Source organism: Bipolaris oryzae, assembly GCF_000523455.1.
Source record: "Bipolaris oryzae ATCC 44560 unplaced genomic scaffold scaffold_64, whole genome shotgun sequence".
Lineage (NCBI taxonomy): Eukaryota > Fungi > Ascomycota > Dothideomycetes > Pleosporales > Pleosporaceae > Bipolaris > Bipolaris oryzae.
The window spans coordinates 1-133,527 of record NW_006911340.1 but is presented as its reverse complement, the minus strand read 5'-3'; the positions used below and the strand labels follow the sequence as shown (position 1 = coordinate 133,527).

The window sequence follows — 133,527 nt, the reverse complement described above, 5'->3', positions numbered from 1 at the left end:
ACGCCAAAGGCTCGGAGAGGGTTGGACCGGGGCATCGCATTCGTCTTTGGAGGCGCAATTATAGCGATATAGTCTTTGAAGACAGAAATCATCTTTTTCTCGCCTTCGTATGTGTACGGCGGCCCACGTCCGTGTTGGCCATAGTAATAAATAGCGTCATTGCGTGCGACTACCACATCTCGAGTCGATTTGTCCACGGCCATACAACCCACACCACAGCCATACTCGTCGAGAGATTTCGCAGGCTGCCCCTGGCCCCTTCCCGATATTATGAGCGTCATGATGCGACCGGTAGTTGCAATGTACAAGGTTGTGATATTGCCCTCCCTAAACTCTATACCAGTAATGGGCTCCTCAGATTCGAAGACGGTCCGTTGTCGCGCGCCGCGGTCGTGGATGAGGTCGCCGCGTACGACAGTGACAGCGCCATTTGCGAAACCAACTGCCAATTGTGATAGATCATCGAGCGCTGCAAAGGCGGATATGGGAAACTGCTTGCGCCCATTGTGGATAGTGAGGGTGCTTTGGCATCGTGGAATGCCCGTCTTCTTCTCGAGCTTGTCCAGGGCCCAAACTTTCAAAACTGGCTCGTCGGAGAGGTCTTCGGCTATAGTGACTAGGAGAGAGGTGCCCTCGATCTGCTTCATGTGGGTGATTGAGCCGGTATCATGGGCCTTGAAGGTGCGCACGACCTTGAAGGCCTCGGATACGATGCGAACGACGCCATCTGCACCACCGAAAAAGATGCTCTCGGATCCGGATACTATGCAAGTAATGTCTCCAATCTACGAGTATTCATAAGACCATGTACGCGTGGAGGAGGATGGCATCGTACCTCGGACAGGAAAGCGTCCTCGTCATCGGGGAGCTTGACTTGGGAGACGTCGAAGAACCGGAACTGCCACTTCTCGCTCATTAGCACTGACATGAGGGGACATGAAGAGTGAATGGTTGTACACTAACCGGAGTGACTGCCATACTGCTATCGCTCCATTCTCGCCGCAGCCTGAATAGCAAGAGCTATCGTCACTCACGGCCCTAGCTGGGGAAGTGCGGCCCACCCGTCCACCGTGCGCGTTGGCCAATCACGGCTTTCCCAGCGCTGCATGGCTCAGCCTTTCTTGGCACCTGGCCTCTTGATTGTCTTGCTGCCTCACGCTCTCTCTCCTTTCCTCATCTCACCACCACACTCCCCACCTTACAAAATACACACAGCATCTGCGCTTCATCTCCTACAAGCCCAGGTTTCAGCGCCGCACTCTCTCCTTTTGCGCAAGCCCGCTTTGATTCTTCGACTCACGAGTTGACTATTCACGACGCGCCTGTCCCCAAACAGCGCGTTCCTTTGTCCTCCCAGTCTTGTTACTGTTCCAGTCGCGCCTCCATCATAGAGACCGCTGCCCTCGCTACTTGCTAGCCCTCACATCGTCTGCCCGACATCAGCGCGCCTTTACACCAACGCCCGCTCACTCCAAGTATTACCACTCCTCAACCACTCATCACCATGTCGTCAAACAAGATGGAGCAGAGCCTCGACGACATCCTCAAGGCATCCAAGACTTCTCGCCGTGGCCGCAGCAGTCGCCGTTCCGGCGCGGGACGCCCAGCCGCCGCTCCAGCTCCTGTTGGCGGTGTTGCAAAGTCCACCAAGCAAGCCAAGCCCGCCAAGGCTGCGCCTGCCGCACCCGCCGTCATCCTGGCCGGCGAGACAAAGATCATGGTATCCAACTTGGTATGCTTCCGACCTGCTCATCGCACTTGAACTTTGCTAACTTACACCAGCCAAGGGACATTGACCAAGTCCAACTTCAGGTATGTAAGACCGATGCAGGTCTTTGAGCCTACTCTTCTCGCGTTAGCGAACACCAACAAGTGCGATACGACGAATCGAGCACATTTCCTCCGCCTTCCGGTATGGATGTTGAGCCATGACTTGCAAAAAATCAAACCATGATCTGTGTTGGGCACACAAGACTGGGATACGATTAGCAGCATGCGAACATTTTGAGCTACCGCAACGACGAAAGTGGGTGATGCGTTTTCCCAAGCTACACTTTTTTTGAGTGGCAGCACAGACAGCTATGCCCCAGTGACATTTTCCTGGGCGCTATGCGGCAGACTCTAGCAGGTCGTTAGAGCAGCGAGATGAGATTATCGAGTACAGTCACAGATGGCCTTGAAATTATCAGAGGGGCGCGGGCAGGCATCAGCAGACTACCTCGCAACGTTGTAACACGTTACTCGCAATGACCGCTCTCGCGCTGAGTTAGCTTTGTCTTGCCGAACCTTGCGTTCAGGCACAGGATCACGAAACCCACTTTCCGAGCGGCGCTCCCAACCGTGTTATATGAGATCGACGACTACCCACCGCCGACGCCGCACTCGCAGCCGATGATGCTTCACTTTTCGCGAATTCAAACCCTAGCACGACCACTAATACGCCTTGTAGGATTACTTTGCTTCAGCAATCAACGTAGGTCGACCAAAGAAGGTTCTCCTCCAGTACGATGCTGCTGGTCGTAGCGTTGGTAGCGCAACCATCATTTTCAACAAGCACGATCAAGCTGCTAAGGCTACTGCTGCTCTGGACGGTGTTAAGATTGACGGGCGCCCTGTTCGCGTTGAGATGCTCGTCAGCCCTAGCGCAATCCCGGCTGCTGCACGCCCAGCTTCCCTCGCCGATCGCGTTACGTACGTACACTTGTCTTGCTCAGAAAAGAATCCCCGCTAACCCACTTGCAGCCAACCCAAGAAGGATAAGCCCAAGCCCGCCACTACGGAAAAGGCTGCTGCTGGTGCCACTCGTGGACGTGGACAGACCCGTGGACGCGGAAAGGGCCGCGGCGGTCGTGACGCACGCCCAAAGAAGAAGACCGTTGAGGAGCTGGATGCTGAGATGGCCGACTACTTCCCCGGAGGTGAGACCAGCAACGCTGCCAGTGGCGCTGAAGTCGCCCAGGTTACCGCCGGCGGTGACACTGCCATGGATGATGAGATGCTCTAAACGCCATTTGTATCGGCATTTCTCCCAGCACCCCCCATTACTCTGTTATGATTTAATTGAACGTCGGTTGAAACTTGGTCGGCTTTTCCGGTAGTCTGTCTGGCTTTACATTTTCTTTTCTTTGGGAGCGTCATCATTTGGAAAATATCATACCACGATAAGTCTGGTCGCTGTCAGTCCGAGTTCAGCGTTATATTCAATTCGGCTTTTGCACACTGCTCATGGACATTTCGTTTTCGGCTCTCAAATTGTACTGTTATGAGCCTAGGTAGCGACAATGAAGAATGGTCATGATTGCACAAACACATCCAAAAGATCCTTGGTTTCTTGTATCTCTTCTCGTGATGCTTCTACTACATGGTCACATCTGGATTGGGGTTGGCCGGCCATCCACGTGGTTCATATGCGCAGGGTGGCAATACTATCCAGGCACTGCATGGGGAGCCCCACAGGATATCCACAAGATATGCATCAAGTGTGCAAGGCGGGAGTGTTGTCGCATTTCGCATTTCGCAAAGGAAGCAGATGTGGACCATCGGCCATGTCGGCCAAAGCCGGGTGGGACCAAGGTGTGGCGGCAAACAAAGGCTTTAGAGATAGCCGTGACATGACCGTCTTTGGACAACCTCCTTTTGTTCAAGACCGAATGTGGAAACCTTCTTGCACTGGACATCACACCACTGCAGGACGACATCGTTGGCAGCCGTAGTCAGCTGCGGCTCCCGGAGTTGAAACACGCGTATCTGGGACGGCGTACCCTTTCGTGCGAAAGGGTTTGCGGTCTTCCGTGGAACCAAGCCTTTTCGAGTCTTCCCCGCCATTTCCTAGGCCATGTGGAGATCCGCGGCTACCCTAGCTTCTGACGAGGTAGGTTGCTGGGCAAAAGGAGCGCTCGTCCGATGCAGCTGATTCGGACAGGTGAGGTGATTACAATTCTTTTCTCATCTGGCCTTGGCAAGATTTGGAAATGTCCCGATACATGTAGGCCGTGCTGGTGACAATAGTCACCGTAGCTCGGTGTTCGCGTTAGAAGAGGGCGAGCTTGCTGGGATGGACGATAGGGCTACTGTTTCAGTTCTAGCAGAGGGGTCGTGTGGAGAGCTGGTGTTGGATGGGTACTGGCGAACGACATGAATGCTTACACAGAATTGATAAGGCTGGTACAAGCAAAGGATGCCGTCATCGGGAAGGACGCATCTCGGCTTCTTTTTGCGCGCAGCGCATTGAGTACCGCATTGCACCAAGGTTAGCTGCGGCTTGGGCGACACAACTGCGGGGGAGGGGTAGCTTTCACTGGCCACTGGAGCGGGGCATAGACCCCCGCTGCTGAGTAAAACCTCATCCACCCATGCATCCCTGGCGCACACGATAGGTTGCAGAGCTTTCCCTTGGTGGGCTCCCGATGACCGAGACTGTCTGGCCTAGCAGTCGTGTTACAATGCTTGTCTGCTGTGGAGATGCCGTCTAGTGCGGTCGTGCCCTGCCGATTCGAATACTTAAGATTTCTCATTGCCCCCCCTTGCCCCTCTTTCAATCTTCAAATCTCGCACTCCCATTTTCCTTTCAGATACCCCGATTCGTTTTTACAGCCATGTCTGAGACCTCAGTAAAGCTATCGACTCCCCAGACGGGCGAGTACGAGCAGCCCACCGGCCTGTAAGTCATGCATGTGAACCTCGAGCTTCTTCGGAAGCTTTTCCATACCTCGACCATCTCTCTGGGCGTGTGTCAGTACTGACAGATGATACAGGTTCATCAACAACGAGTTCGTAAAGAGCGTCGACGGCAAGACTTTCGAGGTCATTAACCCATCCACCGAGGAGGTCATCTGCAGTGTTGCAGAGGCCACTGAGAAGGATGTTGACATTGCTGTCGCTGCCGCACGCAAGGCCTTCAACGGCCCATGGAGGAAGGAGACACCAGAGAACCGCGGAAGGCTCCTCGTCAAGCTTGCCGAACTCTTTGAGAAGAACGCCGACCTTCTCGCTGCAGTCGAGGCACTCGACAACGGCAAGGCTTTCAACATGGCCAGAAGCGTCGATCTTCCCGCTGCTGCTGGATGCCTGCGGTACTACGGAGGATGGGCCGACAAGATCGAAGGCAAGATCGTCGACACCACTCCCGACACCTTCAACTACATCCGCAAGGAGCCTGTGAGTCTGCTTCTACACAAGAATTCCGAGCATGCAGCTAAACTCTTCAGATTGGTGTCTGCGGTCAGATCATTCCCTGGAACTTCCCTATCCTCATGTGGTCCTGGAAGATTGGCCCTGCTATTGCTGCCGGTAACACAGTTGTCTTGAAGACTGCTGAGCAGACTCCCCTGTCCGCATACGTTGCATGCAAGCTCATCAAGGAGGCCGGTTTCCCACCAGGTGTCATCAACGTCATCACAGGTTTCGGCAAGGTTGCCGGAGCTGCTATTTCCTCGCACATGGACGTTGACAAGGTTGCCTTTACTGGTTCCACTGTTGTCGGCCGTCAAATCATGAAGGCCGCTGCTGGCTCCAACTTGAAGAAGGTTACTCTTGAGCTTGGAGGCAAGAGCCCCAACATCGTCTTCGCTGATGCCGATTTGGACGAGGCCCTTAACTGGGTCAACTTTGGTATCTACTTCAACCACGGCCAGACTTGCTGCGCTGGTTCGCGTGTCTACGTCGAGGAGTCCATCTACGACAAGTTCATTCAGCGATTCAGGGAGCGCGCCGCCCAGAATGCTGTTGGTGACCCATTCGCCAAGGACACCTTCCAGGGTCCTCAGGTCTCACAGCTTCAGTTTGACCGCATCATGAGGTAAGGCTTGCCATCATTCTTATAAAAGTTTCTGTACTGACTCGGTAAATTAGCTACATTGAGGATGGTAAGAAGTCTGGTGCCACTGTCGAGACTGGTGGTAAGCGAAAGGGTGACAAGGGCTACTTCATTGAGCCCACCATCTTCTCCAACGTTACCGAGGACATGAAGATTCAACAGGAAGAGATTTTCGGCCCAGTATGCACAATTTCCAAGTTCAAGACCAAGGAAGAGGTCATCAAGATTGGCAACTCGACCACATACGGTCTCGCTGCTGCCCTCCACACCACCAACCTGAAGACTGCCATCGAAGTTGCCAACGCGCTCAAGGCCGGAACAGTGTGGGTCAACACCTACAACACTCTTCACTGGCAACTGCCATTCGGTGGTTACAAGGAGTCTGGTATTGGCCGCGAGTTGGGTGAGGCAGCGCTCGACAACTACACCCAGACCAAGACCGTGTCGATCCGTCTCGGTGACATGCTTTTCGGTTAAGCGGGTTTCTCTTAATGTGTTTAAAAAAAACTGGAGACTGGATGTACATATATAGCTAGGTTACCAGGAGCAAACAAATGAAAGTAAAGAATGTCAATGTAGCTGTGACTTGGATGAAAGGCGCAAGTCGAGGTGCCGGCTCTGTTGTATGTGATGTGGGAGTTGGTGAGGCGTTGAAGTCTTGAGCATCTAGGCTGCTGTTTCTTTGCTTATAGTCGGGTGGGGTAGCGGACTGTCGCTCTGTGAAAGTCGCGCCTGGTAGCCTGGTAGCCTGGTAGTCTGCATGGCCTGCTGCACCCGCCTATCCTCATGGGTCTCTGGCTCGAGGCATTTTGCATCAGGAGATGTCATGGTTCAGGCGCTATGCACACTGCTAGAGGCCATGGCCATGCTCGACAGCCGATCTGGTCAGATGGGGTTCTCCTGCCATCAGCAAGGGAAACATATGCGAATGGGGGGAGAGCGACATGAGATTGTGGATCTAGATGTGTGAATGATGAGGTGCATGGGTGGAGTGGAGGCTGGCGGCTGAACGACTGTTCACATGCCGGGGCACGCGTTTTGTTTTGGCGACGAGCGGTTGCGTCAGTGCTCCGAATGATGATCGGAAATGTATTGCGCTACAACAACTATCCTTCCAAGGCTTCCACTTCCTTGCAGCCAGCTGTCATCTTGTCATCTCTGCTCATGTGCACGTGAGGAAGGCAAACAATCTCCCCTTGACCATTATGATATCATGAAACCCTAATACAGCTGCTTCTGTTAAGAGTTGCAGCACCCGACGATCCAGCCATGCCATCATCCACCATGGCCGTAGACGATCCCACCCTGTCGTCGCGCGCCAACCAATATGTGCGCGAGGTTCTGCATAACACCGAGACACCCCCAGCCATACCCATTCGCTACTTCTACACATCGCCGCTCGCTATAGATGACCCGCTGTCGCCCATACCGCCACCACCAACAGGCGCCTCGGCTGCAAAAAGGGTACCTCCACGACCTTTCTCCCAATACGACAATGAAGCTATCCAGGAGGCATGGCACGCGCTCCGAAAGAAGATTCTTAAGCACAATGAGGAGTTTGGTGAGAAAGACGGGACGGGGAGGGGCACACCTACGAACCCAGCGGTAGAGCGGTTGAAGAGGAAGAGAGGCGGCAGCGCTTCCAGCGTCGAAAGCTCTACTCAAGGCAGAGATATACCAGGCCGGGAGATGGTTGGCAGAGGAGAGTACTCCAGGTCTGCAGAGATGCTGGATAGGAAGCGACCGAGCTCCAGTGGTGGCAGTCATGTCCACTCCGCGTCAGGCTCATTCAAGCCATACGCATACGATCACGGATCCATATCGCCCCTCGAGCCTACGACGACCGGTACGCCTTTTATCCGAGCACCTTCGAGAGGGAACTTGACCAAATCATGGAAGCCTACGCCCCCAGAGGGAAGCCACCGTCCGACAATACATGAAGTAGACAGCTACAAATGGGATGATGACATGGAGCCCGCGCTGTCGTCGGCCAAGGATAAGGGGCCCGCGAAACCTTCCAAGCCAAAGCCGGGTCCATCTGCGAAGGTCCCTGTTGGAGTCTCGAGGTTACATCATGTAGTCATGGACGCAGACTCAATACGAATGGAGCCCATATACTGGTCGCCGCTCAGTGATGTTGCCCAGATAGTTCGAGGCACATGGTTCTACAAGGACAGTATGATGCCCGTCGAGGTGGAAGTTGCCAACATGCTTGAAGTCGGATACCTTGAAATGCAGCCCTGGACACAGACCTGGATGGACGAGCTCAACAGTGCCGTCGAAGTTGGTGCCTTTGGTGAAATGAAGATTCTCCACCAACTCTGGCCCGAAAAGCCCAGGAAGTCGGAGAGTAGGCCGTCGACTTCGGCCCAAGTAATGCAATCCACAAACCTGGTCCAGAACACACTGCCTGAAGAAGACGATGATCCCGAAAAAGAGAGACGGGAAATCGTTGAGAATGCATGTGACCTGATTGACATTTCCACTGGCCCAGATGGTCCTGATCACAAAGCTGCTGGAGACCTCGAGTACGGTGCCGATGGGCGGAAACGCCTCTACCTGAAAGCTGGTGTGATATATTCAAACGAAAAGGAGGCCTTCATCCTCAAGCCTGCGCTCCAGCCGTCCGACTATTACGGTAGAAGGCCACTCGCAAACTACATTCGTAAGGGCAGGCAAATTGGTGTTCATGTTGTACGTGGGTTCGACCAGGCCATCTGGGACAAGCTGTATCCAAGCAAGAACTCGCCAAAAGCACAAGCGGCACGTCAAGGTGTCTCGACCGCGCAGGCTGGCGCACCGCCACACCAAAGACAAAAGTCAGACCCTGCCCTTGCGCTGTCCGAAAGGCCCAAGGTGACTGATCTTGTGCTTGTAATACATGGTATTGGGCAGAAGCTGTCGGAGAGGATGGAAACCTTTCACTTTACGCATGCGATGAACTCATTTCGGCGCGAGATGAACGTTGAACTTGGAACGCCGGATGTTAAGCGCCATCTACGGAAGGATATGGGAGGCGTAATGTGTTTGCCAGTAAGTCATTTTGAATGGCAGTTTTGACAACAATATGCTCACAGATACAGGTCAACTGGCGGCATCGCGTCTCCTTGGATGTCGACAATACCGAAGTGGAAGAGCCAGATGACCCTTCTGCCAACAAATATACACTAAAAGATATTACTCCAGATACTCTACCGTCAGTTCGTGGTATTGTAAGCGATGTGATGCTCGACATTCCGTACTATCTTTCGCCATTGCACAATCCCAAGATGGTATCCGCCTGCATACAAGAAGCAAACCGCATCTATCGTCTGTGGTGTCAAAACAATCCCGGGTTCGCTGAGTATGGTCGAGTCCACCTAATCGCTCACTCCCTTGGCTCCGTAATGGCGATTGACATTCTAAGTCAGCAACCAACCTATGTAGATCCCCAATTCACAGAGCCGTCGTTCCCTGAAGCCGACCTGCCTCAAGACCAATTCATCTTCAACACAACCGACCTTTTCGTCTGCGGTAGCCCAGTCGGTCTCTTTCTTCTCATGAAGAATGCAAATCTCCTTCCGCGCCGTGACAAGGAGAAGCCCGGCGCAGACTCGTACGCTGCACCAGGTGTAGCCGGTGAGCAAGGTACATATGGATGTCTTGCTGTAGATAACATCTACAACATCATTAACCCCTATGATCCCGTCGCCTGCCGCATCAACCCAACCGTCGACATCGTCTACGCCTCGATGCTCAAACAAGCCACCATCCCCTCTGCCTCGATGTCGTACTTTTCCTCGCTCAACCCCTTCCGCTCCTCAAACTCGTCGCAATCCGCCTCTGCCGCCGCAAAAAAACCCATCACTGCCCGTCTCCCCAGCAATGTCGAGCTGGAAACGCACAACTTTACGCGAGAAGAGATTGCGGAAAAGAGAATGTACCTCCTCAATGATAACGGTCAGATCGACTATTACATGAAATATGGTGGGGGGCCCTTGGAGATTCAGTATCTGACCATGCTCGGTGCGCATAGTAGCTATTGGCTTAGCAAGGATTTTGTAAGAATGATTGTTGTAGAGGTAGGGAGGGGACAGGGAAAGGAAGGCACGATTGGGGACATGAGGGCTGTGAAGAAGAAACTTATTGTCGTTCCCGCAGCAGCAACTTAATAGGGTATAGGGAATGTATGAGATATGGGGATATTCAGACTGGGAGGTTTGGGCGTTATTCAAAGGTTGGTTTGTATCTCCGCTGGAGAAAGTTATACCCCATTACCCACCTTTTTCTTCTTGGGAAATGTATGTTTTTACACATAGGGGTGTCTTTGGGACTCTGCATATTATAGACTGGAAGCAGAAGAGAAGGAAAATACGCTTTTCGGATTGTCTTATTAGAACTTCCCTGGTTTACTATACGTAGATGTTTGAAATCTCTCTTCTTCTTCTTCTTCTTCTTCTTCTTCTTCTTCTTCTTCTTCTTCTTCTCTCACAATATGTGTATAATTGATTTTGCTATCTATCTAGTTCAACACCGGTTTACTTTCTCAAACGACCTCGTGCCTTGTTTCCGTTGACTCAGTTGTCCATACATCTTAGTTTGCCACCCATCCAAACCACGCTATCGACTCTAGCTTCCACGCCTTCCTCCACCGAGCTGCGAGCATCTCCGTCCCCGCCAACAACAGACACGTATTCTCAAACCTCAGTTCCTCGCCGCGGAGCACACGGCATTAGTACTTGAAATGACCTAGACCATGCATGTCACCCGTCACGCCATGTGCGCGCTACCTATGTTACACAACATCGCACGAGAAGACATTGAAACGCTAGATGAACCACCACGTCTCTCTCTCTCTTTCTCTCTCTCACACACAGACCACCACACGAACTGGTAGCAACAACAACAACAACCACCACCACCAAACATGCATTTCCCAGTCAGCACAAACGGCATACCGAAGACATCACGGAGGCGCTAAGACATCACTAGCTTAGCCTATATACTAAACTATGACAATCTCTCATTTCCCCTTCCCCCGACGACGACGACGACAAGAACAACAGCAACAACACCAACAGTGCTAGCAAGCGGGCCAAAAAAAAGAGGGCCCCATTAAGCTTCTTTGTTTTTTTGGGACCCGCAAGCAAAGAACTCCTACCTTACACACGCTACATTTCCCTTACGTCCGTATCCTTCAAACCTTGTTCCCCAAATACACCTCCCTACCTTTTCCCTCCCACCCCCGTTCCCACCTTCCCGCAGCCCTCCGGCCGGGGAGGGGGGGGGGCGCCATCTAAACCCCCCCCCCCCCCAGCCCTCCGGCCGGGGAGGGGGGGGGGCGCCATCTAAACCCCCCCCCCCCACCGTATCCACTGTAACATATCTCGGAGAGAATATGACTTTTGACCTTTTTTGGCGCGCTTTATTGCAAGTCCCGAACCCAGCATCCGTTTTCTCTCTCTCCGGTATCTTACTTTACTAGCTTGCCGAAAAAAGAAGAATGGATGCGAAAGAGAGGGTAAGTGGTGGAAAGAGAGAGAGAGAGGGCGGCATAAACAACTTCCACCACTACCCTCCCGTTCGTAATCTCCCTCCCCTCCCTCCCCCCAAAGTTGCCCCTAGACAAAAGAAGGGGGATTTCTTAATCGCCGTCGTATAGAAGTTGTAACTTCAAGGTGGCAAGGCGGAGTTGAGTCCGATCCGGTTCTCGGTGGGTGGGGGTTTTTTTGCGAGCCGTTTCTCCCGTTTGGGGCCCAATCTATATGCTAACTCCCATGCCTTCCCATGTCTTCCACCCAAAAAGAAGACAACGGTACGTGGTATACATAGAAAGTAGTAGTAGTCGCAAAGGTCAGGATTAGGGGGGGGACAACACCCCAAACCCAAGCCCATGCTCTTCACAAAGCAGCGGCTGTCATCCCCTTCATCATCCGTCCGTTCCCGCTGTGCAGCGTGGGTAGTTTCGCCCTACCCGCTCTTTTTTCCCTTCAAACCTTACTTTTACTTTACATTACTTTACTTACTTGCTATATTTGAAGAATGTGTGGATGGGATATGGTTGCATATGAAACGGAATAAAGCGAAACAGATAAGAGGGTTCATCCCTGCTTCTGTGCCCACGTCCACGTCCACGCTCGCGCGCGTGCGCGTGCGCGCGTGGACTCGCCTGAACTGAGCGACGGTCTAGTTTATTTTACTTAATCCGAAAAAAGTCGGCATTGTGCGGGGGATGCGAAGGCAGGGTCGAAGCAACAAACGGGTGGTAGGGAGTTCATTTGGGTAAGGTAATATGGATGGCATGATCGAGGGTCCATTTTTTTTTGCTAAACTAGTGGGTTAATATACTTAGTGGTAGTTTAGGGTTTTCTAGAAAGTTTAGTTGTTTTTTTGGTGATTTGAATAAGGCTGGGAATAGGACCGTGATTTAAGGTGCGTGGTTCGATGGCTGGGCGCGGGAAGGCTAGGTGGGAAGAGGGAAGATGGGGGGTGGGAAAAGGTGGGGGTGAAGGGTCGGGTTGGATGATCGGATGTTTCTTGCCTTCTTGGTTGTTGGATGCGAGGGAACAAAGAAAAAGACGCATGCGGTCGATCGGCCGGTTGAGACGGATGTGAATCGGAGGGTTAGCCTCATGTGTTGCAAAGTGAATCGCCGACGTGGCTGTTTGAGAGCAGAAAACAGGGAAAGAAGTTCGGCGATTGATTCGCGGTGGTTTGGTTTCGTGTGGGTTGCACAAACTAGCAAGCAAACTCAAGATCTGCGTTGTGATTGTATTGTGTACCCTGCCGGGGTTTTTGGAATTGCACATAAGGCACGTGTTGGCATATGCTTAGGGAGCGTAGAGCATGGACGCAATCGCATGGTATTGAAGTAGTGAATTTCACGAGCAATGCGAAAGCCAGGCCACTTGTGGCTTGCAGCGATTAGGACACGGCTAATATACGACGAGATCGCCTAAATAAATGTATTCGCTCGATTGATCCCGGTCGGCGGCCCGTTCGACTCTGACCGGTAGATCTGCGAAGTACCTTATTGGACCATGCGCGTCGATTGCAACAGCGACTGGGGGCTAGCCGGACAAGGGAGTTCAGAATGACATGACCAGGGCGGGAGGGTTTCGCAAAAAACGTATCCTTTTGTTGGTCGTTGAAACACCAAGGCGTCGGTTCACGGGAGGCAAAAAATAACCTTGTACAAGTAGCCCAAGCCGGAGAATTGTACTGTGAAGAGAGTAATTGGTGGAGATGTGGTTCGTGAATTGTATCACGCACCGAGCCCCAAGCCGTGGACGGATTCATCATCTCCTAACGCCAGCCGTACTTCATCCTCGCCAACACCAAGCCGTACGCGACCCACTCGCTCGCCGTGCCGGGCCTCTACACCTATGATGCCTGCTTCAGCAAGTTCGGTGGCTGCATGCGCAAGACCAAGCGCTCTTGCAACTTTGAGGTCCGACTGTTTCGAGCCCATGTTAGGAGCGTCACGGTGCTTCGACGGCGTCGGTGGTTGCACCACCGCGCCGATTCCTCCGTCTATCCTATCGTCCTTCTCTGGCGCGAGAATGTATTCATGAACAGGTCGGAGCTGGCTCATGAGGCCCAATCGTTTTACTTCATCCACAACATCACCAAGTACCACTTCACCGATACCTGAGCGACGTATCCTTGCCAAGAGCGCTGCCAGGAACACTTTGGAAGCCAGCGGAAGAGCCCGCAACGCCTGTTGCAGGGGGCTACTCGTTGCTTCGTTGATTGCTTGTTTGATCGTCACCATTGTGACTACGCCCCGTCGTTGGGCTAAATGCCCAGCCTGATCTGCCCTCTGACCCACCAGCTCTCCGGTAGTTGTGATTGACTGCGAGGTTGGAACCAAGTTAGCTTTGTTGTTCCGGCCGGACCTACTTGGTGTAGCCGGTTGGACTTCATTATCTCGGTCCTGTGATTTGATTTCGGTCTCGGTTTCGGCGATTTCCACCGCTCTTCGACAAATGTCCAATGCACGTCGAGCATCTCCACTAACAGCTGCAACTTTGCGGGCTGCAAATTGAACAGCATCAGGATGCACAATATTTCCCGGTACACCTTGAAGTCGCGATTGAATAATCTGCATCAATTGGTCGTACGTATAGCCAGGAAAGGTGATGCGTGTCAGGCCTAAGCGATAAGCGTGTTAGTCTTGCCGGCGCAGTAAGCAATACGAATGGTCAAGTGGCACACAACGGATATGCATAATTGTGAAATGCAAGCCGTTGAAGATCGCCCACGCTTGGAATGTGGAATGTGGATGATGGATTGTGGATGTGGATGTGGCTGGGAATAAGAGAGCGTTTCGGTGTGTGGGGCCATTTTGGGAGTAGAATAGAGATGATGGAACTTACCGAGCCGGCTGCTAATTTTATTACTCAACGTTCGCTCAGGTAGGTCCATTGTGTTGGCTACAGCAAGGACGATTAGCCTACTATGCCGGAGCCCAGGCCAATTGAAGAAGTTGTACATGACGGATTGGTTCTTCGTCACCAGCTGATCGAGTTCATCCATCAAGACGACGCAAGGAACACGACGCGGGCTCGGAGTCGAAAACTCGCGCTCCAACAGCTCCAACGCATGAGACGGGCTGACCCGGTCGCCGCGCAGTGCTTGCCATAACAGCGAGTACGACTGGTGTGGGTCTGTAACCTTCATGCCATTGATTTCAACAAATATAAAATCGTCCAACTCTTCGGCTTGTACCGAGGCCTGCAGCTGTGCGACGACTTCACGTACCGTCGCCGTCTTTCCAGTGCCTGGGGTGCCCGAGATGTAGATGCAAGACCCTGATCCTTCGGTGATGGCAGCCTCCAAGTGGCTGTAGACGGTAGAGAATTCCTCCTCCCGACAGGGTAGGGCGGCCGGTACTGACGATACATGGAGTTGATTGCGAGCAATCTGGAACGGCGAATTCAGGGTAGAGGGGTCGAGTACGCGTGTCCCCAGGGGGGTAAACTCTAATTGCTTCTTCACGACAATTCTCTTGTGTGATGGGGTAAGGAATTTGCGGGCTGCCGGACTCTTCTTGGTCGAAGTGGGCGTAGTCGCATCATAAAGTTTCCGGCGCTTCCGCGGAGTTTCGGGCTGGCCTTCATGCGCTGCATCTGGGGCCACAAATTCATCCAGGTCCTTTTGCAGCTGTTTCTTTGGCCGACCCGGACCTTTCCTTGTGGCCTTGGTCTGGCTCTCGACAAGGTCGACCAGGGCTTGAATATCTTCGGCGCTGTTGTAAATGTCTTCCCACCTAAATTCGGGTGTATATGTTGTCGTGCGTGTACTGCAGCCTCTCCTGCAGACGAATACCTTGCCGTAGTCCTTGGAGGACTTTTTAACCCCTGTTGGGTATAGCTCTTGGTATCGCTCCAGGGAATATATCTTGGCCGTACCGTTGATGGAGGCCAGCGGATTGTCATCGAATGCAGCCGATATGTACAGCTCGTTCTATTGGTTTTGCAATTAGTCCGCAGTCATGCACGCATGGAAGTGTCAATAGGCTCACAGGAAGGAAATCGGTGCGCTTCTTGTTCTGGTTTCGGATCTCCTTTTCGGAGAAGAACCACAGAAATTTGGCCATCTTCTCGTCCTCATCGACGTCTTCGTAAAAGTCACAGATGATGCCCACCCATGCTTGGTTTCCCTCTGCTTTGAGCAGGACAGCGTCGCCGACTTTGCATTTGAAGTTGCCCATGCGTGCACCCACTATGTGTCTTCCCAGCAGTTCAGGGGCTGCTTTTCTCTTCCGCGGTGTCGCATTCTGATTCGGCTGGGTATCGTCGGCGGCATTGTCCTGGTAAATCCATTCCCATGGGTGGTCCTCGTAGCCTAGCTCATCGTCCGAGTCTTCACGGAACACCGCGCCGCCAGAGAGGTATTGCCGTGCCTTGTCTACCTTGGAGCGTTTAATGGGAGCCATAAGAGGAGTGCAAGTGGTGTTGTTACAATTGGGGGGGAATTAATTATCGCTGACGTTGGCGCGCAACCGGAACACTACGACGCGTCGCTGTAGGCTTGGCGTCGCGAGACGCGGCAAGGCCAATCTCACCGCCTGAAGCACGGTCGTGACACCTTCCACCTCACAATTGCAATCCGTCGCAACAGAGCCATTGCAAATATGTATACACACACACACATATGGGTGATCAACAGCACGCATCACATATCACTTGTTATTATGCACGAAGAGTCAGATGATGGTAATAGTAAATATTCATTGGCCATATCACCGTGGCTCAGGCTTGCGCTGGCGCTAAGCTCACGTCCCTATGGTGAAATCTAAAGGTAGTAGTCATAACCAAACAAAATTTGTCAACAAAGACAAGCAACCTCTTAACGCCCAACCTCGCTGGTTAAGTGAGGGACCCTTTCCTAAACGACCGACGCTGATGATGCAAAACATGAGAGAAAAAGAAACACAAGAAGAAGTAGCGGGGAATAATTCATAAAAGACAGGAGACTTGCAAGTCTCAAGAAGAGAAGGTAAAAGAATCGGCGCCACTGCACCCTCAATTACACAGAGGGAATGGGGTGCATGGGAGGCGTTCGTGGCATGGAGTTTGGTGTTGTTGGGTAGTCCATGTCCGAGTGCTCAAGTGGTGGCGTCGTCATCTGCCGGAACCGGTCAGTGGATTGGTCGGCGAAGGAAGAGCAGCAGCGAGCGGAAGAGCTGGAAGCCTATGCGTAGTAGGGCTGGCGTGTAGGGAGCCTTACTGAGTGTGCGTAGGAGTGGGGTGGTGGGATCTCGATCCCGCCAAGTGCCGCGTAACCGACACCAAAAGGGCTCATGTCCTCCTCGGCGTAGTACTCGGTCTTCATGGCGGGCACCAAACTTGGCAGTCCAGTCGAGTAGGAGGACGAGTGTGGCGGTGGCAGGTAGGCGTAGCTTGGCATGTCGGTGGTGAGAGTGGTTGGTATTGTGTGGTAGGGCGAGGCTGAGTAAGGCATCGAGTAGGCTACGGCGTCTGGTGCTGGGTAGGCGGACGAGTAGGCCACGGAGAAGGGTGGTGGGCTGGTGGACAGCTGGCGGGTGTACTGGTGCGAAAACATGCGGTCCTCTGCGGGTGGGGTGGTGTAGGAAGATTCCGAAGAAGATGGTGAGGGGAACTCCTGGCGCGGTGATCGCTGAGGTGGCTGCAGCTCAGCAGGCTTCTGCTCAGGTGAAGCTGAGCTAGAGGCAGCACGACGCTCCTGCACCCGCATCAGTACATTGTTCCGAGCTATACGAGGTGTGGTAGCACGGGGACTCACAAGGTCTTCAAGCCTCTTCTTGAGCTTCTTGCGGTAGTTGCGTTGAGCAATGCGGTTCTGGATACGCCTGCGCTCCGCAAGATCCGAGATCTTTGTCCAGTCCTCGTTGGGGTTTGCCGAGGCTGAGAAGGCGGACGAGGTGCCCGAGTATCTTGTGGTGGTTGCCACTGGGCTGGCGTATTGGTAGCTGGCGTGTCGATGCATGGTGGAGGAGGAGGAGGAGGAAGTGACGTGGGTGGGGGGGTAAGTGTGGCTAAGGGAAAGCAGCAGCCACAGGCAGTGATGTAGTGGTGGTTGTTCAAGAGGAGGGTGGTATGTGTATACGATGGTGTGTTTGGGTCAAAGGCACGATGAAGATGAGAAGATAGAAAGACTCAGTTGTCGAGCTGGATGTCTGGCTATTAATGCAAGAGGCTCTGGCAGATGGGGAGGACATTATATTTATCTCGCCGTCTCAAGAAGCGTCCGCAGTCGTTCGAGTGGAGCACAGACGGACTAGTGTTGGTCCCCAGCTTCAGGCCCTCGCAGCGCAGGCACCCTGGGCAGTCGATGCCGGCTTGAGCATTGCTCAATTTGGTACGGTTTGGAGGGACCCTGGCCAGTGTACATTCACCGACTGCGGTCTTAGTAAATTTAGTATGGGCGCTAGTGCAGGCTGGCAGCGGGCCAGTGAGCGTTGGGCTGGCCAGGGCGCGGCAGGCTTCTGAGGCCACGGCAGGGTGAGACGGCGGGCGCATGGGCGTGTACTGAAAGCAACGGGCGCAGAAACGGTGTATTGGGGAGCGGTGACCATCAGCATCATGGCTGTCAGGCCTGTCAAGCCCCCAGCGACCCCCAGCGACACCCCTCGCCGTCGCTCACACAGCGCTGCTCGCCCGTCCCCATGCCACCCATGCCGCCTCTCTCGACGCGTCTGCCTCTGCCTCTGCCTCTGCCTCTGCCTCTGCCTCTGCCCCCCCCTGCCACCGCCCGCCCTCGCTGCGTGCCCAGTGCTCGTCGCCGACAGCCCTACGTCCCTTGGCCGCTCGAGCCTGACGGAACTTCACGCGGCCCCGGGCACGAGTCTGTGTGCTGTCTCCATCTCGGTCCCTGCGTGCGGCGTGCGTATGCCTCTCTCCCAGGGCCCTGCCCGCATCGAGCCTTCACAGCACCATCATCACGGCGTTGCTCGTCCGGCCTGCCTTTGCGGGGCCACCCTCGACGCAAGACGGCCTCCTCTCTGCTTGCCAGCCCGCCAGCCCGCCAGTCCGCCAGCCCGCCAGCCCGCGCCAGCCGTTGCCTCCACCTCCGCTATGCTGCATGCAGTGCTGCAACTGGGGGCCCCAAGTGCAAGCCAGAGCAGACGCATCCATCCACTGTGCCTCGCGCCGTCGTGGATGCTGGGTGCTGGGTGCTGGGTGCTGGGTGCTGGGTGCAGCGGCACGCCCCACTTGCTCGTCTTCAGCCCCTCACCTGCCATTGGCTGCTCCTCCACACAGCTCTGCGCTGCCTACGTAGGACGTTGTGCATGTGCAATCTCCAGACACCAGACCACTCACCGCGACTCGCCCGTCCCAAAATGACGCTGCCGGCATGATGAATTGCTCCGTCTGCCTGCCATGGCGGCGACTTGACTGTCCGGCCCTGCGGTGCGTTGCGGTGCCGTGTCGTTGTAGACAAGAGAATAGGGAAGGAAGCCTACTCCATACGCACTTGCTGTGTACGACCATATCCTCCATCGAGCCTAGCCCCCCCTGCCAACCAACTTCAGCCCTCACACCACCATCCACTTTGCTTTGTCACCCATTCCCCAACTAGTAAACTGCGCTGCGCAGCCGACCGTTGGACAAACCCCCCCTCCCCTCTGCCCACTCACTGCCCACTCACTACCCACACTGCCCACACAAGCCACGCAAAGAGCCCCAGAATTTCCCTAGAACAAGCGTCTCACACTCCAGCAGCCCTACGCATCCTCCCATGCTCTACCGCAGCCGCATCAGCACCTTACTGCAGAGTCGGTGAGGTAAGGCGAGAAGTCCCTAGGTCTTTTCAGCCTAAAGCTTGTTGCTACGAGAATAACCAATCACTGATCCCGCATTCACCATGTAGAAACACTGATAGACGCGCCCTCAGCTCTTTCTATTGATGGTATCGCTCTAGCGTCTCGTCGTGGTACCTACCACCAACGCTACGCCCTACGCCCAGCGGCCGAGGCTCATTTGCCTCGCCCTCGACGACTGGCTTTCCCATTGACCTCAGCCATCCCCCTAGCCCGCCAAGAGAGTGCTTTGTAGCAGCCGTTGCTGTGCATACTACTTGGCTTGATGCCGACAGCTGCTATCTATGCCTCGGAGAGACTCTACCAATGTAGAAGCGCTTCCCTCACTGTTGTCCCTTTGGCGGCTGTGTTCCGACTTCAGGCCACCCCCCGGAAGAGCACATGGAAATTGTGGGGGCCGAATCATGGCAAAAGATTGGCCAATCGAGCAGAGAGGGCTGGACTTGGATAGTTGAGACATGTCCGTGGGTCACGATAGCTGAGCAAAAAAAAGTGTCTCCAATTGAAGACAAATGTGGCCATGCCGATCTGTTGTACATGCCGAAGCCATGCATGTTCCCAAGATGCGTGGTGGGTTGGTTGTGGTGGTAGGGACTCTGCCATTTGACACTGCAATGGCCGTGTGTGGGGTACTGGAGCTCGTCTAGATGGTGATGGATGCACTTTGCCTCAAACATATGAGCTGGCTTCTCTGGTTCCGGGCGGCGGGGTCCACTCTGCTGCCGTTTGGAGCAATAGTTGTCTTTGAGTAATGACCGGGTTGTGCAATCTACCAACGATACTGCAACACTGCCCGTGCACAAATACAGGCCCCCAATTCGAAAAGTTCCATAGTTCAAGAGCAATCAAGGCGTGATTGTAAGGCGCCAATGGACAGGACGTGATAGCGTTTACCCGCAAGAATTGCCAATCGTGGGTGAAGATCGACTGGAACGTGGGCTGCTGTTGTGGTTGTCTAGACAAGCTTTCCCAGCAAATGCCTGCCTCCCACGGCCATGGTATCACCCCCCCAAGTCTTTTTTGTTTTCATATGGCCGGTGGTTAGACGAGCACCACGAGCACCTGACCATTTGAATCAAGACCAGTGGGAAGGAGGCAGATGCGACCAAGTCTACAAATAGTATCTTGGTGTTTTGGAGCAGTGGCATTGCCACCGGGGGGTTGCTGTAGCACTTGTGCTTTGAAATACGCTATCGCGCATGGCATCATGGCGAAGTTACGCCCTGCGGTGCCCGTTGGCGGAGCATGGCCGGGCGCGAATTGGACTTGTGTGTTTGGACAGCGCCCCAGAAGGCCAGGACAGCTAGCGCAGTAGCCGGACGTCTCGTCTGCTCACTCGTGCGACTTTGTGTTCTGCAACTTTGACTCGCCATTCTACTAGACGTGACTGAGGTGGCCCCGGACTCCCGGACTTAGGGAGAAGTCCAACACGTGCATGCCATGGAAGCCTAGTAATGTACCGACACAAACGCCAAATGCATGCATCTGGCAATTACTCGAATGCAGCCTTGCGGCTGGAGCCACACCGGTTTGCGGCGTGTCCGCTCCTACTATGGCGACCGACCAGCGCAATGCAACTACGGCCTTGTATACTCTACGCGATATCAGAGTCGGTCATGTCCCGACGGTGAGAGTGTAAGGCGGGAGGACCCCTGTTTTTTCCTATAGCGGCTAGCACAGCGACGAGCCCTGTTAGCGAGGACTGGCGGGTAGCTGTGAGTGGATGGAAGCAGAAGCGAGACGAGTAGACAGGCCCAGGCGACCGTTGTGTCGGGCGTTGCGACCGAATCTCACCGCTGGACGCCATACGTCCCATATAGTAGGCTGCGGAGATGGACATGGTGCGAGTGCCCAGGTCCAGTATAGTGCCATACTGCTGGGCCCATTTTACAAGTACTAGCACAGCATCCTTCCTGGAAATGTCCTGGCCATAGTATTGCCCAAAACGAGGACAAATTGCGCAGCTGTTGGGAGCAATGTGCTAAAATGGCCACATGAGCGCTTGCTTGCTGGCGCCTCGAACAAAACTACTCTACTCGCATTCCAAGAGCGGTCCAAATGAATTCGACCTACTAGACTCTTAACCGCTGGCCAAATGCGTCTTCTGCTAATCCTGTCGCCAGAGTTGGCAGGCAATGACGCCAGCTACGAGCGCGCTAATTGGTAATTCGTCGGGGCAGAGGAGAGAGCATAGTAGGGCCTATATTTAGCGGCCGGTCTACCAAGTCGAGCCAGCGTTCTGACGACAGCATACCCCTCGATGCACCTTTGCAGCCCTATAGCCCTATAGCCCACCCGACAAAGCACCTGACGTGACTATAATTTTGCCAAGAATACCATGCCAGCGACGAGTCCCCTCTTACCATGGCCGCCGGGTGTTGGTTGCTGTAGTAGCACCTTGGGCCAAGGCCCTGACAAACTACCGTTCACGACACACACACACACACACACCTACGCACATACGCACATGCACACATACACACACCCTCTCTCTGGAATTAGTAGGTGAGGGGTAGACTATACACGTGTATCCGCATACGGACCAAGCTCGCACGGTATTGAGTTCACCGGTTTCTGGGCGTAACCGGCAGGAGGGCACGACCAGTGCGGTGGGAACGCCTACCGCGTCTCTGCACAAGTAGTGGGTAGGCAAAACGGACTGTCATTTGCAAAAAAAAACAAGTCGAAAAGGATGCGAGGGCGTGGTGGGCGTTAGTCGCATATTGGGCAGAATGCAGCAGGCTCGCTTAGACGAGAGGTGTATAGTAACCAAGCGCCCATGGCGCCTCGAGCAGCGACTTCACCGATAACCATTGGTCGCCTAGCACACGGACGCTCGCCAACGCTATGCATCCGCACCGGGGGGGATAGTCAGGCCTCGTGGCAGTCTGGCAGCAGAGCGTCTCGGCCCTCGACCTTTGGCGACGCCCATTTGCGCAATCGCGTCACATTCTTATTTCCGTCACGCTGCAGCCCCCAAGGCAGAATCGAGGCCTCTGGATCAGCCGCATCATGGCCCTTTGGGGGGGGGGGAGGGGGGCGCTCCTTCGAGACATGCATGCACTATAGCGTGCTCGAGGACGCAGCATCGTGCAGTCACACTTGCAAGTGGGTCCCCCTTCGGCACAGGCTCGAGTCCAGACACAAGACAGGGCAATTGTACGACTTGGGCTACTCGCACACTGGCAACACCAAGCGCGGTCAACGTGGGCCAGCCAATGAAGCGCAGCACGAGCATCGGGCGTCGGCACAGGCAGGCCCGCCCACGCGTTCGGGGGTCCAAAATCGCATCATGGCACGGTTGACAAATGCTGTGCATAGTTTGTGGGAATTTCACATTGCGCTTGCGGCGGACCATGGCCCATGACTAAGACGGTGGGCTGCCGAGTGGCTTGCATCGGTAACTGGCAGTCTTGCTCTTTGCAGTCATCAGAGTTGCGACTGTCATCCCACAAACCAGCAAGCGAAACGAACCCCACTCAGGATTCAAACAACCCATGCAGGAACATTGCCGCAGATATTGGCAATAACGCTCTCTGTTCAAGGCCGCGGTTGAGCCAAATCTCCTCACCAGTCTTGTGTATGCAATCTGCTGCATCCGTATTTACACTTACATGTATGCGTATGCTAGATCCAGACTGATATCGCACCACGCTGGCTGTTTGCTTATTTCCGTCTTGCAGAACCTATATTTCATAGTGGAGCATGAGTTTGAAGAACGATAGCCCGAGTCAGGACCGTCAAGCCCTACCGGTTGTCAAGTGGCAGGGCCGTAAGAAGGTATCACGGCTTCGCATGCCATTGGACGCCACATGGGATCCTACTACATGTCGCCTAAGCTCCTAGGCGAATTACTCAGCCAGTGACGCATGTTTGACTACCTTTTTTGCGCACTGCCGCTAGCACGTCACACTTCAAGGCAGCAGTAGGGCTGAAGACGGAAACCTACTGAACGAGGCTGCGCGTGGTGCACTTTGTTTTTTTCCTTCTTCTTCTTCGACCGGTGACAAAGCAAGCATAGAACCCGCAGAATGGTCGGGCAATGTCGCTCAACAGCGCTACTACGTGTGTCGCCAGGCGTGTTGGTCCGTGGAATGTTGCCCGTCTGCTTTGCAAGTACACGCTCCAGGCCACGCCTCTGGATGCACAATACGCCTCTCGGCCGTCGAGTGTCTGTGACGGACAGATGGTTGCAGCGCGATGTGCGTCATAGCGGACTTGTAAACGCCATATCGCTATCGCCGGCATCACCAAGATCGGACTCGTTCTTCTAAAGTCCGAACCATCATCAGCCCAGCATTCCATGTCTGATCCTCCTAGCCAAGGTGTTGCGCAATGGATTTGAAAGCAGCAGCGGAAGCAGGACCATGGCTGACCCTTGTTCCGAGTGCAAGTGTTCTACAGCCTTGCACTACCAAGATTTGGCAAGCGGACTTGGACGGGAAATGCAGTGTGGTGTGCAGTAGATGTGACGGATAGAGCAGGGGTTGCCGTGGGAGACCAGAACCGGATTCTTTCAGCAGGGCCGTAGGTGCATCGCGTGGGAATAGAATGGTATTTGCTCCTACTATATGAAGATGGGCATGGACCACAGCGCAAAAGTATGAGAGTTTATCGAGTTTTGAGCAAGATGGCAATGGGTGGACAATCATACCACTTACCCCGCGCTACCCCCCCCTCTCGTACCCCCTTGCTGCCCCCAGACAGACGGGCACGAGAATGCAAGTCATCAGAGGGTGGGATGGCTGTCACCAGTCGGAACCAGGACTCAAAGAGGCAACCATGGTCTAGAATGGTGCATCTCGTGGCAGCCATTGAGGACTCTGTTATTGCGCCTATCTCTCAGCTGCTAGGTCATGAGGCTTGGGGCGGATGTAACCACATGTGTGTGTGTGTGTGTGTAGCGTAGCCACGAGCCAGCCGAGGAGCAAGAAGCCGTCGCTGGCTCAAGGTGACGCAAATAGGTCTGGGTACATGCTACCACGCACACGCAACAGGTCGGGTCCTGAAGTGGAAACATGGTGCGAAAATGCTCGCTTGCTACTCGTGCCTTTTTCCACGTCTGGATGCGGGGCAGCAACTGCGCCATGGAGCATCCAAGCCAATTTGAGAGATGGTACTAGCAGTACACCTAGTACATGTGGTTGCTTTGATTTAGAACGGGCCTAGCAGACTCGGTGTAGGGCAAAATAACCACCAAGCTGCACCGTACATGCGCACACTCACACACATACACACACACGATGACGACGGATCAACGTGGGGGCGCCGACTGCTCCGCCAGGCCCCACGATAGAGTTGAAAGTGTGAAATGGCGGTTGGGCGTGCAGAGTGCCGCCTGCGCGAAACATGCCAGAAACAGATGGAGGCAGCCACAAGGACCTGGCGGGCACTCGGGAACCGGCTATAGTCACGTGAGGGCGGCAAGACAGCAACACGCGGCACGGAACTGGGTCCGAGGGGCGCAGCTGGACGCAGCACGGGCTGGCTAGTGTGCAACGATGTGGTGGCGCAGGCATCATTCGCGGGCCCAACCGTGCCTTGTCTACGAGGTTGTACCTGGTTTGCCAGATTCATTATACGTACCGCTCTCTAGCCCAGTGCCCACGGTGGCCCACGATACCCACGACAACCCACCTGAGGCCGCGGGCGGCAGACTACCGCTAGGTACTTCCAAGTCACTGCGCCCTTGTCCTTCCCGTCGCCCTTGCTCGCTGAGAATGATGCAGCATGTCTTTGGCCAGATTTTCAAACAAAAGGGCGGTAGTGGTGGTGGTGGCGGTGGTGCCACCTCTTGCAGCTAGCTATGTACGTACACTATCCATGTATACTGTGTATGTATACATATCCAGCCTGTATGTACTCTACATAGATGGGTACATGCAGTCTGTATAACTCCCCGGTCGTCGGTGATCCAAGCGCGTGGCTGGCCAGATGTGCTTACATACGTACATGACTGCTTACTTACATGGACGTGCAAAACCTCTCTACTGACAGCCATGGAAGCTTTGGCCCCGTCCCCTAGCGCCGGTAACTATCGCAAGCCGCTAAGCACTCAATCCATCCCTCTGCCTTGTCTTCAACGGTCGTTCTGTCGGAAATTCCACCTTCTAAAATTCCATCTTGGCAGGCATTCACGATCTCGACACCGCCTGATTAAGTTTGACCACCTGTTGACACGACACTGGGCGTTACACCGTCTTGCATACGTCCCGTCTGCGCCAGCCGCCCTACACTGTGTACGCCGAGTACCAGAGGCAATTGCCGCTGCACAAACTATGTATCTAGCCATGTGCAGGTGTCCAAAATCCACTTGGACAGCCATTGCTGGTCAGCCTTGGACTCCCACGCTAGCCCGACCAACGACATGCAAACGACGTGACCAATGACCAGCCCCAAAGAAGCTCAAAGGGCCTGCGCGGAAACAAAGGACACTAAGCCTCGTTGGGCCAATGCGCATCGCACTCAACTCCCGCAACGCTTTCTTAACGGGGCAAAGCGCAACAGCCCCCCTGGCGGCCTTCATTTTGGTTCGTGCCAGCCCAAGCCTAGGGCTGGGCAGATAGTCGGCGATTTGCAACTATGGACTCGCATTCCATGTACTTACCATGCATGCACGCAGGGCCACCGGAGCCCGAACACGGAGGCTGAACAGCTTGTCGGGTCCGACAGCCGTCCTTTTTTGCTCATCTCCTGATCGTAGCAGGACGCTTTGCATATCGCCCAGCGAGCGGCTTTTCACAGAGCCGACTGTTGGAGCCGTTTGTCGGGTTGCAATGGCTTTCGTGTTGAACTGCCCTAACTGCCAGACGCTGTCATGGGTGCGTTTTATTACCCCGGATTGCTCCCACGTTGGCACGTTTGAGTAGTTGGTCAGCACTCAAATTGGGCCGAAAGCGATTGATTGACGGGGGGGACCTGCTGCCTACTCCACGGACGGTTGCTCGCGCAAGGGCTTACTGATCTGATGGTCGCGAACGTTGTAGGGCTGAGGAGCTGTCTTATGCCGTTCCCTCCACGCGGGGGTTGAGCCAGCGGGCAGTCTGACATGTCGCTCACCCTTCTTTGGCTCTGATCTCGCATCCCACATGGGAATCGTACATGACGTTATCCAGGAATAAAAATAAATACACATACCAGCAAAAAGGTGCATGTAGCAAATCTTGTCGCCTCTGCTGTGCTGTGCCGTCCTGTCTGCACGTCGCACCGAATACAAACCCGCCTCGACGCATTTCAAACACATGTACTCGACATCCATGTCCAGAGAGGGGCACGCGCACACAATCATAATGCACAAGCACTTCGACTTCCTTTCTGTACTTTACGGAATGCGCAATAGTCGACGTGCCTACCCTGTCACGGGATCTTTCCAGGTGAAACACGACAGAAGCCCCCTATACCCTAAAGCCAGGACAGCCCGGTGACACTTCCACTCCTTTCCTTCTCCCAACCGCCGTGTCGGCCATTTCGGCGCAACCTACAGGACCGAGTTCCGATTGTCTCTCAGTCGCTCAAAACGGGCGCACAATCGTCACTGGCCGGATGGTCCGAGTCGTGGCACCTGCAAATCCGGCCCTTCCGTTCGATTGATTTGCTCCGTACCGTTGTCGCTCCGGCATATTCCACCACACAAACACACAACAATACGGACACGGACTGGGAACAGAAGGTACACGCACACACACACACATGCTGGCTGCGAATCTAATCATCAGGGCTAGCGATCGCAGAAACTTGGCGCTTCCCAAACCATTCAACAACCTACGTAGTGGATTACTACGCAACTGCCGTCCAGCCCTAGGTCGATCACTTGTAGAAATCGCACCGACTACCAAGTGATTTTCCTGCGCGCACCCTTTTTCTCTCGCTCTATTCGCGCCGATGAAGACAAGAAGATGCGGTGGGCATCAACACACACACACACACACACACAAATACCGTGCACATACATACGCGCGCGCACTCCGCCTTGCATTTCAGTTCAATTGACCTAATCGAGAAGCATGAGACACAAGTCACAGAGAGGACTCCGAGGAGGAGTGAGGTCGGCGTCTCAAAGCAATCACAATGTCACAGTCATGGCTTTTTTACGGCGACTCTAGTAGACGGGCTGGTTAATTGTCATTCATTATCACGACAGTAAAGCGGTCAGTCAGACTATGCGTTGGGTGCGGTGGGTGACATTTCAGGAGGGAGTCACATAGTACAACGCGTTTAGGTTAGAACGCTATGTCTATTTGTTCTTCGGTACCTGACAGTCCGATCTGCCGCTCACATTTGTGTACATTACAGCTAAAAAGCAAGCTTTCCGTATAGCTGGAAACGTTGCAAAGCGTCCGTTGTTCAATAAGAAAGGATCTAGACCTAATGGAGGCCCGGGGGGTTTGTTGTCTGTCCAGCAATAATAGGGCCGGTTTGGAACAAAATCATAGTTGGTCCTTGACCGTGTTCGCGCTATTTGCTGAGGGAATTTACCGCTTCACCTTTTTCTGCGTTCGTCTCTTTTTTGGAGCAGGAGCCCCCCTCCCTCATCAAACCCAACACGCACCCCCAACTGCCGTGATACCTATCCTGTCTTGTAACATCGTGTGAGAGTTTGTCAACCATAAAACAAGGGAAAAAAAAGCTCAGTGCTTTTTTTCACAACTACCGATCCCTCGATCCACCCACCCAAAAAGAGAACGAACGAGTCTCATAATGGAAAGGGAGAGATGATGTGGCATGACACGCATCCTGAGGGCAATCCCGCTTCTCGAAACAACAACACATTGACCCCCCTTCCTCCTTGTTCCACGACTCGAGAGAGAGAGAGAGAGGAGTGATTTCCACCCTAGTGCATGTGGTAGTCCCCTTGTACTCGTAAACTTGACGAAGGTTGGAAACCAGTTCAACCGTTTAAACTAACTATCCTTAATCAGCCCGTCCTTGCAAAAAAAAACCCCAAAGCACCGCCCCCCCCCTTCCCTTCATTCGCACTAGTAAAGTAGGTAGCTTCCGCAGTAGCGTCACCAAAAGAAGAAGGAGAAGAACAGAAAAGAGAGAGAAAAACACACACACACACATACAAATACACACATAACAAGCCTTTTTGACAACCAAGCCAAGTTTCCCCCCCTTCAAGCGGCAATCTCCACAAAATGACTTTCTCGCCGGCTCTCTCCTTGGTCATATGCAAACCCATCTAAAATGATGTGCAAGACCACGTACCCCATCCCTCACACATCCCCCCCATAACACACAACATCCCTACCTTATACCGCCAAAACGCCCACAAGAAAAGACGGAAAATAAAATAAAAATCATTGACTCATCGCGTGACATAATCATCCCACCACCCCTTCTTCTGCTTCTTCTTCTTCTTCTTCTAGAAGGGCAACAAAACATACCCACCCACACTTACCCCAGCTAGGTCCAGATGACTAAAGTACACACGACTCAAACCCCCCCCCCTCCCCTCCTCAAACGTCTATACGCGGTGTGGAGAGAGAGAGAGAGAGAGAGACAGAGAGAAATCTTATTTTCTGTTTTTTATTCTTTTTTTAAAACACACTTTCTTCCTTACTAGTAGCTTTCCTCTAAAAAAAAATATTTAATGCTAAAGTTGACGGTAGTACGTAAATGGTATATACTATAACCAAACGCTTTTTAGAAAGAAAAAAAAGAAAAGACTTGTGTTCCCGTCGCTTTTATGACTCCGATTTGTCTGTGTCTATGTGCGGACCTCGCGCCCCTCCCTCGCCCCTCGCAGGCCCCCCCCCCCCCCCCCAAAGTTGTGATGTTTGATTCATGGAGTGACAAAACGCTTTATCCTTGCCTTTGTTCCGCCAGACTTGGACTTACTTACCTCTAAACGATGTTTTTTTGCTGGTTGGTGCTTTGCTGGTGCTTGACCAGGGAGGGGCAGTGTGTGTGTGTGCATATGCCCCCCGACCCCAAGTCTAGTCCTTAATTCTCCTTCATCCCTACCAAAAAAAAAGGTCGCGCACGGTTTCATGGTGCCCTTGCCTTGATTTGCCCTTTTCCTTCCATAGATAGCACTAGGAAATGTCTCTCTGGGTGCTCAGCCCAGCGGCCGGGCGCATAGACCCGGTAGCGTAAGCAAAAGGCAACGGTGTAGGGCTGCGTATGTAAGATTTTTGTGGGTGGATAAGTACAAGGGGAGGGGATGGGGAGGGGGATAGCATGATGGGGGCAGACCATGATGAGGAAAGAAAAAAAGGACGCTTGTACCTTGCTTAGCGGCAGCTGGGAACGGGAAGGGGGGAAGAGAGAGAAGGGAGAGTGATCGGCGAGATCTTACTATGCGCTCGACGGGGCTAGGACGGAGGGGGTTAGAGCGACGGTCTGGGGGGTGCGTTTAGGGGGATGTGCGTGGAGGTGTGGGATGGGGAGAAGGATGAAGAGGGTTTGAGTACAGACCGCTAGTACTTGCTAAGAATGAAGCGGTTTGGATGGTATTGTTGGTGTTTGCGTGTGCCATGGGGGAGATTAAACTAGCAGGGCCGTTGCCCTATTTTCCTTCACCCGCGCCGTTTGTTTTTTGATTTCGGGATGATGCTTGCGACATGAGAACGGGTTGCCCGCTTGGTACGTGTGCACTTTTTTTCTATCTTGCCTCTTTTGAGACCGTTAGTGTTTTTGGTGATGGGGTTTGTTGTCTCGTGCTTCTTTTTGATGTTCTCAAAAGTAGTTAGAGAAAACTGATTCAGGGTGCAGATCTTTAATCTAGTACAGGTCCTTTTTTTGCTCGGCGTTCGGGAGACCGAAATACCCGGATTAGAAAAACGATACCCCTTCTCAGTGAAGTCGGAACTAAAATCTCCTTGCTCCGACGGTGTGTTGAAGTATGTTTTGAAGCCTTTGTTCCGGCTGCAATGTCAGTATTAAGATTTTGCCTAATAGGCAATTTGTCATAGTAAATGCAGAGTTGGAATGTTCATCTTACCGAACTTTAGTATGAGATGATATTACAGTAGTGACGATATTTCGTAGTAAAGGTGGTTCAGTTTGGTGGGCTCGGGCTAGCCCCCTCGGTCTTGGTAATCCGATTTCCCGAGTGGACCGAGAGTCCTACCATGACAAGTGCAACTACGCAACCGAGTTAACACCACGCACTAATACCTACGCAGATCTTTTAAACCACACGAACAAGCAATACTCTACTTTACGAAAATCCTTAATACCCTCCAGAATTCATACGCCCTGTATAGTGATCAACACTGTGATTTGGCTTAAGGTTAGGCGAAATCTTTATCCGGCTACGGTGTCGGTGTTGAGATTCCGAAAGCTTAATTGTCATGTGTACAGATGCTTGGTGTACATCTCTCCCTGTGCCTGTATATCTGTCTTGCTAGTTTAGTTAAAGCCACAAAGACGGGCTCGGAGGCACGTTTATGCATAGTCTTCCCGAAGGATTGACATTGATGCATACATGCGTAGCCACCACGTGAGGCCCTTCTATTTTCTTTCTTCTTGCACGGCCTCAAACTACTAAACGCTCACCCGTGCGATCCGACTAACGGAAATTTGCAAAAGCGTTGTTGTTCCGTTCTTGTTCTGCGATGGCTTGAATTTCCCGCTTCTCCGCCTTTTCTTGGAACTTGCTCTACCTGCCGCGATACGATGGCAACCAGTCTTGCCAAGCCTTAACACCCAAGGCAAATCGTCGTTGCGTTGTCATCGTTGTTGATGTTCGCTGTGCCCAGACGGCTCCAAGACAACGCACAGAAATTTTGGTGCCTTGTCCAAGACGCATCTAAGCCTCATCCCCTTCACTTTTTTCCCCTCAGTGATCGCGATCGCGATCGCGATTTGGAGATTGTATCGATGCCGCATACAATGTTTTAGGTGGGTTTGAATTGCACAAGTCAATAAGGCCGTTGTCCCGCAACGGCATGATATATACGCCTATCCTTATCTATCCGCACCGTTCCGCCCACCTCGCGCTTTTCTTGTTTTCTGAGTACTTACGTACCTGAGTTATTTACTTGAAAAAACTTGCGCACGTGGGTGTGCGTGTTCTTCCATATACACGTATGTGCCCACACGCGGTCGTTTTACCCCTATACACCCTTGGAGGTTACCATATAGGCGCTTTGTTACAATACATAGTAGTTGCGAAGTCGTGCCTTCGATCCTCGCGTAACCTGCCTTGTTTTCGAGAGAAGGAGATGGCCTTTGGTGTGTTTTGCCACCCCGAAACCTCGTATCTTTCCCACATGTTTTGCCCTGCGTTTGCCCCACACGCATGGTTGACATCTTCGAGATGCAAGGGAGGTGGGGCAGTACCTGCATCTCGTGTTGCGGTTGCGCATGCAAGGCGGGGTGCGGTTCGGCGTGGTAATGAGCCTAGATGTAGTCGTATACGTGACTGAGGAAAGATGGGCGAGGCGTCTCGGTAGGGAGAAAGGGGTTGTTGGGAATGAGTTGGGGGCTGTTGAGTAGATTCGGGAATTGAGGATGTGGAGATGTGGATCTCGGGATACATGTGGAAATACTAGGCTGCTCAACTTTCTCGGTATTCTGTTTACGGTATCCAGATGGTAAAGTAGGTAGGTTTGCCAGTGCAGCGGTACGTGGCTTTCTTGTGCATAGATTAGATGCGATTTAGAGTTTCTATCATTTTTGGAATCTCAGTCGACACTGGATGCTTGTGATACTTTCAGCGCCCTTCTTCATTATCATAATAGTACATGATCGTATAGCTGCTATCTATGGCGGTCATGTGGTCTTGTCTGCATGCATCGCGTGACTAGGTTTCTTGTAGTGAGTGTGGCTGTCCTATGCGACTTTGGCTTCGTTGCTGAGTGCGGAGGATGAGAGTAGAGCACATAAATTCACTGCCCTTACATGAGGCTTATATTTTTAATATCAGTTGCACGTTTCGAACAAATTCAGTTGGGAGTTTAAATTTGTTGTTTCTACTGGATACGTTGCTTGATGATCGGATTGATATCACAACCACCATCTGTGGAGTTTGAAATTCAGAAAAAGCATCATTCGCGTTGTTTATGCTATACACTATTATATATTAGTGATAATATCATTGAACTAGAGAATTAAGTCGATTAGTAGATAAGTACACGTCTATCAAGTCTGGACAGTGGTAATGAATATTTTCCCAAGAAATCACAACTTTTTATCGAATGAACATATCTCAACCCCCAAACCAGCCAACAGCCCCCTTGACCTACACTCAATTATCCACTAACTCCAAACTCCGTAAATCTTTCTTCAAAACCAAGTCATACTAGTATAAACCCAGCCAAATAGCGTATGTAGAGTTGTCTTATCACGCTCATACCAACAAACATACACCAACACTGCACACTCCCCACTCAACAAAATCCCACCAACCCACCAATCGCCGAAAAGACCAATCTCCATTATAAAAAAAGACCAACCTTACAAAGCCCGAACAGCCGAGACACTAAACGCCAGACTGGACGCCTGAAGCTGAACGCCTGAGCTGAACGGAAAAAAACAGAGCTGCTGACTGACAAGAAAACATTCTTTGCGCCCATTCTCCACACAGCCCCCCGGCTCCGCTCCGCAGCAAGCGCTGGTGGCTTGATTTTTATTTTGCTTCTATTCTTCTTTCTCGTGCACTAAGGGCGTCGTGTATGCGCATGGGTGTATGTGCTTTTTGCATCGCCCGTGGGCTTAGCCCACGATTGCGCAATGCGCCTCACGATGGATACGTATTTGCTTTTTTCCCTCTCGATCTCCACACGGCGGTTAGTTCCCGGGACATGTGTTGGTCGTCGGAAAAAGGAAAGACGGAGAAAAAAGAATAATACCAGAAGCGCTGCTACTGAAGCTGTCTAACTAGGCCCCCAAATCTTCTGCCTACTTACACATCGTACTTTTGTCCCTATCAGGAGAGAATTAAGCGAATCTCGGAGTCCGCTATACGAATCCATTCAGATGACCAAAGTCCGAGAGCTACGGTTCTGTAGAAACTCATCTGTGGTTCCCCCCTCCCCTCCTGTCTACCTCGCTATCAAAGTACCTTCGCCCCCTCCTTCATCCTCACTCATCCCCGCAATACCAAACGTAAACATCCCATCCACACGTCCCCTAGCCCCCCTCACCTACCCAAACCCCCAAGTACGTCGTGCATCCCTCCCGAGACAGCGGACATCCTCGCACAACATACCCACGAGGCCCCATGTTTCGCGCGTTGAGACCTTCTATTCGCTTGGCCCGTGTTTGAGATATGTACGACGAGAGGGAGTCACATGCCGGCATGTCAGATGGGTAGTACAGATGAAGCGAGGGGCAGTGGTGTGGCGAGTTGCATATGTTGTGTAATCGGAGGACAGCGTGCTGGGTTGGTAGGGATATGGATGTCGGGTTTGTTCGGGCGAGGAGGGTCGGGAGGGGGTAATAGGTAGGTATAGCAGTATTAGTCGTGAGTGTGATGTGGAACTTGAACATGGATAGTGTTGTCAAGCAAGTAGACGAAGGTTGGTAGCACATTATCCGACCTGTTACTTCTAGTCTCACATTTTCTCTAAACGGTGTAGGTATATCGCAGGGTCTCCCCAGATAACTACCAGCTCATATGACATCCATGTGCATTTCACACGGACTGCCCTCCAACTTGTCCTTGCGTCTCTCTACCCGAAATGCATTCTCTAGATCCACACCGACGACGCCCGCGGGCCACTCGATCAAACCCCAGTTTTCGCGACCGAGAGCCATTGCCACGGCTGTGACGATGTCGGCGCCTAGCCCTTCGAGCCACCATACGTTTCGGACTCTGCCTGGTAAAATAGCGTAGTGTGCGAGGATGACGAGTGCATGTGCGTTCTTGGACTCGACGAGATTGATAAACTCTCGTGGTATGCGAGTCGCCCAGACGAAGATTGCGCCGCGATCGGTAAGGGTAGAGATGGTATCGTCATCGATCGAATATGGAACTGCGGACATTGGAGGGAAGCGTTCGGGTAGTGTCAGTTGACTAATCAAGTTGAAGCTTTGGCGGAGGTAGAGTAGTGCTTGGGAAAGGTAGACGCAGTGAGGTCCCAATGGTCCCTCTCCATCCATCCATAACTTCTCAATCTCCTGTAGGCGTTCGTCTTCCAAGACTGCACGCGGTGTTGCAGAGATATTGTATTCCGGCCACCACTCGCGTGCAGTGACTGGATGCATCTTACTTCCCACCACCCAACTCCATCCTGATAATAGGACTGTTAGAGGACCGCGGAGTCCCCATATCGTACGCAATGCACATGATAGCATCTTGTCGACTATCTCTGGTGACGGTGTGGTCGCATCTGGTGGGATTGAAGCACGGAGGTTCTCAATGTCGATGGCCGATGTGCGAAAAAGATATACAGCCGTGAATGTTGAACTAGCAAAGAGTGCCGCAGCATTGCTCTCTGTGATGTTCTCCAACTCAATACGGTACTTTGTTAGAGCCTTGTTCATCCGTGCAGCTGCTAACGTATTCATCTTCTTTTTGGCTTCCTTGTCTTCGTGAAGCCGACCGAGATGCAGCGAAGCAACTGATAATACACAGTTTGTGAGAAATTCATGGCTATGTGCCATCTCGGGAATGTATGACTGCCACGCCGCTTTTGCTGGATCATCGTTTGCGAGAGTAAGGGAAGTGGTAAATTCATAGTGACACAGAAGCTCTTGCAGTGGTGGCGGGAGTAATTCCCGGATATCTTTCCAGGCATCGTACGGACGAAGAGACGGTGGTATGCTGATATCAAAAGAGGCTGTGTAATTTGAAGAAAGTTGTGTTGGAAAGGTTGAATGGTCAAGACTTGAATCTTTGAGTGATATCTCAGTTCGACGGGGGGTTTGTGTCGCCAGCGCTACTTCATTGCTGAAAGCAGCGAGGTTTGTTGGCGAATGTACTGGTATCAGTTGAAGCTTTGTAGTCTCAGGTATAGGCGACGGCGACACGTCTTGCGGGTGCTCGGGGCTGGGTGATGTTGAGCTCGTCAGAAGGCGCGAAGATGGTACAAGTGCCAAGAAGCTACATTTTTCGCCCTTTTTGTCGCAATTCGCGCACGATGGATGCTTAGTATCGCACTGATAGATAGGTCAGTATGAGAACATCCAACACCTTTCTTCGAAAAGATACTCTCAGGTCATGGTACTTTTCACCACCGCACTTGTTTGCGGCCTTCGCGGATAGTTACTAGTATGCGTCTTTTTTCAAATACTTGCCTATATTGCCCCAGTACTGCTGTGGCTGTGAGTGTATGAACGCCCGGTACATGTGGCGTTGTGCATGTATGCATATACGCATGTACATGATTTAGTGTGCACTGAGCATATCGGCTTCACATGGAAAAGATGATAGTACATGATAGTATAAGTACTTACTTTTATCCGTCTCCTTTTGCATTGGTGACATCCTAACCTCGTCTTGTTGTGTGATCTCCTTGTCGCCATCGTGGTTTGGCGTGAAGCCGAGAGTTATACGGTCAATACGGTAAGTGAACTACTGACGCAAGAAACCACTGTTAGTGTTTGGACAGCAAGACGACTGCAGACGCGTTGAGGTCGCAGGTGGCGTAGCAAAAACAATGAGACTATCGAGTACGCTGTTGAAGCATACAAAACAAGAATGTTGAAATCACGGGAAAGTGTTTCGTGGGTGTACAGCTGTGACATTTCCCCACACAGCCTGGAGCTAACCTTAGCGGGCAGTTTTCGTACTGCGAGCCACATGATTGGTCCAGGCAAACAGCAGGACGCCTCGCCGTTCCGGACCAGCTTGCGCATGACGCACAGTCGATCCGCCTCCTTGCCACTCTTAAACATGTGATGCTAGACACTGCTTCGGTTATCCAGTTTGTTTTTATTCTTGCTTCTGTTACGGGCAGTTTAGTGCCATGCAAATGCATACGTATCTACCAAGCTTGTAATCATGTACAAGGCATAACCACCTGCCTACTTTGTCTCGACGCAACATCCATCGAAGAACTTGCAGCTCATTTCTTGAAGACAACAGCTGCACTCCAACGACTGGCAGCCTTCGCCCTGTAGTCATCCTTGACACCTTGCTCGCTCTTCCAGTCATTGAGCAATGTCAGTCCAGCTTTCGCCTCTTCAATCGTGATGGTTGGGAGATCCAGTGTCTTTAGCAGGTCCTGCTCATTTTGGGACTTGGAGCTATTGTCAAGAATGTAACGGACATTATATCCGGATTGGAGATGCAATGCGCTCTCCGAGTGCTTCTTCAAAAAATCGTCGTTGTAAGCGTTGAGGTCAGTGTCCGCGGATGGTGCGGTAAAAGTGGCTTTGATGACCTCCGATGCTTGAGAGGAGAGAGGCTCGACGGGTTTGCTGACTGCTAGCTGTTAGCAATACACTACATGGCAATGGGCCCGTTGAACATACTGGCTTGGCGGAAGCGCACACTCTGTTCGTGTAGCTTGGGGTTCTCGGGGTCAATCTCACGTGCTGCTTGTAGACACTTGAGGGCGAGGAGGTACTTGTCTGATGAATTGTCAGTATAACCCGGGAAGATGTAGGAATCGCAACATACTTCTTCGGATATAGACCTCGAAGCCCACATTCTGAGCCTTGATGTTCTTCGGGGCCAACTCGAGCATGGGCTGTAGGAACCGTAGGGCATCTTCTAGAGGCTGCTTGGTCTGGAGCAGCTTCTCGCCATTCGGGTCAGTGTCCTCTTTCTTGGTGTCGCCATCTTCACCCTTGGCCGTTGCCTTTGCAGCTGCGGCTGCCTTCCGTTCTGCCTCAGCCTTCTCAGCCTTTTCCCTCTCCTTCTTTGCCTTCTTCTCAGCCTTTTTGCGCTCTGTAGGGTCCAGCTTGTCAAGCTCGAGCTCATCTGCGTTTGACATCTTCGGGTTGTCTGCTAACCGGACATACAGTTCGACTGCTTGGGTGGCGGCCCTGGTGAAGAATGGGTGATCGCGTAGGTGGTCCTCCCATATGATCATGTCAATATAGGCGCGGATCTGTCCCTTTCGTAGTGAGAAGCTATGGAAATCGAATTGGTCCTCATGCCAGACATCGAAGATGTCCGCGATAGCTGTGAAGCGCTTCAATGCGAGACCGTACTTCTCTTGTCGCAGATATGCCTCTCCGTCTTCAATCAGATACCACATACACTGCATGTCGTGGAGATCACCGAGCGGTCCGCCTACAGCCTCATTACGGGTGAACTTGCTCATTGTGTTGAGCGCATTCTCGTTTTCGTTGTTCCGCAACTGGTATTTGGCGCACTTGGTGTTGATGTATCGATCCCTCTCATCAAGCTCTCTCGCGTGGTTCATCGTTTCCGAGGCTTTCTGGACATCGCCGGCATGCTTGTAGATCCGCGCCTTGGTCTGGCTATAATCAACCGACTTTGGGTCCATCTCAATCAACTTGTCTATGTACTCCATGGCCTTGTCAAGATTACGGCTTAGGACGTAGTTGTAGTGCTGGGCGAGGAAGTACAAAACAGACTGCTCGAATCGATCGGTGGTGTCGCCATTGCTCTTGTTTTCTGCAGAACCGTTGGTCTTCTTCTCCGATGCATAGCCAAGCACAAGTTCCTCAATGACTGCCTTCTTTCCCTCGTCACGGTAGAGCGATTTGATGTTTGGGAAGGTTGAAGGCACACCCTTGTTCATCATCCGTCGAAGGTACTGGTCCACTTGTGTCTTGAATGCCTCGCCCTGAAGGAAGTCCAATGGTATGCGCCTTGCAGCATCGTTGCGCTCGTTCTTGCTGGCAAATGATTGATACAGCTCGTCCAATTTCTCAATATCGGCGTCATTGGAGCGATCCAGACCCAAGGACTTCTCTAGCCCCTCGAAGTATCCCCGGTACTCGTTGTTTCTAGTCAACAGGACCCGGTAAGCCTTCTCAGCTTCCTCCTTGCGCCCAAGTTCGAGTAAGTATTTCGCCCTCAGCTCTAATGCGGCGCGTCGGTCGAGACTGACCCTAACCACCTCGTCTATGTGTTTCAGGGCACGTTCCACGTCGCCAGATTCGTATATGATCGTGTTCTTGTACAGGGTCGCTTCGGAATGCTCGAGGTCGGATTTGGGCGGAGGCTGCTTCAGTGTCTCCTCGTAAGTCTTGAGAATGTTTTCTGCTTCGGCGAAATTGCCTGATAGATGGTAAGCCACGGCCAAAGCAGTCCAGTTCTGGCGCAATTGTGGTCGCTCCTGCATCATCTTGCGCCGACTCTCAATGTATCCCTCGTAGTCGCGGACTTGGCATTGGAGGAGGGCGAGGTCACGGAGGATGTTCAGCGAGCCTGGCTCTAACCGTAGAGCCATCTTGTACGACTTGATGGCCTCTGGGTAGTTCTTGACCGAGCGCCACAACAAACCGTAAACGTGCCAGCAGATGTGCGACTTCATGTCATTTCGGAGGGCTTCTTTGCAGAGGGCGAAGGCTTCATCACCCTGGTTTATGGAATTGAGGATCAGGGCCTTCATCGCTTGGGTGTCACCATGGGTGGGGTGCTTCTTCAATATCTGCTCGGCAGCCTTGAGGCCTGGCGGGGTCAGCAATGCCATACGTTGCCCTTGCACTGCATCCTACCCTTCTTGTACAGCTTGCCCTCGTAGTACTTGACAAGCGAACGGAAGAGCGTCTGCTCCTTGCTGGGCAATGGCTGCGGCATGGTGACGGTCGTGTGAGGTGTGCGCGGAGCGTTGTTGATAGTCGGCCAGCGAAGAGCTTCCGTTCGGAATTAAGAAATGGATTCGATTCAGCCTCGCGACCAGGCCGGGGGAGGTTAGGTGGAGATTCGAGATGTTTAATCGATACAATGTGTCATGGCGACACGGCCCCTTCGGCAAGCAACTGTGGCACTGTGGCTGGCCTGCGCTACGTGAGAATGTGGGGAGCTCTGAAATTCAATGTCAGAGTGTTCGATTCGACCGCTAGCGCACCTCAACTTCGAATTGCACGTGCGCATCCTGACACCCCGCTTACACGGCCTCTTACAGCAGCCATCTCGATGTGCATCTTGAACCTTGGTAGTAGGTTTACAATCATTCAAAAAACAAAATCTCTTTCGCTATCTTACAATCGAACTGTACAAAACAACATTCCAATATACCGTATTCGCCCTTACCTGGACAAGCGTCCTGACCGCCGTTTTCCTGTTGTATCCTCACTCGTTTTCTCCTCTTTGACGGGAGCCTTGGTCTTCTTTGCTGCACCATTAGCAGTCGTCTTGCGCTTTTTGACGGGCTGTTCCTCCTCAATTTCACTAACAGTCTCTGCTTTGGTCTCCTCTTTGACTTGTTCTTTGACCTTTTTGCTAGTACGCTTCGGTTTTGCTGGTGCCTTTTCTTCGGAAGCATCTTTTGTCTCTTCTTTAACCTCATTCGCATTCTTACGTCCGCCTTTAGGCTTAGCAGATATCTTTTCCTCAATCTCCTCATCTTCCTTCTTGACTGCTTCAACTTTTCTCTTGTTGCTCTTCTTAGGCTTCGTATCCGCTTCACTGTCTTCGGCCTCTGCATTGTCGGAAACGTCACCAGCGACAGCTGCTGTCTTCTTCTGAACACTCGGCACGATGGCCGAAGTCCGACCACCGACCTTGAGAAATGTGATCTTCTCGCCGGTCGGTAGTTTGCTTGCCTCTTTCTTGCCTTTTCCCCAACGATGCTTCATAAGCCAATCTTGAGGAAAACTGTCCGAATCTCCATTGGCTTGCACAGCCGTATCACAGACGTACATCATCGCGTCATGTAGGCGCTTTACTTGATCATCACTGAAGGTATTGCTATACTGTTCTGGGTGCAATTTGGCTTGGTACATTATTTCGTCGCTGCTGATGTTAGTGGTGCTCACACTCTATTTTGCAATGAACATACCCGACCCAGTTCCCTATACCTGAGATGTTGGCTATGTAAGGTCAGATGGTGCGTTATTTCAATGATATGGTGAGGAGAGGCGAACCTTGATCTAACAGTAGAGCTTTCACAGGTACTCTCTTACTCTTCAGCTTCTTACTCAGCCATTCAACAGTCAAGATGTCTTTGTCAATAACCGGGTCCGGGCCGTTCTCTTTCAGTGGAGTCGTCTTCCTCATATCTTCTGCAGCAGCATCTACCAGCCTTATTCGAGCCAATCGTCTTGCATCCACAAAGGCGACCTCGTTCTTAGTTTCTCCTTGCAGTTGCAGGATGAACTTCCAGTACTTGGGTGGCCACTCTGCTTCCTCGGGTTTGGTTGGGCGGTAGTATGCTGTTTCGTCGTTGCTGAACTTCATCCAGCCAGACATGCCAAAATGCATCAGAGGGTGCGGTGCAGTATCCATGACTAGCCAGAAGTACTTTCCCTGCTGGCGTGCGTCTAGAATTTTCTTGCCGGACATGGCTTTTTGGAAGGCTGCTGCAGAGGTTCCAACCTTTCCGTAGACAATCTGGATGAGGCCATTAGATGCTTTCGTACAGATGAGACGGCACCAAGCGCACATTGTCTTCTTGGGTTTTCACCGCTTGGATGGTCTTTCCGACAGCATGTTTCTTCAAGAAATGCACAATGCGTGCCACTTCTGCGATCTGATCAGTGTTAGCAGGTGTGATGCGCGTCCAACCATGTAGAACGCGTCCCTACCTCGGGCATCTTGACAGCTAGACAAGGTCTTTTTGCACTGAGCAATGAGCTACAATGAGATTCACAATAATACCGATATGATGAGTTACACAGACTACTGAGGACGTGATTGGGGAGTTGCGCTGAGCAGTACCTTGGATGGCGAGGGTGGAGGCTTCGCGTAACACGCGAAGGCGCGTCGTCACGGGACGAGCTTGCATCACGTCATTACTCAATTCCGTCTCAGCTTGCCGTTCTAACGACCCTGGTTGCTCTCCACCTTCACATCTCGTCTTTTCATGCATGCCCCAGACATCAGGTCGAGGTAGTTCGATTCTCTCCGAGCGACTACGGATGGACTTTCCTTTCTGGGCTGCCCCGCTACGCCGTTGGCAACATGACCAGGACAGAAGATAACGCGATTTTACATAATTGTCCGCCCTAGACGCCAGTCTACGGGTATTTGAATTCGATGGCTGTACTGTTTGGTCTCGAGATACTGCAATTCACTAATCATGCGGTGGAACTGGATCACTCCGTTTGCCTATGCAGCCCATGTCTCCGCTCATGGAGCCCACCACGCTGAAGGAAAGAGTTCGTTCTCTCAAGAGCGGCTGGACGAGCTTGAGAGGAAGTGGGGTACAGATGTAAGTATTCAAAGTGAGGGTGCTTGAATACAACTGACAGTCGCTTAGTGGGGCTTCTCCGGCATCTCAACCTTTGCCCACCTGCCGCACACTCGCTGCTTGACCAGCCCCGAGACGACTTATGATATCGCCATTCTTGGCGCGCCCTTCGATACCGCAGTGTCATACCGACCTGGTGCTCGATTTGGACCTCGAGCCATCCGTGCTGGCTCTTCTCGCCAGACGTCCTTCCGTGGCTTTAACCCACGCGCGGGGTTCAATCCATACACATCATGGGCCAAGATTGTGGATTGCGGGGATATACCGATTACACCTTTCGACAATGCCCTGGCACTGAGGCAGATGAGTGAAGCTTTCCAAGAGTTGGCAAACAGGCCAGCAACCGAGAAGAGTATTGAGAGTGGGGTGTCGTACTTCAAGAAGCCAAAGCTGCTCACGTTTGGTGGAGACCACAGCATCGCACTGCCGGCTTTGAGGGCATTGAAGAATTTGTACAAGCAGCCAATCGCTGTTGTACATTTTGACGCACATCTGGACACTTGGCACCCAGGTTAGTTATTCCAACCGTTTCAATATAGCCAAAGGTTGTTAACTCTCTGGGATATAGCAAAATATCCAAGTGCATGGCTAGACCCCGAAGATCTGTCCACACAATCCTTCTTCAACCACGGCAGCATGTTTTGGTACGCTGCGACTGAGGGCTTGATCGCAAACGGCTCGAGTGTGCATGCGGGTTTGAGAACGCGACTGTCAGGCGACGACGATGCTGATCACGTCGACGACTCACAGCAAGGTTGGCAGCGCATTGCCACGGATGACATTGACGAGATTGGAGTGAAGGGAGTGATTGCATCCATCATGGACCGTGTCGGCACCGAGACGCCCGTCTACCTCAGTATCGACATTGATGTGATCGACCCCGGACTAGCACCAGGCACCGGTACTCCAGAGCCTGGTGGCTGGACCACTCGGGAAGTGATTCGAATTCTGCGTGGTATCCAGGATATGAACGTCGTTGGCGCAGACATTGTTGAAGTCAGTCCTGCATATGACGGCTCGGCGGAGACGACGGGCTTGGTTGCAGCACAGGTTGCCTACGAGGTATTGACGAACATGGTCCACAAAGGTCTTGTCGAACAGGCCCAGACGGCTGCGGGTTCCAAGGCTAAGGATGAGCTATGAGGTTTTCATCAAACTGGCTAGACAATATCTAAAGTAGATCGTAGACGCCCTACTGATTTATGATTTATGAATTCAATTCGAAATGAAACGTATATCGGATGTACACATGTTCTTCTTACATGGTTCTTCGAAGCGATCAATGATAGACGTCTCCCCGTCGACGTAGTTGTGTAGCCGCTACAGCCGACATCAAATCTCCGATTCGCATCACAAGCGAGACTACTCTGCCTACTTTAAACATCACGTCACCTGCTGAAGAACCAGCCATCCCTTCCGCACTCCCACTAGGTACCAAAAAACACGTTCTAGTCAAATTGAAAAAAACAAGCGCTTCACATTGGGTGTTAGACATTTGCTCACTCAGTTAAGTGACCAAAATCAGTCGAATAGACTTTCCCCAAGCAATCGAATTCACTCCTGATAAAACGCCGGTGATGCAACACACATCTAACGTCCATACCTACGTGCTGGAACGCGCGGTGTAATAGAATACTTTCTCTTCTAGACCCTTAGACTATCTATAGCGCGCCTACCTATAAGTAAATATAATATATATCTACTCTAAGGAGAAGTAACACTGACTAGAAAGAAAACTCTAGATAATTACTGGCTAGAGGACTGCCAATATGAGCACAGTGTTAAGGTATCGTTTTTTTAGTAGTTAGCTGCTAAGAATGGCTGTGGCGTATGCCTGTTGTTAGGGGGGAAGAGGCCTTCGGACGAGTGTGCATTTGCCTATCGTACAAAAGAAGAAGGATACGGAAGTTGAGTTATTATACGAAAGCTACTACTTTTGCACTTCTTCGTTAGTCGTACGAAGGAGCCCTTTTGTAACTAAGCCTTCTTAAGATCGGCACGTCTTATAATCACGTGCCTTATTCACGGCGTAGCCCCTTACACCTGTAGCTTTCTGGAAGCCTCTACGGCCAGATGCTCGGTCTCACTGTTGCAGCACGACCTTGACCGTCGCCATTTGCGCTGCCTAAAGATGCTAATACCGTCGATCTACTACTATAAAAAAACGATACCTTAACACTATGCTCATATCGGCAGTCCTCTAGCTAACTAGTAATTATCCAGAGTTTTTTTTCTAGTCAGTTTTACTTCTCGGCGAAGCCTTGTCCCCACATAATGGATATTAAATAAGTCAACACTAAACACGCTTATAGTATACCTTAGGAATAGTTCCTTGAGCACACACGCTCTTAAAGCATCGCTGGCTCTATCATCTAAGATTAGAGGTTCGTATTTTAATAGCAACATAGTAATATCCGACTTAGTCGCCGATGACCTTCGTAAAACAAAATACTCTACTAGCACTAGCGCACCTAGGTCCTTCTCAGGGGACATGAGCCTATTTTATAGATAACTAATACTTCTCTCTATAAAAAGCCCTCATCATCTAAGACTATATATCTATCACATATTACCTATAACTAAATTCGTATCTTATCTTCTTCGCTGTGCCAGACTCGTCTGTACTAAGCCGTAGGACACAATGCAATTCCTAAACGTGCTTATCATCCTTCCCTTTATAAGTCTAGTCACAGCTCAAGGCCAGGGCTTGATTTTGTGCAAATCAGCCCCAAAGGGGTGGGGAGTATGTGTCACATCTTCATACTTGAAGCTTTCCTAATATAGATTAATAGACTCCTGGAAATTGTGTTCGAGGTGATATAGATAGGTGTCGAGATGAAATTTGCAAGCGATATGTAAGTTAAAAGCCCTATATAACTATGAGAGTGACTAACATTAGATAAGTGCCCTGGCAAAAAATTTCAATCAGCATGGGCGAATGATTCAGGAACATGTGATTGTTACTGCGCTTGATGTACAACAGTAACTATCACGATACTTCGATATCAGACCCAAGGAAGGACGACCCTCGGTGATCCAACGGGCATCTGTTAGGCAAGGGGGGGGGGTGGAGGGAGGGCAGGCACGTGCATAGAGTATATATAGCCTTTATCCAAACCCTTAGGAGCACCTCAAAAATTCACCTTAACTGAATCCTTATTACCTAATATAGTTGTGCCTATCTACTAAACACGTCACAGTAACGATATTCTGCAGCTATTGTGTGAGACTCTACAGCGTTAAGTTTGGTGGTTTTGGTGTTCGGAGTGCGCGTTGGCCCGTCACCATTGGTATATACCCAGAGTGAAAGGCGGGGCAGACAGCGGACGTGGTGTGGACATCAATCTACGCCGCCCCACCTGGCCCCATATGTACAGACAGTGTCTGCCATGTAAGTAAGCATAGGGATAGACGTTGCTTGATCGTTCTCGGCATACTCAGGCAACACACGGCGATGGCGGCTAATACTATCACGGAGGAGTAGAGGGTATCAGGGAAGAGTTAGAAAATAGTATTAATAGAACGAGCGATAGCACGATTAACAACGCACTTTTTAGTATTAGAGGCTAATATACTAGGAGAGTAAGAGCTATAGAGTAGATGTGTATTTTACTTATCTATATAAGCATGTTATAGAATAGTCCGAGGGTTCGGAAGAGAAAGTGTCCCGCTACACCGTGCGTCCCGGCACGTAGGGATGGATGTTATATACATTACTTTGCATAAACATCCGGAAACAGGACATGCAGAATCTCGTCTAGAAGCGTAAAAACAAGATGGGTGCTACAAAAAACACGTCATTAGCATACGTTCTTCGTTCAAACCACCGAAGAAAAGAGGGAGAAAGAAAAAAACAACAACACTTACTTCAACCGCCCATTATTAACTGTCCCCTCCAACTTCTTCGCCGCCAACTGCGCATTCTGTCTCCCAACCACACTACTCGCCAACTCGGGTATAAGCGTACTAAGCACGTCGCTCGCGGCCTTCCTACTCCGCTCTTTATCCTGGGTCGTGCGCTCCACTCCGGCTTTCATGCGGCCATCGGGCCACATGCTATCTTTGAGCGCATCAATGTACTGAGCAATGTTCATTTCGGATAGGAGGTTATCAAAGGACTCGCGGACTTTGCGCTCGATGGTGCCGCCGAGGAGCTGGTGCAGGACGACGACGACGGCGCGGCCGCGGAGCCAGTTGTTTTCGCGGTTGAGCTCGAAAGTTTCGAGGAAGAGGTCGCAGATTGGTTTGACAAAGGGTTCGAGTTCTTTGTTTTCGAAGGCGAGGAGCTCAGCTTCGGCTTCAGCGTCTGGGTTGGGCTCGCCGGCTACGAGGACGCCGGAGGAGGCGAGGCTGGTGGGTTGGGCGGTCGCGCCGTTGGTATGGGCGAGCTGCGTGGTCGCGGCGGAGATGAGGTTTTGGCCTGCTACGGAGAGTTGGTCGAGGACGGGGATGTTGCCGAGGAATTCTTCCATGCCGTCTGCGACAGAGTTGTAGATGCGGGTCACGAAATCATTCGAGTTTGGATCTTGATTCTTGAGCGCTTCGGCAGGACTGATCGCAGCTTGAGAGAGGAATGCTCGAAATTCACGGCTGCGACATACAGCTGGGATGAGTAGGAGCTCTCGCAGATACTTTTCCAGACCGACCCGCCGTTTGTGCAAAGAGTCTTTTTGAAGCTTGAGTATCATCTGGCGGCGTGGAAACTCTAGGTTCCGAACTTGAGGAAACTTTGCACGAAGCCTTTTGTTCAGTTCGTGGAACTCGCTGTAACGGCGCGAGACGACCCAAGTTGCTGCGGGCATTTGGTCGCCCGCGCGTCGTCGGACTTCAATAACGTACATGGCATAGTCCTTGCCGTCCTCTTCTGTGCCCACCATGATTGACTGTATGAACACGTTTGCACGCCCGTACAAACTGTTGTCACTCTCTTGCACAATGTACTGCTGCCGTTGGAGTTCTTTTCGCTGAATCTCTCGCTGTAAGCTAGCTTTGGACTTGCGCAAGATTCTAAGCTCAGCGGCATTGTTGGTCAACTCAGCCTTTGATGTAAGCGAATCCACAATAGACTCTTGTGTCACTAAACGCTCGATATCGGCTGTAAGAGCATCGATCGCCTCCGCTAACCCCAGATCTCCCGGTGCAGCTTCGTGTATCTCCTCGTCATCCGCCTTTTCGCTTGATATTGGATCATCGACTTCGTCTTCTAAGAATTTCTGCTCGTCGCCAAACAAATCATCGTTAAATACGCCGCGAGTTCTGGGTTCTCCAACTAGACCGAGTGATGCTATGCTCGGTCTCAGACTCTCTTTTCCTTGCGGATTAGGTGACAACGCCCGAGGTAGATCAAGAGAGCCGCGCATTGAGTCATTATCCACTGGTGATTTTAGACCTGGCTCATAGAAAATAGAACCTTCTGGCTCATCCATGATGTCAGTCAGAGCAGCCTGCATAGCATCCACCACCCTTGCATCATTTGCACCATTTCGATCATAGCCAAAGTCGGAATTTAAGCTCGCGGTAGAGTGCGCAAGGGGATCGGAGTCGTAATCATCGCCAAACAGTGGTGCACGCTTAGACGTAGATGGTGCAACATCCAAGGAGCGTCGTGCAGGTGGCTCTATGATATTAGCTGATGCTTGACTTTTTAGATCTGAAGAGGATGCAACTGCTCGACGCAGATCCCCTTGTGGTGCATATAACGAACTATTTTGTCTTGAATGCGTCCGAGACACGGAGGGTGTCACTGGAGATGGGGCCTCCATAGGTTGCGTCACGGTTCTCGCCTTTCCGGCACTGTTGTCGGTATTTGCTGCTTCATCCATGGCCAGCCACTTGTAGTATAGGTTTGATTTCTTGAATCGTCGAAAGTAGGGCTCTTGTAGCTGTTCGTATGCGGCAGTTTGCGCTTGCAATAGGGAACGCCGTGCATTGTGATATTGTTGGGGCGTCGCTTTCCGGCCAGCCTTGAGAAATTCTGCAACAGCTCGGCGGGCTTCCGGGAGAATCTTGAGTTCAGGCTTGGATAAGTATGCCTCGTGGATCTGCGCTAGATCTGCGCGATCCGACTCGGTCCACGTGGGAAGCGTGCCAACATAATCTTGGCTTTCCTCAGTCTCTACTTCCAACGGGTTACGGAATCCATCCACAACAAGCCAGAACTGCACTAGTCGCATGAGGTCCGTCTGATCCATGAATTCCATGAAGCACGAAAGACCTGATGCGTCATACAGCACTTCGCGCAAGGATGCATTGGCAAACTTGGACGACGAACGCTTGTGCTTTGGGGCTTCCTGGGCTATGACTTTGGCACGAACTGATCCACCAGCGCTAAGTGTCGCAACCTTGGTATCAAGCACATGGCGTGCGGACTCAAGACGCCGCAAATAGACGGGATCTTGGCCTTCAATCATCGAATCTTTACGTAGCTGGCTTGCGATCTCGCTGCGAAAACGCCTAGCATCTGCAAGCGTGTTCGTTTGCTGTATTGCTCGCATGAACCTTTCGAATTTCCGTTCATTATCGCTGGGCAAGAGTTTAGGGAACTGTGTGTTCTTGGCTGTTTTCTGTGTGGGCGGGGCGTGTTCGTCGAGGGCAGCTCGTACTTTGCGTACCGTCTTTCTTTCTTGTAGCAAAGACCGGCCCTGGATTTGTTAGTATATTTAATGGTAGACGATGGATGATCTTACATAGCCTTCCATGAGCTGATTCCATGTATCAGGGTCAGCAAGCATGTGCATCACGGGTGACAGGACTGCACAAGCCACAATCTCTTTGATGAGCACATTGACAGCTGGGCTTGTGGACATATTAGGAGGCATGATCTTTGGTAGGAGTCGCGTGACTATGTTCCTCAAGTGCTGCTGCTGTATTGGTTTGGTGTTTGAGTATGCCAAAGACGCAGCAGGATGCAGCCGACCCTCTTTGTATTTGGCTGCGATGGCAAGATCAAGCTCCTCTGAATCTGTAATATTGCGCGACAGCTTGCGCCCTCGAACCACGCGCTCGGCCTCGTACGACGCTTTCAAGTGGTCAGTGATGAGAGGAATCATGCGCGACACGACCATCTCGACCATATCTACTGCCAGTATGCGTTCCCGTATCTCGCCCATGGCTGCACGCACTGCCTTGTCGACCTCGTGTACGAATGTTGGGCTCTTGCTGATGCTCCCATACCAGCTTTTTACAAAATCGCGCAGTATCAGGCCGATCAGGACATCGAGGCTGTCTGATATCATATAGGACGCGGGGTATAGCGGTTCCATCATGTACATGTTCCTCTTGTCCAGAGCCTCCCTCTCAGCCTTCCACTTGTCCGGCGCCACAAAGGCAACATGGCGCGGCCCATAGTCGATATTTCCGCCGCGTCGTAGGTCCCTGTCCCAGGCGGTGGTGAAGGTGAGCCATGCCAGCAGTGCGAGCGTCGCAAGTGCTCCGGTGATGAATGCGTAGGGGAGGTAGTGCAGCTTGGGCTGCCAGTGGGTCAGATAGCCCCAGGCGACGAATATTGCGACGGCAGCAAGTATCAAGTCTCTGCGCTTCACAGTGGCCATACTCGTGCTGGCGGCGCCCGGTTCGGCATCTTGGGTGCGGTGACCGAAGATGCGGGAGGCTTGGTGTTCTGGACAGCCCACTTCGGAGCTTAGGCCACTGACGTCGATCCGGCGTATACCGTATTCACCTGGGACAGCCTCTGTACCATACTTGACACCATCTCAAGTTTTGTAGTGATCTTTTTGGTCTGTATGCCTTGCTGGAGTAGTACTTAGTCAGTGAGAGACAACTACTTTATGCTCACCACCTTCTACTTCAACACAAGGTAGCCATGTATATTGTTTTGTCAGAGCAATCATGAAGTATCCAACTTTGGATGGAAAGGGTTTTGTAGGATGAGTTTTCTTCTAACATGCATTGGTTACTTTTTCTAAATAGTCAATCCACCCCTATACTCTGTACGGTGAGATTTATCACGTGCTCGAAGCGTTATGTCAGCATCTAGAGCCAACAGGAGCTACAAAGCAGGTGTTGTGCTATCTTGAACAAGAAAAAGAAAACAACATATACTGTACATGTGTTTGAATGACTACATTGATTGGTGCCAAGTAAAAAAAGGGGGTGCAGGACAACGCGTAAGACCAAGCAACCCAACTCCGAGTAGCTTTGAAAAAAGCTTCAACGATACTGTCGAAAAAAAAGGCATCACAAGATACAAAATATAGTAGTTCTGACAACAATTAGAAGGATGTAGGGGTATGCGTAGACATTAAGTGGTATCTGAACTATTCACTTTTTCTTATTTGGTGATATACAAACAAAGCAAACCCAAACTACGTCACGTCGCCGTACCGTGACACCTTCATTACCATAATAGCCCCATTTCATATCAAAATGTCAACAGAGAGAGAAGATATGGTAGTAATTTACAAAGCGAGCATGGCAAGGGCGGCGGCACCAATGATACCAACGGCCTGGGTGGCCTGGGCAGCAGCACCAGTGAACTGGGAGACGGAAGAAGGAGTGCCAGAGGCAGAGGGAGTTCCGGAGGGTGTAGCAGAGCGAGTGACGGAGGGCGAGGCAGAGGGAGTGCCGGTAGATACGGGGCTGGGCATGGGAACAGGAGTGCCGGACGCTACAATGGATGAGATGACCGAGGAGGCGGCAGAGGCAACTGAAGATGCTGCAGATGCTGCAGACGATGGCGCTGGGGCGGCAGAGGCAGAGGCAGAGGCAGAGGCGGCAGGAGCGCTGCTCTGAGCAGGGGCGCCGGTGTCGGGGATGGTGATGGGAACACCAGCAGCCTGGCAGGTGGACTCGACGGCGGCAATAGCCTTTGCCTGGTCGGCAGCCTCGCAGCCCTTCTGCACACAGGGCTGGACCTGGGCAAGGAGTGTGTCACCCTTCTTGCAGTGGCAGGCAAAGTCGGTCAGGTTCGCGCAGCCATCACTGGTGAGAGGACCGACGAAGCAGGAAAGCTGAGTGTTGTTAGTAGGCGTACGTTTAATGGGGAATTGCATAGTATGGACATACAGCGCACTGAGGGATGTTGTCGAGCTGAGCGCTGGCGACAGAGGCCAAGGCGACGATGGAGGCGATAGTGAAGGTCTTCATTTTGGCTGTTGTTTGAGGTTGAAGCAGCGACGGATTTGTTCGGGATTGACAGTACGTTTATAAAGACAGTAGAATCACGATGAGCATCCAAGGAGGTTATCAAAGACTCTTTATATGGCAGTGAGTACTGAGGCGCCCCATACCCAAACAAGGGAGCCTGTTGGCACACAAGTAGGCTCAAGCTCCACACATTACTCTTTGTCACATATGAAAAAATTGCCTCCATCCAGATCTTCGAAAGAAAGCTGGAGATATGACTCGATCTGGCAACGCTAGTTGGATATACCCCAGACTAGGGCACTAGTTGCGGCTGCATGCAGGGGACTGCAGACGGCGAAGTCTAATGAGGGTGGGAAAGAGGCAGACGGAAATTCCAGACGACTGGAAGGGAATGCACTGCCGCGTCAGCCCCTAGCTCTCTACGCATGTGCTTGCTGGCGAGCGCCCGAGCAAGGTGTGTAGTATTGTGTTAAGCAAAGCGACGATCCGAGAATGCGACGGGTGGACGTCATTGGGCAAGCCAGGGGTTACAGCATTGCTGTCAGTGGCCTGTTCAGGGGCTAAAAGCATATTAGAGCGGCTGGTCCTTTGGGGGTGAAGACCACTCACACTCACACTACAGGCTGTTGGCCGGGGCTTGGAATTGGTGCGGCAGTGGCACGGACTAGCGCCAATAGAAATCCGGGGCAGTATTGGCATCTGCGAGTGTTTGTGCAAACGTCACATCAAACCATGCCTGCCTTGGGGGCACCCTCTAATGCGCGAAATAAAGAACATTCGCGGACCAAGCCTTCGAAATCGACAGCATCATTGGTAGGCGGGCCGGCCGCTGCGACACACGACAACAGAATTCGCAGGCGCAACCCCGCAAATGCGAGTACCCATTCTTGGTCAATCGTCCGGGACCGCCCATACCCGTCCTTTTCTGGCTAAAGCCATTTGGAAATGGCTGAGAAACTTGGCCCACCGCCTATCGGCATGTGTCATCCGAGCGTCCGATAGTACATACTTACTCTAGCCCGTGTGTCGAAGAATCTCGCATCAGTTGGTTGAGTGGCGTGAGCCTGGCAACCTCTGTTGCTGTCGTACCTGCGCCGGTTTGCCACATGAATTTTTCCACGTCCATGTTCCTCCAGAAGCATCAATGGGCCGCTACTCTGCTTGCGGCCCAGTCCTCAACCACAAGGCCACGTGCAACGCGACCATTGAGTAGCGAGCCTTGTACTATGTTCCTGCGTCATTCTCATGCGGAGGCAGCTTCCTTGTATGGAAAGATCTGACGGCTCGGTCGGCGCGAGGCGACAAGTTCCTCGGCAGCATGTGCTTGTGCTGGCACTGTCCAGCTGCTTCCCAGCCTGACACCTTGGAAAATGGAGCGGTAAAGCGGAGAACTTGGAAGATCTGGGGAAACAAGCCTTGTCCCTGAGGCTAGGACAACGGAGAAGGCCCTTCCAACTCAGCTGAGAGCTACCGTAGTGCCGCTGAAAGCTGGTCCTGCGGCGACAACACATTGGATGGTCACTGTGCAATGCGCATCGAGTTGATTAGCAGCATTTCAACAGGCGAGTTCACCGTTTACCCAATGTTTGCCGCAAGGCCGCAGGATTGGACGGCGGTAGGTGAGTGGCGCTCTAAACCGCATCCCTGCGCGCTCGGAAACAAGTGCGCATGCACACACACATTCATGCAACATTTCGAAGCGCAGCGGTCTGCTGGACCACATGATGACGAGTCCCATGCAAAGTCCCAAGAGAGCATGCCTGTGAAATACAGCGATGATCATCATCGAGCTTGCAGTGGTATGATGACTCGGCCTTCGTCTCGACTCATTTTGGCATCTGGCGACAAGTCTTGGCCATTACAAATGATTGAGGACAGGCCGGGTTCTCGGTTTTGGCCCAAAAGCCTCAAGACCTTGACGTTTTAATTTTATGAAGAAGATTGTTGAAAGCGAATTCTATCGTACGATGCGAGCGCAGTGTATGTATGGAATCGACTGATCTAATGAGAGGGGCTGTTTTTAGAAACCCAAGGCGGGGAGGGGCTTTTCCTACTAGAAATAGGGTCTCAACAAAGAAATGTAGCACTGTATGTAGTAGTGTTTCATAATTCCCAACCCAAAAGTTGCTTGGTTGGCCAGAGTTTGGGTAGAGGTTCCCTAGTCTTGTTGAGTACTACGCGTGATAGAGCAAGGCGAATGTAGTCGAAGATATGACATTAACGCACCTATCTTTGTTTTTTGCAAAAAAAGTCGCATGAGTCTTAGATAACTGAAGATAATAGAAAGGACAAATTTCATCAAGTATTGGAACCGAAGTTGCGAGGTCAAGCGTGAGCAATGCTACCCAGGTGGACGAACATCAGATGAGATAAGATAAGATCTATTTCGGCCTTGGCTCGGTCCAGTCCAGCCAGGCGCGCTAATGAAACTTCCGTCGGCGGTCGCGATTCCCAAGTTCATGACGAACTGTTGGCCTCGCATACCGGTCAAACGCCTCCACACGTGAGCTTTCTCTGTTAACTCTCGCTATCGCCATCGCATAAGTCGCTATATCTGTCGTTCTGCATTGTAACCATCAAATCCTCCGATAGACAAACGCAGTCATGGCCGACACGGCAGCTTCGCGACCTCCCAGCACGGCAGAGCAGCTCGTAAGAATGTCCTCGAAGCGGACGCGGGAGATATTCGCTGCCGACTTTGCTTCATCCGCTGCATTAGATCACGCATCCAACGGCAGCTTCTCCATACACCCCACATCGCCGGCCCCCTCGACCGCTGCCGACCAAGCAGGCGTCGCATCGCGCATTCGCAATGAATACGAGCACGTCCGCGAACTTCCACCTGCCCTTGCGGCCAAGATGGCCAGTGCCGCATCTACAGCAGCAGAGCGGCGCAAGAAGATCAAGGCTCAGAACGCCGAGGAGAAGGCCTCTGATCCCAAGATGCAGAAGATGATTGAGGGAGTCTCAGAAAAGGCTGACAAGGCGCGGGATGCACAATCAATGCAGCTGGCAGTACGAGCTGGAGGAAAGGGCGCTGCTCCCAACGCACAAGGGCCTACACCGAATAGAGATCAAACATCCAGTTCGCTGGTTAGGAAGGACGTGGTTAGGCAAGCGAAGCCTGAGTGGCATGCTCCGTGGAAAATCAAGACAGTCATTAGCGGGCATATGGGATGGGTGAGTAAATTTCAATTGCCTATAGTGGTAACAAGGACTGACTTGGTATAGGTGCGATCGGTGGCCATGGAGCCTGGGAATGAGTGGTTTGCTACTGGTGCAGCAGACCGCACCATCAAGCTCTGGGACCTTGCGAGCGGTCGGTTGAAAATCACCCTAACGGGGCACATCTCAGCAGTCAGAGGCCTTGCAGTAAGCCCAAGACATCCCTATCTTTTCTCCTGCGGAGAAGACAAGATGGTCAAATGCTGGGACCTCGAAACCAACAAGGTAATTCGACATTACCACGGCCATCTGAGTGGAGTCTACTCGCTTTCGCTTCACCCGACAGTGGACGTCTTGTGCACAGGAGGACGTGATGGTGTAGTACGTGTATGGGACATGCGCTCACGCAGCAACATCCACGTCCTCGGTGGTCACAAAGGAACAATCTCCTCGATCCAGTGTCAAGAAGCCGAGCCACAAGTAATATCCGGAAGCATGGACAGCACAATCCGACTATGGGATCTTGTCGCAGGAAAGACCCGAACTGTATTGACTCACCACAAAAAGTCTGTCCGCGCTCTTGCCACGCATCCTACAGAATTTACCTTCGCCTCTGGTTCTGCACAATCCGCAAAACAATGGCTGTGTCCCAACGGAGACTTCATGCAAAACTTCTCCCCTGTAAACAGCATCATCAATACGCTTTCGGTAAATGAAAACAACATGATGTTCGCCGGCAGCGACAATGGCGAAGTCTCCTTCTATGACTGGAAGACTGGTCATCGCTTCCAACACACTGAGAGTATCGCTCAACCTGGTTCTCTTGAAGCAGAAGCCGGAGTCATGTGCTCTACCTTCGATGCATCGGGACTTCGTCTTATCACTGGCGAGTCAGACAAGTCGATTAAGATTTGGAAACAGGATGAGAATGCAACAGAAGAGACGCACCCTCTAGATTGGAAGCCAACACTTGGTCGACAAAAATATTAAGGATCTAATGCCATTTGCCATCAAACTTGGGCAAATGCGATTATTGATGTTGCATGGTAATTAGGAGTTTTGTGGTGAGCACATTGGCGTCGAAAATGTATGATTATTTAGATGTTCTTTTTTTTTCCCCTTTATTGTATTACATGCACAAGTCTGAGAACGAACGAGGATATACCATACTAGCGACTACGATTAAAGTGCGGTCTTAGTCTTTCGAACTTTGATTCGAACAACATAGCTTTAAATCTAAAAGCTATTGTTTCTAATGTATTTCTTCATTTGACAGGTATTTGGAGTGTCATGATATTTTTTTTTGGATTTATCACGTTTCGTACGTCTTGTTCATCACAAAGGCATACGCGTGCACGTGAGCGAGTTTGGAGCGTCGGTTCACAGAATGTTTCTTCTCCCAATACATAAGTAGACGCTTAGAGCTAATCTAGTGTGCTTTTTGTCTTATGAATGCAATCGAATTGTGTCTCCTGCCTGGGTTGATGAGCGAGAGATGGTGTTTGTCCACCCCCTACCCTATCCCTTTCACTCTTGCCCGATTCGGAGACTGCACTTCACTCACCTCTCATCGCTAATTGAAAAGTTTTTTCTTTCGGCTAGCGTTTGTCCAAACAAGAGTCAACCCGCTGATATCAAAACATTTTCCTCCTGCCTCGAAGCACTCTCTCTTTCCCTTCATATTGTACAGTCATCCCTGGCGACAACCGAAAAGCTACCCGCCATCTCGCACGCTCGCCCTGTGGTGGCTGCAGATACCCAGCATGTCTGAGCATGGTAGACCCAGCGGACGAGGCAGGGGAACTCGCGGTCGTGGTCGTGGCCATGGCCGTGGCTACGGTCGTGGAGGCAACACACCCGAAAGACAACATGTACGCGAGACTCCTCCCACAAGAATCAAAGAGACAGAAGAACAGCTTCAGGCGCGAAATTCATACAACTCATGGAAGCGGTTGTTCGCCCAACCAGTCGATAACCCCAGTGTAAGGCGACAGCTCTGGGAAGGCGCGCTCAGCATATTGGAGGCAGGAGATCGAGACTGGCGCCAAAGACTCCCTCAAGGTCTTAATGACGACGATGGCATTGGACATCGTCACATCCTTGCCCTAATCAGTGCCAATACTAGTGGTACTGACTACGAGACCTTCATCAGCAATGCTCGCAACTTCCTTCTTACAATCACACATTCATCCATCCTGCGCTGTCTCGCTGTTGATACCCATGTCGGGCTCATCTACAACCTCTTTGGAGGAGTTGGTGGAAAGAGGGCTGTTTCCTTTCTTCGACGCCTTATTAGGGCCATATTAGCAACTTCTGCTACAGGGGCGACCGGGAACTCAACAGAGGACGCAAAAGCAACACTTCTTGCCATGTCTGTTGCTCTATTTGAGCTTCTCAGGCGTGAATCTAGGGTGCGCTTCAATGATGAGATCCCTTCACTTATCGAATCCATACAGAATGCCACAAGAGTCTCCAAAGATGATGCCTCTTCAGAGCCGTTGGCACGCACCTTCAATAAGCTAAACGACATTCGAGCCTTGTTGGCACGCGCTCAAGGTCTTCTTGCTGACACGAGCATGGACGAAGATAATGCAGTCGATGATTACAACAACGCATCCTCCTACCCGCGCGACCTGATCATGCCCTCCGGCCGTTTCGATAATGACAAGAAAGACATCGCTGACATAGTCCTGTTCCCTACTCGAGGTGAGATTATGAGCGACGCAGAAGAATTTCTTCCCTATACCGACCCTGACCAGCCTCATTTCCTCGACGATCCTGTACAGCGCCACATCGATACCTTCTTCAGGTTGTTACGCCACGATATCTTTGGTGAGTTGAAGGGAGCTCTTGCAGGGGTAATGCATACAGTAGCTCAGGAGCCTACTGCGCTATGGAATGCAAAACTGAGCCTAGGGGACATGCGTGCTTATCATTACATCAATGCTCGGATCAGTTATGTCACTTTGGAGGCCAGAAAGGGTCTACAAGCACAGGTTGAGTTCGTTCAACCAGGCGCAGTTCGCAAGAAGTCAAGTGCAGAAAAAGAGAGGTGGTGGGAGGAATCGCGAAGGTTCAATGAAGGAACACTGCTATCCTTCATATGGATCGATAATTCTGTCACTCAGCACATTTTCCTTACAGTTTCGGGAAAGACCACAGATCCCGCAAAAGAATACGGTCTGAGTCATGGCAAAGAAATGGCGTATATTACTGCAAGTTTGGCAACCCACGATAGGACCACCGTGAGGAGTCTCATGCAAGCACATACTGGGGCGGCTCGTGGCTTGCTGTTGGAATTTCCCAACGTGATACCTGCCACGTTTTCACCCATTCTAGAGAATTTGAAGGAGATGCACCGCTTGAATCGTCTCCCGTTCCAGCAGTGGATCGTGCCTCGCAGACACGAAGGGCCACCAGGGAAAAGGGTGATGCATCAAATTCCCCCGCCTCTATACACACGTACTCCAGGTTTTAAATTCTCTTTGTCACCTCTGCTAAAGGACAGAAGCAAGGGGGGCCGACTGCTCATGGATCCTACGTCCTCATGCGATGATGAAGTGTTACTCAAAAAGCTTGGAACTGCGACTGATCTCGACCGTGGACAATGCCAGGCCTTGATTGCAGCGCTGACTCGTGAATATGCATTCGTCCAAGGTCCTCCTGGGACTGGAAAGAGCTATCTCGGTCTCCAAATCATGAAGGTTCTCTTGGGTCTTAGCAAAGAGGCCAATTTGGGGCCCATCATGATAGTGTGCTACACCAACCATGCATTGGACCAATTCCTAGAGCATCTGCTTGATATAGGTGTAACAAAGCTCATCCGCGTTGGAGCAATGAGCAAGTCCAAGAGGTTGGAAGGCCACAACCTCCGCTTTGTGAGCGACCTGGCAACGAAGACGAAGTCAGAAAAGTACATGGCGGCTGTGAACTACAACCAGCTTGAGAAGACGCAGAGAGAAGCCACATCAACATTTGCTTCGCTGAAAAGTATGCGAAGGCATCCTGAATGGAAAGTTTTGAAGAACCACATTTCTGAAGAATACCCAAACATACATAGCCAATTCCGCCACATCGATGCTCAAGGGTTTGAACTAGCTGGCCGTCATCCATTCGATGTTTGGGCATCGGACATCCAGGCATATTGCACTCGACAGTCCGCGGCATTGCTAAAACAAATTGTGCAGAAAGCAAACACGAATGTATATTCGCTGACGACTCAGGAGCGAGGCGCTTTAGTTGCGCATTGGATTGAGGGAGCTCGAAGCAACAAGATAGACGAGCTCTATGAGATGATCAATGATGCTGCGAAAACTCAAAAGGAGCTGACAAACGTACATGAAGAACGAAATCGACGAGTACTGGAAGAAGCGCAGGTCATCGGTGTGACGACAACTGGCCTTGCGAAACGAATTGCTGTCCTCCAGCAGGTAAAGTGCAAGGTTATCATCTGCGAAGAAGCTGGAGAGGTCATGGAAAGCCATATGATCTCCGCATTACTCCCGGATGTTGAACACGTGATCCAGATTGGAGATCATGAGCAGCTTCGACCTTCAGTGAGTAACTTCCGCGATCTATCACTCGAAAGTGAGCGAGGAAAGCTTCACCAGCTCGACAGAAGCCAGTTCGAACGGCTCTGTGTTGGTGAGCCGGGACGTCCTTTAATGCCCGTTGCTCAACTCAATGTTCAACGCCGAATGCGTCCACAGATATCTTCGTTGATACGTGAGACCATCTACGGGAAACTCCAAGATCATCCTTCCACAACCGATCTACCTGATGTAGTTGGTATGCGTCAGAATGTTTTCTGGCTCGACCACAAAAACTTTGAGAACCAGAAGGATGCAAATGTCCATATCAACAATTCCAAATCGAACTCATGGGAAGTTGGAATGGTGCATGCACTAGTGCGACACATTGTTCGCCAAGGAGTGTACAAATCCGAAGACATTGCGGTATTGACGCCATATACTGGCCAACTTCAAAAGTTGCGAGCCACTATGAGGAGCGATTTTGAGATCTGCCTTAGTGACCGCGACAGGGAAGCATTGGAAAACGACGGTTTCACGGTCGATGACGTGACATCTCGGGTACCAGCTCCATCCCAACTTCGATCATACCAAGGCAAGCCCTTGGAGAAGAAACAGCTATCCGAAATGTTGAGAATCGCTACTGTCGACAACTTCCAGGGAGAAGAAGCAAAGATCGTCATCGTGTCACTCGTACGGAGCAATGAGGCACAGAAAGTTGGCTTCCTCAAAACAACCAACCGTATTAATGTGCTCCTTAGTCGTGCACAACACGGCATGTATCTCATCGGCAACACAGAAACCTACCTTAGCGTTGAAATGTGGCGAAAAGTCATCAACATGCTTAGAGCTTCTGCCTGCGTTGGTAAGAGCTTAGCTCTGTCTTGCCCTCGACATCCCGGAACGCCTATCGAAGTACAAGAGCCAGATGATTTTCAGAAATACAGCCCTGAAGGTGGTTGTATATTGGCATGTACTGACCGTCTTGACTGCGGTCATCGATGTGGAGCTAGATGCCATTCAGAAGCTATGCATGCTGTGTTCCAGTGCGAACAGTCATGCCAACGCCAACATCAGCCATGTGGTCATTTATGCCAAAAGCCTACATGTGGAGAGCCTTGTGGGAAATGTGTGGTATTGTTGGACAATGTGCCGCTTCCGTGTGGCCATCTCAAGCATTCCATCCACTGTTATCGCACCCAGAATGTCGCTAGCATTGCTTGCGATGTCAAGGTATCGAAGGTCGTTCCTGGCTGCAAACATGAAGTGGTCGTAAAATGCTCTCTGGATGTTTCCACAGCCCACTTCAAATGCCCTACCCCATGTGAGGCTCTGCTAGCTTGCAGTCATCCTTGCCCAGGAACTTGTGGTCAATGTAATACTAAGGATGCTAGTAATAAGCCATCTATCAAGCATTCCACTTGTCGGAAGACTTGTGGCAGGAAGCATGGAACTTGTAGTCACAACTGCAAACGTCTATGTCATGATGGAACTGACTGTGGGTTATGTCAAAGCCCATGCGAAGTAAGTTACGCACGAATCCTTCCAGTGCATTCTTTGACAGTATTTAGGTCCGTTGCAAGCATACTAGATGTGCAAAGAAGTGTCACGAGCCCTGTGATCCATGCATTGAGCCTTGTGAATGGTTCTGCGAACATCGAGGAAGCTGCAAAATGCCATGTTCAGCACCATGCGATCGCTTACCCTGCGATGAACGTTGCACAAAACTTCTACGATGCGGTCATCAATGTCCGAGCATTTGCGGTGAAGAATGTCCTGCTGAATACTGTCAGCAATGTGGAATGAAATCCGAAGAACTTCCAGACATGATCATGATGTCACGTTACGCTGATATCGATCTCAATGAATCACCCATCGTTGTCCTTGGCTGCGGCCACTTCTTCACAACCGAGACTCTGGATGGCCATATAGGTCTCAAGGACGTATACGAGGTCGACAAGAAAACAGGCCGATTCATAGGTCTGATCGAGAATTCCGAGCTTTCAGCAGCGATCCCACAATGTCCAAACTGCAGAGAACCTGTCAAACAGTTCGTGACACAGCGCTACAACCGCCTCATCAACCGAGCTGTCATTGACGAGATTTCCAAACGTTTTATCGTCAGCGGACAACAGACACTTCAGATGCTGGAAGACAGGCTAAGTGTTGAGCGGACTAATCTCGAAATCTCACGCACTGCTGTTGTTGGAACATCTCGTGATTTGGGCACCGACCAGGCTGTCAACGAAATGAAGATGAAACAAATCAATGGCAGCCTTCGAACCAGGCATTCCAGCACGGTGATGCTGGTGGAAGATGTAAGATTGTTCCGCCAAAGAGTAGATGTTCAGCACAAACCAACGTACAAACTGTACCAAGCAATCATGTACAGCTACAAGAAGAATGCTTCCCTCGACGACGAGTTTGCTCAGTTATCTCTCGGTTCATCTTCCAAGTATCTGCAGTGCGACCGTGATCAGCGTATCGCGCTGGGTGGCCGCCTCCTCGAAATCAAAGTGCAATGTTTGCTACTTGAGGACAAGTTTGAAATCGCACGAGTGGTACGCAAAAGGTTTGGTGGAACAATCCTACTCAACTTCAGTGGAAGCTCGCCCGCAAAGAATACCCATTCCTTCCTGGAAGCATGCGAGAAACTGATCAGCGACTGCATCTCTGGATGCCTCCCCAAGCTCGCTGTTGAGACCTCTTTATACTACGCTTGCATTGCACAACTGTTTGGCAGCTCTGGAATGGTCAAAGACACCGGTCGCACTCGAGCAACCAACTACCGGAACACTGCTAAACGCCTTCTGGAGCAAGCAGAAACGCTCTGTCAGCATTCCTTCCGCGACCGAGACATCCTTCGAAAAGCCGTGCTCAGCTCAGCAGAGATGATGAATAGGGAATTCTACGAGGAAGTTTCAAAGGACGAAATCGAAGCTATTAAACAGGCAATGGTCAGTGGACCTGGAGGTATCGCAACGCACTCTGGACATTGGTACAACTGTGTCAATGGACACCCAGTAAGTCAAGCACGGCTCCCAATTTGTAATTTATGCTGATAATACGCAGTTTGCTATTGGCGAGTGCGGCATGCCCATGCAACTCGCACGCTGTCCGGAATGCGGCGAGCCTGTCGGCGGCCAGCACCACACTGCTGTCAGGGGAGTTTCGCGCGCGGTGGAGATGGAGTAATCAACCAGAAAATTGACAATCTAAGTCTTCATATTGGACAAGGATAGTCAATATATCAGGGTGGGGAATGTCAACATTGAGAAGAGGCGATGTGGAGATTGGGGACTAACTTCGTTCCGGATCGAGTATTACGTTTCACAACGCAGCCGCATCTTCCTTGGGGATAGAGCTGTTGCAAAGCTGTGTTATGTAGTACGACTAATTATCGTGTTACTTGGGCCGGTTAATTGGTGAGGTCAGGGTACGTGCGGGAGAAATCATATGGAAGTTGAGACAGTCTTGCAGATCTGCGCAAGGAAGCGAGCAGATGGAATTGGTGAATGAACAATGAAATATCAGAGTCAGTTATCTCGTGATTGAAGAAATAGTGATGAAGAAGTGTTCAATATGCACTTGGTTAAACATTGTGAGATGCACTGCAGCTGCACGCTCGGCTCCCCACGCTATCGCAAGAACATATGGTATCCAGCGAGCCCAGCAACTCCCTTGAGAAATTAACCTCATAGTTTCAAGATATCGCAATTCTCGATTCTGTATCTCATTCATCCATCCCGAAATTCTACACCCATTTTCAGCCCCCATTTCCCCAAAACATCACTACACCCGCTCCACTCAGCATGGACACGGCATCCTCACCCCACGGCATCGCCAACAACCTCTTCGCCATCACAGGCGCAGCATCAGGCATCGGCCGCGCAACCGCCACGCTCCTCATCCAAAGCGGCGCCAAAGTCTCGCTCGCAGACAAAGACGAAGCATCTGTCCTGCAACTAGCCCAGGAACTCGGCGAAAACGCCGTAGGGTACAAAGTCGACGTTACAAAGAGCGAGGAGGTAAACGCGTGGATAGGTCGAGCGGGAGAGAAGTGGGGGAAGGAATGTCTAGACGGTACGTTTTCACATTTCACACATCACTTAGCACCAGAAGACATACTTACATGCACGAAAAAAAACACGATCAGGCGCAGTAAATCTCGCAGGCATATCTGGGTCTCTCGCCCCTGCCCACGCGCACTCGCCGTCCAACTACGCCGCCGTCTTTGGTGTAAACGTCGAGGGAACATTTAATTGCATGGCCGCCGAACTCGGCAGCATGCGCGTTGCAAGCGGCGATGTAGTAACCGGCGGCTCCATCGTCAACGCAGCATCGATCACGGGACTGGTTGGGAAACCGAATTGCAGTATCTACTGCGCGTCGAAGCATGCGGTTGTGGGGCTTACGAAGGCGGCGGCCAAGGAGCAGGTGGGGACGGGGATACGAATTAACGCAATTGCTCCGTACGTTTGTTTTTTCTTTTCTTTTTCCTTTTCCTTCTTCATCGTCATCTTGTATGGGGGAGGGGGAGACTACTACTACGACTACTACTGCTACGCTAAATTCCTCGGAACAAGATAGCGTAGTAGTAGTAAGCAAAGTAACCCTATTGTCCGAAACACACTGACTTACACGTGAATCTCACACCCCTCGCAGTGGCTTCGTGGATACGCCGCTCATGCACGCGCTGGATGCCGAGCTCGGATTCGCGCTGCCGAACGATGCGGTGTTGGGGCGGCGGGCGCGTCCCGAGGAGGTGGCTAGGGTGATTCGCTTCTTGCTTAGTAGCGAGGCGAGCTTTGTGACTGGATCGGTGTATCAGATCGATGGCGGGATGGTGTGCTGAGTGAGTGAGGGTGTGTGTGTGTGTTTGCTTGTCGATGATGGTGTGGGGGAAGGAGAAAGATGGAGGGGTGAGCGAACAAAGAAAGAGAAGGAGAGTTGGGGAAAAAGGAATACTGCGGTGGGTCGGGTAAGAGGATGTATGCAGAAGCGAGACTCTTGGGCAAGCGTGGTTGTTGATTTTTATCGTTCTGCTTACTATGACTTCTTCTTCTCTTTTTCTTTTATCTATTTTGGCTTGTGAGGGGTCAAACGAAACGTTTAGCGTATGGGGATAGTTTGGTACGTGTGAGTGGGGGAGGTAACGAGGGAGTGGGTGTCGGGACACGACGATTGATAGGCACCGTTTGACTTGTTTGGTACCGAAGGCGGACGTTATGGCATTTCATTGCCGCTGCGTTGCGCTAGGCACCCAGATATCAGGAAATTCTTGCGGGGGAAAAGAAACACAAAAGGAATGATTGCATTTGGCGTTTTGGTGGTATTTGATTGTGTCGGGAACGCCGACCGAACCAACGCGAGTTCAGAGAGAAGAAAAAAAGTGAATGCAGAATTCGGCGAATATATTTCGCGCTACGGCCTTGTTATCTGTTGTGATGGTTGGGCAACCTTTCTTCCTTTTTCCTTCGATCGAGATTCGATCGAGATTAAGGCAGCGTGAACACGCCGTCGTATACGGTCTATATTTCTTTTCTTTTGATGCTGTTAGCTTAACCGGTTTCTATATCTGGTGGCGGCATTGAACTAGCTGCAAATGTTAGAATATTCCCAATCAATACTGTGAGTGGTACGACAAGGCGCAGCTGACATGAATGAGGAGGAAATTTGTGTCGTCGTGGATGCAAAAGTCGCATAAGTCAAAAAGAATTAATCTTTGATGCGCCTCTGCGGCTAAGTACGCGACCCAGAGCTTGCACCTCGTAACCCCTTTGTTCCCCTCTCTTCCCATGCTCATCTGCGTCAATTTACACTCGTAATACCGCACACGTCAGCTTTGCTCACCGGTGAAGTTAACAAAAATTTCCCTTATGATAACTCCGTCTTACTTTTTTTTTTTTTTCTCTCGCTCCTTTAGTAGATCAAGATCAACGTTTTGTATACACGTATGCAGACGTAGACATTAGAGCACGTCCATGCACGATAAGGTTGACGACACGAAGATGAGATGACTTGGAGATGTGGATCGAAGCCCGCTTTTTTTACTTCAACTCTAAACTTTTTTTTCGACGAGAATCTTACGATGGCGTTAAGCATTAAGGTGCTGAGGGGCGGTTTCTGTTAAACATCAGAAAACGGCGTTTGCACGATGCTGCGGTAGCTGAACGCTGCTGATCAAATTTCTCGATCTATGGATGAGAGTTCTTCTCTGCATTATCTTGGCATATCATACCATTCGCTTCCTTCACGCCACACTTATGGCTAGTGACTACGCATTGAGAATAAGACATTATTAGGTACGTTTACTAAGAGTTAAAGGGGGCGTTGAAAAGGGAAGCGGCCAAGTCTAATTGGACACGGAGGAGCTGTGGATGCGAAGCAAAAAAGAGAAACTTACGGATGGGTCGTTCAATTTTGTTGAAGGAGGCAAGGCATAATAGGTTGAAACATTGGGGCTGAACGAAGTTTAGCGGTTCAGGGAAAGATAGGCAGGGACAAAGCTTATTGGAGAGAATGCGTGAAATCCGGCGGTCATGATTGGTTCGTCAAGTGGGCCCCCACTCTGCATTCCAAATGAGGGTTAGTCAACTCCACGACGCAGTACAGAAGGTGAGATTATACGCATGTACATGTCGCAAACACGGAAAAAGGCAGATGCCGCATACTGTGGTCATGATAGAAGCTGTGTGTTTGAATACATTATTTGTTTAATATGTGGTTCATGCCGATAAGCGGTTTACATAGGAAAAACGATAGGTACGCTTTGCGTGTGACGCTAATTAAACTTTGAGGCCTCCCAAACTACCTGGTCCCTCTTGTCGCTCCTGGGGGAGAGGGAAAATGCCCCTAAAACTGAAACAAATATTGTTATCCTGTGGAAAATGTACTCATTTCATTTCATGCACCCCCATCTTGGCGAATACCTTTTCGTGACGAGGATCTGTGGGAAGTGCTTGCACAATGACCGCTTCGAGTTCGCGGTGAGACCCATTGGAGCCGATACGCTCACGGTATTTCCAGTCTGTTTCTCCACTGCGGTCGGAGAGCATGACATCTTCCCTTTTACTCGGAGTTCCCCGCAGGCGATCTGTAACTGTTTGGCTTGCGGAAACGAACCATGGGAGGCGGCCAACGGGCTTGACTGAATTGATGAAATAAGCCCAGGTCCATGATTGTTGGGTGATATTGAGGTAATTTCGCAACTTACTAGTCCAATACTCCCGGTGATCTTCATCATCTGGAACGATGTAACCGCCGGAAATAACCTTGGTTATGTAGATCATCCCGTTAAGTGCCGTGTATACCATTAAACCCGCTATTAGACCATAGGCGGCGCTGTAGCCAAATGGGATGAACATGACAGTTACGAATGCAGGGACGGCGTCACCGATGTAGCGCCAGTTGATCGACGTGATCTGTCGCATCATAAGGCAGCCAACCTGGTGACAGGGTCAACGGCGAAGCTCGGGTCGGCAGTAGTACGGGTGCAACTTACAAGAATCAGAGTACACCCGGTAGCCCATGGTGGAATAGATGCGAATATAGGCGCGAAAAACATGGATATGATGAAGCACAGCCCACAAGTCATTGCTGTCAAGCCAGTCTTTCCTCCTTCAGCAATGCCAGCGCCACTTTCAATAAAAGCTGTGACAGGCGAACAGCCAAGAAGCGCGCCGATGGATATGCAGAAAGCGTCTGTGCAATAAGCGATCGTTGATCTGGGGAAATCCCCGGTCTCCGAGTCGACAACACCAGAAAAGCGCGCCATGGAGTAGAGTGTTGCAGTGCAATCAATGATGTCGACGTAAAGAAAGGTAAAGAGCGCGAGGGCAAAGTGGCCAGACTTTTCGGATATGTTCCAATCTAATGCGTTCAAGGTACGATCAATAGGCTGGAAGCTGACCACCTTTTTGAAAAAGTTGAATCGGTCGTTGCCAAGTTCGGAGTCAGGGAAGAAGGTCACTTCAGTTCCTCTTCTGTGACAAGGTTAGTAAATCCTGCCGTTCAGAAAGGTACATCAGACGTACGGCCATGAGATGATGGATACAAGCAGAATGGCCAATATCATGGCACTCTTGACTTTATAAGACATCAAATATGCCGTCAGAATGCCGCCGCACATGATGCCGAGCCACATCTAAATGCTCTGATTAGCTGGGACTTGTCCGGGTACTGCGACATAACGTACCGTCGGCGATGTCATCTTGTGGCTTTGACAAGAGCCAAACTCATCCTTGTATTGATTTGGACATCCAGCAATGTCAAGTGGCGTACTGCTCGAACCCGCAATAGCTCCAATACCGGCATTGTTGCTGAGACCTACCTCGGCGAGGAATAGCCCGATGCCGCAAGCAGCGGCAATCTTGAGCGACACAGGAATGACCTTCACGAGCCATTGCCGCATTCCAATCAAGGACAAGAAGATGAATATCAGGCCCTCGACAAAGACGGCAGTAAGTGCAAGGTTGTAAGAGATGGGACCGCCTCCATTGAAACCCACGATTTGATAAGCAAAGTATGCGTTGAGTCCCATTCCTGGGGCGAGGCATACTGGCATGTTCGTTAGGAATCCAAACAAGAAGGAACTAAAGCCTGCTACTGCAGCTGTTGCTGTGATGAGATTGCGGTTGACATCTGGTCATGTGTTAGCCAAAGTTTTCAGTTCCTGCGGAGACTGCCCGTACCTTGTTTGCAAATGAGGTACTCGCTGTTTTTTAAGCACAAAGGGTCGGCTGTGTCGTTGCAAACGCAGTTTCCACCAGTGTCCGAGAGAATGGTAGCCTAGCCTCTCAGTAATGTTTTTGGCACGCGACCCTTACAGACTAACATTGACAGCGATGATGTACGCCATGGTGAAGAATGAAGTGAGCCCAGCTCGAATTTCTGTAGTAAACCTAGTGTGCTTGATTTCATCCTCCTATTCGGCATGTCAGCGAGTGATAGCAAGGCGCGAGTGCTGGTAATGAAACACACATGTCCACAGCCGTCGAGGCGAAAGATCCTCCCGAAAGTTGACCTTCCGACCTGGGCATTGAAAGCGTCGACATAGGCGTGATAAGTTTCCATGGCTGCAGATGTGTGAAGACAAGCAATGGTGGAGATGCGGATCTTTGCTGGGAGGAGGGGGGCGAGCAGGAGGACTATAGAGGATCTGCCTGCACCGGCTATATGTGTGTCGCGGGTGGCGTGGTATAAGCAAGCATGAACGAGGCTCAGGCAAAAGCAGATGTCATGTATAGGGTTCGCGACTGCGACGAGTTAGACCGAAGCCATAAGCAAAAGGCATATGATCATGCCACTGGAAGATAAGAGGACTCCGAGGCTTTGCTAGTCTTCAGACCAGAAGCAGGCCAGACGGCAGGGCGCTGGCTGAGGCGGGGAGCAAGGGGAGCCAGCTCTGGCACCAGGGCAGAAACACGCATCCGAAAGCGTTCTCATGTAGGGAACCCAGGGGCGAGGCAGTGGAAGCATGATCCTAGCCAGTGCCGCCGCGGCAAGAGCGTTGTCGTGCAGGCGAACCGGATGCTGTGGAATGGTACGCGCGGATGGGGTGCAAGTAGAATAGCCCTGTGTGGTGGTGGTTGAGCAGTGTATGATCATGGGCGGAAGCGAGTCAGGGGCGCGGGTGGGCTGGCCGGGGTTAGTCAGGCACCCTCGCTGCAGATCCAGCCGCATTCCGCCTGGCGCCTATGTCGATCATCAGTGCAGTAATGCTCGCCCCGCACTGGCAGCAGACGGCCAACACCTCGGCGTCTCAGTGGCAGGTGGGTGTTGCGCCATGCTGTTCGTTACTTTTGATTGCACATGGCGTGTCTAATGTGTCGGTAGGTGTCCTCTGCCCAGTGCTCAAAGGCCAGATTTTGCGCCGCTGCGCCGGGTGCGTGGCACTTGGCCTGCGTCGACGAAGATCAACACTGATCTCCCGCCGCCGAACGACTCGATTTTCCTCTTACGTCTGCCGGCCGTGTCTGGCAATCCTGCTGGTACTCCGCAAGATGAGACCCACCCTATTTCCTTGTCAAACCTTGCCACCGAATACCGCGGAGTGCAGATGAAAAGGCCGACGGGCTGGTCAGGCTGGCTGCGCCTATCGAGCAGCATTGCAGTTTGGAGTGTGCTTTTTCCGGGGAAGACCCGCGCCAGATAGAGAGACGCATTGCACGCCCTTAGCACGTGTGGCCGCAGGCCTCTCCAGCAATGCAGCCGGCATGTCCAAGAAGGGCATTGTGTTGGGCAACCGTGCGCCTAGCATCCGAGCACGACAGCATGGGGGTGGGTAGTGCGCTTGGCTGTGTATTTTGGCTCGGGAAGCCCTGATATTAGACCTAAAGTAGAGTCAAGAGGTCAATAACGCCACATTCTCGTTGGTGCGACAGCGTTTCGTCGATTACTCACATACGGCTGGTGCCAGGTACCGCTACGTGATCTGCTTGACGGCCGCAACACCATCTGCCAGGCGCCCGTGTCGGCGCGCATTGACCGACCAGAAAGCTCCATTTCATTCACAAATAGCCTCCAGTCCACGCTCTGCGCTCGCCATCTAGGGCCGTCGACTTAGAGTGTGGCCCCACTAACCCCCACCGTGTCTCCTCATCCGTAGTCGACCATGTTCGCAACAGACCTTCCACTGGAGAAAGAGCCCGAGACGTTCGGAGCTCGGAGAGAACGAAAGGCGAAGGAGCGATCCGTTAGGTCTCCATCCATCGGTGCCTCCACTACATCAAGAAGTTCGAGAGGCTCTGCCTCGACTGAGCGTGATGCATGGTGGCCGACAAGCTTGAAGAAGGCAAACATCATCAAGCCTAAAACCACACGACCCCCGTCCGGCTCCAGTCAGTCTTCGCAAAAGACTTTTCGTAATGTTCCAGCGACATTGGATACGAAAAAAGCCCGTGAATTCAAGGATCCGGCGCTGCAACCAAGTTGGACGTATACTAGCTCGCTTTCTGGCACTCTGCCATCCGGTAACTCTTTACATTTGGATGAATACCACCAGGTCTCAGAGCTCGAAGGTGATAACTCGTCTCGACAGTCAAGCTCCATTTCGTCACATGCCTCGAGTAAGTCGTTAATCACCATGTCGGTGTTGGGAGCTGCGCTGATCTTGCTGGGCAGATGACCGAGATGAGGCAACGACACCCATCACAGTAAATAGCGATGATGCGCCTCAACTGTCAACAATGAGCCCAGAGTCGTTTGTGACAAGCCGAAGCAGAGCGAGTTCATCGGCCGGCGAACCCTGTTTTTCAACATGGCCGTCTGTTCTGGACATGAGAAACAAGAAAAAGGCGTAAGCAGTGTGGCTCTTGTCCTTGGGCGCTTGTACTAAGCCTCTGCAGCTCTCCGCAGCCAACCAAGAAAGTATATTCGAGACCAGAAGCGTTGGAATTGAACGACAGCTTCCACAGGAAAATGAGCTTGAATGACATACGAACACCCTCTTTCGACTCGGACATGTCCAACAAACCTCTCTCACAATGGCAATGTCTCGCTCCTTGCGAAGTACCCACGGAGATGCAGCTGAATATGCAACCGCAGTCATCTGGCAGCATACTATATTCTCCCAATAGCAACTCCGTGCAGCTTACCCGATTCCAGCGATTTATTCGCAGAATGGAATCTGCCGGCCCGAAGGTCATACTCGACCGACTTAAGGAAGACTGGCAGGAGGCGACCAGTGACGGTGTTGACGAAGAGGTATATACACATTTGTTGGTATTGGAGATGCCATACTAATTATTCTGCATCAGTTGATACTCGAAAAACAGCTCTGGCTGTTGACAGGCCTCCAGATGCAAACTGCGAAACATGACAAGAGCACTCCTATACCGGAATTCAGCACAGGAAAAATCTTAGAGCTGTATGGAAATCTCTGTAAGTCCATGGTGTGTTCTGTGCTACGCTGTTGTGCGAGTTTTAACGGTTGTCATTAGCGGAGGTATACCAGTTATCAGCAATGCATCCATCCCAAATGGTACATTTTCTCACCACAAAACCTCAGCGACACGTTCCCTTGCCCGGAAATGTGTCATACTTGACGGTGCGCAAGTTTGGCTCGGTCCCACTGCCTTACCCGGAAGACTACTTTTCTCACATCCGAGCGTCGACTTTGCCGTCCCTTGTGCCATCTTCCGAACTGCCCGAGTTGTTCAGAGAATGCTACAAGCTGCTTGCTCCTGGCGGTTTCCTAGAAATCAGAGTCATGGATGCGGCACCTGTACGCACCACAGCCGGGCCACTGATGCGCGCGTGGATTGAGGATAGACTTTCCGTCAACCTAGAACGGCTTTTCAGATGCTCCAAACCGTGCGCGCTACTCCCCGCGTGGCTAACAGACGCCGGCTTTGAATTGAACGATCAACACAAGGACCAGAAACTGATATTACCATGTGCTTCTGATCCAGAGTCTGCCAAAGTCGATGACGAACTTTCGACCATCATTGGTCGTGCCTTGTGGAAAGACATTTGGGGAAACTTTGTAGACGACTCTTTTGACGAACCAAAATGGTGGTGGGAAGACAAGGACATTGTGGAAGAGTGCTTGAAGCGCCAGACCGTCCTTGAGTGCAGGACGATTTTTGCATACAAGCGGGAGGTGGCTCCGTGAGCACAAAGGTAATAATAATGAAGGTATGATGTGCGTGCTGGAACTAGCTTGGTTGGATGTTTTGTTTGCGTTTGCTGTGTAACATAGATACCCGGTGCGTTATTACGAGCTATAATTCTGAGAAAGTTATGATTTGACTACAACCATGGAGCTGTCGTTGGTACACTGGGTGTAGTGACATGTCAAACGATACACGGCCCCACTAAAATGTCGCGTCTACCCGCACGTGACAGCGCGACATTGCCCAATGTGTTCCAAAGACCGCGTCTTGGGCTTTATGCCAACTTCGATTGAAACCTTTTTTCTTTGCAATCAATTACAAACTCGAATGACAACAATACACTTTACATAACTCTAGCCACTGAAGACTGTAAAGCATCAGAGTCATGTCGTTGCATCTTGCTCTCGGACCTCAGCCCCGACGTCCGTGCCACGTACTCTGTTTCAGCTGGATAGTGTGCAACGCGCTGTAGCTACAATACAATATCAGCCACGGTGTCGGCATTTTTAAGCGGTCTTCATCAGTCAGACCACCTTTTTTCGCTCAGCGGTGTTGTCACTCAGTTCTGTTTCGCGGGCTGAACACCAGTGGCTTCCAGCACAATCCCGCTACCACAAGTGTGTAACCTCATCGACCACTGGAGCGCTCCCTCACCACTCCATCCGTCCACGCCCAACTCGTCGGGCCCACTGCCAAACTACCGACCTGGGTCTGGTCCTCGCCCAGTTTCCCCCACCACCCCTGTCGATACCCGACCTACGCTTCGATATATTGCTACCGAAAACAAACCACGTCTAACCTGGAAAAAGCAAGCAAATAGAAAAAAGAGATGCTTAACTCTTTGGGCACCAAGCTTGCGCTAAGGAAAGCCGGATTGGGAAATATTTCGCTTCCAAAGACCGACAACTTGTTTGGTGGCAATAATAGTACAGGGAGTTCGAAAAAGGGCGCTGCAGACGGAGGAGATGCGGGCTTCGCCAACCCATTTGCAAACGTGCAGTGGGGAGTCCCCAAAGCATTCCAATCATGGACCACGCCTCCGCCGCCTCAGGACCCCGTCCGTAAGCCCCCGCAAATAGGAGACCGCGCTCAGTCGCACGCGAAGTTGCAGTTTCCAGCGCCAGACAGTCGCCCTACAATAATTTTGTTTCTGCGATTCTGTGGATGTCCTTGTGAGTTTCTTTTTTTTCTCTTCTCTTTTCTGCATATTCTTCCATTTTCAAGACTTGGATTCTTTCGAAGCAAAGAATCTTTGGAAAAAAAAAAGTAACATGTCACCATCGTCTCCCATCACCATCACCAGAAAACAAAACAAAAACAAAAACAAAACGCAAAGTCCAAATCAATTAATCAAACATAATCTAATAAACATGTTACAGTCGCACAAAAACTCCTCCTCCGTCTCCGCACCCTCGCAAACCGCTATCCTTCTATCCGCTTCATCGCCATATCCCACTGCACCCCCGCCGCGACAACCGCCTGGCTCTCCAAACTCGGCGGCGCTTGGAACGTCGACATCATTGTCGACCCAGAGCGTAACCTGTACGCGCTGTGGGGCCTCGGCATCTCTACCTGGGCACACGTCTTGCACCCACGTAATGGGTACAATCAGGTGATGCTGAGGAAGAATGAAGGGGTTTGGGGACATGAGGTTGGTGAGGGAGCGTGCAGGTGGCAGATTGGGGGTGCGTATGCGGTGGATGGGCGCGGAGTGGTTACGTGGGGTGCGCCGATGGAGTCGGTCGATGAGGAGATACGGTTTGAGGATGGGGTTAAGACGTTGGGGTATGGGGATTCGAGGATGTAACAAGGATCAGATAGAGACAGAACTAGACTGTGGAGGAGGAGTTTTTTTTTTGGAGATTGGGGTTGTTCGGTTACTTCGAAGATTGCTGCGTTGAGAGCGAGGTCAGGTATCATGCTTTGTCCAAGTTTTTAGACGTGAGGATTCAAGTCGAAAATCCGAATGGAAATACATTTGGCACATGTCTTATAGTTCAACTCCTTTGTGATGCATGCACACACCAATCCATACATTCATCCACCAAACTATATACATCACTTCTATCTACAAAACCCTCCCTCGTCCCTTTCGTTAATTACACCATTCCCAACCCCCCATAATATCTAATATAACCAATCCCACTCTATACAAATCCCCCCATGACAAACATTATCTACACCCCATCATTACCCAAATCCACAACCCCCGAGATGATCCAAAGGAGAAGAGAGAAAGAAAAAAAACCGTAAAATTAACTCGCGATTGCTCATGACGCGAATATCATCAAAAGGAAGTACATACGTGGCCGTGAGGGAGGGATCTGAGGTATCATGTCTAAAAAAAAGCCCCGCAAGAAGGAAAGGAAAATCGTTGAACATCATTAGCAAATAAACAGGAAAAAAGCAAGGCAGGTTTTTGTGTGTGTGTGTGTGTGTCTCTCTCTCTCTCTCTCTCTCTCGCGCAGATGGGGAGGAGAGGAGGTTCCCGGGTGAAACCCGCGATATTTCGGTCCTAGGAAGTTCGGGATTGGGGAAGAAAAAAAATGCGGGGGAGGGGGGGAAATTCCCGGCGACACGGTCGTCCGCATGACCGACTATGTGATCCGGAGAAGGAAAGGAGTTGCGTACTCTATTCCTTTCTTTTTTTCGACCATGGTCGATGAGCGTCGGATGCACTTTCTAAAAGTATCGGTCGACAATGTCGTATCCGCTGCGAACGGCCCACTCGACGATTTCCATGCCGCTGATACCACTGGCATAGTACGTCTTCTTGCAGCCCTGGAGGTTGTTGTATTTCTCGTACGCGCCAGCAGCAAGGGCCTCGCTGCCAAAGTGGGGGAAGTAGTCCCACTTACGGAAGGCTTTGACATCTTCTTCGGTAAATGGGGAGGGCTTGGCTGTAGCGTTCCGTGGGTCCTTGTTGATGGCGGATAAGCTGTCGATGAGGAGGCGTTTGGCGGCTGCTTCAGTCTGGAATTCGTAGGGACCCCAGGACCAGGCTACCGAGACATTGGATTGTTGGCTTAGGCGCAGAATGGCGACGGGCTCGCCATCGTTTGGTGGGGGCACGCTGGGCGAGGCGCTGGCAGCAACGTAGGATACGCCGAATGGAAGCTCGAGCTCTACAGCCGAAGAGTAGTACTGGTGTGTTGTAACGTTGGCAAAGGTATTGTGCTCTTCCTCGGTCAAGTCGACGCCAACGCGCTGCAGGTTGTCCAGGCTCGGGGGAAAGGCAAATATGACGGAAGAGCATTCTTGCTTGTTCCAAGAAACAAAGTTTCCTTTTGGTACTGTGTAGGTCAAGACTGGGTTGGGTCCCGATCGGTCTACGCAGCGGACGTCGGCAGACGTGTAGATGGGCGTCTCGCAAAGCTCCTTCTCGGTGTACTCAGCAAACATTTTGTGAAAGTCCATGTAGTACACATTGCGAATGCCTGCAAAGGCTGTGAGAATGTCAGGCGTGAAGTACTTTAGGATGTAGAGCTAGTCAGATGTTAGCGCGTTCTGCATGCGCGATCCCTGCAAAAATGTTGGCGGGCCATGACGTACTGCTGGCACAATGTTGATATCCCCATAACCATAGAGCGCGACAGCATTGACAAGTATAAGAGGGAGCGCAGTAAAATTGTTCTGACGAAACCACTCTGCGCCGGACAAGGTAAATTCGTGTGGGACACCGTCCTGTTCCTGCATTAGCCTAGTGGATTTTGTGTATGACAGGGAGGGAGCTGTACCCTGTAGTTGAGAGCACTGGCGGGTCGGAAGCGCTCATTCCACAGTACAACGTATCTCGGGATCTCTGAAGCGACCATGGCGGAGAATTGCGCGCTCAAGGCCGGGTAGGGCAGAATGTCGCCGTTTGTAAAGTTGTAGATGTACTGGCTACGCGCGCCGGCGAGCGAAAAGGACTCAATGGCAACATCGGTCTTGTTTAGTATGCCAACGGTCTCGGTGTAGGTGCCATTGGAGAAGAAGGCAGCGCCGAGAGGGTGGAAGATGCCTCTAGATGGGCGGTTAGTCGCGTCTGAGGATTGCGACGCTGAACAGGACTTACTTTTCATCATACCACGATTGGCATTTGCCACCAACCTTTTCTTGTCGGTCAAAGACAACAGCGCTGATGCCCTTGTCTTTCAACCTACCAGCAGCGGCCAAACCGGCCGGGCCTGCGCCAATGATGCATACTGGGTTTTTATGATGATGAGAGTCGCCAGTTGGGGCAGAGAGGACCAGCGAAGGGAGCGCGACCAAGGATACGAGGAGCGACCACATGGCAGAGAGAAAGAGAGAGTCGACAGTGAGATGGACGCAAGGGGACAATTGGGGAGGGCACGAGAAAGGATGGGGCACCAGTACCTGCAGCTTACATATAGCAGTAGTGCTGGGTGCGGAGGCTTGCGTAGTTTGGTTTCCTTTTCGGATGTTCAGTGCCCTGTAGGGCCAGGCGCTGCGCGGTGCGTTGGCATTAGACGGGATACAGGCGGGCTAGCACAGGGCCATGCTGCCACCTCTGACGCCAACTCTGGATTTGCAGCCATGGTCAGGCTGGAGCGAGCATTTGCGAGGTAACTTTTGCAGTGGTAAACGGTCGTGCGCAGAAGCATTGGGCGCCTCCTGTGACGTTTGGGACGAGGGTCTGCTACGCGGGAGGAGGTCGGTATGGATGTATTTTTTTGTTTTTTCCCGCAGGCCCCGGCCCTGGTGGCAGTCCGGGACAACGGCGGCCCAAGACAGCGATATTATGTGCTGCAGCGGCCGCAATGGGATAAGCAGGCGGGCCAGTGTGTCTATGATGGGCAGACTGTGTTTGTCGGCAGGCTTCGCAGCAGGTTCTGGAAGCGGTGAAGGAAGAGGTGTAGGCACATGTCATGGTGCAGCAGCCATGCGATGCGGTACGCGAGTCGGGAAATGGAGCCAGGGCATCTGTCGCCATTCAGCATTCAGCCCTGTCGCTAGTCCGCCCGCCAACGTTTGACCTCCAGCCGCCCATCTCGCCGGGACTGGTTCCCGCCTCTTCAAAAAGCCTCGTCAAGAGCCCGACGACACGGCATCTTCTACGCCCACCGTCAGGCCGCTCGCTATTGCAGACACGTCGCGTGTACACAGTACACAGTACCCAGTACACATCTCTGGCCTGATGCTGCCCTCTCTTGCACTGCCCGCGCCGGATTGGGCACGCCGCGTCGAGACAGACGTCATCTCCCGTCGGCGACTAGGCCTGCGTTGGTTATGCCGCGAGATTGACACCTCACTCTGCCAGCCTTGCCGTGACAGTCCGACCAGGCATCGTGACGGCGGAAATTGCGCCCGCTGCGAAACCTCCATGCGCATGCTTGTGCTTGCAGTGGAGAAGCGGGATGGGCTGACATCATATTCCATGCCCACGGACCAATCTACTGCTGAAACATAAATAGATATGCTCAGGGTCTTGCTTCAAAGCAAAAGTCCAGGAAAAGAAAGAGCATGTCGCACCATGGGCCAGCCCGGCTCCCACGGCATGACAGCAACTCACCTCAATAACATATCCTCGCATGCCCACATCATGCCTGCATGAGCCCGGAGCAGTCAAGTCAGTGTGTAGGTTGTCGATTGAGACGAGTACGTATGCCCTATGCAGGTTAAATCTGAACACTCAACGGGGATCTGGTAGCCAATCGCACCTTCATCTCAGCCTGCCGACTGCCGACTGCCTCCTACATCGTCTTCAACACCGAAGCTGCGACTCGTCTGCATCTCAACAGGGAACCAGTTGCGAGATGAGTTTGGGAAAAAAAAAGAGGTCGTTGCCCTAGATGGGCTGACGTGATGGCATTACATGCTATCGTAGTACTAACCGCCTCGCTAAGAGACGCGAAAAGAAGAGACTGGCATCGTGATGCGCAGTTGACCGCCCAGACAAGAGAGGAAAGAAAAGAAATAAAGAAACAAGAGTCGAGTCCGAGAGAGCCACCCAGTCTTGGTTTTTTCCCAAGTGAGGATATTGGTGGTAAGAAAAATACAAATGAAAATGAAAGTCGAGGGTACGAGTGGCCCACCAGGAAAACCCCTAGCTCAACGGCACCCCAACGCCACACGCTCAACGTATGCGAATATTAAATAAAGGTAATGTGCACTGCGCCTCGCGATCAGTACATGTAGGCTTTTTGCTGCTCTATATCAATCTCGAACCGACTTTTGTCTGTGTCGCCACTCATCGGCCGCTCCGAGAAGGTGCTGTGGTGGGCTGGCTGTGTGCTGATGGCAAGCTCAGGCTGCGAGTCGTTGTTCTCGGTCAGCCTGCGTGTGTCCAGCTCAACCTGGTCGATGACAGGTGTAATCTTCTCCTTCTTCTTGCTGTGTTGCGAGCCGCTGGCGTATCTTGAACCCTGTTGTCTCGCTCGGTGCGGGAAGAGTAGGGGCTTGAGCGCCGGGATGCATCCGCAAATAACACCGACGTTTGTTTCAATGGCCGTCCATACCCAGATCTGGTATCCTTCCCAGGTTGCATCGTATGTTCGGAACAGTGTGTAGTGGATCCAGTACGCCCGGAAGCTACTGGCAACAACAATAAGGCCGCCAACGGAAAAGAGAACGATCAGTCCGATGCGTTGACTCCATGGAAGTGATAGTGAGAAGAGAGTGGGGATGGGTAGTGCGTAGATCATGAAGTCGGTCACGACGTTGAGGACACTTTGTACGACAAGCGGGGGTCCCTCGGGAATACAGTCACGGTGGTCGGCATTCAGCTTCCAATAGCTCGAAATTGGACTGCAGTTGTCAGCACCAGAAGGACTGTTTGCTTTGGACATGGTACTCACATGCACTGTACCCACAGGGCAACCAGGAAGACGACGAAAGCGGCAAAGACAAGAGCAAACGTCGCCCACACTAACTTACGGAAAACGGACTTTTCAGGGGCGATGCGAAAGTATGATACCAGAATCGACATCTTGATAGTCGATGATGCAAGTACAAATAATGTCTGGCCTGCCATGGATGCCTGCAGAAGTCAGCATCAGCTCATCGTGCCACGAGCCAACCCATGGTCGTACCTGTCTGCCAACCATCATCTCATGTGGCTTCAGGTCCCAGGCGTGACGATCCCAACCGTACAGCTGAGATGCCATGATGACAATAATGGTGGTACCTGTATGATGAGTCAGTCATGATGGGGCGTGATGCGAGTTGGTGGGGGGAATAAACGCACCAATACTGAAGATCATGGCAACAATCATGAGATAGTCGTCATACCAGCTCTTCTTCAACCATGATATCCGTACCCAGAGCCTAAGGAAGACGACTATCATGGCAATGGGAAGCAGAGTCAGCTCAACAATCATCAACCCCGGGCCTCTTGTGACGGGGTCGATGTAGTTGGGCTTGGGCCAGGTCTTCAGGACCTCTGGCGGGGGGGACCTCATCGTGAGCAAAGCAAAGTTTCAAACAAGGTAGATGGACTTCAGATGGATAATAGGTCAGACTGAGGAACGAGCGTCATCAGCGTCCAAGATGCACGGGACTGGGAATGGACAGGAATATAACCCTCCTCGAGGGCGACAAAAGGGACTCGGACCAGTCCGCCCAAGCTGCGCCGTGCACATCGGCTCGACCTCATGTGGAACTCGCCTTCACTGGGGGGCATGGTACGCGGATACACAGAAAAACTTCGCATAGGTCGCTACGCTGCACTATTGGTAGGCGTCAACGGCAGCTCCGTTGCGGGTGCTTGGACTGGTGTCGGATTGGCCCGCAGGGGTCCCGGTACGCTCAACACAGCCTTGGAGGGCAGCGCGCACCGTGACTTGCTGGTACTTTAGACTACTGTGGAGAAGCGAGCAAGTAGACGCAAGCTGAGGGTGGAGTGGCCCAGTCTGGGTCCAGGCATCTTGTTGCTGCGGTCCATCAGTGGCTGAGTACTACTATGAGTGTGTAGCCAATCGCCACCAGAAGCCGGGGGTACCTGCAAAGTACCTGGGCCTAAGCGTCTGTGCACGTTGCCGTTGTACGACTTGATTTGGGCTCCTCGATATAAGCCGATACTCTGGATGACTGACGGCGTCATCTAGACTACCGCTTTCTACCAAGCCCGCGTCGCTCATTGAGTGTCTGCCCTCATCCACCACGCGCCTGTCGCGTGTCGTCGTTGAGGGCTCAAAGGGTCTTGCGTTGCCTCGTTGCCTCGTTGCCCGTTGTGGCGAAGCGTCTTTCGGATCGGCCGCCGAGATGCAAGGGCCATCCCAGGCTCTCGCCTCTACGCCAGCGAATAACCTCACCGCATCCCATCAATGTGTGACGACCAATTCCTACACGCGCTCAAATGCGGATGCGGGATCTGGACAGCGCCAATTTCCCGTATCCGCTTTCTCGTGGCTCAGCTTATTTAGAAATTTCTCTTCCAGCTCCAGTTCCACGCCCAACAGCAACTACTTACTCGCCCATGCATCTCAACTGCTCGACTCCCGTCCTGGTACTCGGAATTACTTGGCCCTTCTGACAGCTGTCATGCCATTCCATTATAGCGGATCATGAAATAATAGGTGGCGATTTCAACGTGGCTTTGCCTCCAAGTGACGGCACTTGCTGGAATCGTTGTGCACGCTATTCCCTCCAAGGTAACTGTCAAAGGCTGGGTATGCCTACTCGGACGCATCGGATGGCTACCCACTCCCGGCACGGGATGCAAGTAAGCTACCATCACACACAGCCAAAGTGGTTGAACAAAAAACCCCGGTCCTAGTGCCCATCCGTCCCAACGTCCCATGCTCCTCCCTGTCTCTCTCACTCCACCTATGCCGCCCCCGCGGCCCATCTTGTCCTGTCCCTTGGGACCGATGACCGCGTCAGCCAGCCGTTACCCACTTGACCCGTTGGAAGCCTACTGATCCTTCATGACAAGCGGTCCATTTCTCCCAATGACCTGCATGCACGCATCGTGTTCGCATCGGGATCATCGTTGCAGTGGTTGCGAAAGAGTGTTTTTTTTTCAGCCCTCAATAGTCCGCTACCAACCCTCACCACTAGCAACAATAACAACAACTGTACAGAATCTTCTCCTGTATCAGTTAGTACTTCATCTCCTCAGACAACTGAGATTTGGATAGACAACTTGGCCCACTATTTTCAGCTAATACGATGAATCTCCTCTATTCCAATTGGCTTTTGATACCGGATATCCTTGGACGCCCTCCACATTTCCAGATCTTACCCACCCCTTTTTGCCTCTCGGCGTATTTCTCACTGTGCAAGGGCAAGGGTTCACTACCTTTTGTCAAAGCTGATCGAGATTGCAGTCATGAACTATATTACATTTTCCGTCTAATCACTCCATATTAGAACGCCAATAGACGGCCCAGCTTCCAATCGCCTAGCCACAAAACGCCATCAACACTGTTCCGGACTATCTGAGTCCCAGAAAAGCATTTCCAGTTCATTTCAAACGAAAACAGGCACGAGTAATAATCTCTCGACCTCACTGGCTCCTCCGATCACCACACCACACCTCCCGATCGCACTACCATCTTCCATCGAGCAACCTAAAATAAACACTAAACTAATCCCATACCTCTCAACTCAGACCACAAAAGCGTCAAAGCACATTTGCCATCGGCACTACATTCGGCCCAAACACACAACTACCGACATGACCCAAAAAAACGCCCTTGGGTCCCACACGTACCCCCCTCTACGCGAGGCTGGACTATCTCATCCCGCCCTCCCCTACGCCAGACCTTTTTTCTGGCCCTTACCCACCAGCGAATCGCCACTCATCTCAACCTTCCCACGCACATGGCATCTCGTCACGACACATTTGTGGGGAGCTGGGCCCTGGGGTACTCCCAAGCGCCACTGACAGAATGCAGGATCGCGACGCATCCAATCATGACCCGAAGGCTAGCGAGGCTGGCGAAAGTCGCCGATGTCGCCATGTATGTGTCAGCTCATTATAGTGTGATGGGGAAGTGATGGGCTGGATTACTCAACCCCCCTTTTGTCGAATGATGTGACTTGCTTGTATGCACTCAGCACAATCATGTTGGCTGGCTGCAGCATCTCGCTTCGAGTGCGCGGACATGGTGAGTTTGTGGGGTTGTGCAAGACGTCATTGTGGTGTGTTGGTATCTGGGGTATGCCGGAGGAAAGGATGGGTAAAGGAATAGGAGGGTCGATTCTGAGAGGTTTGTTTTTGACTTGCTGGTTGGTATGTGATAAGCCTGTTAACATGGAAATATCAGTACATGTCATTGGTTTCAGGCTATTAAATTCTCACTGAGTAGTCCTCTTTCATTAGAGCTTTGGTGCATGCAAGACCTACTCTTCCAGGACAACCCTGTACTCAACTTTTTAAAACTCACTTCCCTTTCCTCATAGCATATGTCGAACGTTCCTAACATTCTCACTGCCAAAACAAAACTCACAACCTAACCCCTCCCCTTTATCAAATCCGCCGCCTTCTCCGCAACCGCATACATGGTCGCCTGCAAATGCGCTGCGGGAATCATCGGTATCATACTGGCATCCACGACACTTAGCCCCTCCACCCCATACACCCGCAACTCATCACTAACACAACCCCCCAGCTCCTCAGGCATCATACTGCAACCCCCGATCGGGTGCGCAAACGACGGTTGCAGCGACTCGGACCTCACACTTCCCGCAATAATCTCCTCGTCAGTCTGGTACTCCGGTCCCGGAGCCGTTTCAACGGGGTTGTAGCGAGACAGTGCGGGTGAGGAGGCCCAGTGAGCGCGGTTGTAACGTGTCAGTGCTACTATGATGTCTGCGTCGATGAGGTTCTGGAAGGTGTTCCATTGGACGATGGGGTAGGCGGCGGGATGCGTAGTGCTTAGGGTAATGGTACCGCGGGAGAGGGGTTTGTTGTTTGCGATGCCGGAGAGGCTACCGGGTTGAATTACGATTTCGCCGACGGCGGCGGTGGTAAGGGAGAATTGGGTGGCGAGGATGGCGCGTTGGGCGGCGAAGCCGGCGAGGAGGGCGGGGTTGGTGGAGTAGCGGGAGAGGAGGAAGTGGGTGGGGATTTGGGAGTGGAGTTTTGAGAGGGTGGTGTTGAAGGATGGGCAGAAGTGTTGGAGGGCGAGTAACATGAGGCCGTTTGATTTGCCGGTGGAGTAGGGGCCGGTGCGTGACTTTGAGTACGAGTCGTATGCTGTTTGGTTGAAAGTTGCGTTGGTGGTGAGAGCGCCCTTGTTCTCTGGGTCGAGTTTTTGTAGATCAAAGTTCATGTAGTTGGCGATGCGGTCTTGGAAATTGGAGCCAACGGCTGGGAGGTCCTGTTACATTCAAATGTTAGAATCAATGTACATAGGTTGTGCTTCGTTTAGCTCACCTTCTTTATAGTAACACCAGCGGCCTCAAGTACATCTTTGGGGCCAATACCAGAGGACATGAGCAGATGTGGTGTGAATATACCCCCAGCGGCGAGAATCACTTCTTTTGATGCGAAAACCTGAGCATGCTCGTTGGTTCTCTTTGGTGTGTATTTGACTCCTGTTGCTCTCAAGACACCAGCTCTGTCTTTTGAGAAAGTGATTTCATCAACGTGGGTTTCTGTCAATAGCTTGAGGTTCTTTCGTGATACGATAGGATCATAGTACGCTGTGCGTGCAGTAGACCGTGCAGCCGTGGCTTTATCAATCGAATTTGGCGACCAGTAATGACCAACGGGTTCTGAGAAACCTTCCTGTGGATAAGGAATATCAAAATCATCTCAGGAATGATATACAATCTTCATATCAGAAAATTGGTCGTCCAGAATAGACACCTTAAGTGGACCGCTTCCATAAGCCTTCGCATCATACTCGATAGTCACATTCGATGGTGCATCGAAGTGATTGCTTTTCATAAAGTACGGCTTTAGGCCTTTCCAATCCCAGCCTTTGTTTCCCGGCTCAGTCCAAGCATCGTAGTCGGCTTCGGCACCGCGATCGAATTGCATACCGTTTACGAATGAGCCACCACCAACAACATTACCGACTGTTACCAGAAACGTTTGATTGCCGAGGGCTGGGACTGGAGCGCTGTAGATGTCGTACATGGCTGCGAGGTTTAAGCCACCTGAATTGCCGGGGATGCTGGATAGAGTGCTGTTGCTGAGAGCGCCATTTTCGATGACTAAGACGGTTTCTGTGGGCGGAATTTTCAGTACTGTTGTTTATGAGACGGCGCTGCGATAGATGGCGACTTACTGTTTTGATCTTCGCTCAACCTGTTCGCAACGACTAAGCCTGTTGTACCACCTCCAACAATGACATAATCATATGTGGTTCCGTTCGTGACAGCTACCGATACAGCCAGCCCAAATAGCGAGGGAGTCACGAAAGAACGCATTTCGAGTCGAACAATTAGATCTTCTCGCCTACGAGGATCGAGCTGCCAATGCGGCTGGGCACCAGTAACGATTAACGCCTGGAAGTTCCCCGAGAACTAGTCCAGTAAAGAAGCTGTACATTAATTTCGAAAGGATATTCAGGATCGTCACAGAATTTGGTATTCCACGCAACTGCCGTACGTGCCAGACTGATTTTAGGCTGTGGCATGTGCCATATCTTCATCATCGGAGGTAACGCACCGATGGTGATATTCATTTTTGATTGAAAGGGTTGTCTGATACTAGTCATGGCCGCTGTTCACATGGAAAGCTGTAAAATGAGGGTCTGAGAACCAACAGCTTTGAAGACACCTGGCACAGGTCCGCGGATGGCTTGCAACTGCCGTTTCTGTAACCGTTCCTGCGTCTAGACAGAAACGGAAGCTACCAGTGGGGAACGCCTGGTCCCTGAGGTTGTACCAATTACCACATCTTCCTTAGGTCTCCTTGAACATAACGGAAAATTCTTGATGCGCTACGTATGCTAATCTGAATTGACGCAGAATGCCGCGACCGCTAAAAATGCTTGCTGGCCTTTCGAGCTAAACAGTCTCACTCACCTTCCGAGGATGCAACTCGTCACAGCATGAAGGGTTCGAACAGCGTTACTTCGCTTGGGTGCTTCAGGTGGCACAGCCAGCCGACTATACCTGATGAGGGCAGCGTGTGGGGACTGCTTCAACATGCGACAGTACCCCTGTTCATCCAGGTATGAGTAAAATCACGTGTTTCTGACACTCCACATTGATAGCATCTTCTAAATAGATACTCATTGGCATCGCTCTACTTGGATGGCTACTTCTACGTCAGCCTGAGTACATGTAATGACGACGCTGTTATTTGGTTTGCCGGTAAAAGTCTTTAATCATAGCATGTAGAAATCGCGGCTTCGGCAACGATGAGCAGTCCTATCACAGATCTACATTCGTCTCCACCTTTGACACCAGGTCGAATAAGAACACCTCGCACCTCTCCGCGGAAGTTACATATACACAGGGATCTGACCAAACCCCCCAAGAAAATTATCGCCCAACGTAATCGCATGATCCAACCTTGACCTCTGAACCATCAGACCTTACATAATTTCTGCAAAGACTGGAATATATCAGAACATGTTTTAGATCCGGTAATTACAATGAGAGGCTCAGCTGAGAGTTTCCAAGGAAGTGGCGTGGCTCGCGTGCCGCGCCAACCATACATGTCCAACAGCGACGGCAGAATGAAGCCGCCTGTGATCGACTCTGTAACGGCTTTCCATTTGACAGGAGTCAACTTCACATCCAAAATTACCCAACATGGGCTGTTCTAACCATGAGACCCCCCATGTACATTCACTTGTCCCAAGTATCTGTATTAACGTTGATACGCCTTCGTATTCAAAGAGTGGCTTTCTCCTCGCAGCAGCTCTTACGCCCTTCAAATTTCCAATCAGCTTTTACTCGTCATACACCCCTTTTGCCCTCCCAGAATGGCTAAGTCATCACCTCCCGAAGAATGGCCAAATCGAGGAAATGAACTCATTGCTACTGCATCCATAATGGCCACTCTATGTACTCTGATAGCAGCACTGCGACTTGCTGTTCGCCTAAGAATCAACAAAAACCTAGGACTTAGCGACTGGCTCATGGCAGGAGGCATGGTATGTTTATTCGGTCACATAGGTACCACCAAACTGATTCGTCCATCCAGATCCTAAACTTCCTGGGCTGCGTACCGTACGCGGTGCTTGCTGGAAAAGGCGGCCAAGGCCGTCTCATGGCAGATCCATGGTGGCTTGTACCAGGCCGTACGTCGCATGAACTACATATGATCTTCATTACGCAGTGTCTGAACGTCTACGCAATGTTCCTTGTCAAGGCGTCCATTTGCGCTTACTTGATGGCATTGGATTTTGGACGTAGCTATCGCGTCCTCATCTGGATATCTGTTGTTATCGTGGTGTTGTGCAACCTTGTCATGATGTTGGTACTGCACTTTGCATACTGCCGACCTTACTACTCTCGGTGGGATTTTAGTGTGGAAGGAGAATGCTGGTCAGAAGCAGTCAGTGATGCAACGGCTTACATGCAGATTGCATTCAATATCATTACAGATTTGGTGAGTAGAATAAGTGTATGTTTTAAAATTGAGTCTAACGACTATTAGATCTACACTGCAGCGCCTATCGTGTACCTAAGGCATATCCAGCCCAGCAAGCAGATGCAGTGGGGCGTCCGAGTTTTTTTCCTATTAGCACTGGTGTAAGTACCCAGTACAAATTAATACACGACGCGGAAACTCACAAATCACACCAGTGGCACTGGGCTTTCTGTTGCCAAAATCTCCATCACCGCCAAGTTCCTCAAGTCACAAGAGATGATGTGGGATGCCATTGACCTGAGTATTTGCAGCATCAACGAGGTCTGCGTCAGCATCATCGTTGCAAATCTTCCGCCTCTGCGAAACACTATCCTAAGTCTATTCTCGAAGATCATCCCAGCGAGCTTTGCCACAGCCATGGGTGTCTCTCAAAAACCCACCAGCCAGTTTGATATTGTCTCTCCGCACTATGCTTCCAAGGGCCGCACAAAGCTGCAAGATGACGACGAAGAAAGCGAACGCTGCATCCTAGAGTTAGGAGAGAGACAGCAAAATTGGAGTATCATGAAGACCACTCAACTAGATGTTCACAACGAAGATGCAAAATCATACCAGATAAGTCCTACCCGGAACCCTTTTTAGGTCGACGACGGAAAACGTTGTCAGCACAATACGGCAAAGCACACACTGTGAATAGAAGAAATATCATTATCATTCTACAATCGAGTCCTCATTAAAATCATGGCCCAATCTGACCAGCAAACGCCGTAAAATGCTTTCAACCCACCATCCTCACCCTCACAAAAGCGCACCACTGATCGCCGAAACAATCACCATCCCCAACATCCCCAACCCAACCTTACTAACCCCCACCGCGGGCGCCGCCCCCTTGGAATCCCCCGTCGCACTCGCCCCACTCCCAGACGTGCGACTCGCACCCGCAGTCCTACTCGGCGTCCCCGTCGCGGTCGCGCTATTATTCGAATTGCACAGAATATCGCCTGGCCTTGCCCCATTCTCCATAAAGCACGTCTGCAGCTCGCGAATCGTCTGCTCGAAGCTCAGACAGTAGTATCCGCATGCGCCGTTGAATTCCTCGACGGGGGCGGATTTGCAGCATTTGGAGAGCACGTCGGTGGTGTTGGAGGGGACGCCGCTGATGCTGCCGACGGCGCAGGCGGCGTCGCTTGTCGGGAACTGGGTGAAGTCTGCTTGTCTGCAGGCTGCTGCGGTGGAGCTGGCGCTGGGAGCGCTGGATGTGGCGGAGGTTGTGAGGGACATTTTTGTGGCTGTGATTTCTGAGGGTGACGTTAGTATATTGTTGGGGGGTTTTTAAGAGTTGCAGTGGGCTTAGAATAAGACGTACAAGTCGTGTAGAAGGTATGTATGAGCGAGTGAATGGTTCGGTATATACTAAGTAGTGGTAGGTGTTTGTTGTACCACTGGGAATTTATAATTAAGGGTCGGTGAAGAAGTAAATAATCAGGGACAGCCAGACGGTGAAGAGATATCCACAGAAAATACGAGCATCTTATGACATTGGCCCACGTCACCTGAACCATTCCACCGACACCCATTAGCTGATTCCCCGTCCAGCATTCCGGCGCAGCTGGTGATCTGAGGCTGGGAGGTGGCTTGCGAGTGGCTGGAGCCCCACAGGGCTGCTTAGGGGCTCCGCATCGTCGGTTATTTTTGGCAGCCTATGACGGGTTGCCCGGGTAGCGGCTTGTCCGCTCAATGCAAGACCAGCTAACATAGCTGGGGTAAATTAGGCATTTGCGAGACTCAATGCTAGATATAACGGAGCCGCTGTTTTCGTGTAGGTCGGAGGATGAGATGTTGCGAGCCTGGGTGGTGGTAACTGCTTGGTGAGCCGGGGAAGGTAGCTTGGTAGAGACGCAATATCACGAATCATTTCGGCAAAACCTATCCGGTATGAAGAGCGAAAAAAGAAGTGTTTCTTGAAATTATATACAGTATTTACAAAGTAGTTCAGTATTTACAGTGGCATGGAACGTGCTTGAGTCTACAACTTGGCCTTCTCAGCCTCAGTCGCAGCGTACATGAAAGCACCGGCACCCTTGCCATCATTGATGAGCTTCTCGACACCAGTATAGTACTCGTACGAGGCATCGCCCTTCAAGCTTCCAACTGTCACGGTACCCGTGAAGCTCAATGTGCCATTCTTCTCGAACTGGATGAAATCACTCAGCAACAGTTTCCAGGCCTTGGTAGCCGGCTGCTTGTACTCCTTGCCCAAGAGTCCCAGCCTGATTCCCTTTAGGTACGAGTAAGTGAACATGGCAGTTGCACTCGACTCGATGTAGTTGCCCTCCCTTCCAGCAAGCTCCGGGTCCATAAGAAGGTACCATCCACCCCTGGCGTCCTGGACATTCTTGATGCCAGAGGCGAGCGTCTTGTAGTAGTTGAGGAGCTTGGAGTAGCCGGCGTGGGTCTTGGGCCAGACCTCTAGGACTTCGACAAGCGCGACAAAGTACCATCCCAGAGCACGGTCCCATACGTAAGGGGAAGCACCTGTCTCGGGGTCCGCCCAGACAGTGGACTTGTCTTCGCTGTAGCCGTGGTAGAGAAGGTTGGTGGTTGAGTTGCGGCAGTGCTCCTCGATGAGATCGAATTGGAGCTCAATATCGTTCCACGCGGTGATGTTTTGAGGCTCAAAGTAGGATGTGTAGGTTGCGTAAAAGGTATCAGCCATGTAAATGCCATCTAGCCACATCTGGTTTGCGTAAACAGGGGCACGGTGCCAGAATCCTCCTTCGGGAGTACGAGGCCATCGGTTGAGTTGCTCACGAAGGCCCTTGGCCGCGATGACGTATTTGTTGTCTTTGCGGCCTTCCGAGTTCCAGAAGTAGAGCATATTGTTTCCGATACGGATGTCGTCCAGAGTGTAAAATGTCGAGTTCCAGCCCTTGAGGGTACCGTCGGCTGAGACGATGGAAGAGACGGCGTCAGAGGCATACTTAAGGAGGGCGCGGTCGTTTTGTGTGGTGGCGGCCTTTTGGATGCCTTCGTGGATGACTGCGGCGACGTAGTGGTTGTCAATGTTCTGGCTCTTCGACAAGAAAGATGAAGCCATCCATGTAGACCATGGCTTGCTCAGATTGGGGCCAGCAGTCGTGCTGCCACCCAGTAGCAAGGAGGTCAAAGCTGGGAGATGCATGGTGACGAGCCGGTATATCTTATTAGGCAAAAAATTATAGAACGGAGCCACGGATTTTGGTGAAGTAAGAGGGAAACCCGTGGGTACTGGGCCTAGTTCCGAGCGATCATATCCTTATATACACCACCCATTGCTATCGTAGTAGTTACTCTCTTTGCTTGAAATTCCGGCACTAGCGCAGCCATCGAGAAATTAATCTATGCGGGTCCCGCTTCATGGGGCCAAGGTGAACGGACATCCCCATCACAGTTATTTGACCCCCCAATGAGATAGGAGCACTCTCTAGCGCGACTGTATGTATAGCTAGATAGGATAGATCTGTAAAATTATCCTCGATCCATTTAGCGTTGTAACTTAACCCTTCTTTCTTCTCTCTATCTCACTTCTCTCTACTCTGCTCTCTCCTTCTTTCCATTTCTCTTTTTTCTTTCTCTTTTTCTCTCTCTACTTCTATCTCGGAAATTAAAGGTAGAGTAGCAAGAGTAAGAAGAAAAAGAGAGAGTGGGTGTTTGTAGAGAGGAGCGACAAAGAGAGAGGCGACTCTTCTTGTTTTTTTCTCCTTTGCCTTACTCATGTAAAGTTAGATAGATATAGCTAGATCATACACTAAGCATGGGGACCATGCTCATGGGAGGGGGGCCAAATAACTGTTATGGAGATGTCGGTTAACTTTTCGCCGCCCAACGGTGGCACAACTTCGATCCTTCTATATGAATGGGCCAGTGAAGAACCTTGGCGTAGAGCTTTGTCCATGGTGGGCGGAACCGGCAAGGGACGGGTGGGGGTTTGCCTCTTGGCGGCGGAGAAATTGGTGATTGGAAAGGTTTTTGTGGAGACTGCGGCTCGGAAACAACATTCTTTCGACCACCCGAAAGCCCAGAACATGCTGATACAAGGTGTTGTTACCGCATTTGTATCGATGCATTATACGGATTGTGGTGTGAGAAAGTTTTGATGGTGGTGGTTGTAGGGTGTAGTTTGGAATCACGAGAACGGTACAAGAAGGGGTTCGTGAGAGAACAGCAAATTAATGCGCCTGGCGCTAGTGTTATCAAGCTTACCAAGATCGAGGCCTTGTTCTTTGAACAGCCTTGAATTTGCCGCAGTTCATCACAGCTGCTACACGCCCGAGCGTAGTGCCCTGGCCAGTAATTTGAATGACCATTCTCAGGGTTCCCCGATCTTTGGGTGACAAATCGGGTAATATATGAAAGCGTGAGTACTCCATACCCCAGCTTACGTCTCTAAGACTGTCGGTGACACACTCACCTCTCTAGTATACATGTAGAAAATCCAATACTTACCACATGCTGACAGAACATTGGTGGCTATGCATGGGAATCTCGGAGATATTGAGATGAACAGGAGGTGCCAGCCAAGACGGGAGACGAGTCAGTGGCGCGCCGAGTAAACGCCTTCCGACGGGATGCAGTAAAAGCCGTTTTTGAAACCTCATGTTTCTCAGGATAGCCTGCTGCTGGTTGGAGATGATGACAAGCGCTGGAAAGTGGTTTATGAGGTGAAGTGTGTAATAGTAAGCGGCAGGGACCTTGAAGCGCCAAGGCGCTAGAACAAAAAGGTAGATACTCAAAAAGTATATCTTCACGTGTAGATTACCCGTGGTGAGATCGAAACCTTATTCGGATAGCAACAAGAATAACCAGGATACCCAGCCCTCCATACGGGAACTTGATAAACAGCATCCAACATCTTGCCCTCCAACACACGAGCCCGAAACAACGCTCTAGGAAAGTAGCATTATGCATCACCCACTGACTGAACTTGCTTACTCCTAGCCACACACCATACCAACCACTTCCCTCTCCAAGAAAAAAACACCCCAAAACACCCCAAAACACCCCATCCAATCATTTCCTACACCCTAATGCCTCTAGGCAGGCAAACTCGCACACCAAAACTCCGTCTTACACACCGTCGTCTCCTCACCCAAAATCCCCCCCACAAACCTAAACGTCGCCTCCCCATCCCTAAAGCATGCATACTCCTCTTTCCCTCCTGCTACCGTGCTAGTCTCCAGCGTCGCATACCCCGCAAGTTCGCTCTTGGGAAGCGCATCCGCGCCTCGCTCGATCCTACTCTCGAACACGCCGGCGCCGTCGAGCGTAACGCGGCGCGTGGAACCGGCCCACTGGATGGCGCGGGCGGAGTTGACGGTGCCAATGGCGGTGGGGTTGGTGGTGGAAGGGGTGCCGGCGTAGAGAATTGCGGAGGAGGAGGTTTCGTCTGTGAGGATGGAGCGGGTGGTACAGGTTGTGAGGAAGACGTTGTTTTTTGAGCTGAGGAGGGTGGGGTTGGGGAAGGGGATGCTGAGGGCTAGGATTGCGTGGGATAGAGTGAGTAGACCACTCTGCGGAGAGAGGAAGTGCATTTTGGTTACTGGTGGTGCGATGTGGAGATTAAGTTGTCTTGCTATGGGTATTCGCTCTTCGAGTTGACCAGGATGTAGTAATGACTGACACTTTTCACTTTATTATTGATCCTCAGTTTTCCTGTACGAACGTTACGGCACAACAGCGAACTGGAAAACATGTCTTATTTGAACTTCCCGCCATCCTCAGCTCCACATCTCTTCCACTCCCCCCTCACCAACTGACCCTCCTAAAATTAGCAACATACCCGCATGTACCTTATTCATCTATCCCAAATAGCCTACAAACTTACATCCGATACCCGTATGTTGAGAAAACCCGGAAAGTAACAGGCTGCATCGGAGTGGGTTGGCCGCATACATATGTATATAGCCAGATGGGTATTGCATAGAATACGATGGAAGGGTGCATATCCAACATCTTATATACCCGGTGATGTGGTACGGCTGTTGTTCGTAGAACATCCGATATCTCGGTAAGCTTATATTAAGCTTATATTAAGATCCTACATCAAAAATGTATATCATGATCCTGCCAGGGATATTTCAGCCGGCGGCTCGAGTCTAGGTATAGGAATATTGTTGTCTGCTATAGCCGCATTGGCTGCCGGTTGTTGTAGTTTAGAAGCCATTGATTTTCTAGGGTCATAACAAGAAAGGACAAACGGTGACTTGAGCGAAGTATAATGGTATTTTAAAAAAGATTACTATAGAAATACAACAACCTTAGTTCAGCAAGCCGGCAGCAAGCGCCTCCATATCCTCCAATGTCTCGAGCTCCTCGACTCTGTGTGCGGCCTTTGCCCTCTTCCTCTTCTTCGCAACCTTTTCCTCGTCTTCAGAGTCACACTGGAACCACTTCTTCTGCTTCTTAGGTGGCTCCTCTTGTTGCTCCTCTTCTGACATGTCCTTATCGTCATCACTATACTCTGCATCTGCCCTAAAGTTCGCCAAGAGGTCTTCGCCAGGATCTGGAAGTACAACGCCTGCATCGCTTGCATCGTCGTCAGCATTGGCCATCTCAGCCCTTTCCCTCTCTTTGCGTTTCCGCAACTTTTCTTTCCTCTTGGCCTTAGCGGTCGCTTTGTCTTCGATATCGGCATTTTGAACTTCTTCGCGTGCGGCTTCGATGAACTTCTGTCGTTGCTCTTCTGGCAGGCCCTTGGCGCGGAATTGCTCTTCGTCTTCGAGTTCGTAAACTTCGTGCGGGTTGCCTTCATCGTCGTAAATGAGCTTCTTGCCTTTGTCCATGAGCTTGGTAAGCTTCTTCTTGGATTGAAGAAGTTTCTCTCGGCGATGGCTGTCGATAACAATGGGTTGCGATGCACCGGCAATGTGAACAACACGACCACCCACAGGGAGTATCGGGTCCTGGTCAGTGTTGAGATCCTCGGGTTCGTCATCTGCTGGAATCCGTCGTTTAACAGCCATGAAGTCGTCGTCTCCATTGGTCGCCGCTCCAGCTCCACTGAACTCGTCTGCCTGCGCCTCTTCGTCTTCGTTCCTCACAAGTTTCTGGTAATGCTCTGCGAGGACATCCTGGTTCTTGCGCTCGAACATACGATCGTACTTAGTTCGTACAGGCTTGTCTGTCTTCGCAACCTCTTCGGCATCTGATGAATCAGACACTTCAATAGTCTGCCTCGATGCTTGTTTCTTCTGCTTGCTGTCGTCGTCTTTCAAGAACTTGATCCTTGGTGTTCCTGGGAGACCCAAACTCGCCGCGTATGCTTCGAGATTATACTCCTTCAGTTTGAAGACCTCTTTATCCTTTTGTAGATAGATAGACTTGACATGCGTCATGAAGGCCTTTTGTCCCAGATACTTCAAGGCAGGGTCCTGGAAGCACATGTTCTGTAGCTGATCCTTGATTGACTGACGCTTCTTTTGTCGCACATTGATCATCTCGATGGGCACTTTCTTGGCTTCCAGACGCTTCAGCATACCCTCCTCTTCGCTAGGTGCTAAGAAAAGCACACCACGTCCTTCTCGGTTGTATCGTGCTGTTCGACCGACTCGGTGAATATACGTGTCGACATCATCAGGACAGTCGACCTGTATGACGAAGTCGACAGCGGGGAAATCGAGACCTCGAGCTGCAACATCGGTTGCAAAAAGACACGAGTGTTTGGCCGAGGAAAACTTGGCGGTTGTGTCTAACCGAGCACCTTGCTTCTGGCGACCATGGATGTGCAACAATGGGATACCGGGCTGCATGTGACGAAAGGACTCGTATACAAATCGAACAGTCTTGGCAGACGAGAAGAAGCAGAGGATCTTGGACTTCTTACTGGATTGAATAAAACTCCACAGGGTATCCAGCTTCTCCTCCAGAGGGCAAATGATATAGTTTTGTGTAAGTCCCTTAGGCGTTGCGCTCTTATCCTCGGCATGAACCGATACGTATTCGGGGTCCTGGAGACTCAGGCGTGCAAGGTCAGACACCTTCTTGGATTGGGTGGCGGAGAAGAGGAGTGTTTGTCGCTCTTTTGGCAGGTACTCGATGATTGCATCCACATCTCTCTGAAAACCCATGTCAAGAATCCTATCCGCTTCATCCAACACCAGCATCTTGAGGTCGTCAACGTTGAAGGCAGCTGTTTGCGACAAATGTTGCAACATTCTTCCCGGTGTTGCGACAAGTATGTTCATCTTGGTCAGAGCCTCCCTCTCAGCTTGCAAGCTCTTGCCTCCAATAAGAAGACCTGCAGCAAACATATGCCCGTGTCTTCCAATCTTGCGCAGGACGTCGAAAATTTGAATAGCGAGTTCTCGGGTTGGCGATAGAATCAAAGCGCCCAAGCCTGCGTCTGGCCCAACGTGCTGCAACCGATAGAGGTTCTCCAGGACAGGAATTATGAAGGAAAGCGTCTTTCCGCTTCCAGTCTTTGCGGCGCCGAGTATATCGTGGCCCTTGAGCGCAAGCGGAATTGCCTTGGCCTGGATGTCGGTCATAACCGCAAAATGTGCAGACTTGAGGCCTTGCTTGGTCGGGTCGGAGAGCGGCAGGTCGGTGAAGTCTTTGTAAGAGCCTTGCTTGGGGTCCTATATCTACAGTCAGTTTCATACGCCCTGTCAAATTGCGATGTTTTCACAAGCCTACCAGGTCCTGAACTGCCTGCTCCAGCTTCTCCACATCCACATCGTCGCGCTTCCGTTTCTGGACATTTTCACGCTTCTTGACCTTTGTGGGCCTTGTGCGACCGGTTATTTCTGGTGCGACCATTCTGGCGCTGGACTCTCTCCACGGGCAATTTAGTGTTGAGACTTTCGCGTCGCATCTCAAGAGAACTTTTTGGTGGAGCACTCTAGGTGGTCTGTGCGCTTCGCCGCGGGGATTGCTGTGGCTGGCCATCACCGCTGCGACACACATCTTCACCTTTCATCTTCCTACAAGGAAGACCAAGCATAGCGCCAATAAGCACGCCTACACTTGATACCCTCACTAACACTCACTCTGACGGACTGAAGGTGTCTGAAATCTCTACATTCTACGTGCAATCTATCCCACGTCAACATGGCGGACATCGATGCTGAGCTCGCAGGCATCGGCAAGGAGCTTGACAAGGACGCAGAGATTGATCGCATCCGCAGCGTCTTCAGCCTCGATGCCTACGCCGTCCTAGACCTCCAACCCGGTGTTCCCGAATCCGACATTAAAAAAGTCTACCGCGCAAAGTCCCTTCTCATCCATCCGGACAAGACCAAGAACGAGCTCGCCCCCGACGCCTTCGACCGCCTCAAGAAAGCCCAGACAGTATTGCTCGACGAGAAGCTGCGCGCGGAGCTTGACGAAAACATTGCCGATGCGCGTATGCTGCTCATGCGCGAGAAGAAGCTCACAGCCGACGACGAGGAAACACGTAGCGAAGAGTTTGCCAAGGAGTGGCGGCAGAAAACTATCTGGGTGATACGGGAGAATGAGTTGAGGAAGCAGAGGCAGATGAAGGCAGCGATGCGCGAGGAAGGCAGGGCACAGCGCAAAGAGGAAGAAGAGGCCAAGGAGCGCAAGCGCAAGAGAGAACAAGACGAGGCATGGGAGAAAACACGCGACACAAGAATCAACAGCTGGCGTGACTTTCAGCAGGGCAAGAAACCTGATGCCGCTGCCGATGGTGGTGTAAAGAAGAAGAAAAAGAAGGTCAAGGCCCTAGGTTAAGCTTATCGCCTACCTCACCATAGTCCTGGGAATTTCTTCACACTGCCATCTCATTTGCCGGAAGGAGAAGATCAGAAATCACACATGGCCATTATCTCTCTCTCTCTCCAAAGAAAAAATAAACCCGCCATGTCCTTCTGCGCTCTCCTTCCAAGGCACACCAAAGCCAGTCATGTCTCTCTTCTCGATACCCAAACATACTTTAGTTTAACTCCCCACCCCCCTACTTGATGTCCCTGCATACATGCAATACATACATATATAACTACTAGTCCCAAGTCCCCACACACTCAGCATGTATCTCCGAACTCCTACCTCTTACACCAACGCCCAACCCAATCAATACACCCTTCATCGCCGACCAAATTAACTTGCCGGACTCTTATCCGCTGTTTCTTAGTAGGTCGGCGGAGACCCAGTAGCGCAACTTACCCACATCCCTCCTCCCAAAGTTCACGTTCGTCATGTTCCCGCCGATCCCGCTTTATTAGAGTTTTGCCCAACACCTGCTTGAAGGTTTGAGCTAAGGGGGGAGCTAAGCGCGGGTTAGAGACTGCATAGGTCGAACGTCAGGTCATTAAATTTTTTTTCCTCCCTCTCATTACGGCCGCAAGGAAGTAGTAGGCGATTTTGTTCCCGTCGCCCGTTTTGGTTTATCCGGTGGTGGGAGGTGCGGAATGACTAAGTTTCTGCACAGACTTGGCTGGTCGAAGCGCGAGCGATGTGGAAGCAGTTGATCTAAAAAGGGGGAAGGACAGTGGAGAGTGGTGCTTAGTATGTGTTTAGTAATACATGGGTCATCGGTGTACATCAAACAACGTTTTCGTTAAAAATATGCAATACAAGTATTCATGTAGCTAGCTCTACGTCTGTATGACATGTCCCAACCCATAAACCTTAAAAATTCCCATCGTAAACGAGAAAAAGTCAATCCGAAGATTGCGTAAGAATCAGGAGAGAAAGTGGTAAAAAAAAGGGTATATCCTCCTTTCGTAAGCCTCCTTGAGTCGCGAGAATAAAAAAAGGGCCTAGCAGCCCTACGCCTCAGTCGTACGATGTTTCCGTGGCAAAACGCGCCCTTGGTATTGAATCCACGTAACGCGTGTGAATAAGTGAAATGCTTGAGTAATAGTTTTGTTTTTTGGTTCAAGTTGCCCCCCCACGAGCTGACCAGAGCTCAGGGGGGTGTGAATGAAGAAGAAGTTAGAGGAGAGAGAAAATAAGAGGCCGTGGTATCTTTAAGGTAAGAATGGTTTGTTGCAAGCTCAACAAAGGGACGTGATGGACAATTAAGGAAACATTGAAGAAGTAAAGAAAACAAGAGAGAAAAAAATGCCAAGGCAAGAAAAACATGGCGAGGAAAAGATGCTGCAATCATGCGTAGATCATACTGGGTTGCCAAGATGCAAAAAAAGGCAAAGGAAAGGATGATCAGGATGACAAAGAAAAAAACAGAACTGGAGGTGAAGTAAAAAGGAAAAGAACAAAAATCCCAACGAGTTGAATCATTCCCCCGTTTCCCATCATGTGCATGCATTCCACCGTTTTCTGGAAGACAGACATAACAAGACGATTCAAAGGAGAAGAATCACTGACCAGCAGGTGAATCCAACCCTCGATGTCCTCGTCAACGCTCCCCAAACTCTTATTTTCTTATTCCAGCATCTGTTGAATATCCAATCGCCTCCGCTTCACCGTCTCAGGAGACTCAAACCTCCGCTGCTCGGCACCACTCGCCAGCGACTCCAGTGGTCTAACACGCTCGTGTTCTGCTGCTGCTGGAGCACCCGTGCTCATTGCTTCAATGTGCAGTGGCGAACCGAGAGGTGAGGGCGCCGTTCGAATGGGCGGAAGGTGTAGGCCCTCAAGACGTGCGGGACGGTTCAGTTCGCGGAAGGGTTGCTTTGAAGACGATGCGGGTGGTCGAGTGGCGGATCCGTAAGGTGAGGGGTATGTATTCGTGCGGGGTTGGGCGGGAGGCTGGTAGGTAGGCAAGTATCCAGTGTCTGCGCCTGCGCCTGCGGTGGGCGAGTAGCCGTATGATGGACTGCTGCTGTAGGAGCCGGGGCTTATCATAGGCAATGATGTTCGGACAGCTGAGAGATTGTAGTACGGTGAGTTCGGCCCGGAGCTGGTTGAAGATGGTCGGCGTGACTGGTGCGGCGTGAGGTATGACACCGGTGCGTTGTTTAGAGCAGATGTTGTCTGAGGTGCGTTGTTTGGTGTGGGAGGAGCAAGCTGCTGGGTGAGTAGGTTTGGGGCTGCGAGCCTTGGTGGTGATATCACAACCAGCGTCACAAAGTACAGCGAGGTCTTTGCAAGCCTGATTTGGACTTGCAGCGACTGATATGGCTCTGCACCTGGGGCGCGGAAGCTGAGGTAGATGGGCCTGTTGGTGAAGCCCTGTGTGAAGTGGTCAATCTCTTGATCTGTTACAGCGTCCATTACTGATCGCATGGGATCCTGCCCCACAGGAGTGATGGGTGCCATGTATGCCGGCTCACGCTCGTCGCGCTCATCGCGTAGTTCGTGACACAATCGCTGGAGACTTTCGTTTTGCCTGGGCTCTAGCAGATCGCCAAGATGCTTACCCTGGATGTCTCCCAAAAAGGATACCAATTCCGCAAAAGCATGATTTGTTTTTTGTATCATCAGGTCCAAGCTCAAGTATGCAACTGGAAGCTTGTGGTATGCCGGGCTTGCTCCCGTACTATAGGGCAAAGGTAGTGGTCCGCCGGCTGCGTCTCTCGTCGTAGATGCCGGTAAGGAAAGGCCGGCGTTTGGGAGATCTCGCTGGTGGGCAGTGCCCCCAAACATGCGCTGGGAATCAGGGGCTCGGGGTAGAAGAGACCCTGGATATGTCGAATGGTGAACAGGGGTTTCTAAAGGTGGAGCACCCAACAGTTGGCTGGTCGGTCTGCCTTCTTCCATTCTTGCGAATTCTCTATCATCCCTGAGTCGCGGCCGCCCTCTCTTCTTGTGTTGCACATCCTTGCACGTCTCCTATTTCCCAGAATCAGCATTGCAAGGAACAGGCTTACAGGTCTAATGACTTAACAAGGGCAACTAACCTGTTTACCAGAAGCCACACAGCGGCCACAAGGACGCTGAACATCACAGCTGAGATGTGCCTTTTTGCAGTTGACACAGGCTGATGCCACATGTGCTTTGGTTCTTCTGGCTGGCTTGGCTGGTCTGGCTGGTGGTGGTGCAATCATCGCAGTTGGCTGAACCATAGGCCCTTGGTGTTGCATTCCAGCATAGGGTGGCAAAGGGGTATTTTGGTAGCCGTATGGATACGGCTGGGGAATAGACTGTCCATAAGATTGATGTTGAAGTGGACGTCCAGGTTGATAAGAGAGAGCCTGGCCCCTAGGCTGGGATTCCCCAGGGTATAGTGGTCGCTGGAGAACGGGAGTTGCCATTGATGAACGTGGATCGTATGTTGCGGGCGGCGCAGGAGGTTGAACAAAGCTATCCTGTCGTTGAGACGATCCTACAGGTTGCGAGTAAGAGAGGCGCGCGGATTCAACAGACTGTGCTGATCGACGACCTGGGGATTGAGGTTCTGACATGGGCGGGGATGGGTAATCCTGATGCGCAGACCTATGAGGGCTGAATTTCGCCCGAAATTTGGACAGGCCGTCTTCAGCTTCCGCAGGCCGCCCAAATGGCGTAGAAAGGAGTGAGGTCGGACCGGGTAGAACCAGGCTCTGCATAGTTTTACCGCTATGCGCTCAAACGCCGCGTCAGCAGCGGGAGCTTAACGGTGTGTGTGTGGAGGTACAGGTGGGCCAGAAAACTGCGCAGGTCTGGATACCGCGCTTCACTTTTGCTACCCAAGGAAGAAGCAAAAAGCACGATAAAGTTGGCCAGGAAGTCAAAGACAATCTAGATGACAGACAAGGTAAGTTGATGCAGAAAATGAAAGGAGGAGGTGAAGATGATGACGAAGGGTAGGGATCAACTACGTAAGGCTAAACAAGCGGCGAATGTACAACTAGGTACGTACGTACGGCCCTCGAAGCCGAAAAGGCGGCATGCTGTAAGCCAGCCAGCAACAAAAGATCAAGGCAATGGAATTGGGGAAGGAGAGGTGGGCTCTTGGAATTACCTTGTGTGACAACAGTGTCGTGTAGGCCTGGATAGGCACAGAGTAGTAGCTGGGATAGATAGTCGTAGGAAAGCAAAAGACGGCGGGGCCAGTGTTGGTGTTAGGTCTACTGGAGCTAACAGGGTAATGGGACGAGGAAGAGGAGAGGGGAGGCGATGGTATTGACTCAGTGTGGAGCCAATGGGGAATTTGGGATGGCAAATCGTAAAAACATCAGAGCAGTCGTCTGCCCACTCGGCGGAAATTCCCCAGTAATAACCACAATCAGTTATGGGGAATTCTTGCTCACAGATCTTTGCCAATCCCTGTCAAGTCGTGCATGAGGGGCCTCCCAAGAGACGGGGGCCACGCTGAGTTCCGGGCAACGGGAGCAGGGGAGGATGCGTCTCGGGGACGACGACATGCTTCCCTCGTTCGGCTGATGGTTCTTCGACATTTTTGCTAGGCTGGGTGTCCTAGACGGCCGATGCACCCGCGGAAGCACCTATGCACGGCCATTAGTTGGTAGTGGGTGCATGGGCAAAGCGGGTTGGGGAGCCTTGTCAGAGGCCGCTCGATCCCCCTGCTTTCCGCACCGTCTGAGAGCCGGGGTGTGCTAACGGGATATGGCTCGCGCTTCTACACGCCATTGCACCATTGTTTTGCGGCCGCCCAGGCAAACTTTCAGTTGAAGCATGGCACAGGTCGAGGGGGGCCCTTGATGCGCGGCGTGCGCTTATGTGCGACCCAGTAATTGCCTTTGCTGGCTCGATTAGGCACATCCAGAGACCGAAAACGTTCGGTCCAAGACCAGCATCAGGAACGGCAAAGGATGCAAGTCATTTCAGTCAGACGATCACGGGGTTTCAGGAGCCATGGGGTTAGCATTGCGAGCGCAAGCTCAAGCTCCATGGAGGACATTTGTGGCTCTCGATGACAGGCCCGCGGCTGTGGTGCACTACTGCTATGGCGACGCTTGTCGCTGTCAGTCGCGCGTCAGGACCCCTTCAGACCAACCACCACATAGATCGCCTCGCTCGCCTCTTCGCACCGACCGACGGTGGCAGCGGAAGTCCTCGCCTCGCGGCGGCTACGCTGCATTGATTGCCGGGGAAAGCGTGCTCAGGGTCCCTAGCAGTGGGACATGAGATATCAGAGTATACATGTTGCGATAACACTCATTACCACTATGCTCTGATGAGGATGATGACGCACATGCCTGGCGTCAACTCTATCACGGCCCATACAGGTTGGAAATACGACCACTGCTGCGATCGACGTCTCCGTGCGGATATGGCTGAGGCAGGGCGACGCCTTTTTGTATGGAAATTTCCGTCGTCACATCGAGCGAGGTCCGACTTGCCCGCAAAAGCAATCCGTTCGTCATTAGGTTCTCAGCCCACGGCGACGTCCCTTCCTGCGGCAAGTCTGAACTCTTGTCGCATCTTGTGGGGCACGTAGCTTTGTCATGCGACACGCCATGCCCACCTAGCTGCATGGCGCCGGCGCTGTAAGCTTATGTATATGGTGCGGGTGATAGATCTGGCAGATGCAGTGTGCTCTGGGACACCACGCGTGAGCAACGGTAAGCTGCATCCGACGACATACTGTGTATCTGGCCCTCGTACTTAGTGCCAGAAAAGCTTCTGCACAGCTGAACATTGCGGCGGCCATGTGTGGAATGTTGTGTGCACCTTGGCCAGTGACGGGTGCATAAGACGTCAAACAACGGACTCATTTACGCTTCAGGCGACCCTCTCATGCAGGCTGCAAAATCTAACACTGAACAGTTTTCAGTCCCAACCACCCCAGAATCACGCGCTAGGGGTGGCGTCCAATGCTCTTATGAAGCGACACATAGTGCCATGGGCAAAATGCGGTACAGGCATATCATATGTCCCATTATAGGCTTCGTGTTGCATGGGCATGGTACTGGGCACACAAAAAAACTCCGGTGGGTGAATCGATCGAAAGTTGGCGCCCGGTCGAAGATCTGCCTGCAAACTGCCCGAGCCAGGACAGACGGCATTACGGGCAGTATGGCTTGTCGTGCTGGCGTGTGCGCAGCAAGTACACCTAGTAGCAGCATTGATGATGCGGGGCCGACGCTTAGGTCGAGGGCACGACAAACATTGCAGACGAGAGACCTCCTCGGCATGTGATGGCCTCGTGTTTTTTTTTCTCGACGGGAATGAGAAACACAAGACGGAGCGCTTTGCTGCCGCCGATGCCACACAGAGAGAGAAAGGCAAAAAGAGTGGCAGCAGGAGCATTAGCGGCCACCTCGCTTGTCAGTCACGGCGACGCATTCAGAAGGTAGAACGGCGACTGCGGCAGGGCAACAATTCCGCGCTGCAGTCCACAGTGGATGGGTGGATAGACTTGTTGACCCGTGGGACTCGACCTCGACACGGAGCTGCGGTTAGCTGAGCCGAGAGCCGTGAAGATCGGTGCTGTGGCTGGGATCTATACCATGGCACTATCCCTGGATGAGCTTATCCACGAGCGACCAACACATGTACTTACACGCACTTTACTTACAGCATCCATCATAAACTATCACCATGACAAATTCCGGATTGCCCTTGTCCCTACCCCAACACAACCTGCAAGGGTAGGGCACGGCACATGTACTCGCTTGAACCAGGGCAAGCAAGCCCCCCAGCATGTCCGCCATGGCTTGGATACCTCCCCTCTGCACATCTTTACCTTGCTCTTAGCGGAATGAGCCGAGATCCAAAACGCAGGGAGTATGAGTCAGGTCTGCAGGAGCGTTTCCTCCTCGCTCGTCGGGGGGAGGGGGGATGGCACCATCGCTCGACTAGGGTGGTTTTTTTTACGGCCGAAAAAGCGCATGCTTGTTTTGGTGATAAACCTGACAAACTCCGCAGGGTGTGTATGATTGGTGCTGGTCCCCCACCCACCTACGGAAAATATAACACACCAAGCCCAAGAAACCAACGCGGTGGCCCTGAGGCTAGGTAATCTATTTAGCCTTGTTCGACCATGAGTAAAATCCAAAAATAATCTTAGATAGCGGAAGTGGTGTCGTTGTGAGCAGGCTCTATATCGCCTATATAGATTGCTTTCACTTCTGAGTACCATTCGCCGGAGCTACGGCATCCGCATAACGGCCTGTCCAATGTCCCGGGACTGCTCGTCCTGCGGTGGCGGGCCCAGCCGCTGTGTTTGTGCGGTGACGATGACTGTTGAGAGACTCGTCCGCACGCTTCGCTGTTGGAACTATTTGTCCTGCAGTGCGTATACGGCCCTCTACCGGCCTTTCCATGCCCCATTTCGTGTTCGTACGGGCTCCGTATTGTGACAGGTTGGCGTCAGCCGCATGGTGACGCCCCAAATATTGCGACAGAGTTGCGGGCGGGATCTACGAACCGGTGCTCAGGACACGTTGTGCCAAAGTAGCCTCTGCCAGGGGCCCTCGCCCGCCATGCTGTCCGTTCCCTCCTGGGGGCCCTTGCAGCCTCGCCCTCCCTTGCATCTGGGCGCGGGACCACTGTCGATTTGCGACTGGGTGCGGGCCGAGTTGGACCAGTGGTGGCCTCGGTGCGTCGATATGTTGTGTAATGCGTGTACTATTCTCAAAGTTGATGGTCGCGTGGGTCTTGTGTAAGGATAGGAGCGTGTGTAGTTGGACATACTCACACAGCATGTGCGGCTCATGGCTTTGCCCTCAAGGCGCCCTGCAGCCAGCTCCTTACGATGCGTGTGTATGACAGGCAAACCCTGCAGACATCCGCTGCCGACCCCCTTCGAGTCGACTCGTCAGGCCTGCAGCGGAGCGAGAAATTTCCGGTAATATGCTATATCAACAACCAAGCAGCCGTTTACCGAGATACGGAATGTGACTACGCTTGCAGCCACCCGACTAGAGCGGCAGTCTAGACTGCGCCGCCGTAAGAGAACCACGCCGCAGCCGTTGGCCTGCGTGCCGGCGTCTGGTGCGGGTGTTTGGTTTTGATCGAAAAGCGTCGAGCGTATTGCTGCGAAATTGGCCGACAGATTGCGGGCATGTTGAATATCAAAAAGCCGTTGAAGTATGGGGAGGCGTAGGAGTATTGTTGGTCGGCATCGCGTAGTTCCAAAACCCCGAGGCCGAAGCCACGGCTCTCAGGCCACCCACACAGCGCATGTAAGTGCAGTCATCCGGCCGTAGCACTTGGTTGCAACCAAAGGAGAAGACAAAAAGCAATGGCAGCAGTATTAGTAGTACTAGCAGTAGTACTAGCAGTAGCAGTGGCAGCAGTAGTTGCAACAGTGGCAGCATCAGCAATAACAAATGTGGCGGCTTCTGGAAGAACGTCGGGTGAGCTGCCGCAGCGCGGATGCAGGAGGATTCCAAAGCTATTGAGGCCTGGCGGCGTTTGGCCAGAATAGGGAATGGTGGTGTGCACCCTTGAGTTTCGTTGAGTGGAGAAGAAATATGTCGGCTCAAAGAAATCTCCTCGATGGTGGGATGACGTGCCTGCATAGCCATGTGCACCCGATGTGGATGCGCCCCCCTCCTCCCCTGGGAGCCCTGTCCCTGCTTCGGACCTTATTGAGGGTGGTAAGCTTGCAGGTAAGCCTTGACCCTAGGCGCCGAGTACTTACATGCTCTATAATGCAGGCGCCTGTCACTGTCATTTGTCTAGCGGATGTTTTGCACTCTAACCCTTGCTCGGTAGAGTATGGAGTGGACCTACATGAATACTTACATGCATCCATGCTACACATGTAGATATCGTCCGTTTGCGTCCTAATGGCCTGCACTCCCAAAACTTAGCACCCCAAAGCCCAAACACAAAAGTACTCAAAGGGGGTCCAGGTCGCTGCAAATCGAGCCACGACTTGTTTTTGCAACCTTTATTTCTCGTCGACCACGGCGATGTGCGCAGGTAAAAAAAAAGCCACTATTGAGTCCAATGTGCTTTGGCCGAGAGGGGCTTGGTGCTTGCCCACAACTCTGTTCCAGTACCCGATTAAGTTTCGCCAATCCGCACCCAGGTGGCACAGCAAAGCAACGACAGCCTCTGGCGATAAAAGCAACCAACCATGACCTGACCTTGCCCATTACAACGGTCCTTTCTCGCACAATTAGCCCCTCTGGCCAATGGTGCAGCCACCTTCTTTGTTTTGCTTCGCCACAGGGCCAGCCGACAAATCACATCCGACACTGCACCTCGGCCCACGACCATGGTGGATCATCATCATGTTACACAGCAGCGTCGCTGACACGTGCCAACTCAAACCTCATCATTGTCGATTCATGCGTCCAGGCATAAGGCCCGTGTATTGATTCAACCACCTCAATGTTTCCGCTTTTTCGACGGTCGCGCATTCTTTTCTCGCCGTTTCTCCTGTATTTTGCGGTTCTTGCGCACCGTATCCACATCCCGAAGCTCACTCTTGCCCTTTCCGTCCTTGAAGGCCCCAACGCGCTTCTCCTGTGCTTCAGCCACCCGCTTCTTCTGCACATGATAATCGTCGCGGTATCGGTCAGCTTGTTTCGGCGCCTTTTCCGATTTGTGCTTGTACCGAGGTGCGTTGTTGAAAGATGCCGCTGGGCGGTTGGCGGATTCCATCTCGCCCACCCTCGGCATCTTGACCTTGTTTGCTTTGCGCCAGTCATCAAAACGACCGCTGCGGAAACTCGCCGCAATTTTTTGTCCACTTTCCCCGCGGATCATCTTGGCTCCTTTGGATCCGTCGTCGTCGTTGGTGCGGTTGACATACTTCTTGGACTTTTTGTCCCACCGCATCTTGGACTTGACTGCGTCTGCGAAACCTTGGATTTCGTCGTTGACCAGCGACATTTCTGCAGCTCGTGCTGCAGACACAAAGTTGGTGTTGCCAGCATCTCCACCGCTAACTCCATATGCCTTTTCCTCGGCCAAGTTCTCCTTGGGAGTATACGACATGAAGTAGTCGTCGTTCCTCCAACTATCTTGCTTGGACTTCTTCGAGGCCGGCTGTGACACTGACACTTCGAGCTCGTCCGAGTCGGAATCATAGACACCCTCTGCAACCTCAACCTCATCCTCCGAGGACATGTCCTCGTCATTTGCTTCTCTTGAAGAAGCATGAAGAGTGTCCAGCTCATCTTCATCCTTTTTGTTAGCCGCCTGTTTAGCTTTCTGACGCTCAACCTGCTCTCTTCTTTTGCGCATAATCTCAGCTGTTTCGCTATGAATCCCGCGTTTCCCAATTTCAAACACTGTTTCCGCGGGACGAAATGACTGGATCCTCGCGAGCATGTCTTCTTTCTCTCTTTGAGCGGTGTGTGCATCATTGCTAAAAAGCATGTGCGTTTCAGCAAAATTAGGAGACGATGCTAGTTCTTTGGCGCGTACTACGCTCTGTGCGCTTGCCTGGTTGCGTGTGCGCTGGTATTGTCGCTCACCCTTTTCAGCAACACTTAGTAAAAGCGCTAAGTCTTCGTCCTCGCTGAGTTGTCTGTTGACTTGCTCCACGGAGCTCTCTACCTGCCACGGCGACAAGCTCCCAACAACAAAATCATCTGCATAATTAGGCTCGTCACTCGACCGCCCCAAAAGCAGGCGCTTGCCTAGAAAGAGCTGTAGATCTATGAGGTAGGGTAGGTCGACGTGTCTGCATAGACTGTATGCCCAACCTTTTCTTCCCGCACGTGCTGTTCGTCCGACTCGATGGACAAAAATCTTGGGTTGTGACGGAAAGTCATAGTTTATGACATGGTTGATGTGAGGCATGTCAACACCACGGGCAGCAACGTCTGTGACGATAAGGATGCGGGTCAATCCAGTTCGGAAGTCTTGGATTTGCTCTTTTCGAGCAGTTTGATCGAGATTACCGTATACTGTAGAATATTAGTATTAGTCAGTACACAGCATATCATCTCACTCACCATATGATATGGCATATCCCAGATTGCGAAGAAGGTTGGCCAAATACTCTACCCTGTGTTTCGTTGCAGCAAAGATAATGGTTGACTCTGCAACTGGAAGGTCTTTGACGAAACCTTCACTACGCTTTCGCTTCTTGCTGGGTTTCTCACTCTCTTCTCGGGCCTTCTTTGCGGCGTCAGTCTCACCTACGGGGACTTTGATGACGTGATCCAGGAGGTACAGTAGAGCTCCATCTCGATCGCCCGACTTGATGGTAAAGTAAGCACTCTTGAGATCTGGCGAGATCTTGCTTTCCGCATCCAGACGTATCAATTTGGGCTCTTGTAAACCTGCTCGGGCAAACTCCACGAGTGACTTTGGCAAAGTGGCACTGAACAAGAGTGTCTGCCTCGAGGCAGGGAGGGCGTAAAGAATTTCCGAAAGTTGGGCAGCAAAACCCATTTCGAACAACCGATCGGCTTCGTCGAAAACAATGTACTTGACCGAGGAGAGGTCGAGGCCCATCTCGACCTTAAGATGCAGGAAACGTCCTGGAGTGGCAATGATGATGTCGGGGTTTGTGGTCATGGAGCTAAATTCTGCGGGATTGTCAGTATGCATCACAATGGCTCAGTGACTATGCATACGTACGTTCTTCAAGACTGTCACCACCAACGAGCAAGATGGTTCGTAAATCGGTACCACGACCCAGCTCCTTGACTACCTTGAGTGTTTGCAATGCAAGTTCGCGGGAGGGCGACATGATAATTCCTCGCGCGCCAACTTTTGCGGAGTGCGCCTTGAGCTTTTGAATCATAGGTATGACGAAGGCGGCCGTCTTTCCGGAACCGGTTCTGGCCATTCCTACCACATCCTCGCCCTGAAGCATAAGCGGCACTGCCTTGCGCTGAATCGGAGTTGGGACCTTGAAGCCCTTTTGTGCGATAGCCTTTAGAAGGGCCGCATTTAGGCCCATGGCTTGGAAACCTCCACCCTTCTTGACCGACTTGCCTACGTTCGAGGCTTTGCGATTTGAAGCGGCCTGTTTCGCGGCGATGAAAGCCTCGTCGTTGGATCCATCATCACTGCCAACGTCAAGATCTAAGCCCAGATCTGCGTTCAGGTCCGTCTCTTGTGGAATGTCATCGCCGCCTGCTAGGGCATCGAAAATGTCGAACTCGGTTTCGGAGAGCGCCGGCGAGCTCGCGCGGGGGGCCATGTTTGGCTGCTCGACTTTAGGGTTCCGGGACGACGGAGGCGAACTTTTGCTCTGCTTGATGTTCGAAAGTCGCGCGCAGAGACACTCTTGGGAAAATTTCGAGCACGGACCTCATGAAATCTTGGCGGCAGGGATGCTGCTGGAATAGCGTTCACGTGCCCCGCGATGAGGCAGGCGCGTCCGACGCGTTTTGCCTCTAGTAGATTTGCTGCACACGGCGTCTCTCAACTTAAGTCAGCAGGATGAGTAAGTCCTCTGCATTCCAATGTTACTAATAATTCAGGCTAACCACTCCAGATTACAACAACTACGAAACCTCGTACACGTCCTATGGCGCTGGCGGCGCTGGCGGCGGTGGTGGCGGAGGCGGCTTCATACCAGGAGAGGGCGGCAGTACACAGAGTCCCGGTGGCCGGCAAAATCAGATCCAGGACTCGGTACGCCCTGTTACTATCAAGCAGATCCTAGACGCGCAAGGAGAGGTGGGGAGCAATGACACTTTCAAAATTGACGGCACAGTGATCAGCCAGGTACATAACAGCCCCGCGTTTGATTTGTATGCTTCCGCTAACTTGGAGTCAGCTCACACTTGTCGGCCAAATACGCAACATATCTAACCAGACCACAAACACCACATATCGCCTCGATGATGGCACCGGTAGCATAGAGGTTAAGCAATGGGTCAATCCAGAGACAGTAGATCACAGCAGCGTCGCCAAGGCTAAGCTCGTCGAAGGCGCATACTGTAGGGCATGGGGCAAGCTAAGGAGCTTCAATGACCGCAAATCAGTCGGAGCGACAATCATCCGCCCAATCGAGGACATGAACGAAATCTCTTACCACTTGCTCGAAGCAACAGCCATCCATCTCTACTTTACGCGCGGTCCTCCTGGCCAGGCTGGCAGCGCCACAACCAATGGGGCAGGAAAACAACGAGCGATAGAGGGTGGGTATGGTGGGGCCGACCTCGCAGGCTACTCTCAAGCTGCGAAGAGGGTCTTCAGCTTTCTCAGAGAAGTTGAACAGTCGAACGAGGGCGTGAATCAGTATGAAATTGCCTCGAAGCTCGGCATCGACGCTGCAGACGTAGCAAAGGCGGGTGAGGATCTGTTGGCAGGCGGCTTGATATACACGACTCTGGACGATCAGACCTGGGCGATTCTTGAGGCCGACTAAATAGGATATGATGCTGTAATGAGTTACTAAGGAGAGTGGACAAAGGTACGACATTCCGCCAGGGGAGATTTCAGCAAAAGCATGCGATTCATGAGAGCACCTATGGCCTGTATTGATAGTCAACCATTACGCCTCATGCAAATATGTAAAGAAATCCTACTTCTCTGCGTTTGTAGAGAGAAACAGCACACATGTTCCAACAATAGCACACGATACCACTGTGAATATAACCTGCGTCTTCCATCCTGTTTGCACCAGTGCCCGCCGGCGACTATATCGTGTGACGGTATTGATGTAATTAGCCAGCCCCGCAGCCATACATGCCAAGGACAAGATCCAGAAGACAATACCCAGTGGTAGTGCGAAGCGCAGCTCTGTAGCGTGTGTTAGTGGAAATTTTCAGACGAAAGTAGTCGTATGCTAACCGAGTGATGTTGGTTGTAACTTGAGATGGAAAGACAGCACAATGGCTACCGACACGATAGCCATGTACACGCTTAGTTTGAGCCAAGCAAGAAATGCTGTCGGACACATTAACCATTCTGGCTCGTTTTCGACACAGACATTGATGGGAAACCCACTTCTCTCGTTGGCGGCATGATCCCGCGCATCCGAGGTGACGTTATCGAACAGTAGTACACCACCCAGCCACGGGTGTTCTTTGAAAGCCGTTCGGTCATAATCATTACTCCTACCGCACTAATTAGAACACAAAGTCCGGATACGAAGGGAAATGCGGGGAAGAACTACTGTTTAACCAAGATGGGTTTACTTCCAAAGATGTTGTAGAATGGTCGATACGGTTCGCGTAAGATGGCCTCATCCGTAGCATCCATGCGCTCCAGGCTCCTGAAATCCATGGTTTCAAACAAATGCGATCGCACACTCAACCCAAATCGATGAACAAGGCAGAAAAAGTCCGGGCGAAGGATTGATGTTTGGACACGATAGTAATTCCGGTTGCTTATTTACCAGCACAGGCCCGGGCTCGGCATTAAGTAGCGGTAGGTAACTAAAAGTACGTCAGTAGGACCGACCGAACCATCTTCATTGACGCATCCACAACATTGGTCCTTCCTTTGCACCTGAAGTCCACTGTCCATCAAGTCCACTAACTTCACAATGGAGAAACAAAAAGAACTCACGCTTTTCGGCGGATGCGAGTATGTATAACACCATCCCCGAAGTGACGTCATCGTATATACTACATTAAATGCTCTCCGACGCTGACATGAAAATTTTCTTACCATCAATTAAGAGGCTGGAACGCTTCAGATTGGACAGCAAGCGACGACCGCGTTCGTGGCGGAGCTTCGCAATCTCATCTCAGCATCAGCGGCTCCTCTGCTCGTTTCCACGGCACCCTCGACACAAAAGCGCTTGGGGGCGCGGGATTCGCCAGCCAGCGCACCACGGGCGAGACCCGAGCGTGGGATTTATCGGCTTACGATGGAATTTTCCTGGATATCGGCGAGCTTGATGGGAAAAAGTATACGCTGACGCTCAAGGATGAGCTGTTGCCGCCTATGGCGGATGGACGCGAGCAGTCGTCGATTAACTTTGAGTATGATTTTGATTCAAAGAGTGGAATGGGGATTTTCGTGCCGTGGCATGCGATGAAGGCGACGTATCGGGGGAGAGAGCAGAATGATACTAAGCCGTTGGATACGGAGAGTGTGAAGCGGTTTAGTATTATGATTAGGAGGTATGGTTTTGTGTTTTCTGCGACTTGTTCCGTGGTCTATCTCCCTTTTTCTTTTTTGCTAATGGACGAAATAGTTTCTTCGGTTCTCAAGAAGGCGACTTTAATCTTGTCATTAACTCTATCAAGGCTGTTACACAGTCTATCGATGTTGAAAAGCACATTGTTGGTCGAGGCATTCAGGTACGGCTTTAATCATACTCTCGACCCGGTTTTGTGACTAACAGATTGCTCTACTGTAGGAGCAAGAGCCATGGTCCTGGAAGAACTCAAATCTCGTTGGTCTCGCGGTCATCTTGGGCTCTACGTGGGCTGTCTCTTGGGCTTATTGCTGGTGGAAGGGCTATGATATGAGTATCATGCGCCTTTCCAGATGGTGGTCCGTTGTAAGAAAATAGTAGGGCAGTCCAAGGGCTTAATACGGACTGCATAAAACACAAACTTTTCATACAACCCGTCTGTATATGCTGCAAAGAAAGAATTATCCAAAAGCGGTTATCTTTCTTTCACCCTGAGTTGATTAAAGTGCGCAACTTTATCACATATTAAATTGATTACTACTTTAGGCTGACTTCGATCGCTCTTTCCTACTTGAGTCTCTAATAATTATATAACTTATCGCGTTTGACTATTTTCCTCTAGCCTAGACCAGGACTAAGTGAGTATAGCCTAACCTTGTGTAACATCGTGGCCTATGCGATCTATCCTTAACGAAATTTTTCCAACCCTTAACCTTATCTCAACACATGTTGAGTACCCTGTACTCATTTGACAGCCTACATACATTTACCCTAACGCTAGCTTATCTTGACGCAGTCCAGACTCCAAGTCACGCCTCATATACTAGGAATGCACACAGCTCGGCTTGGACCTAGTGGGCCACGCCCTCCTTCGATATCAAGGCTGCGATTAACAGATACCACATGATTGGTATTTCCAGCTCCCTGATAACCTGTGACCGTACTAGGTATGCGTAATCGAATGATCCAGCTGCCTATTGGTGCCTGTACTTGTACCGGTCAAGCTCTTCCTCTTCTGTTACTGGTTGTTGATTCGGCATACTGTTCCGGTGAACAGTTACAAAGGCGACGGGCTTGTATTTCAGCAATAGCATTGGGCTGAGAATCGCTTGTATGCATGGTCATGCATGACGAATGAACAAACTCAACCAGGCAGTGTCTGCGGGGGCTGAGCCTGCTCACACCTAGGTATCCGTAGATGCATTTCCCTGAGTGCGACTCCTAAATTCACACTCCTGCATCTCAAACGTTCTCCATGGTGCAATCATGCACTGGTTTCGCGCCTAATCGATGAAACTTAGTGATCACATCTCTAATTGAGATGGAGGACTGCGTGGCATTTGGGGTGTTTGTGCTGACAGTTGAACATGCTTTTTTCGTCGCCCTGAAAATGGCTGAGTCAATCTGCAGCCTGTTTTGCGTATTCGTCAGGTTTAACCAGATGCGTGGTACTCCTCTTCAGCTGCGGCTGCAAGCATGCATTAGACTTTGAGAGGCTTCAAGACGACTGAGGATAAATTTCCCCGCACTTGTCTTGCTCTATCAGGTCCACCCACTCCAATCGCCCATTTCTATCTCAAACTTTTTTTTCTCGGTAACTCCCTGCATTGGTACTCGTGCTTATTTGACAATGCCTAAATTGCTGAAGACTTGGTTCAAAGGAAATAGGAACCCGAATCAGGACAGTGACCTGCACTTCGGAGATAGCGCAGCCGAAGCATTTGCATCGTCTAGTTCTAGCAGCTCAAGTCATGGAGAATGGGCACTGGTCCGTCACGAAGCTGCATCTTCCGATGTGACTGTTATCTCCAGCGGCCCACGTGAAGCTTCCATGGAGACGACCACCGCATTGCCGGAACATTCACAGACGACCAACAACACAGGTACCGGCGGGGCGAGTCACTACAAGACGGGTCTCAATCTTCTATATAAAGCCAAGGAGGGCATTTTGACTGTAGAGTTAGTATGCATTCAGATTGATGTGCGCTTTCAAGCTAAGTAATCATAGTATTGTGGCAGTCCATGGAATCAATGGCGAGCCTTTTACGACCTGGACCGATGCTGGCGGAAGCGGCAATCTCTGGCTTCGAGATTTTCTGCCAAAGGCGATACCATCATCTCGAATCTTTACTTTTGGATATACCGCAGATTTCTTCTCACGCAGCGACATGAATATTCTCGATTGCGCACGGAGCCTACTCGCTGGACTAGACTCGCAGCGAACTGATGGTGACGAACTGCGTCCTCTAGTGTTCATTGGCCACAGTCTTGGTGGCTTAGTCATCAAGGCAGCCTTGCTGGAGGCTAAAGAAAAGGAAAATCCGACATGGGATGCTGTCCGTCATGGCGGTGTCATGTTCATGGGTGTGCCACATGATGGAGCGAAACTGGCAAGTTTTGCAAGCAGCGTGAGCATGATCGCCAATATCTACTCGTCGACGAATACAAAGATGTTGAAGCAGCTCAAATCAGATTCTCGCGACTTGTGGGAGCTCTCGCGGCGCTTTGGCAACATCCAGAAATATCTGCGCTTAGTTTCTGTTCTTGAAGCTGAGAGGACCGTGTCTGGGTCAGGAAGGGGAAGCATCAAGGTCGTGCATGACGATTCCGCAAGGCTGAACCTCGGAGAAGATGAGTACAAGATTGACGGCTCTGACCACAGTACGGTATGTAAATTCGGGGATGCTAACAACCCGGAGTACATCAAGGTCCAGAACAGCTTGAAGAAGTTGACACAACCTACTCAACCCGTATCGCGTACGTAGAATTTCCCTTGTTAGCGTATAGTCCATTCGAAATTGTAACCTCTCTCCAACACACAGTGTTCCACCTCATTGTGCAACACATCCATATGTTGGGGGCAATATCGAGTGCATTCTAATGCCTCCATGTACTATTATCTCCAGGTGGAGTGCTAGCGCTAAGAGGTTGAGTGCCATCGTTTCGTATTCTAGCAAAATTTTGCAGAATTTTGTGTGAATTTTGAAGTCATATTCTTACCTCAAACCAGGCGATCCAAATAGCAAGATTCTGAGTTCGATTGACGAGACAAAGAATCATAGAGATGCTCGGGATGAAAGACTTGAGGGGACTTGCCAATGGATCTTTGAGAGGCAAGAGTACAAGGACTGGAAATCAGGGGCATCTGAAAACATACTTTGGGTAGTTGCAACGGGTAAGTCACTCTCCTGACATGGTTCCGTACTTTCTGACCCGATGCTAAGCTGGTAGCGGTAAAACCATACTCACGTGAGTTTCAATTTCGTTTGAGGAGCGCAGGGCGTTCTGTGCTGATGTCACTTTCAAGCTCCTCGGTTATTGACGCTCTTTTGGGCGATCGCGGTGTCAACGATGGCCTGGCCTACTTCTATTGTGACTATAAAGATGCTACCAGCCAAAACATCTCCCAAATCTTTGGCTGTCTATCAGCCCAGCTCTCACGGCAGAATAACATCTTTCGTTCTGTCGCAGCGAAATACCTGGTAAGCATATGTCACTGTCAGTTGCGCAAGACCTTTGCTGACTTCGCAGGCAACTTTTCAAAAATCCAACATTGAAACCCGAACAATCGACTACAAACGGCTCATAAGCATCATGATGGAGACTTGCAATCATTTCAACTGCATATATCTGATTATAGATGCCGTGGACGAGTTCATGCCTCCGAGTGGTACGCATGGAAATTGGGATCAGCGAACAGCATTATTGAGAACACTCCTGGAGTTGGAAGAGGCAGGCAGAGGAAAAATCAAGATTTTCCTCACCAGCCGGCCCACGCGCGAGATTCAGGATGAATTAACAGGCGTACCAAGTGTCACAATCACGAAAGAGGCAAATTCTAAGGATATCGAACTCTATATCCGTAAGAGGCTTGAGGCCACCAGAAAAAAGAGTCGTGCCGAATGGGGCAACAAGTTGAGAGCAGGTGAAGAGCAAAATCCAACAATGTCTGAATTCATCACTTCTCAGATAACCGAGAAAGCAGATGGCATGTAAGAGTCATTTACTCCGAACTTGTGCAGATAAGTCCACTCATTTAAAAGGCAGGTTTCTTTTTGCTACTTTGCAGTTGGAAGTCCTGCTCAACTCCGACTACAAGGTAGACATATCAGTCACACTTGAACGTTTACCGAAGAACCTGGAAAAGACCTGGGAACGTATTCTGATAGACAACGACGCAAGCCAAACAACTTCACAAGAATGTGAGATTGTAACGCACATGCTTCAGTGGCTTGTCGCAGCGGCTCGGCCTTTGAAACTCTATGAGATCACAGCTGCAGTAGCAGTGCCCTCTTATGAGACATATCTGGAGACGGAAAGATGGGTGCCTCATTCTGAATGGTTGTCAGACGTGCGTTTAGAGGGACCTCTCCATACGCCCGAGTGGCTACGGAAACTGTGCGGGCCTCTCGTCCGATTGACCTCATCCAAGGAGGAAATTTCACTTGCACATTTCTCGCTCAAAGAATACTTGACATCTGGTAAACTTGGCAACAGCAGCAATGCTCAAGTACAGAAGTATAACGTCGCGCTTGCAGACGCACATGCTCACATCGCCACCGTCTCATTGACATATCTATGTTCGCAGGAACTATCCAAGCCATTCCGCAACAGACAAGAATTGGACGAGCTGCGTCAGGCGCACAAGCTTATGGATTACGCCACGCTGCATGGAGGCACCCATCTTTCGCATCCATCACTTTCCAATCGAGTCGACGACAAGATCATCGACCTTCTCAACTATCTCCTGATACCGGAAGTGACATGGACAGTACTGGGTCTAGAACGTGGTCAGTCAGACGCACTTCTAGACGTTACTCTCACTGCACTACCTCATCCCGACCTGGAGACGGATGACTACGAGAGCTGGCCTACTGAGTGCGACGCGGTATATGACGCTCAAGTTTCGTCAGACCTAGTCGAATCGCTGATAGAACGAACGGTCGAATTAATCGAATCTCGCAATAACTGCAAGACGTTCCTACAGCTCTTCCGCCTTCTCAGCGGACGCATGCGAAAGGATCATCCCTTCAATGTCACACCCCTCTACTACGCAGCATTGTTTGGTTGGAGACCAGGAGTCGAGAGACTTGTGGAGTCAGTTCGGGACCGAGTTACCACTTCCGATTTGAACCATGCTTTGCGTGCCGCAGCCATGGGTGGCTTTCCCGATATCATTAGGCTACTCACTTCGGCTGGGGCCATTGTCAACTCAAATATGAGATCGCTCGGAAGTCCTATTCAGACGGCAATTTCTTGTGGTTGCGTTGACGCTACCAATACATTGCTGACTCTAGGAGCCGATCTGCGAAGGGAGGAGCCCTACTATCGGGTTGGAGGCACCGTAGGCAGTAGTATGCAAGCCGCTGCTGAGACTGGCGACACGGCCTTGATACAGCGCATTATCGATAAAGGTGGTGATCTCAACTGCAATGATGGCTGGCTTGGGACACCACTCCAATCAGTTCTCGAGAAAGGTCAAGATAAGGTTGCGCACTGGATCATTGACCATCCTAACTTTGACCCCAACGTCACAGGCGGTTACTATGGCAGTGCATCTCGCTTTCTCTGCTTTGCAGGGCCCCAGCCAGGGCTGGAACTGCTTGAGAAGATCTTCAATCGCGGAGGCATGCCCTCTGAGCGTGTTGGTGTCTACGGTAGCCTACTGGAAATCGCCAGCCACTTCGGTCATAGAGATATAGTGCAACTTTTGCTTGAGAGAAACGCGGAATTGGATGGAATCTCCATGGGACAGTTTGGGAATGCTGTTCATGCAGCTGCAATGAGGGGCGATGAGGAGATACTTGGCCGTCTGCTCTCACAAGGCGGAGATTCCAATTGCGCAGGCCGATGGCTAGGACGCGGTGTCGCCCAACACGGATTCATCCCTGGAAACCGGTATGGGCAATGTATTCAGCTCATTCAAGGCACGGGATTTCTCGCATTCGACCACTCCTGGGTTACGAAAGCTTTCTTCGCGCCGGCGATACATGCCGCCATGCGCATCAGGGAGGTCGACCACAACAAATGGTTCTTGCTTTTCGAGAATGAGCCTACTCATCGCGACGGCCATTTTGGAAATCCGCTCCAAGGCGCGGCATTTCGTGGACATACCGGAGTGTTGAAGCTCCTACTGGCAAATGGCGCTCGTATAGACGCGCATGGCGGATTCTTTGGGACTGCGCTGCAGGCCGCCGCCTCACAGAGACATCTTGAAGCGGTCAAAGTTCTGTTAGAACAAGGTGCGAATCCCAACATAGCTCCGTCGGGATTCTATGGTAGTGCCCTTGCCGCTGCCACCGCACTGGGCTTTAGAGATATCATACAAGTTCTGGTAGATTGGGGAGCAAGGTACGACTGCTTCGACGAGAACGGCTGGAGTGCGCAAACTTGGGAAACTCTTCGCACAGCAGACTCACCACTCGAGATGCAACCCGAAGCTGAGTGTAGAACTCCTAACGCGTGGAGTTCCGTAGACAAGTCACCTTATCTCGACATCATCGACGACGACGGACTCGTTGTGCAGAGCCTTAGTGCTATGGTTTTCGCAGCCACAGCTCTAGCGAAACATCCAGTATCACCGTACAAAAACTTCTACTTCGAGATCACAGTCGAAGACCCGGGTCTGGAAAGGTATTTTTCCCTTCTTTTCCTTCTTTCTATGGTCTTCTACTAAAATGGACCACACAGAATCATAGCGATCGGTTTCTGTGAGAAGTCACACCCAACTTTCAAGCTTCCTGGCTTTACAGAAGATTGCTGGGGTTTCCGTGGCGATGATGGCTGTTTCGAACACAAGCCTAAAGAAGGACTAACATGGCCGCATGGCTCAAGTTGGGGTTACCATGGTGATGATGGAGTTTTGTATGCACAGAACGTGCCGAAAGAGCTAGGACAGGAGGGAAGTGTGCCTTTCGGTGAAGGGGACACAGTGGGCTGCGGGCTAGAGTGGCAAAGTGGAGGACGATGCTCAATATTCTGGACAAAAAATGGGGTCAGACTCGGTACGTTCCTTGCTTACTTACTGCCTCGGCAATTACCGCCCATAGATATGATCAAGCAGCTAACTATCTTCCACACAGAGCCAAGCGTTACAACCGAAAGACGAAGACTATATCCGGCAGTCGGATTACAATCTGAGGGCGCAGTTGTGAGGGCGAACTTTGGGCAAAGATCCTTCCGATATGAGGTTGATGGTAGTAGTAGCACAACTTCCCTGCGTGTCCAGGCATAGCAGTTGAGTCAATGCTCGTGGCTCAGACATTCTTTCACGATCTTTTTCTTTATTACTTGGCCTTTTTTCCATCTGTTGGCTACGCAGCGTATATCAAAAAATGAACTTCACAGTCAAAATAAGAATAGTCTAGCAATACTACGAAAACCTCTTAACGAATATATGCCTACTAGGCATACCTCTGTTAGGTACGACACCTACAGCATAGTTACGACGAAGGCAGCAACAGCAAACTACATTTACAATACAACAGCAGCATAACAAACTACAATTATAACAAGGATACTAACTATTAACAAGTAGTAAGACAGACCAAAGTAAATCACGCATAACTTACCACAGTACAACAAAGTGCTCCAATACCTATAAATCCACCATATCATCGGCCGATCTCTCCCATCTCATCCCGACCACGAATCAATTTCAACGCCATCTCAACTCGTATCACCACCATATCGATCTTTATTCTGCCGGCTGTCGCCTGGATTTTCTCTCTACAAGATACCTATAAAGATTTCTTCTTCTCTAACCATAGTATTAGCTTTCTTTACGTGCACTACTGGAATAAATCTACTAAGATGTGTAGAAGTGGATTCTAGATATATTCCTTTAGATTGGTACACGTGAAAGATTCTTTGGTAATAGTCTTGCTTCTTAGTCGCCATGCTATATACAATCCTGACAGTTGTTCCTTGAACAACTACACCTCTGTTCCCTCACCTCAACCTTTCCGAAAACCACCTCGAACCCACCTCATCAACGAATCTCTGTTGAGTAGCCCGCCCCTTCCCTCTCAAAAAGAAAGCAAAAACAGCAACAACAAAAAACCTCCCCCATCCTCATCACAACACACTCCTACCATCCCTCCCCCCCATCCCCCGGCACGACCCGTCCATCCCACACACACACACACACCTCTTACCTCACCCACCACCCCCTCAACAAAATTTCCCACCAAGAATCCCCGGCATAATACTCCGATGCAAACCCATCTTCTCTTTTTCCTTTCTTTTCTTTTGTTCTTCCTCTTCACCCTCTCTTCCTTGCCCGGCAACTCGTTTAATTTCTTTTACATGGGCTAACGCACGGCTAGCTAGAGGACTTAACGGATAGGCATGAGGTAGAATAATGATGCTGATGATGATGATGGGGAGAAGGGAGAAGGGACTATGTATCATGTGCCATATCCTCCCCGCATGCTAAGTGATATCTTGGTAACCTTGGTGAAAGGATTGTAAAAAGAAAGGGGGGGGGCCACATATGTTGTCAAAGGATGTTATTGCATTGTCTTCGAGATGAGAAGGGGGAAGCTAAGAAAAAGGATGGGATGAGGAGGGGGGGGGAAGAATGTTGAGCTGTAAGATTACCTCGTGCGTATAGTACGACGGAGGGGGAGGGGGGGAGGGAAGGGATCCGCGGTTGGTGTGCGGTCTGGCAAAGGTGTATGCGTACGCACCCCTAGGAAGAAGGAAAGGAAAGGAAGGAAAGGCGGAAAAGCAATATTGGCTTCTGACTCCCTTCCCCCTCTCCCTCCCTTTTCTTTTCCCGGACATGGTGTTTTTTTTGGTGTCAACGTCCTATCTAACTTAATTTCCCACTAACTAAATCTTGCCCTCATCTTGCATACACCGTGTAGTTGTGTAGACGTGTAACGTACACACACACCGCATTTCACACCAAAAAAACAGCCTATGACGCCAGCCTAGACACGCCACTTGCGTAGGTGTAGTTACTTACTCTCTCCGCTCTCCCCTAAAGCCCCTGAAAAGAAACTTCTAGAATGTGGATACGCAGTAGACCTCGTGCCCAATTCGAATCAAAAAAAAAAAGGGGGGGGGGGGGATGTTGTGGATATCGTAATCAAGGCCCAACTCAACCCAATTTTTTTTCCTTCTTTCCTCTCTTTTCTGTGCTTTCCCTTTTGCTTTTTGACGGCTACTTCTTCCGCACATGTAACTTGCCTTTTGCGTGCCGCATGGTAGAGTAGACATACGCATGCGCACGGATGTATGTGCATATGCAGATGTAGGTGCAGGTGCAGGTGCAGGGGCGGATTGCGAATTGCGGGTTGTTGTACCCGTGGAAAAAAGCAGAGAAGAGAGAGAGCGGCGGAAAAGAAATGGGTTGGGTTGGGTTGGGTTGGAGGAAGTGGATGAGAGTTGATGCACATGGAATCCGTAACCTCGCAGGAAGGAGTAGATGGTCTGCTCGAAGAAGATGCATCTCATCCTAAGTGCCACCTATTCTTTTCGTAAGAAAGAAGAAAATGAGGGGGAATGTGGATTTGGATGTGGATGTTGTGGTACAATTGTGGAGTGTATGCAGGGGCAAGTGCTTACGCTCGTTGCTTCTTCCATTCTCTTTTTTTTCTTCGTCTCGGCAACCATGGACGGGATTACGAGGTAAGCACAAACGCAGGAACGAGAACGAGTCAGGTTAAAAAACGGTTGGGGGGAGTGGGTAAAAAGCAAAAAAACATGCAGAGGACAGGTAAGAACTTACGACTCATGGAAGGAAGGGGAAGGTGCTACCCCTTCAATGGTTTCCAAAATGGTGGACTTGGTCATCCTACACACTTTCCCTTTCAGATTATGAAAATGCCAAACGAATGGGCTTCAACGCAGCACAAAAAAAGCATAGCACTTTCCGAATAATCTCAGTATCCAATTGTGATTCATTATTTCCAATACCGCATATGTTTCTGACCTTCGTCAGACCGTATATGCTAACTGCTTCCACACATACACACACACATGTGATTAATGATCCTGAGCCAAAATCAGAGCTCTATCCAGAAACTACACAACAATGATAGAGAGATAAAGAGAAGTAGAAAAACAAGGAGGAAATATACATAGAGATACACAAACACAAACAACAAAAAATGATTCCAACGGAGAGAGATGTCGCCCAAATTGCTAAATGCAACAAAAAACACAAAGACGACGCTTTTAACTCCCTTTGACATGTTGGAACAAAACGCCTGGAAAAAAAAAACTCCAGACTCGTTACAGCCGAGAAAACAAAAATCAAAGACGAGGCGGCGTATTAGATTATGCCACAGGAGAGGGAGATGGAGATGGAGGATCCTCAAGAAGCTCATGCCTTGAGAGAGATTCGGACAGATAGAGATGGATGTGTGATGTGATGAAAATAAACCAAGGCTGAGCAAAAATAGTTTGGGTATAATGAGAATGTTATCTGTGAGACGCGGCGGATGACAGAGAGAGTGAGAGAGACGTTACGCGCTCAATGCGAAATGATGCATTTTTTTGGTCATTGTGCCCCGAAATCTCCCGGTCCTTGGTTGGCAAAGATGTAGCTTTTGGGTTGAGGTTCATTCGGCCGTCGCATAAAATTCCCTTGGGCAGGATTAGTGCCCTGAGGTGGGTTGTACTGATGTACTAAAAAATCTGGCATGGCAGAGACTTGAGGCGCAAAGGGGACATTGTGGTGAATGCCGCTCAAGGAAAGGTCTTCATAGTTCATATTCCCACCGGACATGTATTGTAGACTGCCGTCGTCAGGCTGGTTTTGCGTAGAGTCAGGTAACGAAGGTCTCCTGAAATGCGAGGGCTTGGGTTGTTGAATGGTCAGATCAGTCGTGGAGCGAAAACCTGCTCGTATTTGGGGTGGCTGTGCGTATGGTGTCCTGTGAAAATGTTGCTGAGTCGCTGGTGCTGATTGCGGCGGTGTGTCGCGATAAAGCGCATCGTTGACGAAGCGAGATTGCAGGTCCATGGAGGATGAGGGCGGCGAAGTAGTCTTGGCAATGACGTTTCCAGCCTGATCCGAAGACCAATTCGTGTGCATGCTCTCTGGACTGTTGTGATCAGGCATGGCCGAATGTGGCCTGATTACCGCTGCACCGCCCCAGTAGTTGCCAAAATCCTGTGGAGTCAGCGGAGTCGGGGGTGCCAGACTGCCGCCTTGGCCTATGGTAGTGTTGCTCGAGGTGGAGAAGGTTCGCGCAAACTTTGGTGATGCCGCGGCCTCGGAGAAGCTCATGGCCATGGGAGAGCGCTGTGCTGAGCCGGGCTGTGACTTTTGTACACGGCCTCCAGCATTCCCAATACCTGTTGAGCGAATCCTGCGAATGACCTTGTCGTTGTTGCCGCCTGGCGAGGGCATGGGAGCAGAGTACGAGGCACTCCGCATTGCCGTCGAGCTGAGGTTGATGGGACGCTTCTGCCGCCTTGCTGCGATACTCGACGATTGGTCGGGAAGCGAAAACTCATCTGGGGTGCTATTCCTGATGTGTATCGCATCCATGTTAGTGGCGAGATTGCTTGTCGACGAGTTTCTGCGACCAAAAGCATCTTCGCGAAAGTGCGTGGGGATGTCGAGGTCAGAAGGCGCAGCACTGAGCCTCCGCACTTGCTCGGGTGTGGTCATGATAGCATGTGAAGACGAGTTTAGCTGTTGGTAGAGACCGTGCTGTGAGAACATTTGGCTGGAGCCATCCTGAGGCCAGAAGGGAAGCGTCTGCTCCGAGGCAGATGCCTGGCCAAGGTTGTAGGGCGCAAACTGGTCCTCTGGTTCCTCGGCGTGCTTGGGTTGCGCCAGCTGGTTGGGATCCTCTGTCCAGCCAGTGTAGACGGAATTCAACGAGGCAATGGAAGGGGGAGTGGGTCCGTTTGGAGACTGGGTGGTGGCTGAAGACTGGGTGCTATTGTAGGGGGAAGCGCCTGATGAGATGGACCCTGTGCTTTGTTGAGCTTCTGGCGCGCTTGAGTTGCAGGTATCAGTAGCTGTCAGTGCGGAGTAGTCGACCTGAAAGTCGGCAAAGTTATCAAATTCGGGATGCGATGGGGCTAGGTCGCCAGACATGGGAGCCGACACGGTAAAGGCAAGGTCACTGGAGTAGGCACTAGACAGACCGGAGGTATCAAAGGTAAAGTCGGACTGTTGAGCATCGGCAGGCAGGCCGCTCTCATGCATGTAGGCACCGTTGGTGGCAGCCATGATGGAGTTCATAAGGTCGTTGGGACGATAGGCTGGTGCGCGATCAACCTCTGGCATGCAACGGAACATATCGTATTGCTGCTGCTGCTGTTGTTGCTGAGGCTGCTGTTGGGGTTGGTGCTGGTGCTGATGCTGGTGCTGCTGGGGTGCTTGTTGGGGTTGGTGGTGCTGGTGGTGGTGGTGCTGCTGCTGCGACATGTGGGGGTTCAGGTCGAGTGCCGAGGGACCTTCGCCAACCTGGACGGGTATGGTTGCAGGGCTGATGTCTGCTGTGGAATAATAGTCTGGCTGCATGAGCATGTGGGGATTTTGCTGGTCCTGGGGATGAGGGTAGTGGTTGGGCATGACGGGCGCGTGCTGGTGGGCAAAGGGCAGGTTCATGGTCATGTTGTATTGGTTCATGAGCTTCTTGCGGTCCTGCTTGACCTTTGCGCGGCGGTTCTGGAACCAGTTCTGCAGGCATGTTAGCAAGGCTGGGAAGAGGGCGTGGTGGGAGTGCCGGGGCGACTCGCATTGATCTTGTCGAGGGGGACGCCGAGGCGGGTAGCGAATTCCTTCTTGACATTGGTGCTGGGCTTGTGTTGGGCGAGGAAATGCTGCTCGAGGATGTCGTGCTGATCTTTGGTGAGGCGGGGCTTGACATCGCTGCCGGGCTGCTTTGGCGCGGGAGGTGCGGTCGTTGAGGCGGCGCCGCTGGGATCCATGTTGCCGCGTCCAGCGACAATGCAGCGCGAGCGGGCGGGATGGGGCGTCGCAGTGAGCGAGGGAGGTGGTGGTGTTGGCGATGTTGGCGGTGGTAGTAGTAGTGACGGCAGTGGTGGTAGCGGCAGTGGTGGTGGTGGTGGTAACAGTGGTAGTGGCAGCGGTAGTAGGAATAGCAGCGATAGTGGTAGTGGTAGTGGTAGTGGTAGTGGTAGTGGTGGTAGTAGTGGTGGTAGTAGCCGTAGCAGTCGTGGGATTCAGGCGATAGGCAGGATAGGCAGGATGTGCGTAGAGCGGGCACGGATGCGCGGGCTGCACCACACGACGGGGGGCCGATGGCAGACGAAGTAGCGAGCGACAATGACGACTAAGCGACACGGGGGAGAGAGACGGAGGGGGGGTGCAGGGCGGCAATAGTGGATAGGCGCTATATCTACGAGTTTGTGGAAACGAGAGTGTTCAGCGCAACGGCGCAGCGCAGTAGAGCAGGCAAAAAAGGGCACGAAGCGAGAGGCGGACGGGGAATGAAGGAGCCTGGCGGGTGGTGGTGGGAGGGTGCTAGTAGGCATAGGTAGGGTAGGGTAGGCAGGGGAAGGGAAGGGTAGGGTACTGGCTGGGTGCTGGCTGGGGTGCTGGTCGCTGGCTCGCTGCATCCCTCGCTCTGCTGGCCTGGCTGGCTCGCTCGGTGCTGGCGGCGGCGGGCGGCTGGCGGGTGCTTGGTTGGTCGGAGGTGCCAAACGTGCTCAGCCACTGAACCCCCCCTCCCCCCCAGCGCATTGTGCCCGTCGACACCAAAATAACCAGCCCTCGTCAGTCTCCACGCACCCCCTCGCCGTGATTCGACCGTCTGCGTCCGGCGGGTGCGGGTGCCAGTGGGTGGATGCCATGGACACTCCAAGCACGCTGGCCATGCGGGTGCAGCGCGTCATTGGCCCGCCGCCCGTGCAGTCTTCACATCACACACACCTACTTGCTACTTGGATGCTACGCCTACCTGCTACCATTTACACACGCACTACTACTCCTACTACCATGTCTTCTTCTGTCTATCCAGTCCTTTCAACACACATGCGCTCAGCACCGCTCGACGCCCTCGCCCGGCAGCAGAGCCGCGTGTGTCCCACATTCTGAGACGAGGGCGGCCCATGTGCTGCAGCCCGGGCCTCTGACCCCCCCGTTCGGAGAATATGGGATGGTCTGGTGGGTGTCAGTGAATAAGTACTTAGCATCCTGTCTGAGTAGTAAGTAAGTACTCCTGGCAGCTATAGCCTGCCTGGCTGCAATATACTCGACGCATGGCCTGGCCAACCCGCCCGTCTCCTCTCCCACGGTCCACGTCAAAAAACCGTCCTGGTCCACCGCCCGCGGCGTGGCTTCAACGTCGACGCCCGGCTCGTCGCCTGTCTGCTTCCTGCGTCCGGCCTGCTGCCCAGCCTTTGGGTGGCGTTGCCCGTCGCCCATTAGGTGCGTGTACCTGTGTGTGTTCATGTGCATGTGGGTGTGCCTCTCACTCTCTCTGGCGACTCGCCGACCACATTGGTGCCAGGTGCCAGGTGCCAGGTGCCAGGTGCCATCTGCCAACCGCCCCCCGGGCCGAGAGTCGCCTTTGTGTGATGGACCGTCATGCCCGCCCGCACGGCCAAAGGGGCATCACGCATCACACCCGCCCATACATACACTAACTGTACTGTCGACTTACCACTTACTTACACTGGTCTGGTCTTGACTGCTTTGGTTCGGAAGTCGGCGCTCGCTCGATCTCTCGCCCGCGTCCGCTCGCGCTCAAGCTGCTGTTCCTGCGCGTACCTTGCAGCAAGGGGGGGGGGGCTTCTCACCACCACTCGCGGAACCCCAAACTGGCCCCGGCGCCACCGTCCTACAACCCTTTGCATTTGTGTTTCGCCCGCCCCTCGTCGACTGACCAGTCCAGTCTGAATCCGCCAGCCCGCCAGTCCGCCAATCCCGCCCTAGTCCTAGTCGTCCTAGTCCCGCCTACCCACGTCCTCACGTCCTCCAAACCCTCCCCCTCCGCCGCCTGCTAAAGGCTGCCGTCGACCTGACCCAGCCGACCAACCCCAACTGGCCCAAAAGGAATACACAGGCCACACTGCAAGCCCTACAATTACTCCCTCGTCGCTGCCCGCCAACCATCCGCTCCTTCCACCCAATTGCCCCTCTCCACCAAACTCTGCCCGCGCCTTTGTACTCTACATACATACACAAAGCAAAGAAACAACCAACCCTCGCCCTTGCCCTCACCCCTCGCCCTCGCACTCATCCTCCTCTTCGTCCGTCATGACTCACCTGCCGATGAATGCGGCATCTCATGCGATGCGACACAACGTGAATCGCCCGGCCAAACAAGGCTAGGCCCACTGCAACCGCCCCCCCCTCTCCCCTCCAACCTCCAACCCCAACTGCTCATTCGGCAAGGCTGGTCTGCTCACGCCAGGCTGGGTGCATGCGTCAGCTATTTCTACCCACCTACATATGTACGGACAGCACTCGACACACCTGCGCTGCACTCTAGTCCCCACACACATACAACGTCGAACCACCTCCTGCGTCTCTGACTCTAGCCGAGTAGCACCGCGTGCACACGGCACTCGACTCTCAAGAGCGCACAGTAAGCAGAGCCGCAGAACTTCCACGCCACCAAAAGTCTAAACTACCCGCCCGCCCTCAGCAACAAACGTCTACGAGTACACCTGTCCCCTTACCTCCTCCCTCTCTCTTTCCCTCCCTACACCAACGCATTTGTGATGACAATCTCACCCTCCCCCGTCGTCTTGTCCCATGACTGAAGCGTGACGCTCCCCATGTCCTGAACAATGTAGTCTGCCCCAGCTTCCACAATCTGTTCTAGCGTATGTGACGTGTGGAGACCCACCACCACGAACCCTGCCGCTTTGCCTGACCGAATTCCTGCTGGCGCGTCCTCAAAGACAATGATGGAAGCCTCCTTTTTCTGCAGCTCCAGTTTCTCCGCGCCCATCTGATAGCACGTGGGATCCGGCTTGCCGTTGAGGACGTCTTCCGCCGTCACCAGGTTCTTGGGGTGTGCCAGCCTCATCACGTCCAGCCAACCCTGTACAAGCGGACATGTGCCGGACGTCACAATGCACCACGGAACACCCTGTTCCTCCAGCTTGTCCAGCAAGGCACGAGATCCGGGAATCTCAACGGCATCATGTCCGAATTCCTTGGGTACCAGTCCCTCGGCATGGCAAATGTCTGTTTCGTTTAGTTGCAAACATTGACAACATGGGTCCACCCTGGCACACTCACACTCCCAATTAGCCAGCTTCGGCTCATAGATCTTGAGCACGTCGATAGATCTCCGCCCGTGTGAAGTTGCCAGAATTACTTCGGGCGCAACTCCAATCTCCTTGCCAATCCTGGGCAATGCGCATGTCAGCCTCGGCCTCCCCCATCTGCTTCTCCCTACTGTAACCTACTTGTGCCAGTGTTTCTCGATTGCAACCGTCGAGTCGATAATCGTACCACTGTTATGCGCTTAGCCACCATTGCCGACACCCCACGAACCTCGTCACCTACTCCATGTCAAAGAGCTGCCCAGTCAGTACCTGTCAACATGCGGTCGGTGGTTCTTCTCACTCACCAAGCCATGGCATTTTATTGTCTGCGCCGGCGCCGAGAAGTTGGGCTTTGATACACTCATTGTTGCTAGCTTTTGTAATATCTCTTGCTGAGCCGAAAATGTTGCTGAATTCCAATTGACGGTGAAGGTAAACTACATATGTACGCTGTAAGACAACGCCCTACTGGTTAGCCACGTCGGGCATCCTATCCGATGTTTTTCCGATTGTCATGCAGCCAATCACAATGACGACTCCATGCGGCAATCTAGCTTACAAAAGTCACTGTTGTAAACCAAGTGGGTTTCTATGGAAAACCACAGATAGGAAACTTATCCGATGTGCGAATCGAATAACCACATATGCCTGATTTGTTTTTGCGTGCCTGCAATCATGTGACTACCATGCAACTTGTCGGCAGTGGGGGAGTGGTGGAGCCGCGCTAGGAGGGCGGCAGAGAGCGGCAGTATTTTCACCTGGCGAACTTTTTTGGAAGATGTCGAAATTTCGACCTTGACATCCAGACACAAGCCCAACAATCCACAATGAAGGTCGGAAGTAAGACACGCACCGGAGGACGCATACCGAGCAATATTGACAAAAAATACTAGAGCCGAAATCAAAGCGCGTACCCGTGCGCCTGCGCCACAAGATTGAAAAAGCGTCAGCGGCCAAGCAGAAGAAGGCAAGAAAGCTCGCAAAGAAGGTACGACACTTGCGCATCGCTACAGCACTCATCTAATTAATGCGCGCAGGATCCGACATGGCGAAGTAAGACCAAGAAGGAGCCTGGCATTCCCAATCTGTTCCCCTACAAAGACAAGATTTTGGCAGAGGCCGAGGAGCAGCGAAGGAATCGAGAAGAAGAAAATGCGCGCCGACGACAGCTGGCAAAGGAGCAGAAACTGAACGGCGCTGTTACTGAGGATGCCATGGAGGACGACGAGGAGTTTGAGCAGTTTGATGCCGAAGGCGACGAGCTACTCGCAGACGACAGCAGCGAGGATGAGGATTCGATGCAGGTGGTGCGTTTGCCCAGCTGTTCCGCAATGCGTCAGAATGCTAATACATATTAGGACAACAAACTGAATCCCATGGCTGCCCTTCTGGCTTCTGCGAAAGCACGCGCCGCTGAGTTTGAGAAAAAAGACAATGATGCAGACGCCATGGAAGATAGCGAGGAAGAGGATGATGATGATGAGAGCGGAGGAATCAGGGTCCGCAAAGACGCATCAAGAAAGCAGTTTGACAAGGTCTATAAGCAAGTCGTTGACTCTGCAGACGTTGTCCTGTACGTCCTTGATGCCAGGGATCCTATGGGAACGCGATCGAAAGAGGTGGAGCAGGCAGTCATGGCAGCGGACCGTTCAAGCAAGCGCCTGATATTCATCCTGAACAAGATTGATCTTGTCCCTCCGCCAGCGCTTAGAGCATGGCTCGTTCATCTCCGCCGATCCTTCCCCACCCTTCCGCTGCGCGCATCCAAGCCTGCACCCAACGCAAAGACCTTTGAGCACAAGGACCTCACTATGAAGGGTACATCGGAGACTCTTTTCAAGGCCCTCAAGACTTTTGCAGAGTCACGGCAGCTCAAGCGCTCAGTCAAGGTTGGAATTATCGGATATCCCAATGTGGGCAAGTCTTCGGTGATCAACGCCTTGACGTCAAGATTAGGAGGAAGATCTGCCGGTTGCCCAACTGGCGCCGAGGCTGGCGTCACTACCAGCTTACGAGAGGTCAAGCTTGACAACAAGCTCAAGCTGCTAGACTCCCCTGGTATTGTCTTCCCAAACACTGAAGGATCCAAGGAGAGCAAAGTACAGCAACAGGCACGACTGATTCTCTTGAATGCCGTCCCACCCAGGGAAATCGAAGACCCCATCCCAGCTGTAACACTCTTGTTGAAGAGGTTGTCGTCCTCGGAAGAATTGTTTGCAAAACTCATGGAGGTTTACGACCTGCCCCCGCTGCACACCATAGGCAACGACAGGACGACCGACTTTTTGGTTCAGGTAGCAAGGAAACGAGGTCGACTTGGCAAGGGTGGAATACCCAACATGCATGCTGCAGCACAGACTGTCATCAATGACTGGAGAGACGGTCGCATTCAAGGGTGGACAAGCCCGCCCAAGTACGTGCCCACCGAGACTGCAACGACAAAGACGGCTCCCGCGCAGAAGGGGGGACTTGTTGGTGACCAGAAGGAGATTGTCAAGGAATGGGCTGCCGAGTTCAAGCTGGAAGGTCTTTGGGGCGACGACTCCAACGACACTGCAGCACCAGAGGCCATGGAAATGTAAGCATGTTACCACGAGAGTCGACTGGCGAATTGGCGTTTGTATTTCACTGCAGTACTGGCTTTTCCCTCAGAAGAGGAATCAGGTCTCGACTAGATATCAAAATCATATCATGATAGCCACTTTACAACCGTGTAGCCTCCGATTGATGAAAACTTTGCCCAATCATCCACATTCTTCTGGGCCGCTACTGACCGAACCAAAGTGCGACATCGGCCACCAGACCGACGAAAAGCTCATTTGATGCTGTAGCTCCACGCCGATTGTGGTGCGCAAGACATGTTCGCTACCACAGCGGCGATCATCTGCCCCACACTAGGTGTCGGCTTTCGTCGGCTCAACCCCAGAGCTCATTCGATTCGAGCTTCACAGCTTGGGATACATAACGAGAAGCCCCAAACTTTTTGGCTAATTGACATTCCAAATCATCTACAATGGGTTCTGCAAAGGGTCTCCAGCCGCTTCGCTCTGCTACAAAGACATTGAACGCACTGCCCACAGCTTATGCTGGTGCGCAGGTTGCTTCACGACGATATGCGGGGACGCTTGCAAACTTCAAGATTCCCACTGTTAACAACGAGCCAAACGTAAGTTGAAGACATCGTGAGATCTCTGGAAGATGTTTGCTAACTAAGAATTCTAGCAACACTACGCTAAAGGCTCGGTCGACCGCCAGAAGCTTCAGGATGCGGTTGCACGCATGAAGAAGCAGGGTCCTGTAGAGGTCCCTCTTGCCGTAGGAGGAGAATATGTGAGATGGAGAATACTGACATGGCAATTTCATCTCACTGACAACTTGTAGATCAAAACCAATTCTATCCTCACTCAGAACAACCCCTCCTCCCACGCCGACGTCATTGCCAAGTACTCTAATGCCAGTCCAGCGGACGTCAAGAAGGCCATCGATGCCGCATTGGCAGCAAAGCCAGCATGGGAAGCGCTCCCCTTCGCCGATCGCGCTTCAGTGTTTCTCAAGGCGGCAGATCTCATTTCCACAAAGTACCGATATGAGATCATGGCAGCGACAATGGTGGGACAGGGAAAGAGTGCATGGCAAGCCGAGATTGATGCAGCAGCGGAGCTGTGTGACTTTCTGAGGTTCAATGTCAAGTACGCGGAAGAGACATATGGCCACCAGCCAGTCCACAACTCTCCCGGTGTATGGAAGTACGTGCAGTCGCTGTTTACAGTTGAAGAGCAAAGCTAACTGAAATAGCCGTGTTGAATATCGACCCCTCGAAGGCTTTGTCTACGCCGTATCCCCTTTCAACTTCACAGCTATTGGCGGTAACCTTCCTGCAGCCCCGGCTCTGATGGGCAACGTCGTTGTGTGGAAGCCATCGCCATCTGCAATTGCCTCCAACTGGCTTCTCTACCAGATTCTGATCGAGGCTGGTCTTCCACCAAACGTCATCCAGTGGGTCCCCGGTGACGCTGTAGAAGTCACCCAGGAGGTTCTCTCTCACAGGCAATTCGCATCCCTGCATTACACTGGCAGCACAGCAGTCTTCCGCCAGCTATACGGAAAGATTGCCAACGGTGTAGCCGAGGGCAAGTACCAAAGCTACCCCAGGATCGTCGGCGAGACCGGCGGCAAGAACTTTCATCTCATCCACAAGGACGCCGACATCCACAACGCAGCCATCCAAACCGTGCGCGGCGCCTTTGAGTACCAAGGCCAAAAATGCAGCGCCTGCTCCCGCCTCTACGTCCCCGAGTCTGCATGGCCCAAATTCAAGGATATCCTAATCAAGGAGGTCTCCGCCCTGAAAATCGGCGAACCCTCCGACTTCTCCAACTTCATCGGCCCCGTCATCCACGAAGCCTCATTCAAGAAACTCTCGGGCGTAATCGATGACGCCAAATCTGATCCCGAGCTCGAACTCGTCGTCGGTGGCAAATACGACAGCAGCAAAGGCTACTACATCCACCCTACCGTGTACCTCACCAAAAACCCCAACCACCCCCTCCTCTCCCGCGAACTCTTCGGCCCCATCCTCGTCGCCTACGTCTACGACGACGCCGCCCCGGACGCCTTCACCAATATCATCCGCCAAATCGACGAGACGTCCGAGTACGCTTTGACGGGCGCTGTGTTCGCAAAGGACCGCGAGACGATCAAGTTTGCAGCGGATAAGCTAAGGAATGCCGCGGGTAACTTTTATATCAATTGCAAGTGTACGGGGGCCGTTGTGGGCCAGCAGCCCTTTGGCGGGTCGAGGGCCAGTGGCACAAATGACAAGGCAGGAAGTGCGAATTTACTGGCGAGATTTGTAAATGTGAGGGCGGTTAAGGAGGAGTTTTTGCCCACGGAACGGGTCGAGTATCCTAGTAATGAGGTTTAGAATGGGATGTGTGAAGAAAAGTGAGAAAAAAAAACATAAAAAAAAGTTTTGTGTATTTGGAAAGAAGGCCGTAGTGGTTGTGGTGGTAGGAGAGAGAGAAGCTTTTTTCTCTCCTTTTTTTTGGGCGTTTTTTTGGGAGATGACATGAATACTTGGGTATGAGGGTTATGGATATGAAAGGTTATGAATTTAGGGCATAATCATCTATCGTTTTTTTTTGGTTTTTTTTTTCACAAAATATATCGAGGATCAAATCAAGTATGTAACATCATCAACATCTCTCTCTCTCTCTCTCTCTCTCTCTCTCGCTCCACTAACACTGTCAATCATACGGATTTGATGTATATCAATCAAATCTCTAGAACCACCTTTTTCGCCATACATACACACATACACATATACACATTCCAAAAAAAAACCCCCTTTCACGGCTACAAATCACGTGCAACCTCTTTCACACCACCACCACCGCACCCAAATCCCAAATCCCAAATCCCCAAGCCCTACCCTACCCACACACATGCCAACTTCCCTCGCACCACCACTCTTACCTCGGCAACCCCACTACCCTTCCCACACACACGCACATACACACACACACACACACATGACTCGCTCCACCGCACGTCCCCCCCCCTCCCATTCATCTTCCCTCATTTCTCATTTCTCATTTCGCAAATTCAGGGTTACAAGCATGAGTGCATATATGTATATATTTGTATGTATAAAATGCGAAACGGGGCAGATTGAACCTCTTTATACCCAGTAGGGATTGATGATTTTTTTTATTTTAATTTTTTTTAACTTACTTACATCTGGTGTGTAAGGTGAAAAATAAAATAAGATAGGGTGGAGCAGGAGAGTTTGGGGGGGGAGAAAGGATGTTTTGAGGGGTTGTAGATGAGAAGGGAAAAGAGGGGCGGTGTTTTGTTTCATGGTTGGTTGGTTGGTTACTTACTTACTTACCTAGTGTGCTACTTATGTGTAGCATGGTAAGTGCGGGCTGGGAGGGGAAATGTTGCTTGAGGGGAGGGAAGGGTGGATTGAGGTTGGAGATGGTTGGGCGGTGGTGACGGGGATATTTTTTGGGGGGGGGGGAGTTGAGGTTGGGTTGCAAAGGGGAAAGGCTCGATGCGAGAGAGGGAGCTGAGGGAGCGGAGCCAAGCCGGGAATCAACTACGGTTTTGTTTAGGGTTGTGGCGGTGACGGGAAGGTGCCTTTTAGGTTAGTTTTGCGGTTAGGGGAAAAGCTTGACTGGGCGAAGGGGTGGTGCCTGGTTTGTGCAGAGCCAAGACCCGAGTGGGAGGACATGAACTCTTTTTTTGTTTGTTTCCTATTTTGAAGGTTAGGTTTTGGGGTTGGGGTTTCCGGAGTTAAGAGGACGTTTGACGAGTAGTGGATTTTTTTGGGTTGGGCTGGAATTTGGGTGTTTGGGGCTAGGGGTGTTGGAGAAGAGATGAGATACAGGGGGTGGAGTGCTTGGACTTTTGTGGAATTGTGGACGTGCGGATATATGTAGGGAGGGACGGAGATATTGGGCTAGGGACTGTGGTCATGGTGTGTATCTGTGTATTTCTCTTATCTCTGTGGATGGACGGAGGGGTGATCCTAGCCATGTCTCCTCATCTCGTATTTCAGAAGTGGAGGTGTAATTGAGGAGAAGGCGTATATGCATACATACTATGTACACGTAGTCGTTTACGGACGAAAAGAGACAATGGTGTGGTGGATGTGTGACTAACATGATATTAGAAATCCAAACGACATACGTACGAAGCACATGTTGGGTCGGAGTCGGGACAAGAGGTTCAGTCCGATGGTGGCGTTAGAGTAGCGCGACCGGAGGCGGGTTCTGGCGTTAAACGCCCTACGCCCTATATCCGTTCTATGTCCAAACCAGTATGAACAGCGTAAGCTGGTCGAACTCCGAACTCCGCATTGAGTCGCAAGTTGCGAGTAATATAGTTCAGAGGCTGGAGCGCAAAGGGAGCTCCAACTTTTGGTATGCACCCAACTGGCTGGTTCAACTTGTTCCATTCACCTGGTGATTGATCAGCTACTCGGTCGCTTCCAAGAGATTCGTCCGCCAACGGTGTGAGATCTTCAGCGCACGCACGTACAAACCCGTTGCATGCGAAACGGCTGCTATGGATCATCCGCACCATGGTAGAACAAAGGCTGTCCGACCCTCCGACTCGACTCGTGACACCCCCCTCCCAGCGGAGATCCAGCATACATACGCGTCGCAACTCATGCACAGCGGAGCGCGCGAGAAGCGAGAGCGCGAGGGCGGGCAAAAGTGGAGCATGGAATTTCTCGTAACGTCCATCCCTCCGTGGCGCAAATCCCTGTGTGCCGCAATCGGCCAATCAGCTCCCAAGTTTTAGGAAGA

At 51.6% G+C, this 133,527-nt stretch overlaps 47 protein-coding genes across 47 annotated transcripts in view; 21 read left to right on the top strand and 26 right to left on the bottom strand.

The window, feature by feature from the left end:
• Positions 1–928, bottom strand: part of COCMIDRAFT_5282 (uncharacterized protein) — a gene marked incomplete at both ends in the record, with an annotated part of 3,080 nt that extends 2,152 nt beyond the window's left edge. The window contains 2 exons of the mRNA XM_007689731.1: positions 1–785; positions 836–928. The exon at positions 1–785 is cut by the window's left edge and continues 151 nt beyond it. Of these exons, the coding sequence (XP_007687921.1) occupies positions 1–785; positions 836–928 (878 nt within the window). The remainder of the gene's footprint in view (positions 786–835) is intronic.
• Positions 929–1,504: 576 nt separating this feature from the next.
• Positions 1,505–3,004, top strand: COCMIDRAFT_95288 (uncharacterized protein; the record flags this gene model as incomplete). The annotated part of the gene is made up of 4 exons (XM_007689768.1): positions 1,505–1,732; positions 1,783–1,812; positions 2,450–2,691; positions 2,743–3,004. 4 exons carry the CDS (start codon positions 1,505–1,507, stop codon positions 3,002–3,004), a joined length of 762 nt encoding a protein of 253 aa, XP_007687958.1.
• A 1,591-nt stretch (positions 3,005–4,595) lies between these two features.
• Positions 4,596–6,292, top strand: COCMIDRAFT_95216 (uncharacterized protein; the record flags this gene model as incomplete). Its single annotated transcript, XM_007689767.1, has 4 exons — positions 4,596–4,660; positions 4,755–5,157; positions 5,208–5,797; positions 5,851–6,292. 4 exons carry the CDS (start codon positions 4,596–4,598, stop codon positions 6,290–6,292), a joined length of 1,500 nt encoding a protein of 499 aa, XP_007687957.1.
• Positions 6,293–7,099: 807 nt separating this feature from the next.
• Positions 7,100–9,966, top strand: COCMIDRAFT_95291 (uncharacterized protein; the record flags this gene model as incomplete). The annotated part of the gene is made up of 2 exons (XM_007689766.1): positions 7,100–8,848; positions 8,899–9,966. The coding sequence occupies 2 exons, from the start codon at positions 7,100–7,102 to the stop codon at positions 9,964–9,966; spliced, it is 2,817 nt and encodes a 938-aa protein (XP_007687956.1).
• A 3,092-nt stretch (positions 9,967–13,058) lies between these two features.
• Positions 13,059–15,734, bottom strand: COCMIDRAFT_95233 (uncharacterized protein; the record flags this gene model as incomplete). The annotated part of the gene is made up of 3 exons (XM_007689765.1): positions 13,059–13,948; positions 14,173–15,262; positions 15,321–15,734. 3 exons carry the CDS (start codon positions 15,732–15,734, stop codon positions 13,059–13,061), a joined length of 2,394 nt encoding a protein of 797 aa, XP_007687955.1.
• A 593-nt stretch (positions 15,735–16,327) lies between these two features.
• COCMIDRAFT_26299 (uncharacterized protein) lies at positions 16,328–17,269 on the bottom strand (the record flags this gene model as incomplete). The annotated part of the gene is made up of 3 exons (XM_007689736.1): positions 16,328–16,492; positions 16,529–17,005; positions 17,066–17,269. The coding sequence occupies 3 exons, from the start codon at positions 17,267–17,269 to the stop codon at positions 16,328–16,330; spliced, it is 846 nt and encodes a 281-aa protein (XP_007687926.1).
• A 596-nt stretch (positions 17,270–17,865) lies between these two features.
• On the top strand, positions 17,866–18,627 carry COCMIDRAFT_26298 (uncharacterized protein; the record flags this gene model as incomplete). Its single annotated transcript, XM_007689735.1, has 1 exon — positions 17,866–18,627. One exon carries the CDS (start codon positions 17,866–17,868, stop codon positions 18,625–18,627), a length of 762 nt encoding a protein of 253 aa, XP_007687925.1.
• Positions 18,628–19,505: 878 nt separating this feature from the next.
• On the bottom strand, positions 19,506–19,706 carry COCMIDRAFT_95294 (uncharacterized protein; the record flags this gene model as incomplete). The annotated part of the gene is made up of 1 exon (XM_007689764.1): positions 19,506–19,706. The coding sequence occupies one exon, from the start codon at positions 19,704–19,706 to the stop codon at positions 19,506–19,508; it is 201 nt and encodes a 66-aa protein (XP_007687954.1).
• Positions 19,707–24,049: 4,343 nt separating this feature from the next.
• Positions 24,050–25,104, bottom strand: COCMIDRAFT_26297 (uncharacterized protein; the record flags this gene model as incomplete). Its single annotated transcript, XM_007689734.1, has 5 exons — positions 24,050–24,234; positions 24,338–24,643; positions 24,690–24,817; positions 24,920–24,933; positions 25,072–25,104. The coding sequence occupies 5 exons, from the start codon at positions 25,102–25,104 to the stop codon at positions 24,050–24,052; spliced, it is 666 nt and encodes a 221-aa protein (XP_007687924.1).
• Positions 25,105–33,665: 8,561 nt separating this feature from the next.
• COCMIDRAFT_95248 (uncharacterized protein) lies at positions 33,666–38,715 on the bottom strand (the record flags this gene model as incomplete). The annotated part of the gene is made up of 5 exons (XM_007689763.1): positions 33,666–35,153; positions 36,077–36,420; positions 36,471–36,569; positions 36,619–38,586; positions 38,634–38,715. The coding sequence occupies 5 exons, from the start codon at positions 38,713–38,715 to the stop codon at positions 33,666–33,668; spliced, it is 3,981 nt and encodes a 1,326-aa protein (XP_007687953.1).
• Positions 38,716–39,167: 452 nt separating this feature from the next.
• COCMIDRAFT_5273 (uncharacterized protein) lies at positions 39,168–40,673 on the bottom strand (the record flags this gene model as incomplete). The annotated part of the gene is made up of 5 exons (XM_007689730.1): positions 39,168–39,873; positions 39,920–39,950; positions 40,044–40,470; positions 40,523–40,609; positions 40,665–40,673. The coding sequence occupies 5 exons, from the start codon at positions 40,671–40,673 to the stop codon at positions 39,168–39,170; spliced, it is 1,260 nt and encodes a 419-aa protein (XP_007687920.1).
• Positions 40,674–41,158: 485 nt separating this feature from the next.
• On the top strand, positions 41,159–42,472 carry COCMIDRAFT_95235 (uncharacterized protein; the record flags this gene model as incomplete). The annotated part of the gene is made up of 3 exons (XM_007689762.1): positions 41,159–41,290; positions 41,339–41,840; positions 41,898–42,472. 3 exons carry the CDS (start codon positions 41,159–41,161, stop codon positions 42,470–42,472), a joined length of 1,209 nt encoding a protein of 402 aa, XP_007687952.1.
• A 2,570-nt stretch (positions 42,473–45,042) lies between these two features.
• Positions 45,043–48,879, bottom strand: COCMIDRAFT_95266 (uncharacterized protein; the record flags this gene model as incomplete). The annotated part of the gene is made up of 3 exons (XM_007689761.1): positions 45,043–45,112; positions 45,197–47,970; positions 48,016–48,879. 3 exons carry the CDS (start codon positions 48,877–48,879, stop codon positions 45,043–45,045), a joined length of 3,708 nt encoding a protein of 1,235 aa, XP_007687951.1.
• Positions 48,880–49,321: 442 nt separating this feature from the next.
• On the bottom strand, positions 49,322–49,498 carry COCMIDRAFT_95276 (uncharacterized protein; the record flags this gene model as incomplete). The annotated part of the gene is made up of 1 exon (XM_007689760.1): positions 49,322–49,498. A coding segment is annotated over one exon (177 nt), but the record flags the coding sequence as incomplete, so codon positions are not given.
• Positions 49,499–49,717: 219 nt separating this feature from the next.
• On the bottom strand, positions 49,718–50,434 carry COCMIDRAFT_95299 (uncharacterized protein; the record flags this gene model as incomplete). The annotated part of the gene is made up of 3 exons (XM_007689759.1): positions 49,718–49,927; positions 49,996–50,298; positions 50,354–50,434. 3 exons carry the CDS (start codon positions 50,432–50,434, stop codon positions 49,718–49,720), a joined length of 594 nt encoding a protein of 197 aa, XP_007687949.1.
• A 2,604-nt stretch (positions 50,435–53,038) lies between these two features.
• COCMIDRAFT_5269 (uncharacterized protein) lies at positions 53,039–54,589 on the top strand (the record flags this gene model as incomplete). The annotated part of the gene is made up of 2 exons (XM_007689729.1): positions 53,039–53,614; positions 53,666–54,589. The coding sequence occupies 2 exons, from the start codon at positions 53,039–53,041 to the stop codon at positions 54,587–54,589; spliced, it is 1,500 nt and encodes a 499-aa protein (XP_007687919.1).
• Positions 54,590–55,362: 773 nt separating this feature from the next.
• Positions 55,363–61,323, top strand: COCMIDRAFT_26290 (uncharacterized protein; the record flags this gene model as incomplete). The annotated part of the gene is made up of 5 exons (XM_007689733.1): positions 55,363–58,993; positions 59,475–59,652; positions 59,700–59,877; positions 59,922–61,151; positions 61,201–61,323. 5 exons carry the CDS (start codon positions 55,363–55,365, stop codon positions 61,321–61,323), a joined length of 5,340 nt encoding a protein of 1,779 aa, XP_007687923.1.
• A 617-nt stretch (positions 61,324–61,940) lies between these two features.
• COCMIDRAFT_95270 (uncharacterized protein) lies at positions 61,941–62,983 on the top strand (the record flags this gene model as incomplete). Its single annotated transcript, XM_007689758.1, has 3 exons — positions 61,941–62,211; positions 62,285–62,600; positions 62,794–62,983. The coding sequence occupies 3 exons, from the start codon at positions 61,941–61,943 to the stop codon at positions 62,981–62,983; spliced, it is 777 nt and encodes a 258-aa protein (XP_007687948.1).
• A 1,933-nt stretch (positions 62,984–64,916) lies between these two features.
• Positions 64,917–67,203, bottom strand: COCMIDRAFT_26288 (uncharacterized protein; the record flags this gene model as incomplete). Its single annotated transcript, XM_007689732.1, has 9 exons — positions 64,917–65,009; positions 65,061–65,278; positions 65,345–65,552; positions 65,633–66,113; positions 66,165–66,274; positions 66,326–66,771; positions 66,822–66,918; positions 66,965–67,054; positions 67,111–67,203. 9 exons carry the CDS (start codon positions 67,201–67,203, stop codon positions 64,917–64,919), a joined length of 1,836 nt encoding a protein of 611 aa, XP_007687922.1.
• Positions 67,204–68,743: 1,540 nt separating this feature from the next.
• On the top strand, positions 68,744–70,744 carry COCMIDRAFT_36737 (uncharacterized protein; the record flags this gene model as incomplete). Its single annotated transcript, XM_007689742.1, has 5 exons — positions 68,744–69,197; positions 69,253–69,427; positions 69,477–69,834; positions 69,888–70,011; positions 70,071–70,744. The coding sequence occupies 5 exons, from the start codon at positions 68,744–68,746 to the stop codon at positions 70,742–70,744; spliced, it is 1,785 nt and encodes a 594-aa protein (XP_007687932.1).
• An 830-nt stretch (positions 70,745–71,574) lies between these two features.
• COCMIDRAFT_5264 (uncharacterized protein) lies at positions 71,575–72,552 on the top strand (the record flags this gene model as incomplete). The annotated part of the gene is made up of 2 exons (XM_007689728.1): positions 71,575–71,917; positions 72,125–72,552. The coding sequence occupies 2 exons, from the start codon at positions 71,575–71,577 to the stop codon at positions 72,550–72,552; spliced, it is 771 nt and encodes a 256-aa protein (XP_007687918.1).
• An 875-nt stretch (positions 72,553–73,427) lies between these two features.
• On the bottom strand, positions 73,428–75,020 carry COCMIDRAFT_95240 (uncharacterized protein; the record flags this gene model as incomplete). Its single annotated transcript, XM_007689757.1, has 4 exons — positions 73,428–74,231; positions 74,298–74,429; positions 74,483–74,750; positions 74,803–75,020. The coding sequence occupies 4 exons, from the start codon at positions 75,018–75,020 to the stop codon at positions 73,428–73,430; spliced, it is 1,422 nt and encodes a 473-aa protein (XP_007687947.1).
• A 1,533-nt stretch (positions 75,021–76,553) lies between these two features.
• COCMIDRAFT_95217 (uncharacterized protein) lies at positions 76,554–76,844 on the top strand (the record flags this gene model as incomplete). The annotated part of the gene is made up of 1 exon (XM_007689756.1): positions 76,554–76,844. One exon carries the CDS (start codon positions 76,554–76,556, stop codon positions 76,842–76,844), a length of 291 nt encoding a protein of 96 aa, XP_007687946.1.
• A 29-nt stretch (positions 76,845–76,873) lies between these two features.
• On the bottom strand, positions 76,874–78,148 carry COCMIDRAFT_95210 (uncharacterized protein; the record flags this gene model as incomplete). The annotated part of the gene is made up of 4 exons (XM_007689755.1): positions 76,874–77,495; positions 77,546–77,727; positions 77,780–77,874; positions 77,935–78,148. The coding sequence occupies 4 exons, from the start codon at positions 78,146–78,148 to the stop codon at positions 76,874–76,876; spliced, it is 1,113 nt and encodes a 370-aa protein (XP_007687945.1).
• A 2,997-nt stretch (positions 78,149–81,145) lies between these two features.
• COCMIDRAFT_5261 (GMC oxidoreductase) lies at positions 81,146–83,072 on the bottom strand (the record flags this gene model as incomplete). Its single annotated transcript, XM_007689727.1, has 4 exons — positions 81,146–82,015; positions 82,072–82,425; positions 82,468–82,868; positions 82,931–83,072. The coding sequence occupies 4 exons, from the start codon at positions 83,070–83,072 to the stop codon at positions 81,146–81,148; spliced, it is 1,767 nt and encodes a 588-aa protein (XP_007687917.1).
• A 1,577-nt stretch (positions 83,073–84,649) lies between these two features.
• COCMIDRAFT_95192 (uncharacterized protein) lies at positions 84,650–85,833 on the top strand (the record flags this gene model as incomplete). The annotated part of the gene is made up of 4 exons (XM_007689754.1): positions 84,650–84,751; positions 84,802–85,209; positions 85,258–85,352; positions 85,407–85,833. 4 exons carry the CDS (start codon positions 84,650–84,652, stop codon positions 85,831–85,833), a joined length of 1,032 nt encoding a protein of 343 aa, XP_007687944.1.
• Positions 85,834–85,989: 156 nt separating this feature from the next.
• Positions 85,990–88,372, bottom strand: COCMIDRAFT_95274 (glycoside hydrolase family 105 protein; the record flags this gene model as incomplete). The annotated part of the gene is made up of 2 exons (XM_007689753.1): positions 85,990–86,480; positions 87,271–88,372. 2 exons carry the CDS (start codon positions 88,370–88,372, stop codon positions 85,990–85,992), a joined length of 1,593 nt encoding a protein of 530 aa, XP_007687943.1.
• Positions 88,373–90,263: 1,891 nt separating this feature from the next.
• COCMIDRAFT_95250 (uncharacterized protein) lies at positions 90,264–90,761 on the bottom strand (the record flags this gene model as incomplete). The annotated part of the gene is made up of 1 exon (XM_007689752.1): positions 90,264–90,761. One exon carries the CDS (start codon positions 90,759–90,761, stop codon positions 90,264–90,266), a length of 498 nt encoding a protein of 165 aa, XP_007687942.1.
• A 726-nt stretch (positions 90,762–91,487) lies between these two features.
• On the bottom strand, positions 91,488–93,987 carry COCMIDRAFT_95244 (uncharacterized protein; the record flags this gene model as incomplete). Its single annotated transcript, XM_007689751.1, has 2 exons — positions 91,488–93,806; positions 93,865–93,987. The coding sequence occupies 2 exons, from the start codon at positions 93,985–93,987 to the stop codon at positions 91,488–91,490; spliced, it is 2,442 nt and encodes an 813-aa protein (XP_007687941.1).
• Positions 93,988–94,278: 291 nt separating this feature from the next.
• COCMIDRAFT_5255 (uncharacterized protein) lies at positions 94,279–94,920 on the top strand (the record flags this gene model as incomplete). The annotated part of the gene is made up of 1 exon (XM_007689726.1): positions 94,279–94,920. One exon carries the CDS (start codon positions 94,279–94,281, stop codon positions 94,918–94,920), a length of 642 nt encoding a protein of 213 aa, XP_007687916.1.
• A 1,653-nt stretch (positions 94,921–96,573) lies between these two features.
• COCMIDRAFT_95290 (uncharacterized protein) lies at positions 96,574–98,639 on the bottom strand (the record flags this gene model as incomplete). The annotated part of the gene is made up of 2 exons (XM_007689750.1): positions 96,574–97,923; positions 97,992–98,639. 2 exons carry the CDS (start codon positions 98,637–98,639, stop codon positions 96,574–96,576), a joined length of 1,998 nt encoding a protein of 665 aa, XP_007687940.1.
• A 30-nt stretch (positions 98,640–98,669) lies between these two features.
• COCMIDRAFT_95190 (uncharacterized protein) lies at positions 98,670–98,822 on the bottom strand (the record flags this gene model as incomplete). The annotated part of the gene is made up of 1 exon (XM_007689749.1): positions 98,670–98,822. A coding segment is annotated over one exon (153 nt), but the record flags the coding sequence as incomplete, so codon positions are not given.
• Positions 98,823–99,302: 480 nt separating this feature from the next.
• COCMIDRAFT_95243 (uncharacterized protein) lies at positions 99,303–99,470 on the bottom strand (the record flags this gene model as incomplete). Its single annotated transcript, XM_007689748.1, has 1 exon — positions 99,303–99,470. One exon carries the CDS (start codon positions 99,468–99,470, stop codon positions 99,303–99,305), a length of 168 nt encoding a protein of 55 aa, XP_007687938.1.
• Positions 99,471–100,827: 1,357 nt separating this feature from the next.
• COCMIDRAFT_36724 (uncharacterized protein) lies at positions 100,828–101,690 on the bottom strand (the record flags this gene model as incomplete). Its single annotated transcript, XM_007689741.1, has 3 exons — positions 100,828–101,065; positions 101,313–101,472; positions 101,555–101,690. 3 exons carry the CDS (start codon positions 101,688–101,690, stop codon positions 100,828–100,830), a joined length of 534 nt encoding a protein of 177 aa, XP_007687931.1.
• A 658-nt stretch (positions 101,691–102,348) lies between these two features.
• COCMIDRAFT_95289 (uncharacterized protein) lies at positions 102,349–102,694 on the bottom strand (the record flags this gene model as incomplete). The annotated part of the gene is given in 2 exon segments (XM_007689747.1): positions 102,349–102,512; positions 102,526–102,694. The coding sequence occupies 2 exon segments, from the start codon at positions 102,692–102,694 to the stop codon at positions 102,349–102,351; spliced, it is 333 nt and encodes a 110-aa protein (XP_007687937.1).
• Positions 102,695–104,319: 1,625 nt separating this feature from the next.
• On the bottom strand, positions 104,320–107,095 carry COCMIDRAFT_5253 (uncharacterized protein; the record flags this gene model as incomplete). The annotated part of the gene is made up of 3 exons (XM_007689725.1): positions 104,320–105,848; positions 105,897–106,475; positions 106,528–107,095. The coding sequence occupies 3 exons, from the start codon at positions 107,093–107,095 to the stop codon at positions 104,320–104,322; spliced, it is 2,676 nt and encodes an 891-aa protein (XP_007687915.1).
• A 165-nt stretch (positions 107,096–107,260) lies between these two features.
• On the top strand, positions 107,261–108,271 carry COCMIDRAFT_36721 (uncharacterized protein; the record flags this gene model as incomplete). The annotated part of the gene is made up of 3 exons (XM_007689740.1): positions 107,261–107,273; positions 107,393–107,625; positions 107,678–108,271. The coding sequence occupies 3 exons, from the start codon at positions 107,261–107,263 to the stop codon at positions 108,269–108,271; spliced, it is 840 nt and encodes a 279-aa protein (XP_007687930.1).
• Positions 108,272–108,427: 156 nt separating this feature from the next.
• On the bottom strand, positions 108,428–109,131 carry COCMIDRAFT_36720 (uncharacterized protein; the record flags this gene model as incomplete). Its single annotated transcript, XM_007689739.1, has 4 exons — positions 108,428–108,645; positions 108,697–108,792; positions 108,853–108,962; positions 109,022–109,131. The coding sequence occupies 4 exons, from the start codon at positions 109,129–109,131 to the stop codon at positions 108,428–108,430; spliced, it is 534 nt and encodes a 177-aa protein (XP_007687929.1).
• Positions 109,132–109,393: 262 nt separating this feature from the next.
• Positions 109,394–110,371, top strand: COCMIDRAFT_36719 (uncharacterized protein; the record flags this gene model as incomplete). The annotated part of the gene is made up of 4 exons (XM_007689738.1): positions 109,394–109,434; positions 109,530–109,976; positions 110,051–110,156; positions 110,216–110,371. 4 exons carry the CDS (start codon positions 109,394–109,396, stop codon positions 110,369–110,371), a joined length of 750 nt encoding a protein of 249 aa, XP_007687928.1.
• A 1,601-nt stretch (positions 110,372–111,972) lies between these two features.
• On the top strand, positions 111,973–112,758 carry COCMIDRAFT_95224 (uncharacterized protein; the record flags this gene model as incomplete). Its single annotated transcript, XM_007689746.1, has 1 exon — positions 111,973–112,758. The coding sequence occupies one exon, from the start codon at positions 111,973–111,975 to the stop codon at positions 112,756–112,758; it is 786 nt and encodes a 261-aa protein (XP_007687936.1).
• Positions 112,759–113,530: 772 nt separating this feature from the next.
• COCMIDRAFT_51694 (uncharacterized protein) lies at positions 113,531–114,155 on the top strand (the record flags this gene model as incomplete). Its single annotated transcript, XM_007689745.1, has 2 exons — positions 113,531–113,985; positions 114,041–114,155. Coding segments are annotated over 2 exons (570 nt in total), but the record flags the coding sequence as incomplete, so codon positions are not given.
• A 57-nt stretch (positions 114,156–114,212) lies between these two features.
• COCMIDRAFT_95193 (uncharacterized protein) lies at positions 114,213–114,632 on the top strand (the record flags this gene model as incomplete). The annotated part of the gene is made up of 1 exon (XM_007689744.1): positions 114,213–114,632. A coding segment is annotated over one exon (420 nt), but the record flags the coding sequence as incomplete, so codon positions are not given.
• A 1,428-nt stretch (positions 114,633–116,060) lies between these two features.
• On the top strand, positions 116,061–116,342 carry COCMIDRAFT_65221 (uncharacterized protein; the record flags this gene model as incomplete). The annotated part of the gene is made up of 1 exon (XM_007689743.1): positions 116,061–116,342. A coding segment is annotated over one exon (282 nt), but the record flags the coding sequence as incomplete, so codon positions are not given.
• Positions 116,343–120,503: 4,161 nt separating this feature from the next.
• COCMIDRAFT_5248 (uncharacterized protein) lies at positions 120,504–122,896 on the bottom strand (the record flags this gene model as incomplete). Its single annotated transcript, XM_007689724.1, has 2 exons — positions 120,504–122,645; positions 122,726–122,896. The coding sequence occupies 2 exons, from the start codon at positions 122,894–122,896 to the stop codon at positions 120,504–120,506; spliced, it is 2,313 nt and encodes a 770-aa protein (XP_007687914.1).
• A 2,741-nt stretch (positions 122,897–125,637) lies between these two features.
• On the bottom strand, positions 125,638–126,576 carry COCMIDRAFT_5247 (uncharacterized protein; the record flags this gene model as incomplete). Its single annotated transcript, XM_007689723.1, has 5 exons — positions 125,638–126,128; positions 126,183–126,292; positions 126,353–126,400; positions 126,453–126,466; positions 126,517–126,576. The coding sequence occupies 5 exons, from the start codon at positions 126,574–126,576 to the stop codon at positions 125,638–125,640; spliced, it is 723 nt and encodes a 240-aa protein (XP_007687913.1).
• Positions 126,577–127,038: 462 nt separating this feature from the next.
• Positions 127,039–128,793, top strand: COCMIDRAFT_36716 (uncharacterized protein; the record flags this gene model as incomplete). Its single annotated transcript, XM_007689737.1, has 4 exons — positions 127,039–127,051; positions 127,105–127,199; positions 127,249–127,518; positions 127,570–128,793. 4 exons carry the CDS (start codon positions 127,039–127,041, stop codon positions 128,791–128,793), a joined length of 1,602 nt encoding a protein of 533 aa, XP_007687927.1.
• Positions 128,794–129,224: 431 nt separating this feature from the next.
• Positions 129,225–131,135, top strand: COCMIDRAFT_5245 (uncharacterized protein; the record flags this gene model as incomplete). Its single annotated transcript, XM_007689722.1, has 4 exons — positions 129,225–129,377; positions 129,434–129,541; positions 129,593–129,957; positions 130,007–131,135. The coding sequence occupies 4 exons, from the start codon at positions 129,225–129,227 to the stop codon at positions 131,133–131,135; spliced, it is 1,755 nt and encodes a 584-aa protein (XP_007687912.1).
• Positions 131,136–133,527: the final 2,392 nt, after the last annotated feature.